This window comes from Geotrypetes seraphini, chromosome 10 (assembly GCF_902459505.1).
Source record: "Geotrypetes seraphini chromosome 10, aGeoSer1.1, whole genome shotgun sequence".
Taxonomy (NCBI): domain Eukaryota; kingdom Metazoa; phylum Chordata; class Amphibia; order Gymnophiona; family Dermophiidae; genus Geotrypetes; species Geotrypetes seraphini.
The window spans coordinates 135,304,860-135,426,755 of record NC_047093.1 but is presented as its reverse complement, the minus strand read 5'-3'; the positions used below and the strand labels follow the sequence as shown (position 1 = coordinate 135,426,755).

The window sequence follows — 121,896 nt, the reverse complement described above, 5'->3', positions numbered from 1 at the left end:
GCCCCCAGTATCTCCCCAATTTTGATATGTCTTAGGAGGTTTTATTTTATTTTAGTCCTTATATTTAACAGTCCTAGGGGACTGTTATACAATATGTATGCACCAAAAAGTCATGTTTCTCTATAGCTGGACCATTTATGTGGAATGCATTGTCTGGTACTCTACGGTTTTGTAGAAATCTATTGCAATTTAGAAAGTTGCTCAAGACCCATTTTATTGTTCAAGCTTTTCTGGGCTAATGTTCTGCTTCTTGAGTTAATTTTGTACTTTCTGAATTTCGTCTTTTTTTGCAGGTTATTAGATTTGTGCTGCTTAATTGAAGTAAGGTAGTAGACGAATGTTTGAGATGCAATTTATGGGTTGAGATGGTATAATCCTATGATTTTTGCTGATGTAAAGGATTTTTATGTTGTGTAAGTCTTGAAATATGTATGTAATATTGTGAGCCGCCTTGGATAAAGGCAGATTAAAAATGTTTTAAATAAATAAATAACAATGCTTATATAAAATTTGGCTTTGTGTGTATAGGCAATTTGGACATTGAAATTTTTGTACTGGCATTTTTCTTGATCTTGTTCCTTGCAATTCTGCCCAGTTGTCTCTTGGGAAGTAGAGCAAATTATAAATATTAAAATGAAATGAAATGTAGATGGGGAAATCAGGAATTTGGTCTGTGTTCTGTGTTGAATCTTTTTATGAATGGGGTTGCCTCTGATCTTATGTAAGTGTCTTGAATCACTGCTGTGCTTCCTATTTGAGTTTCTCACAAAGGCTGCTAATTCTCCATATCACTGGCTTCTTCCTCCACCTCAAGGTTTCCTGTTGCTCCTTTCACTCGTTTTACTGATGACATAATGACTAAAGTAGCAAGGTTGCTGCTTTAGTCCATGAGGAGATAGAGAGAAAAGATCAACAAATAAGTTGTGGGTAATATCTTGTTAATGCACTTTATCAATAACTTTGTGACTAGCTTTGAAGAGCTGTACACCCCCCATCAGAGCAATCCTTTTTTTCTAATCATGTTAAGAATATATTCCATACTACTACCACCAATAGTGAAAGGCAGTTCACACTAGAAAGCAATACATTTTGTAATTTTTTAAAAAAGATTTTTTTCAAGATTTAAATTTTTTACTTTCTGTTGAATATTTTAATTGGGAGATAAAGAGCCACTACTTTTAATGGCACATCCAGCCTGCCCTTCTTTGCTCAATCATTGGTCAAAAAGTTCCTAATAAAATAACCACCTAATCTTGTACTTAAAAAGTAAAAAAATCTTTTAAAAAGTAAAATAAATATATTGCTTTCTAGTGTGAACAGCATCACACTATTGGTGGTAGTAGTATTGGATTTCTGATACAATAATGTGATAATTTTCATCCTATACATGTGAACAATATATTCTAAGCACTTCTAATTTGCAATACTGTTTTCCTTTAATCATTGCTCCCAATGAATTCAAAAACATTTTGCTGGTTCACAAAAACTCCAAAAACTCCACCAAAAAATCTAGGACACAAAAGTCATCAAACATCAACATAAGCAAAGTGCTTAGTTGACGCTTCTCAACATTTTGTAGTCACCCTTTGATGTCTCCTTGAAGTTTTGAGCAAATAAAAATTTAGAGGCCATTATTTAGCACTATTTAGCTGATTGGGAATGGTTCCCGGTCAGCTAAATATCACATATGCAATTATCCCATGATATTCAACAGGAGATAGGGGCTAGCAGTCAATATTCAGCGGCTAACTTCGCCAGCCAGATAGAGATGCCTAAAAGGGTAGACTATCTTTGGCCATTGAGAATTAGCCGGCTAGCCACTGAATATTGGCCATGTCTCAACTGGCCATATATAGACCAGAATTTCAAAGCCAGTCACTCGATACAACAACAGCCCTGAATTCCTGGATTTGCCATGGACCTCGAGAGATCACCGGCAATCTCCCGTTCTCTGAATATCAGGGGATATTATCTAATTTTGTGGTCCTTGCTGTTTTTTAGTTCACCCAAACTACCATTTAACAACTTTTGATAGTTCACTAAAACTTGCAGATCGGTTGTGTACTATTTCAATAACTACAGCGACAAGGGGGATACGCCACAAAATTGGTAAGTACCACATTTTAAAACAAATTGGAGGAAATATTTTTTCACTCAACACACAGTATAGCTCTGTGATTCATTGCCAGAGAATGTGGCAAAAACAGTGTAGCTGAATTTTAAAAAAAATAAAGCTGTGGACAAGTTCCTGGAGGAAAAGTCCATAAGGTAGACTCAGGAAGCTACTGCTTATCCCTAAGATCACCAGCATGAAGTCTGTCTGTACTTTGGGATTTTGTCAAGTGCTTGTGACTGACTTAACTACTGTTGGAAACAAGAACCTTTGATGTGACCCAGTAGGGCAACTCTTATGTCATGATTTAATCTTCACGCTAAAACGAGAGATATAACCTGCTAAAAAAATTTAAAAAACATGACTTAGAACCTATCACACCTGATATATAAATGCAAAGAACACACATAGATTTAACTCAAAATAATCCAACAACTTTAGACAGATGTAAGACATAGAATCTAACTTACTAACCTTAGAAGAACCAGTTTCAAACAATGTATGATGACTTTGACTTCAGCAATAAGATGGTGGCTGAATGAATATATTTTGGAACTACCCTGGCTGGCTCATAAGGTAATGTCACACATCTTCACACCCTAGAGCAGAAAATCTTTGCACTTACTCTAAATTTTGAAGTGATTAAGTCCTGATTTATATCAGTGAGTCACAAGAACCTCATATGCCAGGTCTGGATGCTGCTGATTTGTCAGAGGATTATATCAATTTTTGGCTGCCTCCAATGAGAGATTTCAATCCCTCAAGAAACACACAGAGGGACTCAAAGTCAACTATAGTTGGAAAGTCTGGCCAAATATCTCTAACTTTTGTATACCCTGGATTGAGTAAACAGCACTTAACACAGAGGAATCGCTAAGGGCTGGAAGAGGCAAAGGAGAAGGAAGACCTCCACCAAAATGAGCTTGGCAATACAGTTCTGCTATCTATTGTATTTATTTATTTAAAAGATTTCTCAACCGCCCATTCCTAGGCAGCTTTACAAATAGAAACATCCATAAAATAAAATAAAAACCATATAAAAAACAAAATTTATATGAACAACAAGCATTTCAGATCATTCAGTGAAAGCAATTATTTCACATCGCTCCATTAAAAACCGGAATAAGCTAGAATCATCATTCATTGCAATTCTTCTACAAAAAAAGTGTAGTCTTGAGCATTTTCTTGAACTTCTGAATATCAGGAAGAGCTCTTAGTGGTCCAGTTAATTTGTTCCTATGATGGAAATATCAGAAGATCTCGTATTCTCATAGTGCACATTTGAAAAGTCCATCACCGACAATCGTGTCGCACCCTCAGACCGCAGAGTTCTATAGATTGCCATAGCCTGCGATGAATAGCAGGCTGCGATCGTTATGGGAATGCAACAACCCATTGGCAGAAATCATAGGAGAGTAAATTTGAGAGGCTGAGATCATACTGCACATACCCTGGCTTAGGAGTGAGGTTCTTTCCAGTCATGGTATGCACATAACTAACAAAAATAAAGGCAAGAGAGATGTCCTTAAAACCAAACAGTATCAATCTATTCTTTAACAAAATGACGTCTGGTTTTAAGGACATCTCTCGTACCTGCTTTTGTTTGTTCTGCCACACTGAGGCAAGACTTTTTCTCTATTTGCTATTTGGAACACGCAAAACTAACCCAACTTGGAGAAATTGCCCCCAAGAGAAACCTATTTGCCATCAAGAGCTTACCCACTTATTAGAAGTGCAGATATGAGATGGGGAGAGTCTTGTGAGGTGTGAAAGAAGGTGGCATTATTAGGGTTACCAGAAGTCCGGATTTCCCCGGATGGCTTTTCAAAACCCAGCACTTTCTCTGGGTTTTGAAAAGCTTCCAACCAATCGTCATCGGGCAGGAAGGCATTCGCGCATGAGCAGATGCTCTCCTGCCCGACAAGAGCAGGAAGCAGGGGGCGGGACTGGGGCGTGATGGTGCGGGGATTGGTGGAATGGGGCAGGCCTGGGGGCAGGTCTAGGGGGTCCAGATTTTCCGTTTGGAATATCTGGTAACTCTAGGCATTATGATGTTGACTTAGTTATTCGGAGAGGGGTGGATTGGAGCTTGACCTAACAACGAATAAGTGCCAAAAAGGTGCCCAGACCGACCAGATGACCACTTTATGGATGAAAGCATAACCAATCCTCAGGTCCCCAGTGGTCACTGGCACCCTCCCACCCCCCAAAGCTTGAATGAAACAGTACATACCTGCCTATATGATAGCTTCAGATGTTGTGGCCAGTCCTAGTAGAGCAGCAAGCAGGTTCCTGGAATAGCTTAGTAGGTGTTGAGTTAACCATAGAGATGGGGGTTCAGGCCCATAAGCTACTCTAACTACTACTGAGATAGGCCGCTGTCGGGGCCTACGATCAGATAGAGACCTCACACTCCATATACTGTTATCAATCAATAAGTATATTTATTAACAAATCAGTAACAGCTTACAAGAATAAATCATTCAGCATATAGAGTAACAGAATGTGATCTTCAGGCCTGAGGATCCTCTGATGTCTGTTCTAGTTACTCCCTCTTAGAGGCCTGTTTTTATACACTTCTAGGTGGCCAGCACCACGTTGGTCTAAATCACATGGTCAGTCTTTATTGGTTATTTCTTACACGTCATTGCACTTGCTAATTCATTAATTGGTTTATAATATTTGTGTCATGCTATACATATGTCCTGTTTACCAGAAAACCTATCCTTTTCAAGTTTCAAGTTTAATGATTCTTTTGATTAATCGCTTAATCATAGTTCTAAGCGAAGAACAATTTAAAATACATTCAATGGGAAACAATACAATACAAACTTTGAACAATACAATGGGGTTAAAAATTAGCTCTTCATATTCATAACATAAGGTAAAAAAGGGGATGTGAAATACAATCTATATATATAAAATCGGAGGTATGTATGTGTGTATGTATGTGTGTGTGTATGTGCCGCGATCACGCAAAAACGGCTTGACCGATTTGAACGAAACTTGGTATGCAGATCCCTCACTACCTGGGATGATATGTTCTGGGGGTCTCGCAGCCCACCTGCACACGTGGGCGGAGCTACAAACATAAAATCAGATTTCACCCATTCATGTCAATGGAAAAAATGTAAAAAGCTGCCATTCTCACTGTAATTCAAAAACGGCTTGACCGATTTGAACGAAACTTGGTATGCAGATCCCTCACTACCTGGGGTGATATGTTATGGGGGTCTCGCGGCCCACCTGCACACGTGGGCGGAGCTACAAACATAAAATCAGATTTCACCCATTCATGTCAATGGAAAAAATGTAAAAAGCTGCCATTCTCACAGTAATTCAAAAACGGCTTGACCGATTTGAACGAAACTTGGTATGCAGATCCCTCACTACCTGGGGTGATATGTTCTGGGGGTCTCGCGGCCCACAACTCTATGTTGCTTGCTCAAGGCTGGGTTCACCCAAGAATTTATATGTTCTTGCTCCAGGAGGTGAAACTAAAAATGTTGTTTATAATCACGGTTTGCGTTAGTTGTATTGTATTCATTTTGTCAAATATTTCACATTATAATTTGAATATTGTACTTTTTATTAAGCTGTAAAAAAATAATTTCATTCACCACTATAAAGTATCTTTATTTGAATCCATTTACAGTGTTATTGCTATAATTAAATACCCGTGCAACGCCGGGACATCAGCTAGTTTAATATAGGAAAGCAGAACAAAAAAAGGAAAGGTACACGAGGGGAAAAAATAAAAGCATATTAATACAATAAAATCTATGGCCTGGGGGTTAAGAGATTAAATATCAATGGCATCTTTAAAAAGAAATGTTTTTAAATTACTTTTGAATTTTCCCAGATCCTGCTCCTTTCGTAAATAAATTGGAAGAGCATTCCAAGTCTGTGGAGCGGTTACCGAAAAAATAAACTGCCGTCTTGTGTTGATAATCTTAAGTGAAGGAATAGTTAATAAATTTTGTTCATTTGATCTCAGAGCTCTGATTGGATTATATGGAATTAAGCATTTATATATAAATGCTGGCGTTTTATTGAGAAGAGATTTGAAGGTGAGCAAGCAAAGTTTATATGTTATCCGATGGATAACTGGAAGCCAATGTGCGTTTTTTAAAAGAGGTGTAACATGATCAAACTTTCTAGAATTGGTCATAAGTTTAATGGAAACATTTTGAATAATCTGAAGGCGTTTAATTTCGTTTAAAGATATTCCCTTAAAGAGTGCATTACAATAGTCTATTTTAGAAATCACCAAAGAGTGAATAAGAATATTTAATGATTTTCATTTAATTTCATTTAAAGATATTCCCTTAAAGAGTGCATTACAATAGTCTATTTTAGAAATCACCAAAGAGTGAATAAGAATATTTAATGATTTTCATTTAATTTCATTTAAAGATATTCCCTTAAAGAGTGCATTACAATAGTCTATTTTAGAAATCACCAAAGAGTGAATAAGAATATTTAATGATTTTCATTTAATTTCATTTAAAGATATTCCCTTAAAGAGTGCATTACAATAGTCTATTTTAGAAATCACCAAAGAGTGAATAAGAATATTTAATGATTTTCATTTAATTTCATTTAAAGATATTCCCTTAAAGAGTGCATTACAATAGTCTATTTTAGAAATCACCAAAGAGTGAAGAAGAATATTTAATGATTTTGGACATAAAAATTTTGAAATTGATCGAATTTTACGTAATCTATAGAAGGTAGTTTTAACAATATTGCTGATGGGATTATGAAAATTTAATTTGTTATCAAAAGTCACCCCTAAAATGCCCTTTTAATCTACCATATCAGCAATTCCAAGCCTAGTCCTTCTGCCCTTTTATCACAAGATACTCTTACTAAATAATATTCTTTAGAATTCTATTCTTGACCATGATATGCGTTCATCCTTTTATGCCATGCAGAAGAGTTGGATCTTTGTGTTAATCATAAGTTTTGCTTATCCTAGCTGGTTATTTCCCAAACAGCATATGACAGCTGACAAGTGTAGTCAAAAATGTCTCATGGGTCATTTTTTTTACTACACTGGTTTATTATAGTACGAGAGTTTCTTCACCTTTAGCTGTATCTATAGGACTTATTTTGCTTCACCTGTATCATATAAGGACTTGCTTACTGTATTCTCCTTCATACATGAGCTTACTGCATTTTCCTCTTCCTCTCACTACACTTAATGTGGAACAAAGATGTAACATGGTCAAATCTACTTTTATGTCCTAGCAATTTTAAAGCAGTATTTTGTAAAATTTGAAGGCATCTAAGATTACCAGCATAAACAATGTTGCAATAATCAATTTTTTAAGTGAAAAACGCATGTATTAAGGTATGTAGGGGTTTTTTTTTATCAAAGAGATGTCTTATAACATGAAGAGATCTCAAAGTATGAAATCCTATTTTTACTGTTTGAGACGTTTGATCGGTAAATGTTAGATGGGAATCTATGCGGGGCTGCTGAAAAGTTCTCATCCCAACCAACAAAGTTGGGGCAGTCTTCATCAAGAGCTATACACTTAGTCCAGCGATTTTTCACTTTTTTGTTCGTATTTTTCCAATGGAACAATGGAACTTTATTGGTTGGGCTGAGAGCTTTTCAACAGCCCCTCGTATAATCAACCTGAAATATTTGAATTTATGTACAAGTGGAATCTTTTCACCAAGTAGGATAAAATAGTATCTGATTCTGTCCTTTGACCTGTAAGTCAACAGGAAAAACTTTTCTTAATGTTTATGACTAATCTATTAGAATGAAGCTAGGAATATATAGTTTTAATCAATTCTGAAGATTGTCTAAGTTTTTCAGGAGAGGGTCTACGAGGGACCACTGAAAAGTTCTCAGCCCAACCAAGAAGAGAATGATGTGGAGCCATGAAACTTAAAAATTATTCCACACTTTTCTTGACACTTTTTATTTCAACGAGGCAAATGCATCTAGTAAATGTGCACAAGTAGAGGGAAACCAAGCTAATATGACATCACCAATGAGGCTGGCTCTTAGGCATTGGTGGAATGAGGCATTATGACATCACAGTAGGAGGGGCTGCTGAAAAGTTCTCAGCCAACCAAGAAGAGAATGATGTGGACCCATGAAAGTTACAAGTTATTCCACACTTTTCTTGACACTTTTAGTTTCAATGATATGAAATGAAACAAAAAGTGTGGAATAACTTGTAAATTTCATGGTTCCACATCATTCTCTTCTTGCTTGGGTTGAGAACTGTTCAGCGGCCCCTCGTATTCTTCTACAAATTCCTCTACAATGGTGAATAGAGGTGCTAAGAAAATATTCAACAGAATTGGCAACAGAGCAGATCCCTGTGGAACTCCACAGAGCAATTTAAAAGCGGGAGATTATATGTGTGACGTAATGACAGCGTTGGTTCTATTCTCTTTAAGCAGCAGTTGCCAATTGAACTGCTAGCTTTCACTCAAGGTGTGTAAAATAACAAAAATACATGGAAAATGACATATGGAAAATAATTGCTTTTATTATTTTCATCATGGAACTCAAAAGATTGGTTGCATCATCTGTGAGGTCGTTATAGTTGCCAAAATGCTGGCCTTCTGATAAAGATCTCCACTTGATAATTCGTAGTTCCCCAATGTATACCTTTTGTCCTGCATGACATCATTGGCTGTCAGCCAATCCATTAACAGAGGCTGTCCTTAAATTTGGACAAAGAACTTCTCTTTCTCTTTAACATGGAATAAAAGTTCCACAAACCATATTTTTTGTTTACATTCATCCTTGAATATACATTAACATTTTAGAACATAGCCAAAGAAACGTTAAATCTAAAACTGCTTATCTGTTTCCAAAGAACCTGCATTTGAAGTGCTGAAAACTTCATGGCCCTGTTAGTACCATAGAAAGGAGGGGCTGTTCCCCCCTCTTGCTCTGAGCTTTACAGAAACTGTCAGTTTCAAGTTATACTGACACATTCCTAAGTGTGGGCTACCAATGCCCCCCTTCCTATGCTGGAGACTGATATAGCAGTTTCTGACTCTAATTATTTCCAGATGTTGCCTCGGGATTGCTTCTTAGAATTTCTTCAGGTTTAAAATATATAAAATACTAGAAATTAAGTACACACCTTTTCTTACATATCTTTCATATATCAATCATTCATTCGTTCGTTCAGTCGGGGCCTCTTCATCCATCCATACCATGTATTTCATTCATATTTAATGCAAGAAAACTTTCTCTATTATGCCCAGTATACCCAGCTCAAGCCCATCTGGTATCAATTAGACCACGAGGGAAGCTCAAGGAGGGCAAAAACCTGAACAAAGACTAGGGACATAGGCTGAACACAAAATGGAGTAAATCCAAGCAGAAGACACAGAAAACAGAGAACAAAATGGAGTCACTACCTCAAGATGGAGTTCATTTATATCCTGATTTCCTCTATGATCTAGCTTAATAGCAAAGTACATAAAAATAATATTATTATGCTTTTCCTTAATATTAATCTGCAGTGTGTTTATCTGGCTTTGGCTACATCCATATTCAGATTTTTATTCACCAATCTTTTCATACGCTTCTAACACATATGCTTATATCTAACTAGAGTTACCCAGAATCATACGAAAAGCAGGCGCTTTTGTAGAAAAACTCCACAAAATACTCCACAAACACATATTGTTCATTATCCATTCCATAGCGCCCCCTAGAGTGCCACTTCAATCAGATACATGAAGCATCTGCTTGTTCTAGGTTTTTTAGGGTTGTGGGTCTGCAGTTGTGGAATACGCTCCCAGTGAACGTTCACAAAAAAAGACTGGTTATCGATCTTTCGAAAGTGTGTGAAGACATATTACTTTCAGGAAGCATTTTAGAAGTAAATCATTTGATAGTGAATTGTGGAATTATAGAAACTGCTTGTCTATTCTGTGGAAATGTGTCACATGATGTGTCTGGCTGTTTTGTAATTATGTCTTTAAATGTTTTGTGGACTTGAATTTTGGATGTTTTTATGTGGCCTACTCAGATCATTGGATGTGCAGGATATGAATAGCATAACATAATATAACATAACATAACATAATATAGCATAACATAATATAGCATAACATAATATAGCATAATATAATATAGCATAACATAATATAACATATATACCACAGTACCTCTCAGATCTATTCGGTTAACAAATATAGAAACATCACTGTACGTGCACAGTGAATTAATAAATTACAATATAAACCAACTCTAACAACATTAACATTTCCAGAAATGCAGGAAACAAAACAAAAGCCTTTTGTCTGCACATTCTAGGTGAAAGGAGGGAGAGTGGGGTGATGTAGCCACAGGTACTGCTTACAGAATCTTCCTATTCCCTACGGGTTTCATCTCTGCCTTCTGTGGAACCAGGTTGCTAGTCTGATAGTGTAATTCCAGTCTGAGTGAAAATTGTTTTTTTTCTGTATAGTACGGTTTTACCTGGCTCTTGGTGCTGTAATAACACTTTTGTATGAGGGGCTGTTGAAAAGTTCTCAGCCCAATCAACAAAGTTGGGGCAGTCTCCATCGAGGGCTATACACTTAGTCCAGTGGGCTTCCACTTTTTTTCGTTCCGTCGGAAAACTACGGAATGAAAAAAAGTGGAAAATTGTTGGACTAAGTGTATAGCCCTCGATTGGGCTGAGAACTTTTCAGTGGCCCCTCGTAGAATCTAAAAAATTCTAAAAATAGAAGAAGCGGTCCACATATAAAGGTCCAGACTTTATTGATAAGATAACTTCATGTGGCCATGTTTCGCCAAAGCAGCCAGCATCAGGAGTCTGTTGTACAGACAAATATAATCAATAACAATTACCCAAAGAACAGGTCTACAAACATGTCCATAATTATGTTAGCTATAAAATCATTATATAAATGAACAAACATTTCACATACCACAATCTATTGGAAATTATCTCAACTTCATGCCTGTCATGCAGATGCAATTATTAACTATTTATTTATTCATTCATTTTAAAATCTCTTACTAACAGAAGAGAAAGATCATTCAAGAAGGACATCATGTTTGGGAAGATCGAAGGAACCAGGCAAAGAAGGTAGCCGGCAATCTGATAGCCGGACACGTGCAAAACAACCATGGGGATGATGCTGGAGGACCTTTCCGGCCTAGCACAAAACTGATTTCTTTTTAGATCTGTAATTCATCAAGTCACTAGGACTTGAACATGAGTCGATGGCTCCTAACTATGGTCCACATACACCTATGCCCACGTTGATCACTTCCTCACTTAAAGTGAAGAGTTTCATTCTTTGGTAACCAGAGCTGAGATTCTGATGTCATAATACCTCGTTCTACCAATAAGAGCCAACCTCATCATTGATGTCACAATGGCTTGATTGTCCTGTACTTGGCACACTTTTATTACATATCAGGGGGTGTTGAAAAGTTCTCAGCCTAACCAACCAACTTCCTAAATTCTGAGCTTTATTTTGCCACTGTACCTGAAAAGTGTTATCTTATTTCATTTCAGTAAGGCAAACGCATCTAGTAAATGGGCACAAGTAGAGGGAAACCAAGCCATTGTGACATCACCAATGGCATTGGTGGAATGAGGCATTATGACATCACAATTCAAGGGGCTGCTGAAAAGTTCTCAGCCCAACCAAGAAGACAATGATGAGGAGCCATGAAACTTATGTTATTCCACACTTTTCATTTCAATGATGTAATGTAATGTAATTTATTTCTTATATACCGCTACATCCATTAGGTTCTAAGCGGTTTACAGAAAATATACATTAAGATTAGAAATAAGAAAGGTACTTGAAAAATTCCCTTACTGTCCCGAAGGCTCACAATCTAACTAAAGTACCTGGAGGGTAATAGAGAAGTGAAAAGTAGAGTTAGAGGAAAAATAAAAATAAAATAAACATTTTAACAAGACAGCATTGATCTAAATACTTTGGAAGGTAGAAGAGAGGAGAGAAAGGAATAGAAGCAGAAGGGGGAGCCGTTGAACAGTAGAATTCTGGAGAAATTTAAATGATAGAAATAGAACAAAACAAAGACAAAAGGCAAAACAATAGATAAGATTAAAGATAAATCATAAGCTGGAAAGAAAAATAAAATAAAACTTTGTCTTCAATCCACGGTTTCAGCGTCAGTGATGAAGTGGAGCAAGTAAGTTTAGGAGGAGCGATTGACGTGATATGAAATGAAATGATATGAAATGAAATGAAATGAAAAGTGTGGAATAACTTATAAGTTTCATGGCTCCTCATCATTGTCTTCTTGGTTGGGCTGAGAACTTTTCAGTGGCCCCTCATAGATCTGCTGTTCAGTTCAAGACCGTAGCCAAATAATAACAGTGATAAGGGAAACTTTCAGACCAGGCTCTGGCAGAACTGTCATTTTCCTGCCATCACCTTCCATATTGCCTCTCGTATTTCCTTGTTTCTAAGACTGTATATTACGGGGTTCAGCAGGGGTGTTAAGACAGAATAGACAACTGAGAACAGCCTATCATAGGTCAAAGAGTATGTCTTGGTCAGTCGAACATACATGAAGCTCGCAGTGCCTAAGTACATTGCCACGACCATGAGGTGGGAACCGCAGGTGGAAAAGGCCTTTTTCCGTCCTTCTGAAGACTGGATCTTTAAAACAGTCCGGATGATCATGATATATGAAAGAATTATGAGCATGAAAGGCCCCAGCAAAATAAAAGCGTTGAACATAAAGTCAACAAAAACAGTAAAGGATGTGTCCGTACAGACTAAGTTCAGCAGGGGCGGCAAGTCACAGAAAATGTGATCAATTACATTGGGACCACAGAAGGGCAAACGAGAGATCAGAATGATCTCAGGCAAGGGATACAGAAACCCACAAAGCCAACAGCTTCCAGCTAACCTAAGACCAAATTTTGAGGTCATTCGGGTAGGGTAATGCAAGGGAGCGCAGATCGCCAAGTAGCGATCATAAGCCATTGACGTCAGTAGCAAGATTTCTGTTATCCCCAAGGCATGGAAGAAATAGGTCTGAATGAAACAGTCTCGAAAAGAAATGAGTCGCGTTGCATCTAGTAGATTGTAAAGCATTTTGGGGATAGTGACTGCCGTGTACCCGAGTTCCAGAAAGGACAGGAGCCCAATGAAAAAGTACATGGGGGCATGGAGGCGAGGCTGAATCCGGATGACTGTTATAATAATGGCATTCCCAGTTATGATGAGGAGGTATGTAAGAAGCAGAAGCAAGAAGAGCAGAGGTCGGATGTCCTGAATGCCTGGAAATCCAGCAATAATGAACTGTGTCACGATACTCTGGTTACTGGCTCTCATTTCGCCTCGGGATGTATCTGGATGGAGAAGAGTGAGCATTAGAGCTGGAAGAGTGCAACAGAAATCATCTTTAGGATCTTTCACTCTGTTACAGCACATTTATGTGTCATGTCAGTGCACAAATGTACAGATAAACACCTGATCTGTTAAGCAGAGTGCCTGTAAGCAGCACAGGGCCAGGTTCAGTGAATGGCACCCAGGGTTAGGCACCGGAAAGACCCACGCTAAACTAGTATTCTATAAACGGCACGTTGTGTTGCACGCCCTTTATAAAATGCTAGTTTAGAGTGAACTTCACACCTAACTTTGGGGGGCCAGGATTTACGCAAGTTGAAACCTGGTATGAATGCTGGCACCCAAATGGGTACACAAATTATAATTTTCTATAACAGAGCAGTCTCCAGAATTGCAACACAATACTCTAAATGAGGCCTCACCAGCAGTGGCGTAGTGAGGGATGTTGGCACCAAGGGCAGTGGTGCCTGGTATCGCCATGCTGTACACCCCCTCTCTTCCCTGCCACACTGTGTCACCCCCCCTCCCCCCCACACACACACACTCTTCCCCGCCGCTTGAGCGCCTTTCCGCCCTCTGTGTACCTTACTGGCCTTAGCGGCATCTTTCACCTGCTGCTCACACCGGCCTTAGTACCTTTATGATGTCACTTCCTGAACTTGCAACCAGGAAGTGATGTCAGATGGGAGCAAAGCCAGTGCAAGTGGCAAGTGGAAGATGCCGCTCGTGACAGTGAACTTTTAAAAAGGTAGGCAGGGGGGTGGAAAGGAGGAGAGGTGCCGGCATTCCCCACGAAAATGGCACCCAGGATAGTCTGCCACCCCTGCCCCCATACTATGCCACTGCTCAGCAGAGACTTATACAGAGGCATTATTGCCTCCTTTTTCCCTTTCCAAACATTTCTAATGAATGATTGCTTACCTGGCATGTCTACTCTGTCTTAGTGAGTGTGCCCTTTGTACGACTGTATATGTTTTGCTTTCTCTCTTTCCTATTCAAAATTAGAGTTCCTTTCTACCTATTATGCCTTCCTAAACCATCATTTGCAATACTGGGAAAGGAACACAGTCTGCAGTTCTTATTGTTTTAGATAAAATCCTACTCCCAAAGGACTCAAAGCACATTTTACCAGTTCACTAAAACTCAAAAGAAGGACAAAAAAAATCGATAAACATCAACTTAGTTGATGCTTAGCAACATCTTACAGTCACCCTTTGATGCCTCCTTGAAGTTTGGAGTAAATAATTCTTTATTATCTAATTTTTTTGTCCTAGTGGGGGGGGGGGAGGGGGGTTGGCCACTAAAACTAGTGCTGAACAGATTTTGGTAGCTCAGTAAAACTTGCAAATTAGTTGTTTACGCTTTCAAAAAGAACCATGACCAGATGATACTCTATGTCTATGAAGTGACTAGCATGTTTAAAACCAATTGAAGGAAAGATTTTTTTTCACTCAACACAAAATTAAGCTCTGAAATTTCTTGACAGAGAATGGAGTGAAAACAGTGCTTATCTCAGAAGATCACCAACATGAAGTCTGTTGATATTTTTAAATCCTGCCAATAATTATAACTTGACTTTTCAACTGTTGGAAACAGGATACGGGCTTGTTGCAAGAGGATGTGGTAACGGCAGTTTAAAAAAGGTTTGGACAAGTTCCTGGAAGAAGAGTCTGCTATTGAGACAGATAGAGGAAAAGCTACTGCTTGCCCTGGGATTGGTAGCATGGAATGTTGCTACTATTTGGGGTTCCAGAATCTTGCTTACTCTTTGAGGTTCTGGAATGTTGCTAGACTTTGGGGATTCCGCATGGAATGTTGCTACTATTTGGGGTTCCGGAATCTTGCTTACTCTTTGAGGTTCTGGAATGTTGCTAGACTTTGGGGATTCCGCATGGAATGTTGCTACTATTTGGGGTTCTGGAATCTTGCTTACTCTTTGAGATTCTGGATTGTTGCTATTCTTTGGATTTTTGACAGATACTTGTGCCCTAGATTGGCCACCATGCAGACAGTATACTGGGCTGGATGAACCATTGGTTTGACCTAGTAAGGCTATTCTTATGTTTGTAAGACAAGGGTAACATTTATTATGCATTCACTAAAAAAGACTCGAAGCAGAACTGCATTTCAGCGCAAAATACCTGCTTCAGGAATCAGTCAATTTCGATGAAACTATTCATAAAAATATACAAGAAAGTGTATCAAGCACCACCCAAAATATCTTGAATCCAAAAATAAACCTGAGTTTTTAAAATAATATCCTTGAAGTGTTGCACAATTTTCTGGAGGAAAAGTCCATATTCTATTATTGAGACAGACATGGGGGAAACTACTGCTTGCCCTGGATTGGTAGCATGGAATCTTGCTACTCTAGGGATTCCAAATGGAATGTTGCTACTCTTTGGAGTTCCGGAATCTTGCTTACTCTTTGACATTCAGGAATTTTGCTACTATTTGGCTTCTGCCAGGTACTTGTGACCTGGATTGGCCACTGCTGATGCATGATACTGGGCTAGATTGACCATTGGTCTGACATAGTACGGCTTTTCTTATGTTCTTAGAACCTTTGGTCTGACCCAATAAGGACGTTTTTATGTCATGTTCTAATCCTCATGCAATGACTAGAGATAAAATTTGCAGAAATAAACAACTGTCTATATGTGAAAGAAACACCTTCACATTTAATTTGGAATAAACCTACAACTACATACATGTGTAAGATGTAGAACACTAACCTTGGAAAAGCCATTTTTTGGCCAATGTTTGATGACTTCGGCTTCAGTAATACAATCCAGATAGAAGGAGTACATTTTAGAAGTACCCTGGCCAGTTCGTATGGTAATGTCACACATCACAACATACCCAAAGCATGAATCTTTTGCACTTACTCTAGATTTGGAAGTGATTAAGTCCTGGAAGGCTTTTGCACCTTGTTTACCGAGTCTGGAAGCTGCTGAAGTATCAGAAGATTAAACCCACACCCATATAAATGTTTGTCTGCTTCCAATTAGAGAGGTAGATCCCCAAAGACACACACAGAGGGAATCACACTGAACTGCAATTTCAAAGTTTGGCCCATCATCTCTTTCACTTAACTTTTGTAGTCCCTGGATGGTGTAGAAACAGCCAACATAGAAGAAATATTGCAAGGCTGGAAGAGGCAAAAGAGAGGTAAGACCCACACAAGGCTGAGTGGAGGAATACCATCCTTGCCCCTCTTGTTTTGCTATGATCATTGCAGGAGTGCAACAACCCATAGACAGAAACTATACAAAAGTGATCTACCTGCCACCAAGAGCTTACCCTCTTATTAGAAGAAAATGTGCAAGAGCCGAAGATATGGGGAGATTCTTGCAAGGTGTGAGAAAGCGGTGGGCTTTATGACTAGGGTTGCCAGATTTCCTCTTTGGAAAAAAAAAGAGGACACCTGGCCCCGCCTCGTTTTGCCCAAGTCCTGCCCTGTTCCTTCCCAGCCCCGTCCCCACACGAACATCCCTGAGCTCGAAGGCTGCATTTGGAAGCATTCATGCATGTGTGGATGTCAACGCGTATGACATCATCATGGTGACGGCCACGCACCTGCAAAGGCTTCCAGACGCAGCCTCCAAGCTCAGGACTTCCAAAACCCGGACAAACTGCCGGGTTTTGGAAATCCCCCCGGGCGTCCGGACAGTCCTCTAAAAAGAGGACATGTCCGGATTTTCCTGGATGTTTGATAACCCTAATTACACAGAATACAAATTAGTAAACCCTAACTATGATGTAAGTTATTGGTAAGAGAGCCAAGGGACTGCGGAGTGGGGAGACTTTTTGCCAAACCCAGGAAGGGTTGCTCTTAGGCACAGTTTTGTAAAGAAAACAAAAACAAATAGCAGAAAATACATTCTTCATTTCTCTTTCATTTTGTTCATGAGACAGGAAATATCTTTGGCATTGTTTTTAAAATTTTATTTCAAATAAAAGCATATCACCTAATGTCTATGGGGTCCTTGTTTGTTGAAGTAATACGTTTCTATAGTGGATTTTTGGTGGATTAAAAACATTTTTTTTTTATTATCAAATTTTCATCATTATCATTTTTACAGATAATAATAAGGAAAGGAAAATTACAGAAAAAATTAAACACTTCATTAAAAAAAATTTTTTTTGCACAAATTCCTCAAGTCCACCTAATTGGGAAAGAATATTCTGATATAGCTAGTCAATGCATTCAATATAATCCTGATTCAAAAATCAAACATTTATGGTGCATTATAAATCTAAACTCCAAATATTAATTCACGTGATGTCTAAATTAGTTTCATGGAGTTGTAAAAATTGTTCCAACTGAATAGAATCCCAGGATACATATTCACAATCTTTCAATTTAATTAAGCATTTACATGGAAACTTCAGATAAAATGTGGCCCCCAAAGCCAACACCCTTGATTAAATTTTCACTAGAAGTTATAGATAAGTTGGAAAATGTTGATTCAAATTTGAAGATTAGAACAACAGAGTCTCGTGTGGCTACATTACAAGCAATGTCTTCAACAGCGGTTAGAGATTTCCATGTTACTCATATGAAATTTGAGAAAATGGAAAATATTTTAAGGGCAAAAAAATCTACAATTAGTTAATTTTCCAAAAACACAATTGCTGTCCCCAGAAATACTGATTCGGAAATATTTTAAGGAAGTATTGGGTTTGGATGATCCAGAGAAATTGCCTATAACAAATTTATATTATATCCCACAGAGAAAGAAAAGTTCCACAGATTTCGGAGTAGATCAGTTGGAACAAATTGAGTTTGATTTAACTGGTTTCCTGGAGGATTCACAAGATATAATCCAATCTAGATCTACCCAATTGATAACTTGTGCAAGAGAGATTGATAAATCTTTAATCATGAAAGCTTATTTTCGTAATAAGCAAATGAAATTTTGTGGTGATAATGTATTGATTTTTCCAGATGTGGCCCAAGCCACACAATTGAGAAGGAAAGCTTTTTTAGCTTTGAAATCAACATTTTTTTTAAATAAAGAAAAAAAAATATATTTTGAGACAAATAAAAAGTTGCATTGACCGATAACGATATTGGTGAACCATGAGTTGATAGCAATGCTCACGTGAAACGAGTCACCACCGAGGCCTACAAGTATGGGACATTGTAGTTGCATCACAGTTTTTTATATGTATAGCGTTGAGCATTGAATACTTGATTATTGAGAGTTCCCACTACATCTTTCGGCGTGGATTCTAGTCAAGCGTACAAGAGGGGGAAAGTGCACAGAAGTCCACAATGCAAAGAGAGTGTAGAAGGCCACAGTTGGGAATAAACAAAGTCACAATCGAAGGGAAACGACTTTATTGCAAGACCTGACATGGCCGGCGTTTCAGCAATTGCCTTCATCAGGGGTCACAATGTTGCCAGTCACCAAAACAAGCTTTCTATCCAACAAGGACAATCAATTCCAACTTATTTTCTTCTTATGTGACACAGTAAGTCGTACCTCGTGATATCATTGCTTGATTGGAATTGATTGTTCATGTTGGGTCTTGCAAAAAAGTTGCTTCCCTTCGATCGTAGCTCTGCCTGTTTATTCCATATGTGACCATCTACACTCTATGTACATTGTGGATTCTATATATGGCATCCAAAGTTGGACCCTGAACTAATGTATGCCCAATGACTAATGTGCCAAATGGTATCAATAATTGAGTGCTGACACAATTTGGAATTGTGTGCACATCTTGCTACATGATATTCTATAATAAGGGGCACCCAAATCTAGGGTTACTAGATTTTACTTTAGTAAAACCTGGACCTCTAGACCCGCCCCCAGGCCTGCCCAATTCCACCCATCCCTGCCCCATTATGTCCCAGGCATGGTCTGTGTTTCGAAGAAGCACTCCTTCCTCAGGGGTCCTATTGGAAAATATGAGAAATGGGGTAGTATTTTGTTAACAGCTTAACAATAGTAAAATGACCAAAAGTGAGCCTAAATACCATCCAAGAGGTTAACTTGGAGATGGCAAACTGAAGCGCTTAGGCAGCTCAGTGTTCACCTATATCGGTGCGACGATCTGGAATGGGCTCCCTACGAACATCAGAGTTGAGACCACCTACCTTAGCTATTGAGGATTTAAAAAATCATCCCTTTGAAGAAATGTATCCCACCGACAATTAACTTCAAAGTGTGGAATAAGCAGACCTACGTTTTGCCTTCACGGGATTGTAAAAGCTAGCCCCCCCCCCCCCCCCCCGTATACCCAATCCCAGTGGCGTAGTAACCCCAGGAGCCATCTTGGTGGGGGCACCGGTACCTCTCCTCCTCTCTGCCTTCCCGGTCGTTTCCCACTGCACATATGCCTTGCCTTCTCCCCCGTGCCTCTAACTCTTCACCGGCGTGAGCAGCAGCTCCAACCAGCTGCTTGCACCAGCCTCGGCTCTCCCTCTGAAGTCACTTAACGGTCGTGGGACCAGGAAGTGACATCAGAGGAAGAGCCGAGGATGGCACAGGCAGCAGGTTGGAGATGCTGCTTGCGCTGGTGAAGTCAAAGAGGGAAGGGGTGCATGCGCACAGCAGACGGGAGCGGTGAAGGAGCAGGAGGGCGGAGAAGAGAGGGATGCCATTGCCCCAGGCTCTTCCCACCCTCACTACGCCACTGCCCAGTCCCTCTCTTTAACTCATAACACCTACTCCTCAGCTCCATATGATCTCCATTCTGTATGATGTTCGCTGTACAATTACTATGTATTCCTAACCATATTGTTAATCCCCATGGTCATTCCTGTGAATTTTAAGATGCCTTAACCTCTTTAGACATAGAGCAACTCAGAAATTATAGATTAGATTAGATTAGAATCCAAATAATAGGGCTAACATGATGTGATATCAGAAATCTACACATTTAATGGCACTGTAAAGCAATCAGAAGAGAGAAATATGATATACCGGTATGTCAGCAGAATATGAATGATATCATAAGAGGCAGTGTGAAATAACATTCATATAACACAGATATGATACTCACAATGTCAACATAATACAAAGGAAATACCTAATAAACAATTCATTGGAATATTAAAACAACAGAGGATTCTAACGCTGTTCATTGAGTACAATGGAACATCGTACTACGCAGCCGATTGGAGCCAGTGCGGTCAGCAGGTATGGAGAGGTCAAGATGAGTAGTACAAAGTACAGTAATTGGGATAAACAGATTGGCACCTAAACTGAAGGCAAATTATATGTACAGTTGAATAAGGTGTGAAAATCCAGTCTAGGCTACAGGATGAACGGCAAGCTAGTCTAGGTGTGGAATAACATAAGTTTCATGGCTTCTTATCATTCTCTTCTTGGTTGGTCTGAGAGCTTTTCAGCAGCCCCTCGTATTGTGATGTCATAATGCCTCATTCCACCAATGCCTAAGAGCCAATCTCATTGGTGATGTCACAATGGCTTGGAAAGTCACTACAGTCCTGATTCTAGTAACGGCGTTGTAAGTAAGTTGGTAAGTTTTCAAGTTTATTTAAAATTTGTTATACCACTTATCATAATTCTAAGCGGTGTACAGACCTATTAAGAGAATAGGGTCAAACATATAATTGTAATTAATTGGACATACAAGAGACTGACTAACGTACCGGAGACAAAAGGTTAAGGGAAGAACTCCATAAAATCAATAGGACAGCAAGATGGTTAGGGATAGAACAGTAAAGAGTGGGAATCCTGTCTGAAATAATCCTACCAACTTGGATAATAATAATAATAGTTTATATACCGCAGGACCGTGAAGTTCTATGCGGTTTACAATGATTAGAAATGTTACAGATTGAGTGAATAAACAAAGTTACAGATTGAATGAATAAACAAAGTACAGATTTAGCGACAGGTGGTTCTTGGATAAACAGCACGATAATCGATCACGTTATATAAAGTCTACCGAGGCGCTTTATAATGCCGCTGTAGGCGTGGCTAATGCCAGAAGTGGCTTTAGGCATCGTAAAACACATCCGTAGCCATGATTCACGTGAAAGGTAAGCGCTGGAAATGTAGGCCTTTAAAACCCTGGCCTACATTTCTGGCGCTTACCTTTCACAAAGCTGCGATTATAGAAACAGTACCATTGCATAAGCAAAACGTGATCAGCAGCCATTTTTTTAGGCCAACACCAACAATGGTGCCATTTATAGAATCCAGCTCTACATGTTTTAAAAGCTTGTGTGAAGATCCAGGCTTTCAACTGCTTCCTGAAATAAAGATAGTCTTGAGTTTGGCGTAGCCTCTCTGGGAATAAGTTCAAGCGTCTGAGCTACTCCTGAGAAGCCTCGCTGGTGAGTGCCCCATGGTACAATTTCTTTTCTCGATGCTACAAAGAGTGGTGTTCCTTGAGAGGATCTTATTTATTCTTTAGGAACTCTGACCCATTTTGTCTGAGGATCTTCAACTATTGGATTAACTAAGAAGACTTAAACCTTCCTTCAGATGGGAAAATGTGAGTAGCTGGTTTTAAGAAAGGTTTGGACAATTTCCTGGAGGAAAAATCCATAGTTTGTTATTGAGAAACACATGGGGGAAGCCACTGCTTGCCCTGGATCGGTAGCATGGAATGTTGCTACTCCTTGGGTTTTGGCCAGGTACTAGTGACCTGGATTGGTCACCGTGAGGACGGGCTACTGGGCTTTTGGTCTGATCCAGTAAGGCTATTCTTATGTTCATATGTTTACAAGTGAAGTCAAGTTTCATTATTTCTCCTGTTTTTCTTGATCACGTAAACCATTTAGATGAATCGTATTGATAAGTAGTACATAAAATAAACATGAAGCGTGAAACTAAATCTTTAGGTCAAAATGACTAGAAGTTTCTTCTCCTATACAATATAATTAGAAGAGAGTTTGCCTTTACAGACAACATACAAGCACAGTTTAAATATGACAATTTTCAACCTTAGATCTGCTGTTCCGTTGGAACCGTTGGTCAACTAAAAATAGTAATAAGGGAAATTTACAGGCCAAGCCCTCCTACCATCATCTTCCATATTGCCTCTCTTATTTCCTTGTTTCGTAGACTGTATATTATTGGGTTTAGCAGGGGTGTTAAGACAGAATAGACAACAGACAACAATCTATCATAGGTCAAAGAGTACGTTTTAGTCAGTCGGACATACATAAAGCTCGTAGTGCTGAAGAACAATGTTACAACAATGAGATGAGATCCGCAGGTGGAGAAGGCCTTTTTACGTCCTTCTGAAGTTTTGATCCTTAACACAGTTTGGATGATCATGATATATGAAAGCAGTATGAACAGACAGGGTCCCAACAGTAGGAAGACGTTGAGTATAAAGTCAACAAAAACGTTCAAGGATGTATCTGTACAGGCTAAGCTCAGCAAGGGTGGCAAGTCACAGAAAATGTGATCAATTACATTGGGGCCACAGAAAGGCAAACGAGAAATCAGAATGATCTCAGGCAAGGGATACAGAAACCCACAAAGCCAACAGCTTGCAGCTAACTTAAGACCAAATGTTGAGGTCATTAAGGTAGGGTAATGCAAGGGAATACAGATCGCCAAGTAGCGATCATAAGCCATTGAAGTCAGTAACAAGATTTCTGTTATTCCCAAGGCATGGAAGAAATATGTCTGTATGAAACAACCTCGAAAAGAAATAATTCTTGTTGCATCCAATAAATTGTAAAGCATTTTTGGGATAGTGACTGCCGTGTACCAGAGTTCCAGAAAGGACAAAACACCAATGAAAATATACATGGGGGCATGGAGACGAGGCTGATTCCAGATAACTGTGAAAACAGTAATATTCCCGGTTATGATAAGGAGGTACGTAAGAAACAGAAGCATGAAGAGCAGAGGCCGGATGTCCTGAATGCCTGGAAATCCAGCAATAATGAATTCCATCACAGTAGTCTGGTTGCTGACTTCCATTTTGTCTCTGGATGGATCTGGAATGAGAAGAGTGAGCAAGCAACAGAAATCATCTCTGGGATCTTTCATTTTGCTTTATCAACATGTTAGCATGGGATATAATTTAACAGTGCATAGAGATAGTGGTATAGAGAATGCAGCATGAACCCCCTCATTTCCATTACAAGTCTTTTAAATGGATGCCCTGCCCTCGAAATGCTGTATATTGTGCCATATGTTGTATGCTCAAATCAGTACTAGGTACAGTGGCATTGTATGAGTGAGCAGCGCCGCCCCTCCCCACCCTCTTTACCGACCCCTTCCCCCCCCCCCCCCCCACTGCACGCATGCCTCCTTCTCTTTTTCATTTCTCCGGTGTGAGCAGCATGCCCACATTAGTGTCAACTCACCCTTTGATGCCACTTCCTAGGTGCAGGTCCCGGAAGTGACATCAGAGAGAACGCCAATGCCGACGCGGGCAGCAACTTTGCACTGTGGAAGTAAAAAAGGTATGGGGGAAGGCAAGGGATGCGCGGCAAGGAGAGAAGTGGGGGTGGAGAGGAGGAGGGTTGCCCTTAGGAAGACTGCGTCCGGGGTGGACGCCCCTCCACCCCATGGACCTCCCTTACTACGTCACTGACTAGGTACTTGGGGCCTGGAATATCCACTGTTGGGAACAGGCTAATGGGCATGATGGACCTTTGGTCGGTCCCAGTATGGCAGCTCTTATGTTCTTATGATTTACGTGCACAACTTAATTGTTTAATAAGACCAATTGGTGCTAATAATTGACAATTAACACTTTATAATTGCCACTAATTGCCACTAATTAGAAGTTACACGCACAACTTGGTAGGCGCATTCTATAAAATGGTACGTGTCAGTTCTAGTGCGTGAATTTCAAAAGTGGGCATGGCCGGGGGAGGTGCATGGGCGGATCGTGGCCATTCTAAAACTTAAATGCACTGGTAGAGAATACGCCTGATCTGCGCATAACATAGGAACAATCCATCATCCTATTCAAACTCGACTACTGCAATGCCATTTATTTATGCCTAACCAAAAAAAAGTCTTCGCAGACTCCAGCTTATCCAGAAAACTGCAGCCAAGCTGATTTTTGCTAAACGCAAATTTGATCACGTCTCCCCACTACTTACCAATCTTCACTGGCTCCCAGTACTTTCCAGAATCCATTTCAAATGCTCCTGCCTGGCTTTCAAGATCATTCATGGCATCCTTCCGCCCCTAATCCCTCTATCCTTCCTCGTCCGGATGCCTGCTACCACCAGATCCGCTCACAGATATAAACTATCCTTCCCCTCTCTACACGGCATCCTCCACGCTGGCAAACTGGGAAGATCCCTCCTCTCCAAAATCACGGGCCTTTGGAACGATCTCACTATCCCGCTGCGGAACATAGGCTCCCTCCAACTATTCCGAAAACAACTGAAAACCTGGATTTTCTCTAACATATAACATCTCTTCTCCTGTCTACATCTCCTCTATTTATATGCTCTTGTAAATCTTTCTCCTTTCTCCTCCTATATTTTTAAGCTTTGTAAACCGTGTCGAGCTCCACTTCTGTGGAGATGATGCGGTATATAAACTTAAGGCTTAGTTTAGTTTAGGTATTTAGGCCTGGCTTTTCTTGGCCTAAATGGGTGAGCCTAAACATTAGTGATGCATAAGACCAGTAAGAACGATTCTATATATGGTACGTGCCTTATATAAAATCACACTAAGCGCCATTCTAGATGGCGCTGATTTTTTCGAATATAGCATTTGGCCCGATTGTGCGCTTAAAGTTATAGAATGCTGTCATCCAACCTAAGGTTACCAGATGTCTGGATTTACCTGGACACATTCTCTTTTTAGAGGACTGTCCATGAGTCCAGATGGATTTTGGAAACCAGAGCTTTAGGTCACATTGGGAGGGCCTCTGAGTATGCGCGGATTCAACTCAATGATATCACACACATGTCCCGCACATGCTTGGAGGCCCTCCAGACAAGGACCTAAGCTCAAGGACGGAGAGGACATGTACTTTGCTAGATCCCAGCTAGTAAAACAGATTTTATGCTGCTTATTCTAGAAATAAGCAGTGGATTTCTCCAAATCCAACTTAATAATGGCATATGGACTTTTAGGAAATTATTGAAGTCATTTTTAAACCCTGCTAAGCTAACTGCTTTCCAGAGTTTAACTACACATTAATGGCTAACTTAATTGCTTTAATGGGGGGGGGGGTGTAATTATTTTTATTAAGGAATCAAAAGCAAACAGGCAACAAGAAACAACGTATGGCAATGGCAACATGAATTAATCAGCATGGTAATTGACTGCAACGTTTAAAATTGATTAAACCTCTGATATGATTGATATAACCTCTGTCATGTAGGTCTTGATGTCATTTCTTGGATCATTGTTTGAACTCAAACTCATTGCTACATATCCTCCTGTAGCGGAGGAAATGGGAATAGGGCAGACCCTATTTTAAATGCCAAGGGTGACAACTAGAGGAATGAAGGAAAGTGTTCCTATCCGTTGATGTCTTCAAAATTTTGGGTTAAATCCTGTTGTGTCCCGTTGTACTGTAACATCTAGAAAAGCAATTTCCCGGAAAGAGTGTTGTGAGGTGAATGGAATATTATTGTCACAGGAATTTAACCAAACACAGAAGCCATGAGTGTTGGGGGGGTCTGTTCTATTAAAAATTTGTTGGAGCTGACACGGGAGACGCATTGTTCCTGCTTTTGGATATTTTTTGTGATTTCCCGCAGTGCTTAGTGTTTTCGGGTGACGGGACTAAATCGCGCGAGACAACGGCGCGCCGACAACTGAGCGCAAGGTTGACGGCGCGCCGAAGAAAAGCACTATTTTAAAGATCTAAAGGCGAAAAAACAGTGTGACAAGGCAGTGGCTGCTGCCAGAAGGATTCTGGGCTGTATAAAGAGAGGCGTAGTCAGTAGAAGGAAGAAGGTGTTGATGCCCCCGTACAGGTCATTGGTGAGGCCCCACTTGGAGTATTGTGTTCAGTTTTGGAGACCGTATCTGGCGAAAGACGTAAGAAGACTTGAGGCGGTCCAGAGGAGGGCGACGAAAATGATAGGAGGCTTGCGCCAGAAGACGTATGAGGAGAGACTGGAAGCCCTGAATATGTATACCCTAGAGGAAAGGAGAGACAGGGGAGATATGATTCAGACGTTCAAATACTTAAAGGGTATTAACGTAGAACAAAATCTTTTCCAGAGAAAGGAAAATGGTAAAACCAGAGGACATAATTTGAGGTTGAGGGGTGGTAGATTCAGGGGCAATGTTAGGAAATTCTACTTTACGGAGAGGGTGGTGGATGCCTGGAATGAGCTCCCGAGAGAGATGGTGGAGAGTAAAACTGTGACTGAGTTCAAAGAAGCATGGGATGAACACAGAAGATTTAGAATCAGAAAATAATATTAAAGATTGAACTAGGCCAGTTACTGGGCAGACTTGTACGGTCTGTGTCTGTGCATGGCCGTTTGGAGGAGGATGGGCTGGAGTAAGTCTTAACAGAGATTTCGGCAGTTGGAACCCAAGCACAGTACCGGGTAAAGCTTTGGATTCTCGCCCAGAAATAGCTAAGAAGAAAAAAAAAAAAAATTTAAATTGAATCAGGTTGGGCAGACTGGATGGACCATTCGGGTCTTTATCTGCCGTCATCTACTATGTTATGTTACTATGTTACTATGTAAAGAGCTCCGACGGGGAGCGTGGGGGGGGAACCCTCCCACTTTACTTAACAGACATTGCGCTGGCGTTGTGAGGGGTTTAGGGGGTTGTAACCCTCCCCCCCCACATTATACTTAAAACTGAACTTTTTCCCTAAAAAACAGGCAAAACGTTCGGTTTCAAGTATAATGAGGGGGGGGTTACAACCCCCCAGACCCCTCACAACGCCGGCGCGATGTCTGTTAAGCAAAATAGGGGGGTTCCCCACCAACACCCCCCCCCGTCGGAACCCTTTAAAATAGTGCTTTTCTTCGGCGCGCCGTCAACCTTGCGCTCAGTTGTCTGCGCTCAGTTGTCGGCGCGCCGTTGTCTCGCGCGATTTTGTCTATGAACCGTGTTTTTGTTAGGGCACATTTCTCGCTGGATGTTATTTTATTTTATCCGTGCACTTTGTTTGTTTCCCTTGTTGACTCCATAATAAAAATGATTTTCAAAAAAAAAAAAAAAAAAACTCAACTCATTTAAAGAAAAGTAGGCAGCATGAGATGCCTACCAGGGTAGATGCCAGGATTGCACCTACAGCATAAGAACATAAGAACTGCCTTCTCCGGATCAGACCTTCGGTCCATCAAGTCCGGCAATCCGCACACGCGGAGGCCCTGCCAGGTGTACACCTGGCTTAATTTATAGTCCACCATATCCTTATATGCCTCTCTTAAGGAGATATGCATCTAGTTTGCTCTTGAAGCCTAGGACGGTCGATTCCGTCATAATCTCCTCTGGGAGGGCATTCCAGGTGTCAACCACTCTCTGAGTGAAGCAGAACTTCCTGACATTAGTCCTGAACCTGTCCCCCCTTAGCTTCATTACATGTCCTCTAGTCCGTGTCAAATTGGACAATGTAAATAATCTTCTCTGCTCTATTTTGTCGATTCCTTTCAGCATAGCATCTAGCAGGGCCTAAGGTCAAAGTAAGTGTGGATAGGGGTGGAGATGACCTTAGGAGCTGATAGGCACGATTCTCCCAAAAACTTAGGGGCCAGTAATGTAGGCCTTTAAAATCCTGGCCTACATAACCAGTACCTACATTTTTTCATAGGCGCCGGTAGCCGCGATTCTGTTAAAGGTGCATAAGCATGATTAGACAAAGTTAAGACAATATTGTGCTCAAAAATAAATAGCAAATTCAAAATTGAACACAAAACATAAAGGTAATATATATCTCATCTAAGGAGGGGAAAAGACCTCAAATGTCCCCGTGCTCAAAGCTCATGGCTTGGTTCAAGGACACTATGGTGGCAATGGTATTATCACGATTCAAACCCCCCCCCCCCCCCCTTTCTTTAATAGTGTGCAAGTAGTGAAAAAATAATTTTCTTTGGTTTATAACATTCAACTGATGCACAAAGGCTTTCGTCAATCAGTCACATCATTCATAGCACTGTTCTTGAAAAAAAAAAAAAAAAAAACCCTAAAGCAACAGGGAAACATACAAGAGTATCAAACATGATTCAAATTTCAAACGCAGTCGTTCATCCAGCAAAGTTCAAAATGGAAGTTCAAACCAGCAAGAATACTGGAAAGCACTTATCTGAAATCCCAACGGTGGCCTTAACCGTTTCGCCCGTCAGCTTCTTCAGGGGATATTATGAGAAATGTTTAGCCGCACACAACGCTGGTAAATGACTTTGTATGTGTTGCTTCGACGGGGAAAAAAAAAGAAACAAGAAATCAGACCCTTGTGAAAATTTCAATGGTAAAAATATAGGCACACAGGTAATATAAAATATACTATAGTTACCCAAGGATATCTCTTAATCCACTGAACTGGCGTGTAGAGACAGAGTATTTACTTAGACTCGTCTGCGCCTGTAACTTCTGTATTTGGGCTGCACGCTAAAACCTAATAGGATAATCCATGGCAAAGCATTTACGGGTGAAGATCAATCAGAGAGCACACACACCACGGCCAGCCAATGACAGCAGAGCCAGAAAAAAATACCAAGAAATGGAGCCAAATTTAAAGTATTCATGGTTGAATCAAACGGAAATTGCATTCATAAATCCAAAAAAGATCTTCCATTCAATCCCTTGATTCAACCCAACAGGCTCAAGGGATACTAATCTAAAGATCCATTGTTCTCGTTGTAATAGGAATTTACCCTGATCACCACCCTGGACTTCTCAATTCTATCTATAACAAAACATTTCAGCCGTTCAAAATTGTGTCCTGCATGTAAGCAATACGAAACCAAAGATGCCTCAACTTTTGGTCTGTTGGTGTTTGGAACGATGTTCATTGAGACGTAGTTTAAAAGACCTGACAGTTTTCCCTACATAGATCATGTGACACGGGCGCCTGATGACATAAATCACAAAATCACTGTTGCAACTGCTGAAAAAAATCCAGGCTGTAAACCTTCCTATCGACAGGACTGACAAAATCTTTAATCTCTAGAGTGACATTGCAGTTTTTACAGGAACCACATTTTAAAGTGACACCTTTGTATCTGAAATTCTATTGGTTACCAATGGAATTAATTTAAATTGAATCAGGTTGGGCAGACTGGATGGACCATTCGGCTCTTTATCTGCCGTCATCTACTATGTTACTATCTTGATGTTGCCTCATCGAGCATTATTTCAGTTACAACTATCATATCTTTCTAACTTGGTGTTATTTCATGCCCCAAGGCGTTTATTACAATCTTTGAACGACAATAGGGTAGTCGTTCCCCATATCTTGAAGGCCCATCTTGCCTCAACTAGAGATTGTACGTTTTTCTATTTAGTTCCGCAGTTATGGAATTATTTGCCTATAGAATTGAGACACGAAGAATCATATATAAATTATAAGACATCTAAAAGCACATTTTTTGTCAATTGGTCTTTTCAAATTGAAGAAACGAGTTTGGGACTGCAATCTGTATTTATGTAGTTATTGATTTTTTGAGAAAATTTTCAGTTTGTATTAATTAGTTAATTTTTATTATTGATATTTTGATTGTCATAAGATTTTTTGAATTTTAGAAAAAAAAAAACCCTCTTTCTTTTATTCTTTTCTATTTCTGAATGGAGTTCTTTTCCTAATTGTTTTGAAATATTTATTGTAAACCTCTTGGATCATTTTTTTTTGGCTGTTATGCGGTATATAAAGTTTTTAATAAACATAATGTGACCCCTTGCATCCAATCTCTTTCTGTTCTTATTGTTCTGTATATCTGAAGGATTCAAAATCTCTTTGAGATTTTTACCCCTAGAGAAAGTCGGTCTTTTAGTGTCATGTCTTTGAAAACCTCATGTTTCTTGACAATCCTATTGATCATTGGACTAGAATGAGTGTATTGAGAGATGAAATTAGCAATCATAGGTTCATCACATTGTTTCTGTTTATATGCAAGAAGGTGTGTTCCCTGTGGTTACATTTTGCCCGTGTGTATGCCTTTTTGAGTGGGGGTTTTTTGGGGGTTTTTTTTTGCTATAACCTCTGTCATGTAGGTCTTGATGTAATTTCTTGGATCATTGTTTGAACTCAAAATCATTGCTACATATCCTCCTGTAGCGGAGGAATTGGGAATAGGGCAGACCCTATTTTAAATGCCAAGGGTGACAACTAGAGGAATGAAGGAAAGTGTTCCTATCCGTTGATGTCTTCAAAATTTTGGGTTAAATCCTGTTGAGTCCCGTTGTACTGTAACATCTAGAAAAGCTATTTCCCGGAAAGAGTGTTGTGAGGTGAATTGAATATTATTGTCACAGGGATTTAACCAAACACAGAAGCCATGAGTGTTGGGCATGGGGACATTTGAGGTCTTTTCCTCTCCTTAAATGATATCTATTACCTGTATGTTTTGTATTCAGTTTTGAATTTGCATAAGCATGATTGACAAGTGGCTGGTGCCATTTCTCATGGGGCTGGCCAATTTAGGCACCGTTTACATAATCCGGGCCTTTGTACATAACTTTGGGCGCCAACAGCTGGTGTAAATGCTGTCACTCAATTTATTGCAGTTAAGAGCACAATTGATAGTACTGCCATTACTCTTTGGGTTTGAAACATAATAATAATAATAATTTATTTATATGCCGCCATACCGGGAAGGTTCTAAGCGGCTAACAACAGGAAAGCAATACATACAATTCTAATAAATACACCAAGATAAAATAAACATGTGAATAAAATTGGAAAGAACATAAGAATATAAGAACATAAGAATACTGGGTCAGACCAATGATCCATCAAGCCCAGTAGCCCATTCTCACAGCGGTCAATCCAGGTCACTAGTACCTGGCCAAAACCCACAGAGTAGCAACATTCCAGAATCCCAAAGAGTAACAAAAGATTCCGGAATCCCAAAGAGTAGCAACATTCCATGCTACTGATCCAGGGCAAGCAGTGGCTTCCTCCATATGCAAACAAGATGTTAGGAATTATTTTTAAAAAAGTGCGCAGCAGCGTCGAAAAAAGCCAACAGGATGCTGGGCATCATAAAGAAGGGTATCACAACCAGGACGCGGGAAGTCATCATGCCACTATATCGGGCGATGGTGCGCCCGCACCTGGAATACTGCGTTCAGTATTGGTCGCCACACCTCAAGAAGGACATGGCGGTACTTGAGAGAGTCCAAAGGAGAGCAACGAAGCTTGTAAGAGGGCTGGAAAATTGCCCATATGCCGAGAGGCTGGATAAGCTGGGTCTCTTCTCTCTGGAAAAAAGGAGGCTCAGGGGAGATATGATAGAGACCTTCAAGATCCTGAGAGGCATAGAGAGGGTGGATAGGGACAGGTTCTTCAGACTGAGAGGGACAACAGGTACGAGGGGGCACTCGGAGAAACTGAAGGGGGATAGGTTCAAGACAAATGCAAGGAAGTTTTTCTTCACCCAAAGGGTCGTGAACACATGGAATGCGCTCCCGGAGGAAGTGATCAGGCAGAGTACAGTACAGGGATTCAAACAGGGATTGGACGGATTCCTGAAGGACAAAGGGATCGTAGGGTACTGAAACCAAGGGGTGATTCAGACAGGTCGTGACCTGTGGGGCCGCCGCGGGAGCGGACTGCTGGGCGGGATGGACCTGCGGTCTGACCCAGCAGTGGCACTTCTTATGTTCTTATGTTCTTATGTTCTAATGTTATAATGAACCTGTATCGCTCCATGGCGTGACCTCATCTGGAGTATTGCGTTCAATTCTGGTCTCCTTATCTCAAGAAAGATATAGCGGCACTAGAAAACGTTCAAAGAAGAGCGACCAAGATGATAAAGTGGATGGAACTCCCCTCGCATGAGGGAAAACTAAAAAGATTGGGGCTCTTCAGCTTGGAAAAGAGACGGCTGAGGGGAGATATGACTGAAGTCTACAAAATCCTGAGTGGAGTAGAACGGGTACAAAGTGGATCGATATTTTTACTCCATCAAAAATTACAAAGTGATGAAGTTACAGAGAAATACTTTCAAAACTGATAGGAAGAAATATTTTTTTCACTCAGAGAATAGTTAAGCTCTGGAACATGTTGTCAGAGGTTGTGGTAAGAGGGTTAATGTAGCTGGTTTAAAGAAAGGTTTGAACTATTTCCTGGAAGAAAAGTCCATAGTGTATTATTGAGACAGACATGAAGGAAGTCACTGCTTGCCATGGATCGGTAGCATAGAATATTGCTATTCTTTGGGTTTTGCCAGGCACTATGGATCTGGATTGGCCACTATGAGGATGGGCTACTAGGCCAGATGGACCGTTGGGCTGGTCTTATGCTCTTATAAAATGTGCCTATGAATTTTGGCCATATGTTACCTATTGTATATAGGACAGTAGGTGCTTCCTTTTCTTTATAGTCTACTAGCATAGCCAGATATTTAGACACATGTGGGAGCTTATACCAGCCTTAAGGCTTATTCTAAAAAAACTGGAACTATAAGTCCAGTAGCGGCAACTATTTTGGAAAGGTGCCACAAGGGGTAGGATTGAGCAGGCTGCACTCCTGCCCCCAATGATCCTGATGGACCGCAAGGGATACAAGTAGGTTCAGGAGGGCCTGCCTGGACAGCCGGGGAGCAGGGGGACTTCTGGGAGTAGAAGCTTTTGCTGTCGGTTGGGGGAGGAAGAAGTAAGGAGGGTGCCTGGTCAGGGGCTTAAGGACTGATATTCAGCCGGGGCCATGTTCCTCTTATGCGGGCCCTTGTTGAAAATCGGCCAGGCCTTCTTAAGATCTGTTGCCCAGCCGCCCATATTTAGTCCCCAGTTTTCAGTGCCAGTGCCCAAACATGGCCCAACACTGAAAATTGGGGGCTAATTTAGCCCGTGACAGCGCTTAAGAAAACGCTGACCACCGCCAAGTGAAAATTGAAAGAGGGGTATGAGTCTGTCTCTATATGCTTTATGATGAAGACCACTGACTATTTTAGTAGCTCCCCTCTAGACCAACTCCATTCTGATTATAAATTTTGGAAGGTGCAGTCTCCAGAATTGCACACAATACTCTAAATCAGGCCTCACCAGCAGTGGCGTAGAGGGGGACATTGGCACCCAGGGCCAATGCTGTGCACCCCCTCTCTTCCCTGCATCACTGTGTGCCCCCCACTTTTCCCCGCGACTTAAGCGCATTTCCGCCCCTGCATACCTCGCCGGCAAGAGCGGCATCTTCCACCTGATGCTCACGCCGGCCTTAGCACTTTTATGATGTCACTTCTTGAACTCGCAACCAGGAAGCCAGCACAAGCGGCAAGTGGAAGATGCCGCTCGCGACGGTGAACTTTTAAAGAGGAAGGCAGGGGGTTGGAAAGGAGGAGAGACGCTGGCATTCCCCATGAAAATGGCACCCAGGATAGTCTGCCACCCCTGTCCCCATACTATGCAACTGCTTACCAGAGACATATGCAGAGGCATTATCACCTCCTTTTTCCCATTCCAAACATTTCTAATGATTGAATGAATGATTGCTTACCTGGCATGTCTACTCTGTCTTAGTGAGTGTGCCCTTTGTACGACTGTATATGTTTTGTTTTCTCTCTTTCCTATCCACAATTGGAGATCCTTTCTACTTGTTATGCCTTCCTAAACCATCATTTGCAATACTGGGAAAGGAACACAGTCTGCAGTTCTTAATGATTTAGATAAAATCCTACTCCCAAAGGACTCAAAGCACATTTTACCACTTTACTAAAACTCAAAAGAAGGACAAAAAACAATCGATAAACATCAACTTAGCTGATGCTTAGCAACATCTTACAGCAGGGGTAGGGAACTCCGGTCGCCGTATTCCAGTCGGGTTTTTAGGATTTCCCCAATGAATATGCATGAGATCTATTTGCATGCACTGCTTTCAATGCATATTTTTGGGGGAAATCCTGAAAACCCGACTGGAATACGGCTCTCAAGGACCGGAGTTCCCTACCCCTGTCTTACTGTCACCTTTTGATGCCTCCTTGAAGTTTGGAGTAAATAATTATTTATTATCTAATTTTTTTGTCCTAGTTGGGGGGAGGAGGGGGGTTGGCCATTAAAACTAGTGCCGAACAGATTTTGGTAGCTCAGTAAAACTTGCAAATTAGTTGTTTACGCTTTCAAAAAGAACCATGACCAGATGATACTCTATGTCTTTGAAGTGACTAGCATGTTTAAAACCAACTGAAGGAAAGATTTTTTTCCACTCAACACAAAATTAAGCTCTGAAATTTCTTGACAGAGAATGGAGTGAAAATAGTGCTTATCCTTGAAGATCACCAACATGAAGTCTGTTGATATTTTGAGGTCCTGCCAATAACTATGACTTGACTTTGCAACTGTTGGAAACAGGATACAGGGCTTGTTGCAAGAGGATGTGGTAACGGCAGTTTTTAAAAGATTTGGACAAGTTCCTGGACTAATAGTCTGCTATTGAGACAGACAGAGGAAAAGCTACTGCTTGCCCTGGGATTGACAGTATGGAATGTTGCTACTCTCTGGGGATTTCGCATGGAATGTTGATACTCTTTGGGGTTCCAGTATCTTGCTTACTCTTTGACATTCAGGAATGTTGCTACTATTTGGGGTTCTGCCAGGTACTTGTGACTTGGATTGGCCACTGTGGATGCATGATACTGGGCTAGATGAACCATTGATGTGACCTAGTACGGCTTTTCTTATGTTCGTACGACCTTTGGTCTGACCCAGTAAGGACGTTTTTATATCATGTTCTAATCCTAGATATAAAACTTGCTGAAATAAACAACTGTCTAAATGTGAAAGAAACACCTTCACATTTAATTTGGAATAAACCTACAACTACATACATGTGTAAGATGTAGAACACTAACCTTGGAAAACCCATTTTTGGCCAATGTTTGATGACCTCGGCTTCAATAATACAATCCAGATAGAAGGAGTACATTTTAGAAGTACCCTGGCTGGTTTCTATGATAATATCACACATCACAACGTACCCAAAGCATGAAGCTTTTGCACTTACTCTAGATTTGGAGGTGATTAAGTCCTGGAAGGCTTGTGCACCTTGTTTACCGAGTCTGGAAGCTGCTGAAGTGTCAGAAGATTAAACCCACACCCATATAAATGTTTGTCTGCTTCCAATTAGAGAGGTAGATCTCCAAGGACGCACACAGAGGGAATCATACTGAACTGCAATTTCAAAGTTTGGCCCATCATCTCTTTCACTTAACTTTTGTATTTCCTGGATGGTGTAGAAACAGCCAACATAGAAGAAATATTGCAAGGCTGGAAGAGGCAAAAAAGAGGCAAGACCCACACAAAACTAAGTGGAGGAATACCACTGTGATCATTGCAGGAGTGCAACAACCCATGGACAGAAACTATAGAAGAGAAATCTACCTGCCACCAAGAGTTTACCCTCTTATTAGAAGAAAATGTGCAAGATCCGAAGAGATGGGGAGATTCTTGCGTGGTATGAGAGAGCGGTGGCATTATGACTAGGGTTATGCAGTGAAGAGAACAAACCAGGGGAAAACACAAATACAAAAAACAAACAAAATGGAATTGTCCAGAATGATGTGCACTAAAAAAGTGTCCTCCAACTCATCTGGTAATATGAAGATCTTTATTCCTCCAATGTCAATGTCAATGGTAAATTCAACTCTCAAAAACTCAATGACTCGTGGCGCTCGGCACTAGTTGGCAACAGCTGCAATATACGAGATTTAGTTCACATTCTTCACATTCTTCTTCTTCTTTTTTTGAATTTTGGTTAAATCTATGTAAGCGGCAGCTTTCTTTGAATATCATCGTTCATGATACTTAAGACTCCTGAGGCAGGCCCGTTGGCCGAAACATGTACATGTCGAGACATTGAGTTTTTGAGAGTTGAATTTACCATTGTGACATTGGAGGAATAAAGATCTTCATATTACCAGATGAGTTGGAGGACACTTTTTTAGTGCACATCATTCTGGACAATTCCATTTTGCTTCTTTGTATTAGGGTTATGAGTAACACGTTCACTCTGATTGATGCATAAATGTCTAGTTCAATAATAGCAAAACAGCACAGGCTCAGCAATAAATCCAAACTGAAGGAAAAAGCCTCAGACAAGGGACCTCCCACCTCCACTAAAAGAGTGGTGTAGTTTCAGGTGGTTGAGTGATCACCTCATCGGCAAAAAACCTTCATTAGAATTAAAACTAAAAATGACTCTGTGCTGTGTTGAGGACATAAAACAAGATAGATGAAAATGACATCAACTTATCTTCAGCTGATCGGTACACCGACGGTGGCCAGCGTTTCACAAATCTGCTGCCTCAGGGGTGTGACACGACCGATCAGACTTCAAAAACGGTCAGTGGCCATTTTTTTAGGCCAGCGCCATCAATGGTGCTGTTTATAAAAGCCAGCTCTACGTGTTTTAAAAGCTTGTGAGAAGATCCAGGCTTTCAACTGCTTCCTGAAATATAGTCTTGATTTGGCGTAGCCTCTCTGGGAATAAGTTCAAGCGATGGGGCTACTCCTGAGAAGCCTCGCTGGTGAGTGTCACATGGTACAATTTCTTAGAGACCTCAAAAGGCATGTAGAGTGTCAACATATTCTTTAGGAACTCTGACCCATTTTGTCTGAGGATCTTCAACTATTGGACTAACTAAGAAGACTTAAACCCTTCTTCAGGTGGGAAAATATTCTACTGGTAGATCCCTGCTCATGTTTATAAGTATACATTGTTTCATAATTTCTCCTGTTTTTCTTGATCGCATAAACCATTTAGATGTCTGGTATTGATAAGTAGTACATAAAATAAACATGAAGCGTGAAACTAAATCTTTAGGACAAACTGACTACAAGAAGGTTCTTCTGCTTTACAATATAATTAGGAGAGAGTTTACCTTTACAGACAACACACAAGCATAGTTTAAATATGGCAGTTTTCAGCTTTAGATCTGCTATTCCGTTAGAGCCATTAGCCAAATCAAAACAGTGTTAAGGGAAATTTACAGGCCAAGCCCTCCTGTCATCATCTTCCATATTCCCTCTCTTATTTCCTTGTTTCGTAGACTATATATTACTGGGTTTAGCAGGGGTGTTAAGACAGAATAGACAACAGAAAAAAGCCTATCATAGGTCAAAGAGTACGTTTTGGTCAGTCGGACATACATAAAGCTTGTAGTGCCAAAGAACATTGTCACAACAATGAGATGAGATCCGCAGGTGGAGAAGGCCTTTTTACGTCCTTCTGAAGATTGGATCCTTAACACAGTTTGGATGATCATGATATATGAAAGCAGTATTAACAGACAAGGTCCCAGCAGTATGAAGGCGTTGAGCATAAAGTCAACAAAAACGCTCAAGGATGTGTCTGTACAGGCTAAGCTCAGCAAGGGCGGCAAGTCACAGAAAATGTGATCAATTACATTGGGGCCACAGAAAGGCAAATGAGAAATCAGAACGATCTCAGGCAAGGGATACAGAAACCCACAAAGCCAACAGCTTGCAGCTAACTTAAGACCAAATGTTGAGGTCATTAAGGTAGGGTAATGTAAGGGAATGCAGATTGCCAAGTAGCGATCATAAGCCATTGAAGTCAGTAACAAGATTTCTGTTATCCCCAAGGCATGGAAGAAATAGGTCTGTATGAAACAACCTCGAAAAGAAATAAGTCTTGTTGCATCCAATAAATTGTAAAGCATTTTTGGGATAGTGACTGCCGTGTACCAGAGTTCCAGAAAGGACAAAACACCAATGAAAATATACATGGGGGCATGGAGACGAGGCTGAATCCAGATGACTGTGAAAATAGTGATATTCCCGGTTATGATGAGGAGGTACGTAAGAAGTAGAAGTATGAAGAGCAGAGGCCGGATGTCCTGAATGCCCGGAAATCCAGCAATAATGAATTCTATCACAGTAGTCTGGTTACTGACTTCCATTTTGGCTCTCGATGGATCTGGAATGAGAAGAGTGAGCATGCAACAGAAATCATCTCTGGGATCTTAAATTTGCTATATCAACATGCTAGTGTGGGATACAATTTAATAGTGCGTAGAGGTAGTGGTACAGAGAATGCAGCATGAACTCCCTCATTTCCATAATAAGTTGCTTACATTTTTGCCTTGACTCTTAAATTCTGTTTATAGTGCCATATGTTGCATGTGCAAATCAGTACTAGGTATTTGGGACTTGGGTTGGCCACTGTTGGAAACAGGATACTGGGCTTAATGGACCTTCATTCTGTCTCAGTATGGAAATTCTTATTTGAGCCAAGTATAGGACAATCAAACCATTGTGACATCACTGATGAGGTTGGCTCTTAGGCATTGGTGGAATGAGGCATTATGACATCACAATCTCAGCTCTGGAATGTTGCTACTCTTTGGGTTTCTGCCTGGTGCTTGGGACCTGGGCTGGCCACTGTTGGGAACAGGCTAATGGGCATGATGGACCTTTGGTCTGTCCCAGTATGGCAGCTCTTATGTTCTTATGATTTGCATGCACAACATAGTTGTTTTAATAAGACCAATTGGTGTTGATAATAGGCAATTAACACCTTATAATTGATGCTAATTGCCACTGCATATGACCAGTAAGAACGATTCTATATATGGTACGTGCCTTATATAAAATCACACTAAGCGCCATTCTAGATGGTGCTGATTTTTTTGAATATAGCATTTGGCCCGATTGTGCGCTTAAAGTTATAGAATGCTGTCATCCAACCTAAGGTTCCCAGATGTCTGGATTTACCTGGACACATTCTCTTTTTAGAGGACTGTCCATGAGTCCAGATGGATTTTGGAAACCTAGCGGTTTGTCCGGGTTTTGGAAGGCCCCAGCTCTGCCAGAGCTCAAAGTCACATCTGGAGGGCCTCCGAATATGCACGGATTTAACACAATGACATCACACGTGTGCATCTACACATGCTTGGATGCCCTACAGATGCAATCTCCAAGAATAGAGTCTAGGGCAGATGTGCATAACTCCAAATTGTTACCAATTGATGTCAATTATTGATTCCAGATTCCCCCATATCTAATTAATTTACCTTGGAAGCAGTGGCATAGTAAGTGGGGTGGGGCAGACCGCCCCGGGCGCCTTCTTGGTGGGGATGCCTGCATCTCTCCATCCCCCCACGCCAAGCTCGCGCCCTCCTTTCCTCCATACCTCTTTAAATCTTCGCCAGTGCAAGCAACTTTTCCGGCCTACTGCTCGTGCCGGCCTGGCTCCCCTCTGAAATCGCTTCCTGGTCACGGGGCCAGGAAATGATGTCAGAGGGAAAGCCAATGCCGGCGCAAGCAGCAGGCCGGAGAAGCTGCTTGTGCTGGCGAAGATTTAAAGAGATATGAGGGGAACGGAAGGTGCGAGTGTGAGTGGAGGGGCAGGGAAGGTGCGTGGGGACACTCAGGGGCAGGGAGCAGGGAAGGAGCATGGGGGCAGGGAAGGAGCATGGGGCAGAAAAGAGGGTGCAAGGGAGTGCCACCGCCCCAGGCACCTCCTACCCTTGGTATGCCACTTCTTGGAAGGTTCTGAGAGGACGTCAAGATGAGATGACACCTGATGTATTAACAGGTAGAGAGATCTTGAGAATTTCGATCGGGTGGTCACGTCGTGTGAAGCCAGTATTAAAAAGGGATAGTAGCCCTGAGGAAACCCCCTCTACGGGTGAAACATGTTGGCTTTTATATCCCTTGTCAACCACCATCCTGGTTAAGCTAAGTATTGACTTAAAATTTCTTAGCAATATTTATGATATTAACCTTAAGTTATTAAAACAATAAGAGAACAAAAATAATTCACTTTAAGACTCAACTAGTTTTACACTTAAACCGACCCAGTGACGATTGGGTGCATAAAGCCAGGGGTTATGATCTTTTATTGAACCCTTGGTGGCATCTCTGAGGGCCGTGAAGATAAATGAAAACTAAATTATTGATACAAGGTGTTTAAGGGAGGTTTAGAATACCGCCCCTATTTACAACAGGTAGAGAAAACATATCTCTTAATTTGACCAAATTTTGGGAAACATCCCGAGATGATCTATCATGAGTGTGCCACTCTCTTGGTCCCTAGGGGGGGAATTCTGTAAGGGCCCCCTAAAGTTAGGCACCGGTAGGCATCTAGATCAAGCCTACCAGCCCCAACTTAAATTATTTTAAGTAGTTTTAAGTGGTGTGATAATTGAACACGCCATTAAAAGCCAATTCAAAAACAATTTATTTTTAAAAAATTAGGCGGTGTTAGGCAACTTCCAGGATTGGCTCTTATGTCCCTGGCGTCTAGCAGTGCCAACTGATGCCTAACATGAAAGTAGATGTCACCAGGCGTCACTATGCGCGATTCTCTGATTCACGTAGGCGCCTACGTTTTTGTTAGGCGCCAGTAGCCACGATTCGCAAAGTGGCACCTAAGCATGATTGGCACATAGGGCTTAGTAAGAGGGGGGCAGGGAGCGGTCTGCCCCAGGCACGGTCTTCCTAAGGTCACGGCACCCCCTCCTCCTCTCCTTGCCACGTGTGCACGCCCCTTGCCTTTCCCGTACCTCCGGCGTGAGGTTGCTGCCCACCTAGGAAGTGACATCAAAGGGTGAGCAGACACCGACGTGGGCATGCTGCTTACGACGGAGAAGTTAAAAAGGATACGGGGAAAGAGAAGGGTGCGGTGAGGGGGGGGCAGGGAAGAGGGTGGGGGAGGAGCACGACTGCCCCAGGCACCGCTCACCCTTACTATGCCACTGGTAGGCGCCATTTTCTAGGCGTCTTCTGTTTTAGGCACATATTTGAGAATCTGCCCCTTTCTTCTCAGAAACTGATAAAACTATGGGGTCCTTTTACTAAGGCATGTTAGCCGTTTTAACGCGCTAAAAGCTACCGCATCCATTATAGTCTAAAACGGCTAGCACGCCTTACTAAAAGGACCCCTATGATTGCAAATTTTTCCAGATGCTCAGTTCAAGCTAATGGTCTTGTCCCTTGCAGCTATGTTTTTCTTATAATTTCCCTCTAAATATATAAATACTTTCCCTGATACTACTTATGTTTTTAGAACAGTTAGAAAAATTGTTGTAAGATAAAGAAGTGAAATAATACATCTATAATATGTTAAATAGGTTAGATCGCCTTAAATTTTGACCAAGTGGAATTTGGTGAGGTTTTCGTATTTCTTTGTTTTCTTGCTTTTGTCTCCTTTCCTTGATGTGGACAAGACAGCTTCTCGGATGAGTGTTTGATGTACATATTACAGTATACAGTGGAACCTTGGTTTACGAACATAATTCGTTCCAGAAGCATGCTCGTAAACCAAATTACTCGTATATCAAAGCAAGTTTACCCATAGGAAGTAAGGGAAACTCGCTTGATACATTCCACCCCCGAGAATCAGCATCGCTCCCCCTCCCCCCCACGCAAATCGGCACCGCTCGCCCGAACAGCATTCAACCTTACCCCATCTGGCACCGGCACGCAGCCCACAGGACGTGCCGCTGCTAGTGAAAGAAGTTCCTGCCTCTTACCTGGGCCTTGAGCATCTGCGCATGCTCAAGGCTTTCTGGTTCTTGCTCTCTCTGAGATTCTCCGAGATGCGCAGATGCTCAAGGCCCAGGCAAGAGGCAGGGACTTCTTTCACCGGCACCGGGACGTCCTGTGGGCTGCGTGCTAGTGCCAGATGGGGTAAGGCTGAATGCTGTTCGGGTGGGGGGTCCGATGCTGGTTCCCGGGGGGGGGGGGGTGCTCGCATATCGAGTCATGCTCGGTTTGCGAGACAAGATTTGTGAGAATGTTTTGCTCGTCTTGCACGTTATTCGCAAACCGAGGTTTGACTGTATTTAAAACTTTAATTAAAAAATGGGTTTCTGAAACCAAGACTAGAGAAGGGTAGAGCTGGACCACAGATGTATGGTTCAGGGTAAAAATGCATTCCTGCTATTTTGGGAAGCAATGGAGATGAGAGGTGGAGAAGATGACTCTGGACAGTGAAAGGATTCATCTGCAAAGTTAGCAGCACAGCTATACTGTATTTATAAGTGAACATCAAGGAAGTTTAACTGCTTGGAAAAGAGTAGGCTGAGGGGAGATATGATTGAAGTCTACAAAATTCTGAGTGGAGTAGAACGGGTACAAGTGAATCGATTTTCCACTCCGTCAAAAATTACAAAAACTAGGGAATGCTCGATGAAGTTACAGGGAAATACTTTTAAAACCAATAGGAGGAAATATTTTTTCACTCAGAGAATAGTTAAGCTCTGGAACGCGTTGCCAGAGGATGTGGTAAGAGCGGATAGTGTAGCTCGTTTTCAGAAAGGTTTAGACAATTTCATAGTCTGTTATTGAGAAAGGCATGGGGGAAGCCACTACTTGCCCTGGATTGGTAGCAAGGAAAGTTGCAGCTCTTTGGGTTTTGGCCAGGTACTAGTGGCCTGGATTGGCCACCGTGAAAATGGGCTACAGGGCTTTATGGACCATTGGTCTGATACAGTAAGGCTATTCTTATGCTCCATAAGTAGTCAGCATTATAATCAGAAATGGAAGAAAGAATCATAAAGTCCAAAGTCATTCACAGAGTCAGCGATGGAGCTGAGATTAGAAACGAGGCAGTGCTGGGGGGATGAGTTACCCCAAAATCAGACATAGAAGTCAGAACAGGGCAAGAGGAATGAAAAGTCACTTAGTCCAAGGGCACAAGGAAAGAGAAGATGTGAATTTGTGTCCTGAGGAATCTCTTGATTTAGAGCCCATAACCATGGCAATCTCAGTTCTAAGACTCTGTAAAGACAGACGGAGGACATGAGAAAGCCGATCTTGGAGCTGGCTAGACCCAAGTCAAAGGAAGAGCAGCAATCCTGATTGTAAGACTCTTAGTAAAGTCAGACGGAAGACATAAGAAAGGAGGTCATAAGGCTGTCTAGATTCAACCCAAGGAAAGAACGACAATCTCAGCTGTAAGACTCTTTGCAAAGACAGATGAAGGGCAAGAGAAAGGAGGTCATAGGGCTGGCTAGACTCAAGCCAAGGAAAGAACAATAATCTCAACTGTAAGACTCTTTGCAAAGACAGACGAAGGGCATGAGAAAGGAAGTCATCGGGCTGGCTAGATTCAAGCCAAGGAAAGAATGACAATCTCAGCTATAAGACTCTGCAAAGATAATCGAAAGGCATGAGAAAGGAGGTCAAAGCTCTTGGCTAGACTCAAGCAAAGGGAAAACCAGAAATCTTGACTCTAACACTCTCTGTAAAGACTGAGGAAAGACATAGGAAAAAGGTCATAGGGCTGGCTAGATTCAAGCAAAGGAAAGAACGACAATCTCAGCTGTAAGACTCTTTGCAAAGACAGACAAAGGACATGAGAAAGGAAGTTAAAGGTCTGGCTAGACCAAAGCCAAGGGAAGAACAGCAATCTTGATTGTAAGACTCTTAGTAAAGTCAGACAAAAGACATAAGAAAGGAGGTCATAGGGCTGGCTAGATTCAAGCCAAGGAAAGAACAACAATCTCAGCTATAAGACTCTTTGCAAAGACAGACAAATGGCATGAGAAAGGAGGTCAAAGATCTGGCTAGACCCAAGCCAAGGGAAAAACAGCAATCTTGAGTAGACATGAGAAAGAAGGTCACAGGAATGTAAAAAAGGAGTCACAGTTCTGGCTAGACTAAAGCTAAGTGAGGAACTGCAATCTCAGTTCTAAGATTCTCTGTAAAGACAGACGGAGGACATGAGAAAGCCGATCTTGGAGCTGGCTAGACCCAAGTCAAAGGAAGAGCAGCAATCCTGATTGTAAGACTCTTAGTAAAGTCAGACGGAAGACATAAGAAAGGAGGTCATAAGGCTGTCTAGATTCAACCCAAGGAAAGAACGACAATCTCAGCTGTAAGACTCTTTGCAAAGACAGATGAAGGGCAAGAGAAAGAAGGTCATAGGGCTGGCTAGACTCAAGCCAAGGAAAGAACAATAATCTCAACTGTAAGACTCTTTGCAAAGACAGGCGAAGGGCATGAGAAAGGAAGTCATCGGGCTGGCTAGATTCAAGCCAAGGAAAGAATGACAATCTCAGCTATAAGACTCTGCAAAGATAATCGAAAGGCATGAGAAAGGAGGTCAAAGCTCTTGGCTAGACTCAAGCAAAGGGAAAACCAGAAATCTTGACTCTAACACTCTCTGTAAAGACTGAGGAAAGACATAGGAAAAAGGTCATAGGGCTGGCTAGATTCAAGCAAAGGAAAGAACAACGATCTCAGCTGTAAGACTCTTTGCAAAGACAGACAAAGGACATGAGAAAGGAAGTTAAAGGTCTGGCTAGACCAAAGCCAAGGGAAGAACAGCAATCTTGATTGTAAGACTCTTAGTAAAGTGAGACAAAAGACATAAGAAAGGAGGTCATAGGGCTGGCTAGATTCAAGCCAAGGAAAGAACAACAATCTCAGCTATAAGACTCTTTGCAAAGACAGACAAAGGGCATGAGAAAGGAGGTCAAAGATCTGGCTAGACCCAAGCCAAGGGAAAAACAGCAATCTTGAGTAGACATGAGAAAGAAGGTCACAGGAATGTAAGAAAGGAGTCACAGTTCTGGCTAGACTAAAGCTAAGTGAGGAACTGCAATCTCAGCTCTAAGATTCTCTGTTTAGACAGACTGAGAATGTGAGAAAGGAGATCATATGGATGCCTGAAAGGAGTCATAAGGCTACCTAGACTCAAGGCAAGAGCAGAACTAAGAGTCAAAGGATTTGAAGGACTGGAAAGAATCCTAATGCATGCCAAGAAAAGTCTACCCAAATAGTTGAGATTCTCCTCTGTGATTCATAAACGGCTTTTGGAGTGAAAGGAGCACATTTAGATACTCAGTCTCAGATCAACACCTGCAGATGGGTTCAAGATGTTGAACATTTAATTATTTATTTTTTAAAATTTCTATACCATTTAAACCTAAACGGTTTACATAATTTTACATACACAAAGTTATATAAAAAAAATAAAATCAGACAAATATGAACAAATAATCCTCAGAGAACCAACTATAAAAATGAAAGCCAAAAGGCTTATGCAAATAATCATAACAAGTTCTTCAGCCAACAGCAGTCATAAAGGATCATTATCTTTAAAAAGGCATTTACAAATAACTGTGTCTTAAGTAGTTTTTTTGAAACCACCCATTTCACATTTTCGTAATTGGCTAACCCCTGCACAAAAAAAAGGTCATTTTACTGGTCTCAACATACTTTGGATGAGCATTTGTTTTCAGTAAGGCTGAGTTTTTGGAACGAAAAAGATTTTTCTGGTAAATAATTGGTCAAGTTGCTCGTAAATGTTTCAGGTATAATGCCATGCAAAAATTGATGGCAAATCATTACTGCTTTATACTAAACTCTGAAAACAACTGGCAGTCAATGTAATTGTTGAAGATAATTATGAAGGAGAAATGCGATCATATTTCAGTATTCCTATTATCAATCTAGCTACTGCATTATGGGCAACTTGCAAAACCCTGCATAATGTCCAAACCTGTGAAAGACCAATTTCAGGCAATTCACACTGTCCTCACCTTCAACAATGCAATGGTGGTGGAACTCATATGTTTTTGGAAAGGCACTGGTTCATAAAGTAAAGGCGCATACCTCATACACAAAGCAGGAATCTTCTGTGCTCACTCTGGAACCAAAGGTGGCCAGGTCCCGGATAGATTATGCCATTTTACAGAACTCAGAAATATATAAGTTCTTCCTTGCTTGGACGGCAAATGATACTGCTACTACTTCCACTCGTAATTATTTCTAGAGCATGCAGGAGCTGTACAGAGTCACAAAGGAGACAGTCCCTGCTCGAGTGAGCTTATAATCTAAACAATCAAGGATCTAAACAATCAAGGACAGGGGCAGGGGTTTTAGTTAGAGGAGATGGTTAAACTATATAAATGCTTGTTTATATCTGCCGAGGGATTTAGAGATCCCAAAGATCTCATACAGGGAATAAAACTTAACTTCATGCCTTTAATTTAAACTTTTCTAATCCTTGGAGTGTGTACATAGCAGTCAGAATACAGGAGTCATGATACGAATGCATGAACCCATTGAGAGAAATCGTAAAAAAGAGAGTTTCTTTTCACTGATAGCTTAGTATCCTATTGAATGGAAAGGAGAACGTCCAAGATACTACCAAATATTCAAGAAAAGCTCAGTTACTACACAAAGGGACAAATTTTTCCCCATTCCCGCGAGTTTTGTCACTGTCCCTGTCACATTCCTGTAAGCTCTGCCTTTACCGCACAAGCCTTCAACACGTATGATTTTAAAGTGTTTGAGGCATGTGCAGATGAGGACAGAGCTTGCAAGAATGGGAGCAGGGACAGGAAAAGAACTTGCAGGGACGGGACGGGAAAATGAGTTTAGGAGGGGACGGAGAAAAATGTGTCCCCATGTCATTCTCTACTTCTAATTTTGTGGCCTATTTTCAGCTAAATTTAAGAGCCTAAGGTGCTTATTTTTAGAAGCATCATTCGCGTTTTGGACCAGAGCAGGGGTGTCCAACCTTTTGGCTTCCCTGGGCCGCATTGGCCGAAAAAATGTCTCTGGGGCCGCACAAACATGCAAACGCTGCAGCAAGACAGAGGAGGGAGCCGGAAGGTTCATAGACAAAACTGCGGAAGACAAAGACGCGCGCCGACAACTGAGTGCAAGACGGAGGCGCGCGCCAAAGAAAATGAGAGTTTTTAGGGGCTCCGATAGGGGGTTTTGTTGGGGAGCCCCCCCACTTTACTTAATACAGATCGTGGCGGCGTTGTGGGTGGTTTGGGGGTTGTAACCCCCCTCATTATACTGTAAACTTAACTTTTTCCCTGTTTTTAGGGAAAAAGTGAAGTTTTTAGTAAAATGGGGGGTTACAACCCCCCAAACCCGCCACAACGCCCCCACAATGCGGTGCGATCTGTATAAAGTAAAGTGGAGGGTTCCCCCACACACACCCCCGTCGGAGCCCCTAAAAACAGTTATTTTCTTGGGCGCGCACCTCCGCGCTGCACTCAGTTGTCGGTGCGCGCCTTTGTCTTCCGCGGTTTTGACCTGACACCGAGCCGGCAAGACGGTAAACACCCAGGGGCAGCAGAGGAAAACACTGTATTGCCCTCGACCGGGGCCGCACAAAATACTTCACGGGGCCGCATGCGGCCCTTGGGCCGCAGGTTGGAAACTCCTGGACTAGAGAATGACACAGGGCCACATTTTTCCCCGTCTCCACGGGAACTCATTTTCCCATCCCATCCTCATGATTTCTTTTCCTGTCCCTGCCCCATTCCTGCAAGCTCCATCCTCATCTGCACAAGCCTCAAATCCTTTAAAATCATAAGTGTTCGAGTCTTGTGCAGTTAAGGTTGAACTTATAAGAATGGGGCATGGACAGGGACAAAACTTTCAGTGACAGGACAGGGAAATTGACTTTCTGCAAGGATTGGGACAAATTTGTCCCCATGTCATTCTCTATTTTGGACCATCTATAAAGCAGCAGTTAGACATCTATCCTGCATGGATATCTCAGGTCCAATTTTACAAAGCTGTCATATGGACATCTAAACCTGAACAACATCCAAATAGCAAGGGGGTGTGATCTGGGTGTGTATTGGGTGGGGCTAAAGCAAGCCCCCCCCAAAATAGACGTTCATTCTCCGTTTCAGAAGGGAAACGAACATCTATGTCAAAAGAGTTGGACATTGGGAGTTAGACCTTCTCTCTGAGATGACCAGGTTATAGAAGAGCACTCCTTCTGAGCAGTGATCCACTGGAGGGATTTGGAGAGGTCATCCCTTTCATCCCCCAGTGGTTGGTCATAGGGCAGGGGTGTCAAAGTCCCTCCTTGATGGCCGCAATCCAGTCGGGTTTTCAAGATTTCCCCAATGAATATGCATGAGATCTATTTGCATGCACTGCTTTCAATGCATTTTCTTTGGGGAAATCCTGAAAACCCGACTGGAATAAGGCTCTCGAGGACCGGAGTTCCCTACCCCTGATCTAAGGCAGGGGTCTCAAAGTCCCTCCTCGAGGGCCGCAATCCGGTCGGGTTTTCAGGATTTCCCCAATGAATATGCATGAGATCTATTTGCATGCACTGCCTTCAATGCATATTCATTGGGGAAATCCTGAAAACCTGACTGGAATACGGCTCTCGAGGACCGGAGTTCCCTACCCCTGATCTAAGGCAGGGGTCTCAAAGTCCCTCCTCGAGGGCCGCAATCCGGTCGGGTTTTCAGGATTTCCCCAATGAATATGCATGAGATCTATTTGCATGCACTGCCTTCAATGCATATTCATTGGGGAAATCCTGAAAACCTGACTGGAATACGGCTCTCGAGGACCGGAGTTCCCTACCCCTGATCTAAGGCAGGGGTCTCAAAGTCCCTCCTCGAGGGCCGCAATCCGGTCGGGTTTTCAGGATTTCCCCAATGAATATGCATGAGATCTATGTGCACGCACTGCTTTCAATGCATATTCATTAGGGGAAATCCTGAAAACCCAACTGGATTGCGGCCCTCAAGGAGGGACTTTGAGATCCCTGTCTTAGGGCTACCAGATTTCTGGGAAAACCAGGATGTGTCCTCTTTCTAGAGGACTTTCCGGGTGTCTGGATGGACTTTCCAGAACCCAGCAGTCTGTCCAGGTTTTAGAAAGCTCCGGCCGTGTCTGGAGGGTCTCTGAGCATGCGCGGATGACATCGCACACATCTGCGCGTGCTCGGAGGCCCTCAGACATGGCCCGGAGATCAGGAATGAAAAGATGACGCTTTCTGGGGGCCGGGCTGAGGCGATATGGGGGCGAGGCTAGAGAAGGAAGGGGGTGTGGCTGGAAGCAGAATGGAGCGGGACTAGGGCAGAACAAGGTGGAGCTGGAGTGGAACGGGGCATGGATTTTTCCATGTAAAATATAGTAAGCCTAGTTGGTCTCCTCCTCAAAAGTGCAAGGGATTCTGGGGTCTGTGAGAGCTTCGCAGAAATAGATGTCTATGTTTCCAAAATGTCCGACATTTCAATAAATAAATGTTTATGTTGCCTTCTCATAACCTGCAACTGAGTCGTTTTTGATCCTGTGTTGCCCATTGATATTTTAGACATCTATTTTTCTAAAATATACGGTACATTCATGCGGCTCATCACAGGGACATAAATGTCCATTTCATCATGTCTTTTTTTGAACAGGTTCCATGTCAGCAGATACCATTCTAAGATACTAGCAGAATTTCAGACATCCATATATCTAAATTGCAGTTTGGAGGTCCTGATTTATGGGACTGATGCAGGTCAAAGGTTTACGGGGCATAGCAGTTCTTGGGGTGGGGGGACAGTTGTAGAGATAGGGTTTTAGATTGGGGCAGTTTTGTGGAGGTAAGCTAAGACGGTTCAAAAAATGTCCAGTCAATATTCAAAAGGTTTAACTGAGCAGAAGAGGGTCCTGCCTGGTTAAATTGTGCTGGATGGCCCAAACTCAGCAGCACCTCTCTGGATGGTCCGCGGAATACCCGCTCTGACCACCGCAGCACTCTCCAATAAGAATAGGGGTGGAGCTGGAACGGACCTGAAAATTATTCAGGAATTACCTCACCAATATTTAGTGCTGGTGCTTGAATAGATAACCAGACCTCACCTGGAGTACTGTGTCTAGCATTGGTCACCCTACATGAAGAAGGACATGGTACTACTCGAAAGGATCCAGAGAAGAGCAACTAAAATGGTTAAGGGGCTGGAGGAGTTGCCGTACAGCGAAAGATTAGAGAAACTGGGCCTCTTCTCCCTTGAAAAGATGAGACTGAGAGGGGACATGATCGAAACATTCAAGATAATGAAGGGAATAGACTTAGTAGATAAAGACAGGTTGTTCACCCTCTCCAAGGTAGAGAGAACGAGAGGGCACTCTCTAAAGTTGAAAGGTGATAGATTCTGTACAAACATAAGGAAGTTCTTCTTCACCCAGAGAGTGGTAGAAAACTGGAATGCTCTTCCAGAGTCTGTTATAGGGGAAAACACCCTCCAGGGATTCAAGACAAAGTTGGACAAGTTCCTGCTAAACCAGAACGTACGCAGGTGAGGCTGGACTCATTTAGCGCACTGGTCTTTGACCTAAGGGCTGCCGCGTTAGCGGACTGCTGGGCACAATGGACCACTGGTCTGACCCAGCAGCAGCATATCTTATATTCTTATGTTCAGACATGTTGGGGCCACTCAAAAGTAGTTCTATCCTGTGCCCAGTTAGCTAATTATTCCCACTGTGCAGCAGTTAAGCACACAATGTAAAATTTGCCCTAATTAATGATCTAGGACAAGGCTGTACTAGTTCTCTTCTTGCCCCAGTGATGATAAAGAAGACCCTTTCATCACCACACCAAGGCCTTCAGTATCATTTGCCAAGATCTGCAGTGTCTTTGTGGGCTTTCATTAGTGTCTCATCCTGAAAAATGCCAGGTTTTGGCTGTCAAGCTACTGCATTCTCATCGACTCTGTCTAAGAAATCTGCTTTGTTAAGAAAGCGTCAAATGAGAAAATACATTTTCCCTACGCTGGTTTCATCACTGCCCTCAGGGATTGTAATCCCTGAGCAAAGTACCAATCATATTTAAAGAAGCAGAAAAATCAGAGATGCTGTTACCGCCCTTAGTTTGTAGACTCTGGGGTGTATGAGAAGTAGAGGTCTCGATCGAATGCCTCACTGAAGTTGTAGTGCTGTAGAGAATCTTCCCATCCTCATGATATTATAATGGAATACGAGTGCTTCTTGGGGAACCTGAGCATTTCCAGTTTATAGGGGGGCCATCATTTCATAGAAAGAATGCCTTGCTAATGGATTGACTTTTGCCCAGCTAAACGGTAAGTTTTGCCAGGAAATGAAATGAGCAAACTTTGGGTCTGATCGAAATAATGGGCATTATAATCCACTTTCCCTGTAAGTTTCAAGGCAGATTACATTGATCTGAAACTGTGTCAAAATGTAGAATTTAGTTTCTGCAAATTGGCACTTAACAAAATAAGATAACACTCTTTTCAGCTACAGTGGCAAAATAACGTTCAGAATTTAGAAAGTTGGTTGGTTGGGCTAGGAACTTTACAACACCCCCCTCGTATGTTTGTAGAGATTGTCTAAATTTACTCAAGATCCAAACATCTCACATCTACATTACATTATTGAATAGCTCAAAACAGGTGGTGGTAAGTGTTGACACGGTAAGATTTTTTTTATGGTTACAGGCTAATGGTACCAGTAGTGCATAAGGAGCAGAGAAGGCCAGACTTTCAAATTAAAAACTTTAATGACCCAAATAGGAAGTGGAACAAAAAAAAACAGACCCAACATAGACTGTGTTGCGGCTATAGAGCCTGCATCAGGAGTCCTCAAGTTGTCTACTCAACACAAAGACAAAATAAATGAGTTTATGTAGCAATTTAATTCAAAGAGACTGTCATCCAAAAGATGCTTTTCAGATTTACGCTCAAGAACTGATGGAAAACACTTTATAGAATGCGCCTATGGAGTTGTACGTCTATCGTCTAATTATTGCCAATAATAAATAAATAAAATTTTCAGCAATTATGAGGAGATAATTGCCAATGATCAGTGCTGATTAGGTTTCGTAAGCAATTAGGTTGTGCACCAATTTGCGTGGACAACTTAAGATGCCATGTATAGAATTTCGGGGTAAGAACCTGACAGTCAAAGCAATTTAGCTGGCCGCTGACCAGCTAAATTGTTTGGTTGGGGCTAGCCGTTAATTTTCAGAGGCACTTAACTGGCTAGATTAGGATGCCTTCCGATGTAGGCGTGTAACTTAAAAAAACAATTAAAAAACAATTTCAAAATAAAAAACACACCGAGGTGCCTACCCGAAAAGTGGGCATGGTTATGGATAGAGTTTAGGTGTGGATAGAACTAGGCGTCTACCGTAGGCGCCAGTATTTTAGACTAGGAAAACCCTGACCTAATCCACTAACACTTACATTGTAGATGCCTACTGACGCCTAACTCAATTTAGTCACCGCTAGGTGCGATTCTACAAATGGCAGCTGACTTTGAATGATATGTGGTAAGTGCCGTCTCCAATGATGCCTACATTTATAAAATCAGGTCCAAAATATATTTAATGCACATTATCCTATGAATTAATGAGCATAGGGTCAATTTCTGTACACTGTCCTAATGCATGTTAAGTATGTTTTATTAGCATGAATATGGGAAATGAACCAAAAGAATTAACCAAAATTGGTAACGAAAGCCAACTTTTCCAAAACTGAACCAAAAATGTTTTCCCGCTGGACATCTCTAGAGGTCATTCGAAGAACCTTTTGTCTTATTAGACTGAGCATCATGTGGTTTAGGGCAGTGTTTCCCAAGTCGGTCCTGGAGTACCCCCTTGCCAGTCAGGTTTTAGGTATATCCACAAATGATATGCATGAAAGAAATTTGCATACAATGGAGGCAAATAAATTTCATTCATGTTCATTCTGGATACCCTGAATACCTGAATGGCAAGGGGGTACTACAGGACCAACTTGGAAAACATTGGTCTAGAGTAAACTATGGTATGGGTCTGTTGTGAAAGAACTGGAATAATATCCACCTGTAGGTCCCAGAAACAATGTCAATCCCAACAGTTACAGGGCAGGAAACCGTGGAAGGTGAAAATACTAGTGGGGAGGGAGATGCCCTTATAGGGGGCAAGCAAAGAATCTTGATTATGATCAATTGAGAGACTTGGAAAAGATAAGATGCAAAGATGTCCTATAAGAAGGACATGGCGATACTTGAAAGGGTCCAGAGAAGAGCGACGAAAATGATAAAAGGTATGGAAAACCTTTCATACGCAGACAGGTTGGGAAGGCTGGGGCTCTTCTCCCTTGAAAAGAGGAGACTCAGAGGAGACATGATAGAGACTTTCAAGATAATAAAGAGTATAGAGAGGGTGGAAAGGGACAGATTCTTCAGATTATTGGGAACCACAAGCACAAGGGGGCACTCAGAGAAGCTGAAAGGGGACAATTTTAGAACCAATGCTAGGAAGTTCTTTTCTACGCAGAGGGTGGTGGACACCTAGAATGTGCTTCCGGAGGTTGTGATAGGACAAAGTACACTAAGGAGGGGTTCAAGGAAGGATTGGATAAATTCCTGAACGATAGGGGGATTGAAGGATACAGATAGAGGTAGAGATAGGTTTTAGATAGAGTATGGATTGAAAGATAAAAAGGGATTAGAGAAGGATCACATTACAGGTCATGGGCCTGATGGGCCGCCGCGGGTGCGGACTGCTGGGCACGATGGACCTCGGGTCTGACCCAGCGGAGGCAACTTCTTATGTTCTTATGTTCTTATGTCTATCCCCAAGGAAAGAACATACTAGGAACCTATCCAAGCAGGCTAAAATGTGATGTGAACACTGATTATTAAAATCATTATCGTTCATGGTTTGTATCATTTCAGATCACAGACACTCAATAAATGGAACCAGGCAATCATACAACTAATGCGATGGATTTCATGGATTTCACTCTGCTTGGGTTTCCTGATTGGCATGCTGTGTTATCTCTTCTCTTTCTTTTACTTTATGTGCTGATCCTGGCAGGAAATATCACTATATTTACTGTGATAAGAACCAATCCTCACCTCCACAAGCCCATGTATTTCTTTCTTAGCAATCTGTCCATCCTTGATATCTGCTACTCATCCACTACCCTCCCTAGCATGCTGGCCAATAGCTTGACAGGAAGGACCGCTATTTCCTTCCACCAGTGCCTAGTTCAATTGTATTTCTTCGTGTCCTTAGGTGGTGCTGAATGTCTCCTCTTGGCCGTCATGGCCTATGACCGTTATATAGCCATATGCAACCCACTGAGATACTCAGTGGTTATTTAATTTAATTAATAATAATTGTTTATGTTGAGGTATCAGATGTCTTATATTACTAGTATGATAATATGTTTTTATAACTTGTATTTCATTGTACATCGCCTAGAAAGTTTTTATAGGCGATTTATCAAAATAAACCTGAACTTGAACTTGAACTTGAACTTGAACCAGACAATATGTTGGCAACTAGCCACTGGTTCTTGGATAAGTGGGTTTCTGGATGCAGTGCTACATACTGTTGTGACCTCTAAGTTGTCCTTCTGTGGAGACCGCAAGATCAACCATTACTTCTGCGATGTGCCCCCACTCATGAGGTCAGCTTGTACCAATACCTATTCTAGTAAGACCCTGCTATATATTGCCAGTGTATTCTTGGGCATAAGCCCTTTTATCTTTGTGATGGTCTCCTACATCCGCATTATCTCTGCCATTTTGAAAATCCAGTCCGCTGAAGGGAGGCGCAAAGCCTTCTCTACCTGCTCTTCCCACCTTATTGTCGTTACTGTGTTCTATGTGACTGCATTCTTCAACTATACAGGGCCTGGCCCTGGTGATTCCTTTGATGTAGTGAGATTGTCCACCATGCTCTACAGTGGTCTAACACCCCTGCTCAACCCTGTCATCTACTGCCTGAGGAACAAAGAAGTGAAGACAGCTCTGACAAAAGCAATCGGGAAAAAATGTGTTGGTAAAAGACAATGGAAGATGATTTTCAATATATATGAGTAGGTCAACCACTGCAGCAATGAAGTTCTCCATGCACTTTTCCAAATTCATATTCTGTAAACCATCAACAAGGACCTCTACAGAATCAATTGAGGCTCTCGTCTTTTATCTTTTGATGAAAGATCACAATTGCAATTCTGTATTCATATTCTCTAGCCACAGGTGTGTTAATGGTCCCAAATGCAGAACCTCTTGGGATTTCAGTGGCTGAGGATTCTTTGCTGAGTAAATAAAATGTATTTATTTATGATTTCATGTGGACATCAGACCCATGTTGCCTTGGATATGAGGTTATCATATATACGCACAAAATGAATGCTGCTCACGACTGAGTATTTCATAGTAATGTAGACAATGAATGTTGTTTGTGTCTGTTGATTTTATGTATTTTATGAATGTTTTGATATTGGAAACTGTCTGGATCTTAGGTGGTTTATAATGTGTTAAATAAATAAGCTTCGAAGCTTAAGATGTCTGAATTCTGTTTTCTATTGTAGCTGTTACTGAGGAAAGCTTGGAAATATTCAACAGAAATAAGATCTTTCTCCACTTCTTATATTCCCTTCTACAGCTTCTAACCAGCAGACCAGGTGTGCTCCTTTCCCTAGTCTGAGACCAACAAAAGAGCTCTCGGAGCTTCCTCTGTCCTCTTCCAGACCCTGACCAGTAACAAAGCTCTCACAGATACTTGCATTCTCTCCCCTAACCTATGATCAATAGAATAAAGAGCTACATGGGAATGGGGTTTTTGGGAATCCCACATAGATCACAGGGACCCCACAGGAATCCCCTCTAAATCTGCAGGGATGCCCCAAGTCATTCCTGTGGAGCTCTCATGGGACTGTACCTGACTGCGGCTTCATCCGCACTTGCTTTCTTCAAGAGGGCACCAGCAGCGGTTCCTACATGCTACCAATGGCTGACCTTGAAGCCTTCCTTCCCTCTGATACATCTGCCGGCAGTTTATAGGAACCGTGACCTGTTGAAGAGAAATGCCTGTAAGTTAGAAGAATTGCTGCATAGGTGGAAGGAACAACATCAAACCTTCATTTCGTCTTTGGCCCATTTTTTATACAATTCAAACTAAGAAGGAAACTACTCCAATGGTTGGTGATGCTGATTTTTTAAGTCAGCAGTGGAGTGCAGGTATCTGTGGTAACATAGCTGTTCGACTGCTGTTTAGGACAGGAGAGAGGGACAGAAAAAAGCTGGGCCAGAGCCTAGCTGGATCCTCCCTTCAGATGTCTATACCACGGATAGATTTGTTGCATCATGTCAACGATTTAACTTGGCATTTTGATAGGGCTATAAAAATGTAAGACTTTGTGATAATATATATTGGCTGCTCAAAAATATTACCTGAGGAAGGGACTATTCTAGTTTTCCATTAAAATAAAAAATTTCTAGTGAAATATAGTGAGAGGGTATGGATCACTGTATAGCCCAAAATGCATCCAATTGCAAAAAAGGTCTGTATTATGCTAATCATCTCTAAACTATAAATGTATCTGTGTGTGAACGCGTGAATGTGTATGTGTTTTGGGGGTAAAACTGATGTTTTAAAAGAAAGAAGTGAGAATGTTTTAAGAAAAGGAAAATACTGACGCATGCACCACTCACATTATTGTAAATATACATGTTTTGTTAGTATATTGAAAAAAAGGTCGTATCATGAGTTTTATTTAGGGTCTTATATATTCTAGTACATATTCTTTCCATTTAATATTTCCAAATTAATAAAGTATCTCTGCTTATTTTGAAATATGAATTGGGAAGAACCCATACTTTGTCAATGAGCCTTCCAGAGCCTCTAACGTACTTCTGAAAGGTTATGGGGATGGGTGAGGATGGAAGAGATTACTTGCGGGGATGGACAGGAACGGGGGGGGGGGGGGTGATTTCTGTCCTCTTGCAACTCTCTACAATAGAACAGCACTTCCAGATAATGGTGTCCCCTTCAAGGTAAAGTTTATTATGCTTGAAATACAGCACCTTATAAGGCATCATTACAGTTTACATTATAATATTTTAAATAGCATTAGTAGGGAGTGATGAAGAACAGAAGAGAAGAAAAAGAAAAAGGAACTACAATATTTGACAGGACAGAAGTAGAGAAAGTGAGCTAGAGCACTGTACAAATATCTAAGACCCCTACCCCCAGACTGGAGCCCCGAAGGGGAAAGAGGAGATGAGTGTGTATGGGTTAGACAAAAGCATCCTTGAAGAGAAATGTCTTTGCGCATACTCTTAAAGGGATCTTGGTTAGATTCATGTCTGAGTTCCTTGGGAAGAGGTTCCACAGTTCATAATAAGCAGAAGAGCCCTTCCAACAGTCTGCGTTCTTTCCCACTATCCTTTAATTGAAGAAATCAAGTTGAGACCGATGGACAATTGATAACTTGAACCTTACTTGAACTCTTGATCACAGTTCCAAATCCTTAACTATTTACAACTTAGACCTTTCAGATTGTAGTCTTTAGTCACAGTTCTCATACAACGTGGCTCATTTTCAAGAGAAATAAACGCCCAAAGGAAGGCATAAACTAGTCCTATAGAAAATCTCTGTCAGCTGGTTCCACTCCCTCCAGCCTTTGACCAATGAAATAACTCTCCCAGCTGCCTTCAGTCCCTCCTACAGCCTTTGTCCAATCCAATAAGTCTTCCATCTGCTTGTGCTATACAGTAGCTCCTCAGACTAACCAGTGGGATCTCACCATGCCCAATGTCAACATCAGATATTAGCAGAAGGTCTGGCTATCTCTGATTGGCCAACGCAAGATTCTTGATTCATTTAGGTCAATTCAAAGAGATTTTTCTAGTCATGATTGTATCATACTGTATGCCTGGAGTTGTATATCTTCTCTGGGTTTAACAGATTATTCTGCTCCTGTGGGTTTCCAACTCAATCATAACTGTAATGGGATTACCCTAACAACTCACTTTGCTCCATGGCTGACCCAACCATTATTCAAAACTAGGCAATCACCTAGGGTAGCAGCCTCCACGGGGCAGCAATGAGCAACTGCAGTCAAAGCGAAACATTCGATCTTGACAGCCACACAAACTCAAAGAACAATGCATACTTTTAGCTGTTGGAAGGATGGGCAATTTTCAAAATAGTCCATTTACCTGGGCAAATGCCTTTTTGAAAATTGCCCTCTTTATCTGTGTTTGTGAAACATATACACACACATACACAACAGAGTTACCAATTGGATCCAGAGTGGGGTTGATCCAGTCCTGGCTTTGCCCCATTGCATGCTGGGGCTTGTAGTTCTTATTCCCCCATTGCATTCCATTGGAGAAGCCTGCCTTTTGAGTGGCCCCAACAGGTCTGGTTATCTATTCAGGCATCATCATTAAATATCAGTGATCATAGGAGCCTAATTTTCAAAATGATTAGGGGAGCTCAACTCACTAGAAATTACCAAGTTCATATAAAGAAAATTAAAGCACAGTAGGTTGTGAGCACAACTGGCCAGGCTGTCTTTAAATAAGGAGCACTACTCCTACTACTACTACTACTATTTATTATTTCTATAGTGCTGAAAGGCATACACAGCGCTGTTCATTTCAATATGCAATAGACAGTCCCTGCTCAGAAGAGCTTACAATCTAATTTAGAGAGGGTTGGGGAGTGTGACAGAGTGTATAAAACCCTGCCACTTCCCCTGCTTGACACTGCTGCTCAGACTCAGAATAAACCTCAGGAAACCCCTCCAGGCTAAATTGTCTCACAACCACAGCAGAAGGGAGAAAGAGGAAAGGGAGGGGAGAAAAGGAAGAGGGGAGGGGAGAAAAGTAGGAAACCAGGAAGTGACTCAGGGGAACTTAAAAGGCCGAGCCAGACCCAGGAAGAGAGGTGTGCTAGAGCAGTGGTTCCCAACCCTGTCCTGGAGGACCAACAGGCCAATCGGGTTTTCAGGATAGCCCTAATGAATATGCATGAGAGAAATTTGCATATAATGGAAGTGACAGGCATGCAAATCCGCTCCATGCATATTCAGTAAGGCTGTGCTGAAAACCCAATTGGCCTGGTGGTCCTCCAGGACAGGGTTGGGAACCACTGTGCTAGAGGGAACCTAGGAGCTGGAAAAACTGCTTGGAAGGGCTTGGCACTGACAGAGTTTGTAGGAGGTAAGACACTACTGCTTTTTAAAACCTGCCTTTGTTCAGTGCCTGCTAACACCTGGGACCAAATGCTGTCTAACTGTTTCCTGCACCTAAAATTAAGTTTTAGCTCCCCCAGCCACCCTAAGATTTTGACAGTCATGATCATCACACAAAAAAATACAACAAAAGAAACATATCCTATATAATAAAACGCTAGCCGCGCATGCGCACTCCTGCCTGCGTGCTTCCGTGATCCGTAGGTCCGTGGCAGGCAGGAGAGCGGATGCACAGTTAGAGCCCACACTGGAGCGCTGTGGCCGACCCAGGATCGTGGGAGGATGTGCCGCGCAAAGTGCTGCACACGTACTGGAGGGGGAGGGACATACCGGTTCTGCACAACCCGGCACAAACCTCCCTCCAGCGTTGGCAGCCGCAGCACGCTAAACAGGCTGCTTCGGGCTTTCTCCTGCCGTTGAGTCCCTCTGCCGCGTCACTGATGACATCATCAATGACGCGACAGAGGGACTCAACGGCAGAAGAAAGCCGCGAAGCAGCCTGTTTAGCGGGCTGCAGCTGCCAACGCTGGAGGGAGGTTTGATATTAAAGTCATCTCGCTGGGAGGGTCGCAGAGTCAGCAGGGGTTGGGCTTGGAGGGGAGAGAAGCATCTGCCTCGGGTGCTTCAGGCAGCAGCAGCGTTTACAATTCGCTGCTGTTGCTGGCTTCAGGCCTTCCTCTCTGGCCAGTCCTGCCTACTTCCTGTTTTCATGAAGACAGGACCGGCCAGAGAGAAAGACCTGAAGCCAGCAACAGCAATGAATTGTGAATGCTGCTGCTGCCCAATGAAGTAGTTAAATGAGGAAAGGGAGCAGAGGGGGAGAGAATGGCTTGGAGGGAAGGAGGAAGGTATGCCAGACCAAGGGAAAAGGAAGGAGGAGATGGAGAGAGGCCATATGGAACAGAGAGAGAGAGGGCGGACACTGGATGGAAAGAGAAGAGAGGGGCAAGACAGAGGGTGAACAGTAGATGGAAGGGGTAGAGATTGGGAGACACACCGAATGGAAGTGTGGAGGACAGGGGGAGCAGACGTTGAAAGGAAGTGGGGAGAGGAAAAAGAAAAAAGGCCACATGCAGGATTGAGGGAAGAGGATAAAGTTAGAAATAAAGATAGACAGACAGGGGGCCAGGGAAAGACACAGACAGAAAGAATGACAGCGTCCAAGGAGAGAGAGACAAATTAAAAAAAAACTAAACAAAACAGACAGACAGACATCTACTCTAGCACCCGTTAATGTAACGGGCTAAAACACTAGTTAAAATATATTTTAATAGCTCTTTGAGTTTCTGTGTTTCTCAGCACCTATCGGTTGTTTTGACTTTGGTTGTTCTTTGCTGATCCCAAGAAGCTGCTACTCTGGGCAACTCCCTGGTCTTCTATAGTGGTCGGGCCGGTTCATGTATCTTTTTGAATTTACTGGTATCCCATTTCAAATTGGATAGCTCCACCAGGCCTACACGCAGAATTCATATGTTTAGCCACCCTATAATAAAAACCTGCCGATACAAAAGATTCCTTGACAGAACTCTAGCCTTCCAAGCAAAAATATGTTTTCTTTGATCCTACCCAACTGACAACCTTTTTGTCGGCTGCACACCTAAAAGCAGGGACAATATGAGTGCTTAATGTTTAATTTGGATACTTTCCTCAGTTGATTGAATTCCCTATTTTGTTCTCCTTTTTATTTCTTTGACTTATATTTAGTAATGCTCGCTGATCATACTTCTTGGATCTAAGAATTGAGGACTTGAGCTGAAGTTAAGCTTTATTTTCTTAACAATTTCTTGATTGTGGTTATATATATAACTGGTAATGTTTTATTCTTTAATTAACTTCATCTTTCAGTACAAGTGGATACTTGATATGTTTCTGGAAAATATGATAAATAAATAATTTTAAAAAAGAAAAAGAACTCTAGTCTTCCAAGCAAGTCAACAAAACGGCTAGCTAGGCATCATCATCAAGCACTCCTCATCCTATCTTAACTTCAGAAAACGAGTTAAAACCAACCTGTTTAACTGATTTGTAACCAAGAACTCTTAAACCTTCCCCTGTACTCTTATTCACATGTACTCGATATCCCTACATTGTGACTTTATATAGCCAACGACTTCATTGTTATTTTTTTTTTTTGCTGACTGTCCAGCTCTTCTTGTTGTAAACTGCCTCGAACTACTATGGCTTTGGCGGTATATAAATATAAAATTATTATTATTTTCAAATATCTTACATTTTCACTCTCACAATAAGAGACTAGAGAGGTATAAATTTTGGTTTGTGTTTTGCCCTGTAACTTTTCCTTTTGATTTCAGATTGCCTACATTAAACACTGCTGTACAAGTGTACTGATTGATTATTGTAATTGTAAGTCTATTCTATAAAAAAAATAACCTCCCTTCTACAAAACCACAAGAGCGGTTTTTAGCACCAGCTAGCGCGCTGAATGCTCCACGCTGCTCTCGATACTCATAGGAACTCTATGAGCGTCACTATAGCACTGAGTACTCAGTGCTAAAAACTGCTTTTGCGGTTTTGTAAATTTTGCGGGTTTGTAAATTTTACAAACCATGTCCCTGGAATCCCTCCATTGTCATCTTTTTTCTAGCTAGCTAGATTTTTGTTCAGACAACAATTTTCCCTGGCAAAATATAGCCAATCAGCAGAGGGTTACTTTCAAAACAGAAGGTTTGTCCAGCCAGACAAACCCTTTCAAAATACTGGACACTTAACAATCCTTATCTTCAAAGTTCACTTGTGCTTGAAGTTTGGATTAGTTTTGTCTGTGCTTCTAATTATTTCCAGTATGCATCAGTTAAGCACACAATGCAAAATTTATACTAATTGGGCTCTAGGACAAGGCTGTAGTATTTCTCTTCTTCCTCCCAGTGATGATAAAGAACTCCCTATTATCACCATATTGTATGTCTCCAAAGCCTTCAGTATCATTTGCCAAGATCTGCAGTGTCTTTGTGGGCTTTTATTATTTTCTCATCCTGAAAAATGCCAGGTTTTGCCTGTCAAGCTACTGCATTTTCGTCAACTGTGTCTAAGAAATCTGCTTTGCTAAGAAACCATCAAATGAGAAAATACATTTCCCCCACTCTGAATATTCTGCAGTGCCCTCAGGGATCGTAATCCCTGAACAATGTACTAGTAACATTTAAAGAAGCAGAAAAACTCAGAGATGCTTTCAGTGCCCTTAGTTTGTAAGACTCAGGGTGTATGAGAAGTAGAGGCCTCGATCGAATGCCTCACTGAAGTTGTAATGCTGTAGAGAATCTTCCCATACTCTTGATGTTATAATGGAAGGCAAGTGCTTCTTGGGGAACCTGAGCATTTCCAGTTTATAGGGGGACCATCGTTTGATAGAAAGAATGCCTTGCTGACGGACTGACTATTGTCCAGCTAAACTGTAAGTTTTGCAAGGAAATGAAATGAGCAAACTTTGGGTCTAATTGAAATAATGGGCATTATAATCCACTTTCCCTTTATGGTTCAAGGCAGATTAATACTAAATACCATACCAGCATCTTTTCAATTTACAGTTTATTTAAAAAGTGTCCTCTTTCAACCTTGATACATTCACAAAGTCTTCAACGCCACTGAGCAGTCAGCTCGATGAATTCGGAGATTTCATTTGTTAAGAGTTCAACTATTTTGCAAGATCAATGCGCTAGAGCTAGTGAATGGCACGGGAACAAATTTTTCCCTGTCCCCGCAGAAACCCATTTTCCCATCCCATCTCGGCAAGTTCTTTTCCTATCCCTGCCCCATTCCAGCAAGCTCCGCCCTCATCTACACAAGCCTCAAACACTTTAAAATCATGTGTCTGAGTCTTGGTGCGGTTAAGGCAGAGCTTACAAGAATGGGGCAGTGACAGCGACACAACTCGCGGGGACAGGGCGGAGAAATGGAGTGGGACAACTTTGTCCCCGTGTCATTCTCTAGCTGGAGCTCCATCCAGTTAAACAATAAAGTACTGAGAACTGCTTCGAAGTTCAAGAGGAAGTTTCTACTGCAGTGGGACCATTTTGGAGAAAATGATGGTGTCCCAGTTTTTTTGCACACCAGGTACATATATCGATATGGAATAATTTATGTACGATAATACCAAATCTTGCACAATTAACTGTACTGTACTACTATTTATCATTTCTGCATCATTGCTAGACAGAAGCAACACATAAAAGACAATCCCTGGTCAGCAAAGTTTACAATTTATCCAAGACAGACAAAACAGGATAAATAAGAGATTAGGGACTTCTTTATTGTGGGAATGATTAGAATAACATGGGGATTAAACAGATGAATGAAGGTTTAAGAATGAAAAACAGCCTCATAAAGATGAGTTCTTAGCCTAGATTTTAACAGGACCACAGATAGAGCATGATGTACCAACAGTGCAACAAAGATCTAAGGAAAAAATTTAGAATTGGTGGTAGGGGAGAAGGACACAGATAAGAGTGACTTTACCAGTTGAACAGAGATCCTAGGGAGGAGTGTACGAGGAGAAATAAGAGAAGAGAGATACTGAGGAGCTGCAAAATGAATGCTCTTGTAAGCCAGTACGAAGAGCTTGAACTGTAGATTATTCGGTTCTGAAGATGCTTCAATCCTATAAATCATTCTTAAATTAGAAAAGTCTTATCTTGCCACCATATTAACATTGACCATGACTATTGACCATTTCGCCTCATTTACTCCCAACCGTTTGATCTCCGATTGCAACAAGAACTCCTTTTCCGAATTTATGAAATAGATTCAACGTTGTGGCTTTGAATCGTAACAACAAATCGAACTACCGGTAGTTCTTCAGAAGGAATGGGGCAAGTTTTATCAGATTATTTCTTGCCTAGTAGTTGGAGAAGATGCCTTTTTATTGGTCTAAATTAATACAGGTGTGACCTGCTTTTCAGAGTTAGTCTTCCTTCTTTGAGTTGGCATAGAATGAGGTACAAAAACCAGTCTGCAAGTAACTTAAAAGTTGTATAGCAATGATGATATCTGTTTCTAGAGCTGTAGAAACAAAACGAGGGGTGTTGCTGTATTTGCCGGTATTTGCTGAAGGAAGAGAAAATGGAGGGAGGCAAATGGCAGAATATATTCCTAGAGAAGAACAATGTCTGATAATAGGCGAAGATTCGACGTTGGGCAAAAAACTAGAAATTTCATGTTCCACTAATGTACAGACTGGTTGTTCTGTGGTCTACAGCCTTGACTGCAGTGTTAAATAAAGCAGAAGCTAAGTTATTTGATGTATTAATAGGTGTAACTTGCTGGAAGAGTAGTTCTGAACTTTCCGATTGTACACAGTGGAATTATGAGGAAATTATAAGGTTTACTAATTATTTGCATCACCTGAGGTCCCCTAAAAATATTGTTTCAGATAAAATCTGAAGAAAAGCTATTTTTTTATGTTTACCTTTAAACACGGTTCATTTATGTCAGGGTGTCCCAAATCTGACCTGGGATTCTACAGCTAGTTGGAATGTCCACAGTGAATATGTTTGAAATCACTATGTATATGTATAGACTGGATTTCCTGTTCTGCAAATCTCTCTTATTCCTTGTGCATGTGCTGAAAAGCCAGTAAGTTCTGGGTTCTACACAACAGACTTAGGAAGCACTAATTAAGCAAAATGGGAGAAGTATATACCGGCAAATACCGGTAAATACCGGCAAATACAGCAACTCCCCTCGCTGCAAAAGAGAAGCGTTTGCCATATTTTTTTTAAAAAAAAGTTTAGGGTTTGTTGTATTCTGATTGTCAGACTGATGTATAAATGAATAAAACCTGGCTCTTGTTGGTGCCTTGGTGGATGTGGGCATGTTCTGTTATTTGTGATTTAAAAAAAAAAAGTCAATAAATACAATACAATGCAATCTTCCATGAAGTTCACAGCGGTTTACATGAGTAATTATGGTGATACAAATTAAAAACAAGTACAGTAAAACCTTGGATTGCAAGTAACTTGGTTTGCAAGTGTTTTGCAAGACAAGCAAAACATTTGATTCAATTTTAACTTGATATACAAGCAATGTCTTGCTATACGAGTACATACAGTATATATACATCACAACTGAGCCGATGGTTCTTCTCTCTCTGATGCTGCAAGAGTGTAGAGACTGTTTTAAACAAGCAAAGTCATAGAAACATAGAAACATAGAAACATAGAAACATAGAACATAGAAACATAGAAACATAGAAAGATGACGGCAGATAAGGGCCATAGCCCATCAAGTCTGCCCACACTATTTACCCACCCTCTTAAATCTACTGACCCCCTAAAGAATAATTGTAATTATACTGTCACTCTACTGACCCGCTCATTCAGTCCTAGTGACCCTATCCCTTGGCATGACCTCGTAGGGATCCCACATAGGTATCCCATTTGTTCTTGAAGTCTGAGATGCTGCGTGCCTCGACCACCTACACTGGAAGCTCGTTCCAATGCTCAATCACTCTCTCCGTGAAGAAGTATTTCCTGGTGTCTCCACGAAACTTCCCTCCCCTGAGCTTGAGCGGATGTCCTCTTGTGGTCGAGGGTCCCCTGAGAAGAAAGATATCATCTTCCACCTCTACCCGTCCCGTGATGTACTTAAATGTCTCAATCATGTCTCCCCTCTCCCTACGCTCCTCGAGAGTGTAGAGCTGCAATTTGCTCAGTCTTTCTTCGTACGGGAGACCCTTTAGCCCCGAGACCATCCTGGTGGCCATCCGCTGAACCGATTCAACTCTGAGCACATCCTTACGGTAATGTGGCCTCCAGAATTGAACACAGTATTCCAGATGCGGTCTCACCATGGCTCTGTACAGTGGCATCATGACTTTAGGTTTCCTGTTGACGAAGCTTCTCTTGATACAGCCTATCATTTGCCGTGCTTTAGATGAAGCCTTCTCCACTTGAGTGGCTGCTTTCATGTCAGCACTGATGATTACTCCTAAGTCTCGTTCTGCCGTAGTCCTAGTTAAAGTCCTAGTATTTTCTATTAAAGTTTTTGGGTTGTGGAACGAATCGTCTGAGTTTCCATTATTTCATATGAGGAAATTTGCTTTGATATACAAGTGCTTTGGATTACAAGCATGCTTCTGGAACAAATTATGCTCGCAAACCAAGATTTTACTGTATTACAATATTTAGGAATCGTTTGTAACGAAAATTTTTGAAAAAGATAGGTCCTTTAGGTCTTTTTTGAATCATTTAAAATTAGATTGCTGGTTAATATTAGTTAGTAATGCTTTCCCAAGCTCAAGTTCAATTTATTTGATATACCGCAAATATAAACCCAAGGTTAAAATCTCAGCGGTTTTTGTAAAAAAATTAAAAAAAAGGGAGGGAAGATGAACAGACAAAATTATCAAAATTGGAGACAAAGGGAAAGGAAAAGAATGGGTTGGTTACAATAAAAACAAAAGAATGGGGGAAAGGAAAGGAGTGAAACCTAGAAGGTAGGGGTAAAGCGCTAGGCGTGTATGATTTCCGCCCATACATATTGGAATTTTTGCTGCTTGATATGCACTTGTGGAATTAAAAGGTCTATTGTATCTAATGTTCCTAATAGCGACTGGATACTAAAAAGTATCATTGTTTCTTAGGTTCAAAGATGGATTATTAGAAAATTTTAAGGGTCCTTTTACTAAGACACACTAGTAAAAGGACCCCTTCACGAGATGTGGCATATAATCAGGAGTTACATAGTAACATAGTAATATAGTAACATAGTAGATGACGGCAGATAAAGACCCATATGGTCCATCCAGTCTGCCCAACCAGATTCAATTTAATTTTTTTTCTTCTTCTTCTTAGCTATTTCTGGGCAAGAATCCAAAGCTCTGCTCGGTACTGTGCTTAGGTTCCATCAAAGCTCACACCAGTCCATCTACACCCTTTCAGCTATTGAAGCCCTCCCCATCCCATCCTCAACCAAACGGCCATATACAGACACAGACCATGCCAAATCTGCCCAATACTGGCCTTAGTTCTTCAATATTTACTATTGTTTTCTGATTCTAGATCCTCTGTGTTCATCCCATGCTTTTTTGAACTGTCACTGTTTTCCTCTCCACCATTCCCTCCGGAGTGCATTCAAGGCATCCACCACCCTTTCCATAAAGAAGAGTTTCTCCAAACTGTGTTTTAAATGCAATAGAATTTATAAAATATTCTCCCTTCTATAGTAAGCCAGTGTAATTCACGTAAATAAGGTGTAATACATATTATTGAGCGGGGCGTTGCTGTGCTTGCCAAAGAGAGAGAAAATGGGGAGGCAAATGGCAGAATTTATAACTAGAGAAGGACTATGTCCGATAACAAGCAAAGACGCCAACATCCCTATTAAGTGTCTTTGGGGGCAATTCCATAACTGAACTCCTCCATCTCGGTGCCACAAGGATGGGCTGGAGAGGGCTTCAGTGCATACTCCAGTAATCTGGAACGTGAGGATGGTGCTGGGCAGACTTTTACGGTCTACGTCCAGCAAAAGATGGCTTGGATAGGCTGGAGTGAGCTTTGACGTCAACTCCAGTAGTTGGAAACTAAGGACAGTGCCGGCCGGACTTCTAAGGTCTCTGCCCCAAAGAGAGACAATTTAATGAGTGTGACCATTGGGCAAACTGGAGGGACCGTTCTTGTCATTTACTATTTTAATATGTAGCGGAAGCCTATATTATAATAGCCCCTGAGCACCCAGTTATCATTATAGAAAACTACCATAACCCAGTATCGACAGCCATAGATCTGCTGTAACTGCAGGCCCCTGAATCTGATGGAGATAAATATATATGTTGGTGCTAATAGTCCACATTTACAGTAGACGCTCAGTTAACCTGCACCCATGGGGATTGATAGATGCCGGATAAATGTAGTTTCTGGTTGCATGAGAGTTATAGTTATACTATACCCCAAACAAACTACCGGACATGTGGTAGGCAAAGCATGGGCGTACTCAGGTGTGACATGCTAAGTTTACACTTAAATTTCCACCAGAAATTGATTTTTATTTTCATTTAAAGTATTACAGTATTTCTTAGATTTTTTTTCAGGCTGCATGACAGTTCCGGTTAAGTGAGTTCCAGTTAACAGAGATTCTACTGTATTTACATTAATTAAACGATATGTTATGTTTATACACACAAAGGTGAGTAAATGAAGATGCCTAGATTAGAGAATTACCCTTCATGTGTCTCTTAACAGAAAGAAAAGATACAAATCATTAAAGAGCACCAAACAAGGGAATAAAAACACCATAAGCCCATGCTTTTCAATAACAGTCCACCAGGTTAGGAAGATCCTGAAAGAAAATCCTAAAGGAGGGAACAGGATACTGGGCTTGATGGACCATTGGTCTAACCAGTATATCTATTCAAAACAATAAACTCGAGGAGCGTAGGGAGAGGGGAGACATGATTGAGACATTTAAGTACATCACGGGACGGGTCGAGGTGGAAGATGATATCTTTCTTCTCAGGGGACCCTCGACCACAAGAGGACATCCGCTCAAGCTCAGGGGAGGGAAGTTTCGTGGAGACACCAGGAAATACTTCTTCACGGAGAGAGTGATTGAGCATTGGAACGAGCTTCCAGTGCAGGTGGTCGAGGCACGCAGCATCTCAGACTTCAAGAACAAATGGGATACCTATGTGGGATCCCTACGAGGTCATGCCAAGGGATAGGGTCACTAGGACTGAATGAGCGGGTCAGTAGAGTGACAGTATAATTACAATTATTCTTTAGGGGGTCAGTAGACTTAAGAGGGTGGGTAAATAGTGTGGGCAGACTTGATGGGCTATGGCCCTTATCTGCCGTCATCTTTCTATGTTTCTATGTTTCTTTCTAAACTGAACTTTATCAATTTTCAACAGGCATTTACAAGGAAAGCAGCAAAGGAATTATGTATGTAGAGAAACTTTCTCTCAGCGCATCTCCAGGAAATGTTTGCTACATTCCCACATTCTTCTACAAAGATCTGGAAAGATCTAGATTTTGCACCCAAGGACTAAAGCTTGTCGATTATGGAGAAACAGGTGCATATTAGAATCACAGCCTTGGTCAAGCACAACATTCATTAACAAGGTATTCCTAAAAGTCTCTTCCTCAATTCATCTTTCTCTTGTCTTTTCCCTAGGAGTCCCTTTTTTCAACGTCTTCGATCATGTTTTTGTTTTATATTCTTAGGTAGCTTTGATGTTTCCCTTCAATATTTTGATCAAAAAATGTTTCCCCCATGTGTCGCCTGGCTCTTCCCTTGTGCCTGAGAAGATTTGGTCTTGTCTTTAAATTTCTGACCTATTTCATGGATGCTGCTTCCCTCATCGCCTTTTCTGCATAGGATAATATATACTACATTATTGTAAGGTTGGCGTTCACATGGGTGGAATCTGAGTGCAGCGTTGGCAGGTTGCACACTTACATGCGTAACTGAAATAATATTTTACGTTCCCTGCATGGCTGACAAATCTAGGCGTGAACACATACATCCCTTCTATGGCTGACATTAAATGCTCTTGCCTAATACATATGCACACATATCTAATTGGCCTAGAATTCTATAAATAGCGTCTAAAAATTAGAATCATGCTTAGCGCTGCTTAAGTGGGCTTAGGCATTGCTAGACATCCTAACTTTTAGGTACATCATATTTATGCCAGAGTTTTCTTGGCTTAAGCACCTAAGTTAGGGACCTACAGGTGCTTATGTCCAAACCAGGCACCTCCATACAAAACACACCCACAATACGCCACTAACCATTGTGGTAGGCATCTTGGACCATGTGCCTACCTTAAAGTGGTAGACCCCTACCAATTTAGGATCCTAATATCCAAGTGTACTTTGCGTCAATTTTGAGGTGCTAATTAGAAAAAGAACATAAGCTGTGCCTCTGCTGGGTCAGACCAGAGGTCCATCATGCCCAGCAGTCCACTCACGCGGCGGCCCATCAGGTCCAGGACCTGCATATTAATCCTCTATCTATACCCTTCTATCCCCTTTTCCTTTAGGAAATCATCCAATCCCTTCTTGAACCCAAATACCGTACCCTGTCCTATCACAACATCCGGAAGCGCATTCCAGGTGTCCACCACCCTCTGGGTGAAGAACTTCCTAGCATTGGTTCTGAATCTGTCCCCTCTTAATTTTTCCGAATGCCCTCTCGTTCTTGTAGTTTTCGAAAATTTGAAGAATCTGTCCTTCTGTGGAATGAGTTAGGTGCCTACATTAGGTGTCAGCACCTTAGGCCAAGGATGCTCTGGTCTAAAATACCGGTGCCTAAGTTGTCAATTATTGGCGCCGATTATGTCTTAAACAATCATTAGGCGCCTACATTGGCTAGGCACAGCATTGTTTCTGGCGTGGCACTTCAGGAGGAACTCAAATATAAAGTGAGACCCCCGAAGCAATCCAGATCATCAGCATTCGGACAATCGGCGTTCCACTGTACCTGCACCTAACTTGTGAGTACATCACAAGTATTCTATAACAGCGCGTATACATTTTAGAAATGCCGATGATCCGGCCAGGCTCCTCCTCCTGACCACGCCCCCTTTTCATATTCACATGCTAGAACCTATGGACAACACTTTATTGAATGCGCCTACCAAGTTGGGTGCCTACCTTCTAAGTAATGCCAATAACTAAATAAAATTAGCATCAATTATTACATTACATTACATTACATTAGTGATTTTTATTCCGCTTGTACCTTGCAGTTCAAAGCGGATTACATAAGAAGAGAACTGGACATTTCCAGGAGGGTACATGACATTGGAGAATACAGATTGAGGATATAGACTTAATAACAGAATGATGGTAAAGACTTAATAACATCGGAAGATGTTTTGAACAGCAGTGTTTTGATTTCTTGGGGGATGAGGTGAGGGAGATTAGGTAGATTGTATATATTTTTTGAACAGCAGTGTTTTGATTTCTTTACGGAATGTCTTGAGGTCGGATGTTGTGGTTAACAATCTGGTGATGGAAGGTTCGAGTTTTGCTGCATGTGTTGCCAGGAGGCTATCATAAAGCTTTTTGCGATGAGTACCCTTGAGTGGTGGGTATGAGAATGATGTCAGTGTTCTTCTTGTTCTGGGTGGAAGGTTACGGTTTAGGCGATCATTTAGATAGGTAGGTGCTGTACCGTTAATTACTTTGAAGAGTAGGCAGTATAGTTTGAATTGAATTCTGGCTCGAATCGGTAGCCAATGTGAGTCTAGGTAGGCATTGGTGATGTGGTCAAATTTTCCGAGTGAGTAGATTAGTCTAAGAGCTGTGTTCTGAACAGTTTGAAGTTTTTTGATCATGTTTGTGGGGCATGGTAGATATAGGATATTGCAGTAGTCCACAAGACCTAGTACCAGGGATTGTACAATGATCCTGTAGTGTTCTTTGTCAAAGAATTTCCTTATTTTTCTTAAGTTGCGCATTGTGAAGAATGCTTTTTGGGTAGTTTTGTTGATTTGGGTCTGCATAGTGCAGCATCTGTCTATCAGCACTCCCAGGATTCTGAGTGAGGTCTGGATTGGGTATTTGGTTGCTTTAATTTCTAGATGAGGTGTTAATTGCCCATTATCAGAGCTGATTAGGCTTGTTAAGCAATTACATTGTACACCAATTTGCGTGCACAACTTAAGGCACCCTCTCCCTTTCCTTTTCTATTTTTTTTAATAAAATGTCACTTTTACCCTTTTACGTATCACTTTACAGTTCTTTATTGTTCGTATCTGTCTTTGAATACCTTCTTTATTTTATATTTATGTTAACTTTGTTTGTAAACCACTTAGACGTAATGATATATCAAATTAAAATAAACTTGAAACTTGACCACATATACAATTTGGAGGTAAGGGCCTGGCAGTCAAAGCAAATTAGCTGGTCGCCGACCAGTTTGGTCGGAGCTAGCCGCTAATTTTCAGAGACACTTAACTGGTTCGTACATGACCCAAAGCATTCCAGGGAGAGAGTCAGCCCTTGGATAGGCATTGGCTCAAAAATAACAGGATTATTGAAAGCCAAAGCCCAGACAGGGCCATGTTTTGAACTTCCAGGAATAACTCCGTCAGCAGTGATCAAAACGCTAACTACCACGTCCGAATATTGAGCCCTATGTTTATAGAATACTGTTATTTACCCTAGCCAATCACATGACATGATCTCCTCATGACTAAACTTAGATTCTAGAATGTCGATATGCTAATATTCAATAGTGCAATGTCATCCATAACTGCCATTGTAAAACTTGCGCCTAACTTTAGGTAACGTTTAAAGAATAGAAACATAGAAACATAGAAATAGACGGCAGATAAGGGCCACGGCCCATCAAGTCTGCCCACTCCATTGACCCTCCCTATCTATCTTTGCGGATAGATCCCACATGTTTATCCCATTTGGCCTTAAAATCTGGCACGCTTCTGGCCTCAATAACCTGAAGTGGAAGACTATTCCAGCGATCAACCACCCTTTCGGTGAAGAAGAACTTCCTAGTGTCACCGTGCAGTTTCCCGCCCCTAATTTTCCACTGATGTCCCCTTGTTGCCGCGGGACCCTTGAAAAAGAAGATATCCTCTTCCACTTCGATGCGACCCGTGAGGTACTTGAATGTCTCGATCATATCTCCCCTCTCTCTACGTTCCTCGAGTGAGTAGAGCTGCAACTTCCCTAGCCGCTCCTCGTACGGGAGCTCCTTGAGTCCCGAGACCATCCTGGTGGCCATTCTCTGGACCGATTCCAGTCTCAGTACATCCTTGCGGTAATGTGGCTTCCAAAATTGCACACAGTACTCCAGGTGCGGTCTCACCATGGATCTATACAGTGGCATAATGACTTCAGGTTTACGGCTGACGAAACTCCTGCGTATGCAACCTATGATTTGCCTTGCTTTGGATGAAGCTTGCTCCACTTGGTTTGCAGACTTCATGTCATCCCTGACAATCACCCCTAAGTCTCTTTCTGCTTCAGTTTTTGTCAAGATCTCGCCATTTTATGCACCTTGTTTATGCACACAAGGGCCCTGATTCTATACATGGTACCTACCAGTAGGTGCCTAGATCAGGACGCCTAACTTAATTTTTTTAACCGGTTCAGTGAGCACTCTTAATTGAACAGCGTCATTAGAAACCAATTTTAAAAACGATTTTGAAAAATTTCAAGTGAGCGCCGTGTAGGCATCTACACCAAGGTGCCTACACGAAAAGTGGGCATGGTTATGGGCAGAGTTTGGACATGGACAGAATTAGGATTCAGTAAGCATGTACCATAAGCACCGGCATTTTAGACCAGGAAAACCCTAGCCTAATATTATGACACCTAAGTTGTAGACGTCTACAGAGGTCTAACTCGATTTAGTCAGTGCTAGGCTTGATTCTACAAATGGCAACTAACTTTGAATTAAATGCAAGTCATCTAAAGACTATCCAATGCTAGAATGTGGCCAGTCATTGGCTCAAACTTCCCTAGCTGTACGTCTCTCTCAGAACGCCTAACAGGGAGAAAAAAAGAGTTAAAGTGCTCACAGTTGCTGGACGTTAGAGCAATCATGTACAGACACCCGAAAGTGATCTATCATGACATGCGGTAGGTGCTTTCTCCAATGTTGCCTACTGAGTAAAGTGCCATTTATAGAATCAGTTCCAAAATGTATTTAATGCACATTATCCTATGAATTAATGAGCATAGGGTCTATTTCTGTACACTATCCGAATGCATGTTAAGTATGTTTTATTAGCATGAATATGTGAAATGAACTAAAAGAATTCACCAAAATTGGTGACGAAAGCCAACTTTTCCAAAAAGAAACCAAAAATGTCTTCCCGCTGGACATCCCTAGAGGTCCGTCTAAGAACCTTTTGTCATACTAGACTAAGCATTGTGTGGTTTAGGGCAGTGTTTCCCAAATCAGTCTCAGAGTACCTCCTTCCCAGTCAGGTTTTCGGGATATCCACAATTGATATGCATGAAAGAAATTTGCATACAATGGAGGCAATACATGCAAATCAATCTCGTGCATATTCATTGTGGATATTCTGAAAATCTGACTGGAAAGGGGATTCTCCAGGACCAACTTGGAAAACACTGGTCTAAGTTAAATGAAGGTGTGGGCTCTGAAACAATGTTAATTCCATTGTCAATCCCCAAGGAAAGAACATACAAGAAACCCATCCAACCAGGCTAAAATGTGATATGAACACTGATTATTATAAATTATTATTGTTCATGGTTTGTATCATTTCAGATCATGGACACTCAATAAATGGAATCAGACAACCATACAACTAATGCAATGGATTTCATGGATTTCACTCTGCTTGGGTTTCCTGATTGGCATATCGTGCTATCTCTTCTCTTTCTTTTTCTTTATGTGCTGATTCTGACAGGAAACGTTGCCATATTTACTGTCATAAGAACCAATCCTCACCTCCACAAGCCCATGTATTTCTTTCTTAGTAATCTGTCCATCCTTGATATCTGCTACTCCTCCACTACCCTTCCTAGTATGCTGGCCAATAGTGTGACAGGAAGGACCGCTATTTCCTTCCACAAGTGCCTTGTTCAATTGTATTTCTTTGTGTCCTTAGGAGGTGCTGAATGTCTCCTCTTGACCGTCATGGCCTATGACCGTTATATAGCCATATGCAACCCACTGAGATACTCAGTCGTTATGAACCAGGCAATATGTTGGCAACTAGCCACTAGTTCTTGGATCAGCGGATTCCTGAACGCAGTGCTACACACTGTTATGACCTCCAAGTTGCCCTTCTGTGGAGACCGCAAGATCAACCATTACTTCTGTGATGTTCCCCCGCTCTTAAGGTCAGCTTGCACCAATACCTACACTACTAAAACTCTGCTTTATATTGTCAGTGTGTTCTTAGGCATAAGCCCTTTTATCTTTGTGATGGTCTCCTACATCCGCATTATCTCCGCCATCTTGAAAATCCAGTCCGCTGAGGGGAGGCGCAAAGCCTTCTCCACCTGCTCTTCCCACCTCATTGTCGTTACTGTGTTCTATGTGACTGCAAACATCAACTATATAGGGCCTGACCCTGGTGATTCCTTTGATGTAGTGAGACTGTCCACTATGCTCTACAGTGTTCTAACACCCCTGCTCAACCCTGTCATCTACTGCCTGAGGAATAAAGAAGTGAAGACAGCTCTGATGAAAGCAATCGGGAAAAAAATTGGCAAATGATTTTCAAAATATAGGTCAGCCACTGCAGCAATAATGTTCTCTAAACACTTTTCCAAATTTGTTTTCTGTACAACATCAACGAGGACTCAACAGAATCAGATGAGGCTCTCGTCTTTTATCTTTTGCTGATAGGTCATGATTGCAACTCTGTATTCATCTTCTCTAGCCAAAGGTGTGCTAAGTTTCTGTAGAACCTGTTGGGATTTTTGTGAGTGTGCGTTCTTTGCTGAAGAAATAAAATGTATTTATTTATGATTTCATGTCTTGATATACTGCCACATCATATAGGCTTTGAGGCTTAAGGTGTCTGAATTCTTTTTTCCATTGTAGCTGTTACTGAGGAAATCTTGGAAATATTCCACTGAAATAAGATCTCTCTCAGCTTCTCATATTCTCTTCTACAGCCTCTAACCAGCAGACGGTGTGTTCCTTTTCGTAGCCTCAGACCAACCAAAGAGCTCTCGGAGCTGTCTCTGATCTCTTCCAGACTCTGACCAGTAAAAATGCTCTGACGGATACCTGCACTCTCTCCCCTAACCTATGATTGATAGGCTGGAATCCCTGGCCTACATTTCCAGTGCCTACCTTCAACACAAGTCACGATTTGGAAAACGGCACCGTAATCTGAGTGACATTCAACCAGCACCGTTTTTTCAGGTGCCTGCTGATTTCGGTGCCACGTTTAGGCTCTGGGCCTTTTCAGAAAAAAAGGAACACAACAGCATTGGGTCTATAAAGACATACCTATGTTTCTGGTAATAGATGACACTTTTGCAGGGGAAGCATTAGATAAAAGAAGCATTCCTAGAAGTTACGTGGGGCTTAAGTTATAAAAAAAGTTTTCCTCCTGGCTTAAGTGACCCAGGTGTAGTAAAAGTAGTGGGCCACATTTTACCCAAAACAGGGCTGCATCAGGGGCACAGTTCTAAAACACATACAGGCAGTCCCCAGGTTAAGAACGAGTTACGTTTTTAAAGCTGTTCTTAAGTCAGATTTGTATGTAGCTCAGAACTTGTTGATTTAAAGATTCTTACTGCTTACCTCTGCTCCCAGGTGACAAAAGGGCCAACTGTCCCTACTGGTGTTCCCTCTAAGATACAGCACGCACAACCACACACTGTTCTTATTAATGTGGTGAGCATGGACCATGAGACACCAGCGCACTCATAAAGCTGCAGCTGCCAATTAAGCTGCTAGCTTTCACTCAAGGTGTGAAAAATAACAAAAACATGGAAATGACGCATAACACAAGGTTCATCAAAATATTTAATTTTATTGTTTTTATTTTTCTATCATGGACATCAAAAGGCTAGTTGCATTAGCGGGAGGTCGTTATAGTTGCCAAAATGCTGGCCTTCTGATAACGAACTCAACTCGATACTTCGAAGCTCCCCTTTATATACCTTAAGTTCAGTGTGACATCATTGGCCGTGTGGGCCAATCAAATACAGAGGTGGTCTTGAAAGTTAGACAAAGAAAATTCCTCTACATGTTTAAAAGTTTCAGAAATCATATTTGTTTTGTTTACATTCATTTCTGAATATACATTAACATTTTATTACATATCCAATATTCCTTTTATCCTTTTCACAAAGGTATATTAAGAGAATCTGCATTTGTTAAAAGAGTGCTGAGATATTCTCAGCCCTCAGAGAAAAAGGCAGTCAAGGAGAAGGAGGGGCTGTTTCCCCCTCTCCCTGAAACCTAACAGCTTCAAATTACACCTACTCACACAGAAGCCTTCCTATGCTAGAGACTGCTGCGTGTCCGACTCTAATTATTTCCAGATGTTGCTTTAGGATTTGTCCCTTAGTGTTCTTTTTATAAACCATTTCACTTTAAATATAAATTCTTTCATCCATCCATTCAGCACTTGCTTGGGGCCCCACATCCATTCAGACCATGTATTTTCATTCATTCTATGTATTTCATTCATATTTAATACCTGTTATATCTCAGTTTGGGATACGTAATCAAATATGCTCTTCCTACCCAGTCTAAGGCACATCTGGTATAAATTAGAACCACGATGCTAGAAGCGGGAAACCTGAACAAAGGCTGAACACATCCTGATTTCCTTTATGATCTAGCCTAATAGCAAAGTACATAAAAAGAATATTATTATGCTTTCTCTTAATATTAATCTGTAGTGTGTTTTTCTGGCCTTGGCTACATCCATATTCAGATTTTTATTCACCAATTTTTCATACGCTTCTATTGGGTGTGGCCTTAACTTACACATATGCTTGTATCTGACTAGAGTTACCCAGAATCATACGAAAAACAGGCTCTTTTGTAGAAACATTCCACAAAAATACTGCACTATCATGTCCTGACGTCCATTCCATTACCGTCCCATAGACATCACCCCCTACTGGCCACGAGCCACTACTGCTCAGTGGCCATGCATCATTCCTGAATCTGCTGCAGAAGTATAGGAGTCTATGCCCCTGGAAATACTGCTCAGTGAAATCAAATGAAGCACCGACTGAATTAAGTATGAGTCATACTTAAGGCAGGTGTGTCTGTAACTCAGGGACTGCCTGTATATCAAAACATAATATTAGTATTAATCAAAAGGGTCTAAAAGATAACATAAATGTCACAATACGAAATAATCTAAAATAACTACATAAAACAAAAACATTAAAATACCATACAAAGAATCTTACATACCAGTTTGTAAAGTATCACAATTACACACTCTGACAAAGCACGCTAATGCTCAGCAGAGCTGTAAAAATCCATTTTAAAAACATCAATTAAAAACCTAAAATTAATTTTAAAAAAAATTATATATACAAAGGCTAATTCATTATAGACTTCATCACTAATTGATTGGTACTGGCTGCTAACAATACACTTTAAAAACATTCGTTTGTGGTGGACTTGTCTACGAATTCCAAATTTATGGAAAGCTGTAGTAAGATATATTTCAATTCTAGTTCAAATAGAAATTCCGCTGAACCCTGCTCTTATCTTATTGGGTAAACCACCAGCTCAGTTGAGCTCTTTTGAACAGTTGGATTTTATACGACAACTTTTGTAGACTGCAAAGCTTTGCATTGCGCAAAAATGGAAATATCCTATATTGCCCTCACAGCGTTTCTGGCTGGATAAGATCTGGCATATTGCTGGAATGGCTTCAAAGACACATATTATGGAAACACAGATTGTTTTGGGCTCCTCTCTTTCAAACCACTGCAATGTCCCTAAATTCCTCTTAAATTTCCCAAATTATCTATATTCTCCTTAATCGCACCATACAATATATAAATATAGGGAGAGGGGTTGGGGGGGTTCTCTTTTTCTTTCACCTCTTTTCTTTCCTATGGTCGCTGTCCTAACATTTCCATGTGACCTAAGAAATATGTGCGTTGTTTCATGTTTCACCTCTCCTATTCAACGCACACTGGTACCCCTTGGACATAGAATTAGTTACAAAATCTCACTCTTAACTTTTACAAAACGCTCAAACAATCAACCAGAGTTTATTGATAGACTCTTTGGGGTCCTTTTATCAAGTCGAGCTAGCGGGGTTAGCGCATCGGACTTTTCATCCCACGCTAACCCCCGCGGCCGGCTAAAAAACTAACGCCTGCTCAATGCAGGCGTTAGCGGCTAGCGCGGCAGGCGGTTTAACGCGCGGTATTACGCGCGTTAAACCCCCCCGTACCGCAGCTCGATAAAAGGACCCCTTAATTCCTTATAGTCCCACTAAATCGCTTCGGTCTATGTCACAGAATCTCCTTGTCGTACCATCACTAAAATCAATCGACACGCTGAGATCCAACAATTTCGCTGTCATCGCACCTTCTCTTTGGGAATTCGCTGCCTAATCATTTACGCATCGAATCCGTGCTAAAGCAATTTATGTTTAAATATGTTTATTGATTTTACAAGAAAATGGCATCACACAAGACAAACCATTATCCTCCCCCCACCCTCCCCCTCCCTATCCCCAACACCCTCCCTCCCTCCCAACATCCCACAGTAACAATGATCAACCTCCATCTATTGAAGTATTACAAATTCAATAAGTGACTTCGTGCTTTATGAGTCAATGTTAACCAGAATGGTTCCCAAACAGAACTAAATAACCGGCCTCTGGGGGAGTCCAATGAGGTCAAGGACATACGCTCCATCGAGGCTTGACGAAGCATAAGAATTCTCCAGAATGACAAAGTTGGTGGGTCTGGTACAATCCAGCAATGTAGTATAGTTTTCTTTCCCATGAGGAAAGTCCTGGCCAAAAAACCTCGGAAACCTCTCGGAGACCCCCGAGGAAGTGGGTCCATCGTGAACAGCAATTCCGGACGACTGACATATCCCTGATGCCACATGGAAGTAATATGCCGCTGTAGTTGAATCCAAAAGTCCACTATCAATGGACACGACCAGAACTGGTGTCCCAGCGTTGCTCCTGGATGAGCGCATTTAAGACACGTATCCGATGTTCTGAGGTTAGCTCGATACAGGTACGTTGGTGATCTGTAGAGTCGTAAGTAGAACTTATAGTTCATTTCAATAAGGGTCACATGTGAGGTAAGAGAGTGGATAGAGTGAAGACCCTGTTGTATATGATGGCCAGTCACCTCACAGGCCAGATCCTCCTTCCAGCGGGCCGCATAAGCTTCATAAGAAATTGACCCCAGACTGTCCCGTAAAAAGCGTAAGTGGAATTTCAAGGGGATTTGTGTCTGTGCTGTTAAACATAAGGCTTCCGAGATTGTCTCCTGACATTGGTTCGTGAGCCCCTCCGGCGGAAGAGATCTGACATAAGATGTCATCTGAGCATATGCCAACCAGTCCCGAGGCGTCCAACTATATTCAGCCTGCATTACCGCAAAGGATGGCACCATACCCTGTGCTGTTACAACCTGTGAGATATAGTGCAAGTTTGACGTTTTCCACACAGACATCGGAAACCGAGACGTCCCAGGTGGAAAGTCTGGATTGTCCAAAAAAGGTAAGTATGCTGTAGTGGTATGATTAATCTGTAGCATTTTACACAAACGTCTCCACACTTGACGTAACGGTTGAAAAAGAAACTTTCCAAGAGGTGGTGGACCCCCCGGGAGACGCAAAGCGTGCAGCAGATAGCTAAAGTGGTATGGGGAGCATAGGACTAGTTCCGAAGAAGTAGCCGAAAAATGGCTGGTCCCCCTGAACCAATCACTCAGGTGTCTCATTTGACACGCCTGAGAGAACAGTCGTAAACTATGAAGACCCAGTCCCCCCTGCGCCCTGGGAAGCATCAATACTGACAGTGAAATTCTGGCCTTTTTCCCATTCCATAAGTAAGAAGTGAGGTATTTCCCCACCTCCCTCTCATGTTTGACTGACAATAATATAGGGAGCATTTGAAATATATAGAGCCACTGGGGCAACAGCACCATATTATATAAAGCAATTTTACCCATGAGTGTTATCGGAAAGTCCCTCCAAAGTAACAGTTTCTGTCGTGTAAGCGTCATGAGTGGTAGGACATTCACTGAATATATGCTGGTAATGTCTATTGGTATTTGTATACCTAAGTATTTCAGAGAGGTGGTAGCCCATTGTAATGGAAAAGGTCCCCTCCACTGAGCAGGGAGTCCTCGAGACAGAGGAAGTGCCAATGATTTCTGCAGGTTGAGTATCAATCCCGAATATAGACTAAATTCATCTAGGATGGCTAATGCTCTTTTCAGGGAATCCTGTGGGTCGGCTAATGTCAGTAACATATCATCAGCATACGCCAATACTCGTAACTGGGAGTCTCCTTCTGGGAGCCCCACTATACCATCATCTCTCTGCAGTGTTCTCAGGAAGGGATCCAGATAGAGCAAGAACAACATGGGAGAGAGAGGACTACCCTGTCTCGTACCTCTCGCAATTTGAAAAGACGGCGTCTTCGTACCATTCACCAGAATACTGGCAGTGGGTGACGTATATAACAATCGTATCATATCATAAAACCAACCGGTAAAACCCATATAGGAAAGTACCGAGAATAGGTAGTTCCAGTTGACTTTATCAAAGGCTTTCGCCGCATCTAAGCTAACCAAAATTCCATCTGTGCGCGTTATGTGAGCTCTGTGCATGGCCGTCAAGAGCCTTCGTACATTGAGTACCGAGTGGCGCTGCTTGACAAAGCCAACCTGCTCTGGAACTATCAGTTGGGGAAGCAGTGGCGCCAGTCGATTGGCCAATACCTTATCCAATATTTTAATATCTACATTAAGTAGAGATATGGGCCTATAGGATTCTATATCTGTGTCTCTTTTCCCCGGTTTTGGAATTAATGTTATGTATGCATGGTTTGCTCCCTCCGGAAATGCTCCCTCCTCCTCTGCCGCAAGATAATATGCCTCCAAGGGTCCACAAATTTGTGTAAGTAATAATTTATAAAATTCCGGGGAATACCCATCAGGGCCTGGAGATGTTCGATTTTTCAGTTGCTTCACAGCTGTTTGTATTTCCTTCCCCTGTATTGGCCTATTTAAAGCAGCACGCATAGGAGAGGACAATCTTGGCATCCCCGCATCCTCCAAGAAGTCCCCCGCCTCCGGTCCCCGTGTGCCCTCCACCGAAGAGTAAAATTGTTTATAATAACGCAGAAAACTATCAGATATGTCCCCTGTGCCCGTCACCTTCGTTCCATCAGGTAAGTGCAAACAAGGAATATATCTATCTGGCCGTCTAGCTTTGGTGAGTGATGCAAGTAGTCTACCCGGTTTGTTCCCATATCTATAGTATTTATGTTGGACGAAGTATAAGTGTTTTTTTGTTCGTTCATGAATCAGAGAGTTTAGGGCGGCCTGAGCTGATATCAAGAGTTCATTAGAACCTCTTGTAGGATGTGCTAGGTGTTGCTTCTTAAGCATCTTGCATTGCCGCTCAAGATGTATAATGCCCTGAGATACGCGTTTTCGATATGCCACTACATAGGCGATAATGTCGCCTCTAAGAACTGACTTGGCCGCTTCCCAAAATAAGAGAGGTGTCTCCCTATGCTGAGCATTGAAACGAAGGTAGTCCTCCCATTTCTCCGTTAGGTATGTTAGAAAGTCTTGATTATCCACTAAATAGGATGGGAACCGCCACCCACTAAAAATAGGAGACGTGTCAGTAAGTATATCTACCCATATCGGGCAGTGGTCCGATACGGAAAGGGGACCTATCTCCGAGGTTTCAATCTGAGAAAATAATGAATTTGAGACGAAAATGTAATCTATTCTGGAAAAAGATTGGTGTGCCCGGGATTGATGTGTAAAGTCCCTTTCTCGTGGATGTAATAATCTCCAAGGGTCTACAAGATCCAGCGCCTCACACAAATAGGGTAAGCCTTTGCTCGGAGGCAAGCTTTGACTGAGGCCTGGCCCCGTACGATCCTGTTCCGGATCCAGAACTTGATTAAAATCGCCTAAAATCAGTAACGGTATTGTAGGGTCATGTTGACCTAAAGTAACCAGGCCCTGAAAGAATTTGTGTTCGTATTGATTAGGGCCATAAGCTATTAGAATGTTGAATACCCTGTCTGATGTGGTCACCTTACAAAGTAGGGCTCTACCCTGTGTATCTGCATGTATCTGTTTCACCCGTCCCGGAAAGCCTCTACGCACCAAGAGGGCCACTCCAGCGTGTTTAGTAGTGGCCGAGGCAGAAAAAATCTGGCCCACCCAGCCCTTTTGTAATTTAGCATGTTCAGTCATAGTTAATCGTGTTTCCTGCAAGCAGGCAAGATCTACCTTGTGATGTTTTAACCTGCTCAAGATCTTGGTCCGCTTCACTGGAGAAGTTATGCCCCCGACATTCCAGGACAATATTCTAAATGTCCTACCACTCATCAGGACCACTGAAAAAGAACATGGTCAGCAGTGTGTCCTGACATCCCCCAGGCGCCCAGCCCTCGCCTGAGGAACCACCAGCACTGAAATCAACAGTAGACCCGTACATAATCTCTACTTTTCGTAACCATATCACATGAGAGGATAGATCAAAAAGTACACACTTCCCAACATTCAAACCCTCCCCCTCCCTTCCCAATCCCCAACTTTTCCCCCCAATTCCCCCCCCGAAACAGTGACCCATCCTGCAGCACTACGATACAGGAAGGTAGAGCACGTCTATGATGCATGGAAACTCGTCCCCCCCTTATACATAACTTGAAAATTGACCCATAATTGGGTAAACAGCATTAACCATGACTTGTAGTGGCGAAGCCCACAGAAGTATGTAAACCTTGTCCATTATGTTCAGGTTGTTGATGACCCAGGGGCCCCCAGCTTATTAATAAAGTCCCCAGCCAACATCTCTGAGTCAAACACATGCCATTTACCCTCTAGCTGTATTTTCAGGACAGCAGGATAGAGAAAGAGGAAGCGGCATTTAAGATCAGCCAGCCTCCTACAGAGAGGGTAAAATACTTTCCTTTTTTCAGTTAATGCAGCCGAGTAGTCCTGGCCGATACGGATGGGGCTAGAGTCATAGGTCAGGTTTTCTCTTTTAAGTCGGAATTCTCGGAGTATCTCCACCTTATGTCTATAGTTGTGCAGTTTTCCAATCACTACCCTGGGCCTCTGATCATTCCCGGACCTAGGTCCCACACGGTGGACCCGTTCAAAGCGCGCTGGGCCCAGGCTAGTCGGCATAGGCAGTTCGCTGGTTAGCCATGTCTCCAGCACAGATAGGAGAGTGGAGTCTGGAATCGTCTCAGGGAACCCCATAAAACGTAAATTCCCCCTTCGGGACCTATTTTCAAGGTCCTCCAGCTTGGCTTGCTGTTGGTCCAGTTGCACTTTCATGCGTGCCACGTCCGTTGTGAGAACACGTGTCTCATCCTCCGTTGTGGAAACACGTTCTTCCAGCACTGTCACCCTGGCCGTCTGGTCTTCCATTATATTTTCAAGTTTTGTTAATTGGGCAGACAGTTGCTCCATACTCGGAGAAATCGCTTGCGTTATTAAGGCTTTCAGTTCCGCCAGCGTCTCCGGCGTGAACTGCTTCAGCACGCCGCCTGTGGGATCCGCCATCTTGTCTTCTGTAATTTTACTCTTGTCCTTATCTTTCTTCGTCGATTTAGAGGACATGGCTGGTTGGTTCACGGTCAGGAATCTGTCCATACAATGCCCCGCACAGATCGCCGAAGTTCGCTGTCGTGCGCTCGCCGTTCGTCCCGATTTTGACGAGAAGGGGGGGAACGAGCTCCGGAGCTGGCTAGGCTACGTGCGCGCCGGCTCACAGCATCACGTGACTCTTAAAGCAATTTAAAGCAAAATTAAAAACATTCTTGTTCCAAGATGCTTTTGGCCAATAACTGTCCTTTTATAGCTTTATAGCTTTTTACCCTTACCTATTGTTTTTTTTTCCCCTAACTGTGCTCTTTTTCTCAAAGATTGTAGTTCTCGCCCTTCTTTCCCAACTGTGTGAGGTTAGTACATATGTTTTGGTATGTGTTTACTAACCTATCCTGCTTCTGTTTAGTATTTTAATTTTAATTTGTTTTTAAGAAACTTTTTTACTTTGGACACCGCCTAGAAATTTGATTAAGCGGTATAAAATTTTTTTTCATAAACTTGAAACCTTTTTAGGGTCCATTTCTTGGTTTCCGAGTTCATTGCTTGACTATGGTTATTGACTTGATACTCTTATACTTACAAGTTTGCCCGTTTGATATGGTCTGTATATTTCTTGCAAACATAATTGTAGTTGTTATTTAAGCTGTGTATTTGACATATGTATTTCAATTGATAATTCAGTGTGCATTATGTTTTCCAATAAAAATGATTTGAGATTTTAAAGAAACACATTCTTAAAAAAACAACAAAACAAATAAAACAGTAATGTCTCTTTGTAAGTTAAATGCTGACTTGCTCACTTAATTCAATTTCACTAGCTGCGAACATCGCACATAGTGAACCATCACCAGCAAACCAAACCTGCATATTATGTATCTTTACATGAGCATATGAGTTCTTAAACTAAACATAAGAGACAAGCTTACATCTGTAGTCAAGTTCCTAAAATGGTTGTAGCTTAATCTGTTTTGGTATTGTGATATCTCTGTTATCTTTTGAATCTCTTTTAATCTATAGCATATAGAAACATAAACATAGAAACATAGAAAAAGCGGCAGAAAAGGGCTATAGCCCACCAAGTCTGCCCATTCCAGGTATCCCCCCCCCCTGAATTTACTCCCTTAAAGATCCCACGTGAGTATCCCATTTTTTCTTAAAATCCGTCACGCTGCTGGCCTTTATCACCTGGAGTGGGAGTCTGTTCCAGTGATCCACCACTCTTTCGGTGAAGAAGTACTTCCTGGAGTCGCCATGAAACTTCCCTCCCCTGATTTTCAGCGGATGCCCTCTGGTGGTCGAGGGTCCCACGAGCCCGAAGATATCATCTTCTGACTCGATGCATCCCGTGATGTACTTATACGTTTCAATCATATCTCCCCGTTCTCTTCTTTCCTCAAGTGAGTACAGCCGCAATTTCTTTAGTCTTTCTTCATACGTGAGATCCTTGAGCCCCATGACCATCCTGGTGGCCATTCTCTGAACCGACTCGATTCTCAGCATGTCCTTTCGGTAGTGTGGTCTCCAAAACTGAACACAGTACTCCAAGTGAGGCCTCACCATGGCTCTGTACAACGGCATCATAACTTCAGGTCTCCTGCTGACGAAACTTCTGCGGATACACCCCATCATTTGTCTTGCCCTGGAGGAAGCCTTCTCCACTTGAATGGCAACTTTCATGTCCTCGCTAATGATTACTCCTAGATCGCGTTCCTCCGTGGTCCTAACCAAGGTCTCACCATTTAGTACATAAGTTCTACACGGGTTTCTCTTGCCCAGGTGCATTATCTTGCATTTTTTAGCATTGAAGCCTAGCTCCCCCGGCCACACGTGCACCCCCTTTCCTTTCCCCGTACCTTTTTAACTTCTCCGGTGCCAGCAGCATGCCCACGTTGGTGTCGGCTCGCCCTTTGACATCACTTCTTAGGCGCGGGTCCCTCTAACGTCAATTCCTGTTCCAGGGCAGAGGACTAACACAGCCGAAAGCGCGGCAGAGAGCGGAGCGGCCCTGCGCGTGAACGAACATTTCAAATCTGCGAGTGACGCTGACAAAAGCTATGAGCAATTGCTCTCGCACTCACGTTAGAGGGAACATAGACGTAAGTTTAGCCATAGGAAGGAAGGGCAATTTTCCAAAATAGTCCATTTACCTGGGCAAATACCTTTTTGAAATTTGCCCTTATTATCTGTATTTGTGAAACATCCACACACATCCACAGCAGAGTTGCCAACTGGATCCAGGTTCACCTGGCAGGGTTCATCCAGTCCTGGCTTTACCCTATTGCATGCTGGGGCTTGTAGTTCTGATTGCATTCCATAAGAGAAGCCTACCTTTTCAGTGGTCGCAAAATGTCTGGTTATCTATTCAGACACCAACATTAAATATCAGTGATGGTGATTCCTGAAAAACTTTCAGATTCATTCCAACTTCACTCCTGGACCACCTCAAATCTAAGTGGACAGTGCTGTGGTGCTAGCATGTAATTAGCTGTACTCTACTACTATTTATCATTTCTATATCATTTGTAGACGTAAGCAGCAATGTACACCCAACACATAAAAGGCAGTCCCTGGTCAGCAAAGCTTACAATTTATCCAAGACAGACCAAACAGGATAAATAAGGGATTAGAGACTTCTTTATTGTGGAATTGATTAGAACAACATGGGGATTAAAAAAATGAATGAAGGTTTCAGAATTAAAAGCAGCCTCAAAAAGATGAGCTTTTAGCCTAGATTTTAAAAGGACTACAGAGAGCAATGGCATAATAAGGAGAGTGCGGGGGGTGCGGACCACCCAAGGCGCCAAGTCGATGGGGGCGCTGGCACCTGTATGCCCTGCCCTGCCATCCTCATGCCATTCCCCACCCCCATCCCATACCTAGCATGAGCAACTTCTGCCTGTACAGAGTCACAAAGAAGACAGTCCCTGCTCCAAAGAGCTTACAATTTAAACAGCCAAGACAGACAAACAGGATGTCATGGATCCAGTTAAGCAGATATTCCGCGGTACTGTCTGGTTAGCTGCTGCCAGCCAGCAGAATTCAACCAGGCATAAACCTTTTGAATATCTTCTTAGTTTACCTCATCTTTTAATAGCAAATGACTTTAAGACACTTCCCAAATCAGTGCCTCTAGAATGTTTATGTGTATTAAAAACTTTATATACCGCGTAACAGCCTAAAAAGGATCCAAGCGGTTTACAATATATATTTCACATTCAATAAGGAAAGAATAAAAGCAAAAGTTATTTTTTTTGTTTTTGTTGTTTTTGGTTTTGGTTTTAAATTCATAAAATACTATAACAATCATAATCTCATTAATAAACTATAACTCAATTAGTAAAATTGAAAATTTCCTTTAAAAAAAATCAATCATTACATAAATATAGATTACAGTCCCAAACTCATTTCATCAATTTGAAAAAGCCAATTGGAAAAAATGTGTCTTTTGAAATTAATGTATGATTCTTCTTTTCTCAAATCCATGACATTACAATATTGCGGGGTTAAGTGAGTGTAGTTCAGAGTCAGAAAAATGGTAGTGGACGCCTTTACACCTCCCCATGATTAACTTTTAAGCTCCCTCAGCCACCCCAAGATTTTGACAATTAAACTCTCAACATTTACTATCATCACACACAAAAAATGCAGCAAATAAAGCAGATTAATGTATATCTTAATGGCTCTTTGACTTTGTCCTACCCTGGTCTTCTATAGTGATTGGGCCGGCCCAGGAATCTTTTGTGCTTTTATTGGTGAATGCAGTGTTATTACTTTTGAATATCTTACATTTTCACTCTCACAATAAGAGACTAGAGGTATAAATTTAGGTTTGGGTTTTGCCCATTTTTTCCTCTAACGTTTCCTTTTGATTTCAGACTGCTTACATCATTAAACACTGTTGTATAAGTGTATTGACTGATTATGTAATTGTAAGCCTTTTCAATAACAAATTAAATTTTACAAACTGTGTTCCTGGAATCTCTCCGTTGTCTTCAGTTTTTTGCTAGCTAGATTTTTGTGCAGGCAACAATTTTCCCTGACAAAATATAGCCGATCAGAAGAGGGTTAATTTATAAAAAGAAGATTTTTCCATCCAGACAAACCCTTTCAAAATACTAGCCACTTAGCAGCTATCTTCAATGTTCACTTGTGTTTGAAATTAGGGTTAGTTTTGTCTGTGCTTCTAATTATTTCCAGTATGTATCAGTTAAGCACGCAATGTAAAATTGACTCTTATTGGGCTCTTCTTCCCCCCAGTGATGATAAGGAACTCCCTCTTATCACCATATTGTATGTCTCCAAAGCCTTCAGTATCATTTACCAAGATCTGCAGTGTCTTTGTGAGCTTTTATTATTTTCTCATCCTGAAAAATGCCAGGTTTTGCCTGTCAAGCTACTACATTTTCATCGACTGTGTCTAAGAAATCTGCTTTGCTAAGAAACCATCAAATAAGAAAATACATTTTCCCCACTCTGAACATCCTACACTGGTTTCATCAGTGCCCACAGGGATCATAATCCCTGAGCAGCGTACTACTAACATTTAAAGCAGCAGAAAACTCAGAAATGCTGACAGTGCCCTTAGTTTGTAGACTCAGGGTGTATGAGAAGTAGAGGCTTCAATCGAATGCCTCACTGAAGTTGTAGCGCTGTAGAGAATCTTCCCATCCTCTTGATGTTATAATGGAAGACGAGTATTTCTTGGGGAACCTGAGCATTTCCAGCTTATAGGGGACCATCATTTGGTAGAAAGAATGTCTTGCTGACGGATTGAATTTTGCCCAGCTAAATGGTAAGTTTTGCAAGGAAATGCAATGAGCAAACTTTGGATCGGAGCAAAATAATGGGCATTATAATCCACTTTTCCTATAAATTTCAAGGCAGATTATATAATATTAAATAACATAACAGTATCTTTTCAATTTACAGTTTATTTAAAAGTGTCCTCTTTCAACCTTGATACATTCACAAAGTCTTCAATGCCACTGAGCAGTCGGCTCGATGAATTCGGAGATTTCATTTGTTAAGAGTTAACTATTTCGCGAGATCAATGCGCTGGAGCTAGAGAATGGCACGGTGACAAATTTTTCCCAGTCCCCGCGGGAACTCGTTTTCCTGTCCCGACGAGGTCTTTTCCTGTCCCTTTCCCATTCCTCCAGGCTCCGTCCTCATCTGCACAAGCCCCAAACACTTTAAAATCATAAGTGTCCGAGGCTTGTGCGGTTAAGGCAGAGCTTCCAGGAACGGGACAAGGGACAGCGACACCACTCGCCGGGACGGGAATGGGGAAATGGAGTGGGACAGCTTTGTCCCGGTGTCATTCTCTAGCTGGAGCTCCGTCCAGTTAAACAATAAAGTACTGAGAACTGTCTTGATGTTCAGGCGGAAGTTTCTACTGCAGTGGGACCATTTTGGGGAAAATGATGGTGTCCCAGTTTTCTTACACACCAGGCACATATATCGATATAGAATAATTTATGTACGATAATACCAAATCATGCACAATTAACTGTACTCTATTTATCATTTCTGCACCATTTGTAGACATAAGCAGCAGTGTATACCCAACACATAAAAGACAATCCCTGGTCAGCAAAGCTTACAATTTTACTTTAGTACAACTTTAGTACAACTTTCCGCATACAGTTAAATAATTAATATCTCCTCATACTTCTTACCCCAACCTAATCGTTTGGCCCTACCCATATCGTACCCCTTTCTTCCCTCGAGGAAACAACAATTTGTAACTTTTACTCCCTAATGTTTTTTCCTAATGTATCTTAGTCCGTCTGTATTGACAGTCTGTCACAGCCCTTTGAAAATTTTTTTTTAATGTAAAATAACTTGTTTTATTGTCCTATGCAATAATTCTTTTATTATGTAATTCGCTTAGCTTTAATAAGCGAACCATCAAATTTTAATAAACTTGAAACTTGAAACTTGATCCAAGACAGACAAAACAGGATAAATAAGGGATTAGAGACTTCTTTATTGTGGGATTGATTAGAACAACATGGGGATTAAAAAAATGAATGAAGGTTTCAGAATTAAAAGCAGCCTCAAAAAGATGAGCTTTTAGCCTAGATTTTAACAGGACTACAGAGAGCAATGGCATAGTAAGGAGAGTGCGGGGGGTGCGGACCACCCCAGACGCCAAGTCGATGGGGGCGCTGGCACCTGTACGCCCTGCCACCCTCGTGCCATTCCCCACCCCCCACCCCGTACCTAGTGTAAGCAACTTCTACCTGTTGCTCGTGCTTCCCAAAGACTGAAACTCTTCACACTGCTAGTACTATGAATTCTTTCTATAGCGCTACCAGACGAACGCAGCGCTGCAAAGAGTCACAAAGAAGACGGCCCCTGCTCAAAGAGCTTGCAATCTGAACAGACAAACATGATGTCATGGATACAGTGAAGGGGAACGGTTAATCAGCGGGCTGGGTTGGAGGGCAGAGGAGTAGGGTTAAGGATTGAAGGCTATATCAAAAAGGTGGGTTTTCAGTCTGCTTTTAAACAAGGGAAGGGGCTTGACGGACAAACTCGGGTAATTTATTCCAGGCTTAGGGGGCAGCTAGATGAAAGGAACGAAGCCTGGAATTGGCAGTGGAGGAGAAGGGTAAAGCTAAGAGCAGCTTATCTGTTGTGTTAATGGATTTAACGATTCAGCAAATTTTAACTTGCTGGAAGACTAGTTCTGAACTTTCAGACTGTGCATGGTGGAATGCTACTTGTTCACTATGAAAGTATGAGGAAGTAGCTGCTGTAAAACAGAGACATTTACCATATTTTTTAAGTATTGGGTTTGTTGGATTCTGACTGATGTATAAATGAATAAAACCTGGCTCTTGTTGGTGCCTTGGTAGATGTGGGCATGTTCTGTTATTTGTGATTTTTAAAAAAGTCAATAAATACAATATAATACAATCTTTATTTGTATACCACCAAGACCTCTGTGAAGTTCACAGCGGTTTACACGAGTAATAATGGTGATACAAATTAAAAACAAGTACTACAATATTTAGGAATCATTTGTAACAAATTCTTGGAAAAGATAGGTCGTTTTTGAATCATTTAAAATTAGATTGCTGGTAAATATTAGTAATGCTTTCCCAAGTTCAAGTTCAATTTATTTGATATACCGCAAATATAAAATAGAGGTTAAAATCTCAGCGGTTTACAATATAAAATAATATTTACAAAAAAATTAAAACGGGTAGGGAAATCAAATTGGAGACAAAGGGAAAGGAGAAGAATGGGTTGGATACAAGAAAAACAAAAACGTGGGCAAAGGGAAGGAGTGAAACCTAGAAGGTAGGGGTAAAGCGCTAGGCGTGTATGATTTCCGCCCATACATATTGGAATTTTTGCTGCTTTATATGCACTTGTGGAATTAAAAGTTCTATTCTAACTAATGGATACCAAAAAGTATCGTTACTTCTTAGGTTCATACATGATACATCTGATTTTATATACAGGCATAACGAACGCCTCGCACAGCGAACGCTGCGCACAACGAACTTCATGTCTTGCTTCCTACAACGAACTTCATTTCACACAACGAAGTCGCCCGAACTGCATCCTTCCGCGCAGGCACTCCGCCTGGCTCCCTGTGCAATGGCGGACCGTCGGCTCACAGGGGCCCGGCGCCTACTGCTGATGCGTTGGGGGGGGCGGAGCTACTCTCGCCGCTTCCCCGATGCTAGAAAAATAACAGCTTTGTTCTCTCTCACCATTGGCATTCTGTTTACATATTGAAAGAAACAGGAAAAAAAAAAGCTTATCCATTAAGACCATTTTGTAATAAGTATAAACTAGTATTATAGACAGAATGATCTGCCCAAGGAAATGGACAACATTTTCAACCATGCAGGCATTTAAAAAATGAACAGTTAAGTCCCAGTTTTTGCCCTCTCTCACTGTAAAATTAGACTCTACTTAGTCTGTCTTTAAATTTTAAAAATGTGTGTTGTTTTAAAAAACAATTATGTTTTTAGATGTATCTAAATAAAAATAATAACAAAAAATTTATCTTTTTTTATGTCATCTTAGCATATTTTATGCTGCAGAACGAATAATTTTTTTTAACATGTATTGTTATGGGAAAACGCGTTTCACATAACGAACTTTTCGCATAACAAACTTGCTCCTGGAACCAATTAAGTTCGTTGTGTGAGGCACCACTGTATATAGATACAATAAAATTTATAAAGTATTCTCCCTTCTATAGGAAGCCAGTGTAATTCACGTAAATAAGGTGTAATAAATATTATTGAACTAGAAAAAAAACAGTTGTATAGCAATAATGGCACGATGGTATTTGCTTTTAGAGAGGTGTAGAATCAAAATGGGGGGGGTGATGTGCTTGCCGAAGAGAGAGAAAACGGGGGAGGCAAATGGCAGAATTTATAACTAGAGAAGGACTATGTCCGATAACAAGCAAAGACGCCAACATCCCTATTAAGTGTCTTTGGGGGCAATTCCATAACTGAACTCCTCCATCTCGGTGCCCCAAGGATGGGCTGGAGAGGGCTTCAGTGCATACTCCAGTAATCTGGAACGTGAGGATGGTGCTGGGCAGACTTTTACGGTCTACGTCCAGCAAAAGATGGCTTGGATAGGCTGGAGTGAGCTTTGACGGCAACTCCAGTAGTTGGATCCTAAGGACAGTGCCGGGCGGACTTCTAAGGTCTCTGCCCCAAAGAGAGACAATTTAATGAGTGTGACCATTGGGCAAACTGGAGGGACCGTTCTTGTCATTTACTATTTTAATATGTAGCGGAAGCCTATATTATAATAGCCCCTGAGCACCCAGTTATCATTATAGAAAACTACCATAACCCAGTATCGACAGCTGTAACTGCAGGCCCCTGAATCTGATGGAGATAAATATAATATACACTTGTTGGTGCTAATATTCCACATTTACAGTAGACACTCAGTTAACCTGCACCCATGGGGATTGATAGATGCCGGATAAATGTAGTTTCTGGTTGCATGAGAGCTATAGGCCTAACTAATACTATACCCCATACTATACCATAAACTGTTCCAAACAAACTACCGGACATGTGGTAGGCAGGGTTTTTTTTCAGGCTGCATGACAGTTCTGGCTAAGTGAGTTCCAGTTAGAATGGAATAATTATATCAAATAACATAACAAGTACTCAAAATCGTACTGTGTTTTGGACCCATGTCCCCCAGAAATTATGAAAGCAGCTCCATTAGACTTTAAAATATCTTTGCTGAATTATTTAACCGATAACTTAAAAAATGGAAAATGCCTCACTAATAACGGTCATAAGAACATAAGAACATAAGCAGTGCCTCCGCCGGGTCAGACCATAGGTCCATCATGCCCAGCAGTCCGCTCCCGCGGCGGCCCAAACAGGTCACCTGTCTGAGTCACCAGAAGGGGCCCCCTTGCCACCCTGGTTTCCCATTGAAGTCCTATCTTCCCATCGAAGTCCTAACCCTCCGGTTTTGCACATGCACGACCTGGTCGGGTTTCTATACTTATTTCCTGGATACTTTTCTCAGTATCCCACGATCCCTTTGTCCCTCAGGAATCCGTCCAATCCCTGTTTGAATCCCTGTACCGTCCTCTGCCCGACCACTTCCTCCGGTAGCGCATTCCAAGTGTCCACGACCCTCTGGGTGAAAAAAAACTTCCTTGCATTTGTTTTGAACCTATCTCCCTTCAGTTTCTCCGAGTGCCCCCTCGTACCTGTTGTCCCCTTCAGTCTGAAGAATCTGTCCCTATCCACCCTCTCTATGCCCCTCATGATCTTGAAGGTCTCTATCATATCTCCCCTGAGCCTCCTTTTTTCCAGGGAGAAGAGCCCCAGCCTATCCAACCTCTCGGCGTATGGGCAGTGTTCCAGCCCTCTTACCAGTTTCGTCGCTCTCCTTTGGACTCTCTCAAGCACCGCCATGTCCTTCTTGAGGTATGGCGACCAATACTGAACGCAGTATTCCAGATGCGGACGCACCATCGCTCGATACAATGGCATGATGACTTCCCGCGTCCTGGTTGTGATGCCCCTCTTTATGATGCCCAGCATCCTGTTGGCTTTTTTCGAGGCTGCTGCGCACTGTGCAGATGGCTTCAGTGATGCATCCACCAGCACACCCAAGTCTCTCTCAAGTCTGCTGTCTCCCAACATAATAACCCCAATTCCAAAGAATCGTAAAGAATCATCAACATTAGTAACCAACTACAGACCAATAGCATCCATCCCTTTTATTGTAAAAATCATCGAAGGATTAGTACATGCCCAATTGATGGAATACCTTGATCAGTTCTCCCTTCTACATGAAACTCAATCTGGCTTCAGACCTTTGTTCAGCACTGAGACAGTAATTGCAGCTATCTTGGATAATTTACGGTTCCTGTTTAGTAAGGGCCTTAATGCCCTGGTCATGCAATTTGATATGAGCTCTGCCTTTGACTTAGTGGACCATGGGAATCCGCTAAAATGCTTGGATGCAATTGGTATCAGAGAAGAAGTGTTAGACTGTTTTCGAGGTTTCCTTATGTCCCGCACATATCAAGTACGTTTTAATTACGATCTCTCTGATACCTGGGGCAATCCATCTGGTGTACCGCAAGGGTCACCATTATCCCCACTGCTTTTCAATGTCTACATGTCGTCATTAGGTGCACAACTAACCCAGCTGGGGATAAAATTATTTAGTTACACAGACGACTTTACAATCATTATCCCATTCGCTACCTCTCTCTCGGATGTCACTCCTAAGGCAACAGAAGGACTAAACTCGATGGAGCAATGGATGACTGAATTCAAACTGAAGCTTAATTCAGAAAAAAACAAAACATTTTTGTAGCTTCGCCACACCCACTTGACACTAAATAATCACTGTGCATCAGTAAATGTAGTTATCCCATCCAACCCACTATGAAGATATTGGGTGTAACATTGGACTAGAGTCTAACCATGAAAGACCAGGTGGACTCCTTAGTTAGAAAGGGATTTTTTACTCTCTGGAGGCTTCGGTCTATTAGCGCATATTTCGATGTTTCATCATTTAGAATCCTAGTACAATCCCTTATATTGAGTCAACTAGATTATTGCAATATCGCCTACCTGGCAATTTCCCAGAAGAATATGCGGCGATTACAATTGGTTCAAAATGCGGCAGTCAAGCTAATTTTTGGGTTGAAGTTTAAGTTCGGATGCTATTGCACTATTCGGTTTAGCCCCTAAATATGTAACTGACCTCTTCTCTTTCTCAAACAACAGACATAAGAGAAGCTCACACTCGAATTTTGTTTCCCCACCGGTTAAAGGATGTAAATTTAAAAAACATCATCAACATGTTCTCTCACATCAAGCGACATTATGGGTCAAAGATCTGGAACATTGCTCATGCCTATTACTTAGGGGGAATTTAGAAAACGCCTAAAAACATACCTGTTCCTGAAGTATTTAGGCAACTAACCTGTACAATCCTACTCCATAATAACTGATCTCTAGCGATGTTAATAACTAGCTTCTAACCTTGTTAATTCAAATTAATTTGTAACATCTTTTAACCATTGTAAACCGCATAGTACTTCACGGTCCTGCAGTATATAAATTGTTATTATTATTATTATTATTAACAGAAAATCTACTGTATTTACATTCATTAAATGATATGTTATGTTTCCACACACAAAGGTGGGTAAATGAAGATGCCTAGATTAGAGAATTACCCTTCATGTGTCTCTTAACAGAAAGAAAATATATAAATCAATAAAGCGCACCAAATAAGGAAAAAACACCATAAGCCCAATAACAGTCCATCAGGTTAGGAAGATCCTGAAAGAAAATCCGAAAGGAGGGAACAGGATACTGGGCTTGATGGACTTCATCAGTTTTCAACAGGCATTTACAAGGAAAGCAGCAAAGGAATTTTGCACGTAGAGAAACTACCTCTCAGCGCATCTCCAGGAAATGTTTGCTACATTCCCACATTCTTCTACAAAGATCTGGAAAGATCTAGATTTTGCACCCAAGGACTAAAGCTTGTCGATTATGGAGAAACAGGTGCATATTAGTATCACAGCCTTGGTCAAGCACAACATTCATTAACAAGGTATTCCTAAAAGTCTCTTCCTCAATTCATCTTTCTCTGTCTTTTCCCTAGGAGTCCCTTTTTTCAACATCTTCGATCATGTTTTGTTTTATATTCTTAGGTAGCTTTGATGTTTCCTTTCAATATTTTGATCAAAAAATGTTCAGTATGTAGAGTATCAGAAACCCAATGGAATAAATCAAACAAATCTCAAGCAAAACAGGCATAAAACTCTCCTGTCTGAAGCGCTGCACTGAGAAACACTAAGTGAGATTTTGTTTGATTTATTCCATTGGGTTTCTGATACTCTACGTACTGAACATCCCAGACCCCTAAGAAAGAAGTGTTTTTTGAAACACAGACAGTGTTGGGTCCAGTATGCATGAGAACAAGAGCCAGCCTTTGGATACAATTATTTTATCTATGTTGTCTATATATGTTTTTATGACTTTTATTGAATAAATTCCTGCACCTTGTACATTTTTCTGCAGTTTTGTTTTTTCTTTTTTGCTTTGCATCCTTACTGCAGTCTCTGTTGGTTTCTTTTTTGCCTTATCTTTATGCAATTACCCATGATCACTTAAGCGGCTATGTGTTAACTCAAAAATAACCAGATATTGAAAGCCGAAGTCCAGACAGGGCCCAACATGGAACATCCAGGAATAACTCAGTCGGCAGTGAGCAAATCACTAACCTCCACCATCCGAACATCAAACCCTGTCATTTACACGAGCCTATCACTTGACATTATCCTCGATGACTAAACTTTGGTGTTACAATGTCAACTTATGATAATATTCAATAACTCAATAATATACATAATTGCCATTAAAATAAATTGCACCTTACCTTAGGTTACCTTTAAAGAATCATCTCCTTTATACACACAAGGGCCCTGATCCTGAAAAAGGTGCCTAATAGTAGGTGCCTAGATTGGAACGCCTTCCCGACGTAGGCGCCTAGCTTAATTTTTTTAATTGGTTCAATGGGCATTGTCAATTGAACAGTGCAATTAAGAAATATTTTTTTGATGATTTAAGAAATATTTTGGGTAGGTGTCATGTATTTTAATATTGTAAACTGCTTGGACTTGTGGGAAGAACAAGCGGTATATCAAGTTTTAAGAAAACTAATAAAACTAAAACTAGGCGTCTACACCAAGGTGGCTACCCGAAAACTGGGCCTAGCTATGGAATAGGTTTGGGAGTGGATAGAGTTAGGCGCCAGGACTGACTATCTTAGATGCCGGTATTGTCGACAAGGAAAATCCTGGCCTAATATAATGACACCTAAGTTGTAAACGTCTACCAATGCATAACTTGATTTAGGCACTGCTAGGTGTGATTCTACAAAAGGCACCTAACTTTGAATGACATGAGGTAGGTACTGTTTCCAATGGTGCCTACTTAGTTAAGTGCCATTTATAGAATCAGGCCCAAAATGTAGTTAACACACATTATCCTATGAATTAATGAGCATTGGATCCATTTCTTTACACTGTCCTAATGCATTTATGCATTAAGTATGTTTTATTAGCCTGAATATGGGAAATGAACCAAAAGAATTAACCAAAATTGGTGACAAAAGCCAACTTTTTCAAAAAGGAACCAAAAATGTTTTCCCACTGGACATCCCTAGAGGTCAGTCTACAAATCCTTTGTCTGACTAGACCGGGGGTCGGCAACCCGCGGCTCCAGAGCCGCATGCGGCTCTTTTACACCTTTGCCGCGGCTCCGGTAGTGTGTCACGCAGGCCGGAGTCTTTCAGTGGCTGCAGCGCGCTCCTGAAGAATGGGAGGCGCGGAGGATGACGTGCCGCCGGACCAATCAGCAAGCAAGGCTTTCATCTGTGTACGTGCTGAGCTCACTGCTCAGCATGGCTATTTCCCACCGCAACGCCAGACTTGTAAGCTGCATGCCTGCATCGCCAGAATTTAGGTAGGCTGTTTTCATCCCCGTGGGAGTCTCTCTCGTGCAGCAGCAGCGATTGACACAAGCTTCTGACGTCGGGGCCTACCCTCTGCGAGTCCCGCTTGTTTCAATTTCTTTTTCCACAAAGGCGAGACTCGTAGAGGGAAGGCCTCGATGTCGGCAGCTTGTCTTGATCACCGCTGCTGACGAGTTGCTGAAGAGAGCCGCGGAGCAGGGGGGTGTTGCCAGGTGCAGGTAGAAGGGAGAGGGCCAGATGCAGGACTCGTGGGTAAGGGAGGAGAAGAGAGAGAGAAAGAGAGAGGGGAGGGAAACAAAAGGAAATATTTCATACTGGGCTGGGCCGGAGTGGAGGGAGGGTGGAAAGATTCTAGCTACAGGGTGCAGTAACAAAGGAAAAGGGGGGGGAAAGCTGAAAATGGAGATAGTGACACAAAGAAGAGAAAGAGTAAGCAGGACTACTGAATAAGGATAGAGATACAGAGGGGACATGAAGAGGAGGTGAAATAGAGACATAGAAGTAATGCTGAAAAAGTGGGGGGGGGAGATAAAGACATTGAAAGGGCAAATGGTGAACATGGGGTAAAGACAAGGACAGAGACAAATGAAGATTCTGAAAAAGTAGTGAGATAGGGATATAGTGAGATGGACACAAAGAAGGGTGATGCTGGAAAATAGGTGGAATGGTAATTCTGACAAACACAGAAGGGAAATGCTGTATCAAGGAGAGATGGGGCTCAGGCTGGATGGAATGAGGAGAAATGCCTTGTTGGCCCGGAACTTCTTCTCCTACATCAGAATTGACGTCGGGGAGCGGAATGCTGGTCAGCGCGACGCTTCTGCAGGGAAAGCTTGGGACGGCGGTGGCTTGGGGGCTATTCCCCGATGGCGGTGGCAGCAAACCGAGTGGCTTAGGGGAGGGCACGGAGAAAGAAAGAAAGGGGGCAGACAGAGACAGAAAGAAGGGGGAACAGGGAGACAGAAAGAAAAAGTTGGGGAAGAGAATGAGGTCTGGAGGAGAGGAAACATACAGGAGGCTGAAAGAAAGGAAGAAAGATTGTATGCACAGTCAGAAGAAGAAAGTGCAACCAGAGACTCATGAAATCACCAAACAGCAAAGGTAGGAAAAATTATTTTATTTTCAATTTAGTGATCAAAATGTGTCTGTTTTGAGAATTTATATCTGCTGTCTATATTTTGCACTATGGCTCCCTTTTACTAAACCGCAATATCGTTTTTTAGCGCAGGGAGCCTATGAGCATTGAGAGCAGCGCGAGGCATTCAGCGTAACTCCCTGTGCTAAAACCTACTATTGTGGCTAATTATATGGGGGGCCTGGACTCTGGCACATTATATGGGGGGCCTGGACTCTGGCAGTGTTAGATTTGTTTTATAATGGTTTTGCGGCTCCAAGTTTTTTTTCTTTTCGAAAACGGGTCCAAGTGGCTCTTTATGTCTTAAAGGTTGCAGACCCCTGGACTAGACTGAGCATCATGTGGTTTAGAGCTGTGTTTCCTAAGTCGGTTCTGGAGTACCTCTTTGCCAGTCAGGAGTTCAAGATATCCAAAATTGATATGTATGAAAAAATTTGCATACAATGGAAGCAGTATATGCAAACAATCTCATGCATATTCATTTTGGATATTCTGAATACCTGATGGGCAATGGAGTACTCCAGGACCAACTTAGGAAACACTGGTCTAAGGTAAATGAAGATATCAGTTTAGAGTGAAAGAACTGGAATAATATCTACCTGTAGGTCCCAGAAGCAAGGTCAATCCCATTGTCTATCCTCAAGGAAAGAACATACTAGGAACCTAACAAAACCTGGCTAAAATGTGATATGAACACTGATTATTATAATTATTATCGTTCATGGTTTTTCTCATTTCAGATCACAGACACTCAATAAATGGAACCAAGCAATCATACAACTAATGTAATGGATTTCATGGATTTCACTCTGCTTGGGTTTCCTGATTGGCATGTTGTGTTTTCTCTTCTCTTTCTTTTTCTTTATGTGCTGATTCTGACAGGAAATGTTGCCATATTTACCGTCATAAGGACCAATCCTCACCTCCACAAGCCCATGTATTTCTTTCTTAGTAATCTGTCCATCCTTGATATCTGCTACTCCTCTACTACCCTCCCTAGCATGCTGGCCAATAGCTTGACAGGAAGGACTGCTATTTCCTTCTACCAGTGTCTTGTTCAATTGTATTTCTTTGTGTCCTTAGGAGGTGCTGAATGTCTCCTCTTGGCCGTCATGGCCTATGACCGTTATATAGCCATATGCAACCCATTGAGATACTCAGTGGTTATGAACCAGACATTATGTTGGCAACTAGCCACTAGTTCTTGGATCAGTGGGTTTCTAAACGCAGTACTACACACTGTTATGACTTCCAAGTTGCCCTTCTGTGGAGACCGCAAGATCAACCATTACTTCTGTGATGTTCCCCCACTCTTAAGGTCAGCTTGTACCAATACCTACACTAGTAAGACCCTGCTCTATATTGTCAGTGTGTTCTTGGGCATGAGCCCTTTTATCTTTGTGATGGTCTCCTACATCCGCATTATCTCTGCCATCTTGAAAATCCAGTCCTCTGAGGGGAGGCGCAAAGCCTTCTCTACCTGTTCTTCCCACCTCATTGTCGTTACTGTGTTCTATGTGACTGCAAACTTCAACTATATAGGGCCTGGACCTGGTGATTCTTTTGATGTAGTGAGATTGTCCACCATGCTCTACAGTGGTCTAACACCCCTGCTCAACCCTGTTATTTACTGCCTGAGGAATAAAGAAGTGAAGACAGCTCTGACAAAAGCAATTGGGAAAATAATTGTTGGTAAAAGGCAACGGAAGATGATTTTCAATATATACAAGTAGGTCAACCACTGCAGCAATGAAGTTCTCCATGTACTTTTTGAAATTCATTTTCTGTAAACCATCAACAAAGACCTCTACAGAATCAGATGAGGATTCGTCATGATTGCAATTCTGTATTTATATTCTCTAGCCAAAGATATGCTATTGTTCTGTAGAACCTGTTGGGATTTTTGTGGGTGTGCATTCTTTGCTAAAAAAATAAAATTAATTTATTTATGATTTCATGTTTGATATACTGCCACATCATATAGGCTTTGAGGCTTACATTGTCTGAATTGTGTTTTCCATTGTAGCTGTTAACTGAGTAAAGCTTAGAAATAGTCTACTAAAATAAGATCTCTCTCAGCTTCTCATATTTCCTTCTACAGCCTCTAACCAGCAGACGGTGTGCTCCTTTCCATAGCCTCAGACCAACAGAAGAGCTCTTGGAGCTGTCTCTGCTCTCTTCCAGACTCGGACCAGTAAAAAAGTTCTCACGGATACCTGCACTCTCTTCCCTAACCTATGATCAACAGAACAGTGCTTCCAGACAATGGTGCCCCCTACCATAGTTCCTGATAAGCAGAAGAGCTCTCCCAGCTGTTTGCTTTAATTCTGAGAACCTCTGTCCTATAGAAGACCTTTGTCAGCTGGTTCCACTCCTCCCTCCAGCCTTTGAACTAGGGCTGCCATATTTTCCGTGGTAAAACCCCAGATACATGACCCCGCCCTGTTCTGCATCCAGCCCCACCCCAATCTGCCCCAACCCCACCCTGATCCACCTCTAGCCTCACCTTGTTCCACCCTGGCCCTGCCCCATTCCACCTCCAGCCCCTTCCCCAGCCCCACAAATCCTCCTCTCGTCTTCCCTGGCAAGCTCCAGCTGTGTCTGGAGGTCCTGGAGCATGCGCGAATCTGTGTGACATCATTTGCGAATGCTCAGTGTCTCTCCAGATGCAGCCAGAGCTCATCGGGGCTTTCCAAAACCCAGACAAACTGCTGGGTTTGGAAAGTCCGTCCAGGCACCTGGACAGCCCTCTAAAATGAGGGCCTGTCCAGATTTTTCCAGACATCTGGTAACCCTAGGAATAACTCTTCCAGCTACTTGAAATCTTTCCTACAACTTCTCACTAATAAAAGAATTCTTCCAGCTGCCTTAAGTCCCTCCTACAGCTTCTGTCCAGCCCAAGAAATCTTTCATCTACCTGTGTTATACAGTAGCTCCACAGACTAACCAGTAGTATCTCATCATGCCCAATGTCGTTGTCAGATATTAGCAGAAGGTCTGGTTATCTCTTGTTGGCCAATGTAAGAGGGTTACTTCCTTTAAGTTAATTCAAAGAGATTTTTCTAGTCATGATTGTGTCCCATTGTATGCAAGGAGTGGTATATCTTTTTTATTTTTTTGGTTTAGCAGATTATTTCTGCTCCTATGGATTTCCAGCTCAATCACAGCTGCAATTGGGATTACCCTTTGCAACTTGCTTTACTTCATGGCAGCCTTGCCTCCTTCCCCCCTCTTGGGCATTGTTCTCATGGTTGACAATGAAAATCAGGGTGCTGGGGAGCCAGCTGTACCCAGATAGGAGCTGAGCATCGAGCCCCAATATGTTTTAACAATCACTGAGTTACTATTGGCTTTCACAGTTATTAAATCTTTTCCATTTATGTTTACTTCTTATCATAAATAAATATCTAAAATTATTATGGTGATGTGCTCAGACCTGTAACCCAATAAATAGTGAAGCCACCATCATGAGTTTAACAAGGGGACCATCATTGCAACCACCTGTCCCCGTCCCTCCCTGAATGATCTTGATCTTAATACTGTTCAGATACTTTGTTTGTACTTATCTGAATAGAGAGGGGTCTGCTGTTCTTCTTAATCTTTGTTAAATCTCACTGGTGACTGTGATCTACCCAATATAGTGAAGATTAAAATTCAAAATTCAATGCTGATTGTGTTTATCCTCATTTACTCCCGTCCCCCCGACTCGAGTTTCGTTTGCTTCGTCGGGGAGGGACACTAAAAGTGAGATCAAAACAAAATGTTCATTATTACTACTTTTCTTAAAACTCTTACAAATTGTTATAGATCCAAACTACATCTCTTCTATGTTTTCTTTAAATTCTTAACTAATAACTATATCTTATTGTGTTACCTCATATCGGCACGTTGAGAACAGAATCTTTCAAAGTCTTCAGGTCATCTGAATAACTCTTCTCTATCTCTATGTTTATATATAACGCTAAACAGGAAGGTGATCTTTATATAACCAACCTAAATTTGCATTCTCCAGAGCTAAAAACATGGGGGAACAGTTAAAACACAATCAAAACCATTACAATGCCCGGAACATGCTTCCTCACGAGCCTTGTGGGAAATGTAGGGTCTGCAGTTATATATTGGATACCGATCACATAGAGATACCAGGGAAGGAAGGACAATGTTTTAGACTAAACACGGGAACAGACTGCGAATCGAAAAAAGTGATTTATTGTATACAATGTCCTTGCAAAAAACTCTACATAGGACAAACAATCCGCATGATTAAAACGCGAATTATAGAACATCTGAGTAACATAAGAAAAAATCGAGTCTCTGCCCCCCTGGTATCTCATTGGATGGAAAAATCACATGTACTGGAAGATCTCAAATATACAGTGTTAATACAAATTCACAACACTGAAGGAGACATTTCAAAATTCCTAATCCAGAAAGAACAACGGTTTATATATAACTGGCAGACCCTACTCCCACGAGGTTTGAATGTGGATATTGAGTGGTTAGCCATTTAGCATAATTTTGAATTTCCCTGGCGGCGTTTACATCCGGGGATGTCATTAGATCAACCCCTTCCTGTTTAGCGTTATATATAAACATAGAGATAGAGAAGAGTTATTCAGATGACCTGAAGACTTTGAAAGATTCTGTTCTCAACGTGCCGATATGAGGTAACACAATAAGATATAGTTATTAGTTAAGAATTTAAAGAAAACATAGAAGAGATGTAGTTTGGATCTATAACAATTTGTAAGAGTTTTAAGAAAAGTAGTAATAATGAACATTTTGTTTTGATCTCACTTTTAGTGTCCCTCCCCGACGAAGCAAACGAAACTCGAGTCGGGGGGACGGGAGTAAATGAGGATAAACACAATCAGCATTGAATTTTGAATTTTAATCTTCACTATATTGGGTAGATCACAGTCACCAGTGAGATTTAACAAAGATTAAGAAGAACAGCAGACCCCTCTCTATTCAGATAAGTACAAACAAAGTATCTGAACAGTATTAAGATCAAGATCATTCAGGGAGGGACGGGGACAGGTGGTTGCAATGATGGTCCCCTTGTTAAACTCATGATGGTGGCTTCACTATTTATTGGGTTACAGGTCTGAGCACATCACCATAATAATTTTAGATATTTATTTATGATAAGAAGTAAACATAAATGGAAAAGATTTAATAACTGTGAAAGCCAATAGTAACTAATTGATAATAATTCACAGAACACCATTGTATATCTTCCTATTGTTATTCAATATAGAGTCAGGTACTATAGGGAAGTTATGGCTACGCTGAGCAGAACTTCAAAATCAGGTTTGTCTGAAGAACGGATTTCCTCACTTTTGGGTAGTGCCCGATTATTTGAAGAAGGCATAATAGACCCCCCTCTGGCCCACGGGGACTCCCGCGGGGATGGAAGGCTTTGGAAGCAGGGTTCGTCCATATAATATAATGGACACGTCAGCCTTAGTAAAAGAGGGGGTTTATAAGTTAATTACCTGAACAGAAAACAAAAAAAGGGTTCCACCAAAGAGATTCCACAAGGAAAACAGCAAAAGAAACTGTGGAATTGATGATCCTGTCAGAAGTAATTGCTGCATATTTATGGGGACGGGCGGGGATGGAGGTAATTCCTTGCAGGGTTAGTGGGGACGGAGAGAATCCTGACGGGGACGGGTGGTGATGGAAAGGTTCCTGGCGGGGACGGGCGGGGATGGGTGGGATTTCTGTCCCCGCGCAACTCTCTAGTAATAAGCACCTATCTTCTTAGGTGTGATTCTACAACAGATAGGTGCCTAGCCAGTGGTGTAGTGTTGGTGAGTGGTGCCCGGGGCGGTAGCACCTGCTCCCCACTCCTTCTAGAACATCCCCTCCCCCCCCCCCGCCATGTGCGTGCCTCCCCCTCCCTTCTCTCGTACCTCTTTAATTTTCCCAGTGTGAGCAGAATCATGAACTTGCTGCCTACATCGTGTCAGCTCTCCTTCTGATGCCACTTCCTAGGCGCGGGTCCCAGAAGTGACAACAGAGAGAGCGCCGAAGCCGAGGCGGCCAGCCAGCTGGTGGCCGCTTGCGCCAAAGTTAAAAAGGTATGGGGGAAGGGAAGGAGCATGCATGTGTCGGGTGAAGGAGTGGGAAAGGGGGGGCGGAAAGGAAGAGGGGTGCCAGTGCCCCATGGAAGACCACGCCCAAGGCAGTCCATCCCTGCTCCCCTTTATTATGCCACCGGCTAGGCGTGAGTCCATAAACTGCACCATTTTCCTAGGCCCCAGCCAATTTATGCACCATGCACAGAATCCGGCCCTTAAAGTGTTAATCACATTATTAATACGTTCAAGGAATCAAATATAAAACATGTTACCAATTGTAAAGACTTGCCAAGATAAAGTGTCAGCTTCTGTAATCCAAATGGCAGCAAAGCACATTGCTATCTCGGTAATAAAAACTGCACATGCCCATAATAATTAAATAAAACAAAACGATATCACGTAACAAGACAAAGCAGCAATTGCAGTAAAATAAAACTTATAATGCATGTCAGCAGTACTGAAAATCTGAAATATTTGTGGTCGACTACTTCTACTTATCATTTCTATAATGCTACTAGACATACGCAGCGCTGTACATCAAAACACAGAAGAGACAGTCCCTGCTCTAAAGAGCTTACAATCTAGGCAGGACAGACAAACTGGACAGTACTCAGGTGGGAGAACCATTTACAGCTGCATTATGATGTCATCAAGAATCTGGCTAAGACTCAGATTCATTGTGATGTCACTGAGCGTTCAGACAGCTTCTACTTCTAATCATTTCTATAGCGCTACTAGATATACATAGCACTTTACATCAAAACATTTAAGAGACCGTTCCTGCTCAAAAGAGCTTACAATCTAGTCAAGACAGACAACCTAGACAAGAAGATGCATCAATACACTGTGCTCAGCAGCAGCAATGGCAGTAGACAGCTAGCAGACATAGGCTCTGAACAGGCTTGTTCGCGGCTTCCCTCTGCCGCATCACTGATGACGTCACTGATGCAGGCCGTGAACAAGCCTGTTCAGAGCCTATGTTTGCTAGTCATCCACCGCTCCTGCTGCTGCTTTAGGAGGCCCTGGAGGTATGTCAGGCCTCGCGTGGGCGGGGGCGGGGATGGAGAGCTGTTAACTGAATTGGCGAGTCTGATTTGGGGGGAAACGAATCGATTTGAATTGATTCACCAAAGTGAATTGGTGAATCGATTCGAATCGGCAAATCGGGCAGCACTAGTGTCTACCAGGTTAGGTGCTAATTAATTTTTTTAAATCATTTGTTAATTGATTTTTAATGGTGCTTTCAATTATCAGAACCGATTAAGCCAATTAAGAAAATTAGCTTAGGCGCCTATATCAATCTAGGCACCTAACTTTCCCCCCTTTTTATAAAACTGCAAAAGCGTATTTTAGCGCAAGTCAGAGTGCTATAATGCTCTGCATTGCTTTTGACGCTCATATGAACTCTATGAGTATCAGGAGCAGTTCAGAGCATTCAGCACACCAGCCTGCACTAAAAACCACTATCGCAGTTTTGTAAAAAGGGGGGGTGTTATGCATATTTTATAAAATCAGGGCCCATAAGTCTACTTAGCTTCCTTCTATTTTGGCTTCATCACTCCAGGTATTTATTTCAAACTAAGTAAACTCAACAGCAAGAGGATATGACAAAATGCATTAGATGCTTTTGCAGAGCCAACGTAGGCAACAGGGAGAGAACAAAGTTAAAGTCCTCTGTGCCATTTCCATCCTCGTGCTGTCTTTCAAATTCTCCAGAGTTTGCGTCCCAAATGCCCTCAAAACACACTGAGCCGTTTCTCCCATGTGCTCTTGACGCCATCTTTGGCTGTTTGCAAAATTAAAAGAGCTGATTTTCACGTCAACATGCTTCAGGATCAAATGTTATTCAAACAGAGGCAATATTCAAGTGCTTTTCGTCACCTTCTGTGGCTAAAATCCAGCCTCAAGACCTCATATTTTGTTCTCCGCACATCTGTCAACACTAGAGGTAAGTGCCGAGATTCCCTGGGAAAGAAATGGAAACCAGGGAGAGAAATGTATTCAGTGGCAAGTTGACAATGCAGAAATTAGTGAGAAGTTTTTCCTTTTGGAAAATGGGGGCAATTTTGTTGGGTGGGAAGATTTTCAGGCAATTTTCTGTCGCAACAAATTTGTGCCCACTGGATAAAGCAAAAAAGGAAAAGTGTCAGAAGATGTCTGGCCCCACCCTGTTCCACACCCCCCCCCCCCCCCCACACACAGTTTTTTTTAGTTTCAAGTTTATTAAAAAATTTTAACCTGCTTATCACATTTCTAAGCGGTGTACCTATAAAAAAATTCATAAAATCAGGGATTACAATTCTACTTCAAAAGACTGTTGGATCACATGGCAATATCATACAAACAAGGTGAGACCTAAGGATGAAGGGCAGAAATACAATATTGAATGGGAGAGTAAAACATGAAAGGTTAGTACAAAGAGGAGAGGGGATCCTGGACGTGCTAGTCTAAATTACGGATGAAGAGAAATCGCAAGTCAAACGCGTCTCTAAAACGGAAAGTTTTTTAGATTGGATTTGAAGCGGTCAAGGGAAGATTCTTCTCTTAGGTCAGGGGTGTCCAATGTCGGTCCTCGAGGGCCGCAATCCAGTCAGGTTTTCAGGATTTCCCCAATGAATATGCATGAGATCTATTGGCATGCACTGCTTTCAATGCATATTCATTGGGGAAATCCTGAAAACCCGACTGGATTGCGGCTCTCGAGGACCGACATTGGACACCCCTGTCTTAGGTGAATTGGCATGGAATTCCATCGTTCTGGGGCATTAACCGAGAAGATAGAAGAGCGGGTGGTGTCATATATGATTTGTCGCATTGAGGGGATAGCTAGAAGATGGTGGTTGCTTGAACGGAGAGATCGGCTGGGGGCATAAGGGGGTTAGAAGTGATTGTATTTTACATGTTAGAAGTAGAATTTTATAAGTTAGTAGCTGATTACCCAGCGTTGCCTGGATATTTATTTATCCCAATCTTCCGGTATCGATAGACTTGTATTCAGTGATTACGCCTGGTATAACGGGAAGAATTTGATTGTTTATTTCGTGGACATCTTCATTTTTAGCAGCAAGAATGGCACTCTGTATAAAGAATACGTTTCGTACTCTTTGCGCTGCCGTTGGCGTGGGAGGGTTTGGGGGGTTGGAACCCTCCATTATAGAGTAAACTGAACTTTTTCCCAATTTTTTTAGGAAAAAGTTCAGTTTTCTCTATAATGTGGGGGATTGCACCCCCCCCATGGCAGCGCGAAGAGTATGAAGTAAAGTGGGGGGGTTCCCCACATACACCCCCCGTCGGAGCTCTTTAAAAGTAAGTATTTCCGCGGCGCGCTGGTGTCTTGGGCCGAATTATCTGTGCTGCAATGTCGGTGCGCCGATGGCTCGCGCGCTTTTGCCACGTCACCAAGAATTCAATGCACAATTAGAACTGAGCTAAAGGTATGTTCATCAGGCTTGTTCCTGAAAGGTTACGCAGAGAAAGGAATCATCTACTGACGATGGAACTCATAGGAATGAGAAGTGAGATAGCCCGTTATTAGTAACGGAACAAAGACGCCCCACAGCGGGGATTTGGAAGTACCCGTTAGAGCCGATAGAATTGAAAATGTAATGAATTTTCAAAATAATCAGTCTGCAGAGGCAGGATGAGAGGGGAAGGGAGGGTATTGAGAGGATTAAGGGGAGACAAGAAGGGAAAGTGAGGGGAAATAAGCGTTAGGGAGTGCAAGAAGGGGTGGGTGGAGCTGGGCAGGCTTGGGGGGTGGTTCCAGGGGGTCCGGATTTTACTAAAGTAAAATCTGGTAACCCTAGGGCAGGGGTGTCAAAGTCCGTCCTCGAAAGCCGCAATCCAGTCGGGTTTTCAGGATTTCCCCAATGAATATGCATGAGATCTATTAGCATACAATGAAAGCAGTGCATGCAAATAGATCTCACGCACATTCCTTGGGGAAATCCTGGAAACCCGACTGGATTGCGGCCCTCGAGGAGGGACTTTGCCGCTCCTGCCCTAGGGAGAGTGAGGTGAGGTGGCAGGTAGAAGAGTAGAGAGAGTCCATAACTAGAGTGTTTATCGTCATCAGGAGGAGTGGGGAGAGGGCGTAGGGTTTCGTGATCCGCTAGGAATATGATGAACAGGATCATTTTTTTGTCTTCGTCTGAAATGCATGTATGAGGTAGAAGATCCAATAATGGGGAGGAATTCCCGGCTTGGTAGGATAATAGTTTACAAATATCAAAATTCAATGAAGATAAGAGACATATTTAGAAAAGAACGTCATCAAATAAAAATATTGTATCCAATTGTAATATATATCGAAAATAAATCGAATTCTAAAGTGAATGCTCAGTTCAAAGCACCAAATGAACTCAGACGCAGCGTCATAATCTGGTGTTAGATCAAGACATCATTGCACCCACCTGCCTCCCTATCTCACAATGGGTCCATTAACGCCCAAGATGTTCACAAGCTATTCAAAATATATAATAGACTAGTGTTTAAGCCCATTACATTTGTCACAATAATGGGTGCTAGAATAGCCCCACCTATACCCTGAAGCCACCCATGCCCCGCCTGTACCATGGCTGGATCGTGCCTCAAGTTTCAAGTTTCAAGTTTAATAGATTTTGATTTTTACGCAATATCATATATTTCAATGCGTATTACATGTTTCCAATACATAAAAAGAGAGCAGGGTGAACAAAATAAAATAAGATAAGACATTACATACAAATCATTTTGTTCTATTACAAATTAGTACAAACTGGTACAAATGGGTAATGGGAAGAAATACAATTTATAAAAAAAAAGAAACATGTAAGGTTTGAACACAAAGGATGGGATCATTTAAGAAGAAGTATAGAATGAATTGATTGAGATGCTTTAATCATTTGTAATAAATTCAGTCAGAATATGAGGATATTGTTTAGATGAATTGAACAGTCTATATATTAACAGCCTTTTTTTTTTTTTTTAAGAAAAAAAGGTTTTAAAAAATGCTTACAGTTTCAATTTGATGACCTATTCGTTTAATTCATTGGGGGTCAAGATATTGTGTTTACTTGAATGTTCTATCTACATATTGAATGCACTGATTTCAGTCCCACCACCTCACCTTTCACCATTTCCTTAGTCCTCTGTACCCTTTTGACCCTCATCATGCCCTTTCCTTCTCTCACATTACATTACATTACATTAGGGATTTCTATTCCGCCTGTGCCTTGCGGTTCTAGGCGGATTACATTATGGAAGATATCTGGGCAGTTCCAGTAGAATTACATTTCAGGATAGGAGTATATTACAGTAAGAGTAAAGAGTTATGATACTTCAAGTTCACATAAGATAATACTTATCACAGAAGTTATTACATATAACATAAGATAATGCATTTTGCAGAGGTAATACATGGCAACTCGGTCGTTTAAATCGGGTGTAAAGTAGAAGAGTTACAGTACATTTTAGGTCACAGACAAAGAGATAGTATAGATGGGTGTTTCCGAAGTCGTTGGTTGGGAACTCATTGGGTGGTGGTTAGAGTGATGGGAGATATTTTTTGAACAGTAGTGTTTTTATTTCTTTGCGGAACTCTTTTATGTCTGTTGTTTTGGTCAGTAATTTTGAGATGTCAGAGTCTATTTTAGCTGCCTGTGTCCCCAGGAGGTTGTCGTAGAGTTTCTTACGACAAGTACCGTTGAGTGGTGGATAGGTGAAAAGGTTCTGTGTTCTCCTTCTTCTTGGTGGGTGGTAGTGATGAAAACGATTAATTAGGTAACTGGGTGCCGTGCCATGGGTTACTTTGAAAATGAGACAGTAGAGTTTGAATTGTCACACCCTCTACCATCTCTGACCCTGTTTCACCGTATCCACTGAAACCTGCTCCCTCCTTCCCTACATCATGTCCACGCTTGCCGGCCCGTTTCCTACCACCCAGACAAAAATTATTGGCGTGAAACCCAGTCTGCGGCTGACAGTAACATCTCCGCTGAAGAGTGTTGCTCTCTTCCCCCTCTCGGACTGCTGCTTCTTCACCTGTTTCTCTACTTTTGAGTCCAAAGAGGAGGAAGATGGGTCTGTGGCTCTCTTTTCTTCTTTTCCTCCTCCTCCCGCAGTCTCCGGAACCGCCGCCCTCCAGCCGTTCCTGTCAGCTATGTGGAGTGAGTGCTCGGAGCACGAGAGGGAGAGCGATAGTGGGGCCGGGTTGGGGTGCCACGGAGGTGCGGCGGGGCTTATTTTCAGCGTCGTTGAGGAAGGAGATGTTGGAGAGGGATTTTTGCGTGCAAAGGTTCGAGCCCCCGCTGGCCGCCGCCCAGAACACCTTCAGCTCGCCAGTCCTACGCGGGTACAGCGCCCGGCCCCCCCGCCAGGACTTTGGGGAGAGTCTTCAGCGGCTCGAAGCTGTTGACTTTTTTGCCTCCCCACCCCCCTCCGGCTTCAATGTATCTTTTTTAACAATAAATATGTGGAGGAAATATCTGGAGGTCCGCGAGTGTGGGGCAGTTGTAAGCGTGCATGCGCACTCCTGCCGGCCACGGACATACGGATCACGGAACACGCAGGCAGGAGTGCACATGGGCGCTTAGCATTTTATTATAGTAGATAAAGCTGCTGCTGAGCTTGCAATTGAGGTATTCAATGAGCAGCTTCCGGCAGGGGTTAATTTTGAAAATAATCGTCTTTAAAGTCACTGCTGCTGAAACTAATCCAAGGGTTGAAAAAAACGTGGAAAAAAATCCCATGTAAACCAAAACCAAAAGCAACCAAAAACAATGACCAAAAATTGTGAAATATCCAAAGATCCAAAACTGATTACACAACATCTTAAATCAGTTAATGAGTGGTTGGCCTGTTGCCAATGAGAAACTAAGGGCTCCTTTTACTAAGGCGCGCTAGCGTTTTTTAGCACGCGCTAACCACGCGCTAAACGAAAAATGGAGGCGTTAGTGTTTAGCATGTGTAAAAGGAGCCCTAAAGGAGCCTCAATCTTCCCTGTTCAAATACAACTACGACGTTCAGCAACCCTCAGTTTGATAGCTCTCGTAGGGCTCCTTCTACAAAGGTGCATTGGGGCCTTAACGCACAGAATCGCGCGTGCTAAATGGCCACGCGTGCTAGCCGCTACTGCCTCCTTATAAGCAGGCGGTAACTTTTCAGCGGGCGCGCGCTAGAGCACATGCGAATCCGGTGTGTGCGCTAAAAATGCTTGCGCACCTTTGTAAAAGGAGCTCTTGGTCAGACCTTTTGGTCATTTCCACTATCTTTATTTTCTTATCTACTATTTGCTAATTCTGTTTGTCCTTGGTACTTTAGTTAGATTGTGAGCCTTCGGGACAGTAAGGGAATTTCAAAGTACCCATTCTTTATTTAATTCATCTTATTTTATTGTATCCTTTATTGTATATTTAATTTATATTTCTCTGTAAACCGCTTAGAACTTAATGGATTTAGCGGTATATAAAAAATAACATAACATAACATAACCTATATATATTTTGTCATAAGGGCAAGGATAGCATATATGACTTGAAATGTGTTACACCTGGAGCCACTTCTTAGATAATAGATTTTATTTGTATGAGGAATCACTATTGCCGCACTAGTACCTAACGCCTCCATTGGCGAGGCGTTAGGATTTCAGGCTACCGCGGGGGTTAGCACGTGATGACATGTCCGACGCGCTAACCCCTGCAGCGCGCCTTGATAAAAGGAGCCCTATGTTTCCAAGTTTATTAAATGATTTGATTAATCGCCTACTCTACATTCAAGGCGATGTACAAGATAAAACAAATAATTATAAACATAGGTAAAAAATTATATAAATATAGGTAAAATATTATATAAATGGACAAGATTACAAAAAACAAACACAATTTAAAAAAATTAAGTTGGTACTAATTATATCGAAACAATGGGAAAATTCATTAATGGTTACATTCTATATTAAATTCAAGATACAAAGGTAAAAACATAGGGGGGGAGAAAAACAATAAAAAAATAGATAAAAATAATAAAAGATCATTATTCACTAAAAGCATCATTAAAAAGGAAACTTTTGAGCTTAATCTTAAATTTTTCGAGGTTCTTTTCTTCTCTTATATATATTGGGAGATCATTCCAGGATTGAGGGGCTGTCACCGAAAAAATAGTGAGACGTCTTGTATTAATGATTTTTAACGAGGGAATGGTTAATAGATGTTGATCCTGTGATCTTAATGTTCTAGAAGTGGTATAAGGAATTAAGACCCTATGGATAAAAGCAGAAGTTTGAAAAATAAGAGTTTTAAACGTGAGTAAGCATATCTTAAATAAAATGCGGTGTGCTACAGGAAGCCAATGAGATTCTTGGAGTAAGGGTGTGACGTGGTCAAATTTTTTTGCATTGTGAATTATTTTAATGGCGGCATTCTGCACAAGGAATATGAGCAATAACTACATTCACTACAACTAGTATGCCTTCACTGATGATCAGAATGGGTTTGAATCTGCTTAGCAGAGTTAAAGTAACATGAGCCACTGACGATCGGCATTCCTTGCTCTTTTATATGCTTTTTGAATTATATGGGCTGGATAACTACATTGGCAAAATTTATAAGTCATGATGTTGGCTTGGAGTTTAAATTCGGTGGCTGTCGAACATAAGCGTTTGAGCCTTAAAAATTGCCCATTGGGTATACTGTCCCTCAAACGCTTTGGATGAAAGCTCTTATAGTGAAGCATGGAATTTCTCTCCGTATCTTTCCTATAAATCGTGGACTCAAATTTACCAGCATGAAATGATAACTGAATATCTAAAAAATTCATTTTAAACTTATCAATATTAGCACTGAATTGGAAGTTAGAATCACAGCTGTTAAGATAAACAATGAACTGTGCTAACTCTTCCATGGTGCCCATCCAAACAAATATAATATCGTCAATAAATCTCTTCCAAGTCAATATCCTAGAAAAGTGTTCAGAGCTGTATACATATTTATTTTCAAATTCAACCATAAAAAGGCAAGCTACTGATGGAGCAACTGTCGCCCCCATAACCACACCCTTACACTGTAAATAGTACTTAGAACATAAGAACATAAGAAGCGCCATCTCCGGATCAGACCTTCGGTCCATCAAGTCCGGCGATCCGCACACGCGGAGGCCCTGCTAGGTCTTATTTTATAGCCAACCATATCTTTATATGCCTCTCTCAAGGAGATATGCATCTAGTTTGCTTTTGAAGCCTAGGACTGTCGATTCCGCAATAATCTCCCCTGGGAGAGTATGGTGGCTGTCGAACATAAGCGTTTGAGCCTTAAAAATTGCCCATTGGGTATACTGTCCCTCAAACGCTTTGGATGAAAGCTCTTATAGTGAAGCATGGAATTTCTCTCCGTATCTTTCCTATAAATCGTGGACTCAAATTTACCAGCATGAAATGATAACTGAATATCTAAAAAATTCATTTTAAACTTATCAATATTAGCACTGAATTGGAAGTTAGAATCACAGCTGTTATCATATAGAAAATAATTATGGCCAATAACCAACTGAACCATTAAAGGGTCAAGCTGAATTGTGTCTTTCTAAAACTCTAAAAAAATTCTACTTAGATTAAACTGACAGGAACAAGCCTCAGATTGTGGAGTGATTTTTCCCACATTGGAATTTCTTCCAAGAGAAGAAAGAGTTTTATCTCTTTACTCCTGATGACATCACCGGCTTGAAACCGTCCTCCCTACCATTATTTAAACTATAAATTCAACTAATCAGGTTCATAAAATTTTTAATTTATCGTCAGCCAATTTTGAGTATAGGAGCAACTTTTCAGTTATGTTTTCCCTGTAAATGCTGTATTACCTATCAGAATATATATTTTATGAACCTGATCAGTTGAAATTTTTTCTTGAGGGTAAGGCAGCTGGTTAAGCTCCAATCCCTTCCATGCCTTTTCTATTAACCAGGATGATAATTTAATTTAATCCAACTGTTTGATCTTCTAATTTAATTTGAATGAACATTTCTTGAAAAACCAACTTCCCTTGGAGGTGTAGGATTCTCTCTCTCTAGTTTGTGGACTATGAACTTAGTTAAATTTGTGGAATCTTTGATTTATAATTTATGTTATGTTTCTTCTTAAATGTTTATTTCTATTACATTGTTGTTTAACAATTTGTAAAATTATAAATAAATAAATAAATTTTTTAAAAAAACTATAAATTCATTACATTATTTTATTCAAAATCCATTCATTTATTCTTTATTAATATCTTATTATAAATATCTTATTATCTAATCTACTCTAAATCTTAAACATTTCATCAAATCATTTAAAACCCTTCTAGCTCAATAATATCTCTTATCTGGTTAGGGATTCTTTAGAACAACTATTAAAAAGAACTACAATTCATCTCAACACTTAGAACCGGTAGAAAAAAGTGCTTAAGCTGTTTAAAATACACAGTTGCTTAAAGTGCTTCAAAAAAGTGCTTTAGTGCTGTAAACAATTTTCAGTTGATTTATAATTCATGATGTAATACTTTTCAACACTTCTCAAAAGCTAAAAAGTGCTTGGGCGCCAAAGATAACTCTTAATTGATTTAATACGTCATAAATCTTCAAAAAATCAAAGTACTTAGCTTTTAATTTTTGCTCTTTCTAAAACCGAAGTGGTTGCTTATATTTTTTTCTGTCTTCCGACGAGGCCTGCGTTTCACGGGACAGATTTACACACCCGCTGCATCAGGGATAGACTTTGTAGCAACACTTTTTCATTTTAGCTGTTTCTTTTAGCTTTAGCTAAAAAGAAACAGCTAAAATGAAAAAGTGTTGCTACAAAGACTGTCCCTGACGTAGCGGGTGTGTAAATTTGAAGAGTGGATAACTCTCAAAAACTTGTCAAAGATATATTATGTTAGTCCAATTACAAGGTATCACCTAGAACTTGGTCATTGGCTCTTATTTCCATATATTCTCTAAAGAAAATGTCATCTTTCTTTCACAGGTTCAACATTGAAATTCCCTTACAGAAATGGAAAACCAGACTCTGGTGAAAGAATTTCTTCTGTTGGGATTCTCAAACCTTCCGGAGCTGCAGCTTACTCTCTTCTGTGTGTTTCTTTCACTTTATGTCTCCACGTTGACCGGGAATGTCCTGATTATTATCCTAACCAGGGTCGATCCTCAGCTGGAAATGCCCATGTACTTCTTCCTCAGTTGCCTCTCCTTCCTGGAGATCTGTTACACATCCGTCACCATCCCTAAGATGCTGATAAACTTCCTGGCAAAAACAAACACCATCTCCTTCTTTGAGTGTGCCATTCAGCTCTATTTCTTCATTTCATTGGGAAGTATTGAATGCAGTCTCCTTGCTGTGATGGCTTATGATCGCTATGTGGCAGTGTGCAATCCCTTGGGCTACCCCATTGTCATGAACAAGGCTGTATGTCTACGACTGGTAGTCACTTCCTGGTTGAGTGGCTTCTTTAACTCAACAATCCACACTGTCATGACATTCCGTCTCCCGTTCTGCTCCTCCAAACAGATCCAACAGTTCTTCTGCGACATCCCACCACTGCTGAAACTGGCATGCATAGACACTTTGGCCAATGAGGTAGTGTTGTTTACTGTAGGTGGCTTCTATGGAATGGGCTGCTTCGTACTGACCCTCATTTCATACATTCATATCATCTTGGCCATATTGAAGATTCGCTCTTCGATAAGTAGACACAAGACCTTCTCTACTTGCACTTCCCACCTCATTGTTGTGATCTTGTTCTTTGGAACTTCCTTCTTCATGTACCTACGACCCACCTCAAAGCATTCACTAGATTGGGAGAGTCTGGTCCCTGTGTTCTATGCTGTTGTGACTCCAACACTGAACCCAATCATCTACAGCTTGAGGAACAAGGAGGTGAAGGGGGCCCTGCAAAAAATCATATCCAGAAAAGTGACTTTGTATAGAAAATCTCAGCTTCACAAAGTGAGGTTTGGATGATCAACCCAAGAGTATCAAGCACAATTCTATAATTGAGCACCTCCCTGCACTGTTCCCTCTGAGAGGGAGTCCTCCAACTGCATTGCTACCAGTGGTGGGCAGCGCTTCAATATTGTTTTCAGTCACTAGAAAGAGACAGGTTCTCTAGAGTCCTGCAGAGCTTACTCATCTATCATTATTGAGAACTGGCAGCACTGTAGGTGAAGGACTCCCATTCAGCTTGGAGGAAACAGTGCCCACCTGTATGCGCTACTTTTCACATATAAATGGTACAAAATACCAGTATTTTTACAGGTAAATATACACTTTTGGGTGTATGTGGTAGCAAAGTGACTCAGCACTTTCTGTAAGGATGCATGTAAGTGCCATAGGGTTGGATTCAGTAAATGGTAGGGTTACCATATGTCCAGATTTACCCAAACATAGGATTACCAGACATCTGGATTCCCCCGGACATGTCCTCCTTTTGAGGGTCCGGACGGATTTTCAAAACTCAGCACTTTGGGTTTTGAAAAGCTTCCCACATCGGGACATCAAAGAGTAAGCAGGATTCCAGAACCCTAAATAATGGGAGTATTCCATGCAGAATCCCCAGAGTAGCAACATTCCAAACTATCAATTGAGGGGCAAGCAGTGGCTTCTCTGTCTCAATGGCAGACTATGGACTTTTCCTCCAGGAAATTGTCCAAACCTTTCTTAAAACCAGCTACTCTACCTGCTCTGACCACATCCTCTGGCAAAGCGTTCCAGAGCTTGTACACCACTCAGTTAACTTGAAACTCACTACCTATTTAGACAAGTTTAATATATGACATGATAACCAGTCAGGTTTTCGATCGGGTTTCAGTACCAAAGCAGTCTTGGCTTCCCTGTTAGATTATCTCCACACATTATTTAGTCAGGGTACAAGCGCTTTGATTCTGCAACTTGATTTATTTAAGTAGCGCTTTTGATCTGGTCGACCATACTATTTTAACTGACTGCTTAGAATCTATTGGTATTTCGGGAAATGTCCTGAACTGGTTCCGAGGTTAGGGTACCAAGTGTTCAAGGATGATAAACTCTCTTATCGTTGGGTAAACAAATGCGGGGTTCCTCAAGGCTCACCTTTATCTCCAACCCTGTTTAATATTTACCTTGCATCAATGGGAAACCTCTTGCAAAGTTTAGATCTTAGGTTTTATATTTATGCTGATGACATCACTATAGTCTAACGTGTCTGACATTTTATAGCAACTATTCTGAAACAGATTGAATTAAGAACATAAGAACATAAGAAATGCCTGCACCGGATCAGACCCGGGGTCCATCTAGTCCGGCGTTCCGCACACGCGGAGGCCCAGCCAGGCACACCCTGGCGAATACAATGTCACTCGTATCTCTCAATGTCTTCTGCAAGAAGATGTGCGTCCAATTTTCCCTTAAATCCTAGAATGGTGGTTTCCTCCACCAGCTCTTTCGGGAGAGAGTTCCAGGCGTTCACCACTCGCTGTGTGAAGCAGAACTTTCTGACGTTTGTCCTGGCCGTGTCCCCTCTCAGCTTCAGGCCATGACCTCTGGTCTGAGACTGGGTTACATTTGCCAATGTGAATAATGCTGTTTCTTGTTCACCATCCTTATCCCCTGCTGGTGAGTGAGCTTGCTCCATTATGTCCATCCCTTTTAGCAATTTAAAAGTCTCTATCAGATCCCCTCTCAGTCTTCTCTTCTCAAGGGTGAATAGTCCCAGTTTTCTGAGGCGATCTTTGTAGCTCAAGTTCTCCATACCTTTTACTAGCTTCGTCGCTCTCCTCTGCACCCTCTCCAGTAGTGTTATATCCTTCTTCAGGTATGGAGACCAGTGTTGGACACAGTATTCCAGGTGTGGTCTGACCATTGCTCTATAAAGCGTCATTATGACCTCCCTTGATCTACTCGTGATTCCTTTCTTTATCATGCCTAACATCCTGTTAGCTTTCTTTGCCGCTGCTGCACATTGAGCCGATGGCTTCGGGGTTCTATCTATCAGTACTCCCAGGTCTTTTTCTTGATCGCTCTTCCCCAATGTTATACCTAACAGTTTGTACCCATGCTCCTTGTTTTTACTGCCCAGGTGCATCACTTTGCATTTTTCTACATTAAAACTCATCTGCCAATTTTCTGCCCATCTCTCAAGTTGCTTCAAATCTCTCTGGAGTTCTTCTGGATGATTGATTTTAAATTGAAACTGAACCCTGAAAAAACTAATTTTTTTCTTGCAAATCCTAGTGACAAGATTAAAGAATCAATGATACATGTGAATGGTTGTGACTATCCTATAGAACAGTTCATAAAAATATTGGGAGGGACTTTAGATCGACACCTTACCTTAGAACAACACACAGATTTGTTACTCAGGAAATGTTTCTCAGTTCTTTGGAAACTCCGAACCATTAAGAAATATTTTTATTCAGCTTCCTTTAGTTTGTTAGTTCAGTCATCGATACTGAGTATCCTTGATTATTGTAATATAATCTACCTGGGCGCCTATAAGAAAATCTTCAAAAAAACTAAGAGTGATTCAAAACACTGCTGTCTGACTGATTTTCGGTCTGAAAAAATGGGAGCATGTTACTCCTTATTACCAAAAATTACACTGGCTACCGATTGAGGCTAGAGTTTTATTCAAATTCGCATGTATTTGCTTCAAATCAATCTTCGGTATATCCCCAGGTTACCTTGTTTCCCATTTCTCTTTAAATCACTCCAATAAATCCACACGTAGAGTCCAGTTATTCACATATCCTACTGTCAAATCGTGTCGTTTGAAGAGATTTCTCGAGAAAACTCTCTCTTTCCAGGCAGCCAAAATGAACGCCTGTTTTGGGCAAAATCATGCCAGGAGTCTCATCCTATTATATTTTTAGAAAACTATTAGAGACACAATTATTTGACAAATTTGTAACCCAAGCTTCCTAATTGCTTTTTAAATATAGCATGTATTGTGTGACCCTAGGCAAGTCACTTAATCTTCCAGAGCCCCAGGTACGTTACATAGATTGTGAGCCCACCGGGACAGATAGGGAAAATGCTTGAGTACCTGATTGTAAAACCGCTTAGATAACCTTGATAGGCGGTATATAAAAACCTAATAAACTTGAAACTACATTCTAGAAATTGATGTATCTTTTTGAACTGTATATTCGCTGGATGTTCAGCCTTATCTGCTGTGAACCGCCTAGAACCATTTGTAGTCTGGCGGTATACAAGAATAAATTATTATTATTATTATTAATATCAAAACTTAAATAAACTTGGAAACTTGGAATTTTTGAGACAACCTTCAACTCATAACCCTTCTTTGCCCTGTGCTCACCACCCTAGCCAGCAGCTCAACCATTCCCCACTACCTCTATTCCCTACCCTGTCCGTCTTGATTGTTTAGATTGTAAGCTCACTCGAGCAGGGACCGTCTCTTTTGTGACTCTGTACAGCGCTGTGTACGTCTGGTAGCGCAAGTTCCTATGAGCGTCGGGAGCGGTGTGGAGCATTCAGCGCGGCTCCCTGAACTAATAACCACTACCGCGGTTTTGTATAAGGGGGGATATAAATGAATGATTTTTTCTTGGCTTTTTGGCAGGCAAGCCTGTTTGGGGTTTTTTCATAAGTCTCTGTATATATAGTAAACACAAGAAAAAGTGTCGATTTTTTTCCATGTTTTAATTGTATGTTGAATATTTCTTTGACATTAGTTATTATGAATGTTGTTGTATAACCCGCTCAGAACCGTGGATGTAGTGTTCTATAAAAATTTTTAAATAAATAGATCGCCTGGACATTACACTACCCAACAAGTGGCAGCTGAGCTGGTCCAACAGTAGAAGTGAACTATGAGACTTAAGCCCTAGACCAGCTAGGATATTTAGGAATACACAACGAACCCACTATTTGGAGTAAACACACAATTCCCTACAGGCTGTTAAATCTTGCCTCCTGACAAATTACTAAGGTGCAAACAAAAACCAACTGCAGATGTGTACAAGATGCAGGCAGAATTTATTGTGACAAATATAAATTTATAAAAACCTTTTTACCAAACAAGGGACCCGACACAGTCCGTGTTTCGGACAAACCTTCGTCAGGGGTCCAATATGCAAAAAGTTTGAAAAATATGCCACAAAAAATATAGAATAAAAAATCATAAACCAAAAGGTCCAGGAGTTGGCGATTCTCATTGCATTGGACCTTT

At 41.6% G+C, this 121,896-nt stretch overlaps 6 protein-coding genes across 6 annotated transcripts; 3 read left to right on the top strand and 3 right to left on the bottom strand.

Annotated features, from left to right (window-relative positions):
* Positions 1-12,514: 12,514 nt before the first annotated feature.
* Positions 12,515-13,441, bottom strand: LOC117368611 (olfactory receptor 6N2-like). Its single transcript, XM_033962340.1, has one exon. The coding sequence runs from the start codon at positions 13,439-13,441 to the stop codon at positions 12,515-12,517; it is 927 nt and encodes a 308-aa protein (XP_033818231.1).
* A 9,005-nt stretch (positions 13,442-22,446) lies between these two features.
* Positions 22,447-23,382, bottom strand: LOC117368610 (olfactory receptor 6N2-like). Its single transcript, XM_033962339.1, has one exon. It carries the CDS (start codon positions 23,380-23,382, stop codon positions 22,447-22,449), a length of 936 nt encoding a protein of 311 aa, XP_033818230.1.
* A 14,108-nt stretch (positions 23,383-37,490) lies between these two features.
* On the bottom strand, positions 37,491-56,050 carry LOC117368609 (olfactory receptor 6N2-like). Its single transcript, XM_033962338.1, has 2 exons — positions 55,919-56,050; positions 37,491-38,443 (listed from the first exon to the last, which is right to left on the bottom strand). The coding sequence occupies exons 1-2, from the start codon at positions 55,932-55,934 to the stop codon at positions 37,491-37,493; spliced, it is 969 nt and encodes a 322-aa protein (XP_033818229.1). The 5' UTR covers positions 55,935-56,050.
* Positions 56,051-74,510: 18,460 nt separating this feature from the next.
* Positions 74,511-75,419, top strand: LOC117368608 (olfactory receptor 5V1-like). The gene has a single exon (XM_033962337.1). The coding sequence runs from the start codon at positions 74,511-74,513 to the stop codon at positions 75,417-75,419; it is 909 nt and encodes a 302-aa protein (XP_033818228.1).
* Positions 75,420-100,429: 25,010 nt separating this feature from the next.
* LOC117368607 (olfactory receptor 5V1-like) lies at positions 100,430-101,374 on the top strand. The gene has a single exon (XM_033962336.1). It carries the CDS (start codon positions 100,430-100,432, stop codon positions 101,372-101,374), a length of 945 nt encoding a protein of 314 aa, XP_033818227.1.
* A 15,349-nt stretch (positions 101,375-116,723) lies between these two features.
* On the top strand, positions 116,724-117,689 carry LOC117368606 (olfactory receptor 5I1-like). The gene has a single exon (XM_033962335.1). It carries the CDS (start codon positions 116,724-116,726, stop codon positions 117,687-117,689), a length of 966 nt encoding a protein of 321 aa, XP_033818226.1.
* Positions 117,690-121,896: the final 4,207 nt, after the last annotated feature.

Excerpts from the sequence above, each read along its gene's own strand:
- LOC117368607 (XM_033962336.1), top strand. The coding sequence starts at position 100,430 with ATGGATTTCATGGATTTCACTCTGCTTGGGTTTCCTGATTGGCATGTT.
- LOC117368606 (XM_033962335.1), top strand. The coding sequence starts at position 116,724 with ATGGAAAACCAGACTCTGGTGAAAGAATTTCTTCTGTTGGGATTCTCA.
- LOC117368610 (XM_033962339.1), bottom strand. The coding sequence starts at position 23,382 with ATGGAAGTCAGCAACCAGACTACTGTGATGGAATTCATTATTGCTGGA.
- LOC117368611 (XM_033962340.1), bottom strand. The coding sequence starts at position 13,441 with ATGAGAGCCAGTAACCAGAGTATCGTGACACAGTTCATTATTGCTGGA.
- LOC117368608 (XM_033962337.1), top strand. The coding sequence starts at position 74,511 with ATGGATTTCATGGATTTCACTCTGCTTGGGTTTCCTGATTGGCATATC.